This window comes from Micromys minutus (genome assembly GCF_963924665.1).
Source record: "Micromys minutus genome assembly, chromosome: 2".
NCBI classification, from domain to species: domain Eukaryota; kingdom Metazoa; phylum Chordata; class Mammalia; order Rodentia; family Muridae; genus Micromys; species Micromys minutus.
Genome location: NC_137971.1, coordinates 4,007,432 through 4,149,709, shown reverse-complemented (window position 1 = coordinate 4,149,709; position 142,278 = coordinate 4,007,432). Strand labels below are relative to the sequence as shown.

The 142,278-nt window shown below is 45.8% G+C and overlaps 3 protein-coding genes across 3 annotated transcripts; 2 read left to right on the top strand and 1 right to left on the bottom strand.

Annotated features, from left to right (window-relative positions):
• Window positions 1-23,218: 23,218 nt before the first annotated feature.
• On the bottom strand, window positions 23,219-54,731 carry CCDC186 (coiled-coil domain containing 186). The gene is made up of 16 exons (XM_080913141.1): window positions 54,619-54,731; window positions 46,785-47,479; window positions 43,971-44,097; window positions 42,921-43,049; window positions 41,757-41,969; window positions 40,788-40,907; window positions 36,728-36,832; window positions 35,782-35,880; window positions 35,538-35,624; window positions 34,688-34,830; window positions 33,218-33,473; window positions 32,007-32,196; window positions 30,407-30,487; window positions 28,573-28,783; window positions 27,275-27,494; window positions 23,219-26,608 (listed from the first exon to the last, which is right to left on the bottom strand). Exons 2-16 carry the CDS (start codon window positions 47,444-47,446, stop codon window positions 26,525-26,527), a joined length of 2,727 nt encoding a protein of 908 aa, XP_080769267.1. The 5' UTR covers window positions 47,447-47,479; window positions 54,619-54,731; the 3' UTR covers window positions 23,219-26,524.
• Window positions 54,732-63,029: 8,298 nt separating this feature from the next.
• Window positions 63,030-97,787, top strand: TDRD1 (tudor domain containing 1; the record flags this gene model as incomplete). The annotated part of the gene is made up of 24 exons (XM_080911834.1): window positions 63,030-63,359; window positions 66,241-66,296; window positions 69,754-69,898; window positions 71,096-71,201; window positions 73,367-73,430; window positions 74,233-74,337; window positions 74,550-74,732; window positions 75,148-75,291; window positions 75,718-75,889; window positions 76,768-76,854; window positions 79,612-79,782; window positions 79,895-80,002; window positions 80,963-81,133; window positions 82,320-82,562; window positions 82,898-83,035; window positions 86,184-86,294; window positions 86,812-86,982; window positions 89,322-89,594; window positions 91,466-91,585; window positions 92,851-92,967; window positions 95,423-95,590; window positions 96,815-97,042; window positions 97,571-97,617; window positions 97,695-97,787. The coding sequence occupies exons 1-24, from the start codon at window positions 63,056-63,058 to the stop codon at window positions 97,785-97,787; spliced, it is 3,525 nt and encodes a 1,174-aa protein (XP_080767960.1). The 5' UTR covers window positions 63,030-63,055.
• A 14,066-nt stretch (window positions 97,788-111,853) lies between these two features.
• Window positions 111,854-141,599, top strand: VWA2 (von Willebrand factor A domain containing 2; the record flags this gene model as incomplete). The annotated part of the gene is made up of 13 exons (XM_080911568.1): window positions 111,854-111,905; window positions 115,236-115,310; window positions 117,156-117,289; window positions 123,849-123,958; window positions 130,318-130,509; window positions 133,243-133,376; window positions 133,920-134,052; window positions 135,072-135,127; window positions 136,638-136,745; window positions 137,584-138,156; window positions 139,800-140,351; window positions 140,645-140,770; window positions 141,493-141,599. 13 exons carry the CDS (start codon window positions 111,854-111,856, stop codon window positions 141,597-141,599), a joined length of 2,352 nt encoding a protein of 783 aa, XP_080767694.1.
• Window positions 141,600-142,278: the final 679 nt, after the last annotated feature.

Here is a 142,278-nt window from a genome sequence, read left to right as displayed (position 1 = left end):
AATCTACAGGCTACAAGGGAGGTTTAAAGTGCTTAAGAACCATCATGGAAAATGGGATTTGAAAATATTAAAGTTACAGGTCTCTACCCACTAAAAACCTGTAGCATTCCCTCCAGCTGTGGCAAGTAGAAATGTCTTCAGATGGTGCCAAATGGCCCCCAAGGGATAAACTTTCCTCAATGAAGACCCCATGCACTAAGAAAGTGGAACCCACAATGTGCCCAGGAGGAGTGAGTTCTTGGTGAAAAGTGGAGGAAACTTTGTGCTTCTGGTCAGGCTGACGGGGTCAAGCAGACAGCTTGAGGTCCGTGGAGACAAGAGACAAAGGGGACTATGCAGACAGAAACCCTGGACGTCATGGATTTGGTAAGCAAGACATTATAGTCCTCAAGCTATGGTTCTGAAGCCTGGGGGTGTGTCCCTCATCAGCTCCCAGCATCCCTCAGTGAGCATCCCTCGGTGGGGGTGAGCATCCCTCAGTGGGGGTGAGCATCCCTGGGTGGGGTGAGCATCCCTGGGTGGGGGTGAGCATCCCTGGGTGGGGGTGAGCATCCCTGGGTGAAGGTGAGCATCCCTGGGTAGGGGTGAGCATCCCTGGGTGGGGGTGAGCATCCCTGGGTAGGAGTGAGCATCCCTGGGTAGGGGTGAGCATCCCTGGGTGGGGGTGAGCATCCCTGGGTGGGGATGAGCATCCCTGGGTGGGGGTGAGCATCCCTGGGTGGGGGTGAGCATCCCTGGGTGGGGGTGAGCATCCCTGGGTGGGGGTGAGCATCCCTGGGTGGGGGTGAGCATCCCTTGGTAAGCATCCCTCAGGGAGCACCCCTTTCCCTTTAATGGAGCCAGGTCTATGCCACGTCCATTTACTCAACACAACACTCAACAGCCTTAGCATCTGGTGGTAGACATTGCATTCAGTTTCTAATGGGCATCTGGGAGAGAGCTCAAAGTTACCCAGAAGTCTCCCAGAGTCTGTCTCCTCTATGGACCAGAAGCAACTGGCCACTGGTGTGGAGACAGCGGGGAACTCTTCAAGGAGCACTGCTTTCAGAGGTTTCCCTGAGAGAGCTAGGATGAGCTTTCTGAGATCAGCTTTGCTCTGGTGTGTTGAGTTTGGGTCTAGGCTAGTCAGTACTGGACCCAGGGACCACGCCTGACCTGTCTCTCCTCTCTTCCCCCACAGGAGCATTGTGCTTGGGCCTGCACAAGCACTCTGCGTGGTGCCTCTGTCCTTCCCTTTCCCTCAACCTGCCCTGACTTCCTGAGACTCTTCCCACATCACTTCCTTGCTAAGTCTGCCCCGGTTTGAGGAGATGGTAGTCAAATCAGCACCTCCTTCTGGAGAGGTTGGGATGGACAGAATGACTGAAGACAGGGAGACGTTTCCTCAGCGAGTGTTACAGGACGTGGCAAAGCAGCTGGAGCAACGTCCCATTACAGAGATAAAGAAATGGTGGCTCAGAGAGGGTAAGAAACACACACAAAGCTTGTCTGGGCCAATCCATTTGTAACGCATTTTACCCTTTCAGATGTGGTTATCGTTTTGGCCTTTGACAGATGACCATCTCCCCATCCCTTTCTGAAAAATATCATGTCTCCTTCCTCGCTGTTTAGTACCGAGATGCTCTTGGTTGTCTGGCTTAACAACTGAGCTCTTCCCTTTGCCCGCAGCATTTTAAGTGATTCTTCCGTCTCCTTCATCATTCAAAGCCCTTCCTTATCCCCACCCCACCCTTCTTCAACCCTTTCTCACTTGCACAGACTTCTGCATTTTTCCAAGTGATGTTTGGCATTACCGTGCCACATCCCTTTAAGAAAGAAAAATAATCCCGTTGTCATTTTGAAGGAAATTACCTGCATCCTCTCCGAGTCCCACAAGGGATCTCTGTGCCTGTGCCTTCTTTGCCTGTAACCCTCTCCCTCACCCAGCTTTGTCACCTTATGACTCCAGCTCCTGGCTTTAGCTGCATAGCTGTTTACTGCCTGTGCCGTGCTCCCATGCCTCGGGCTCAGGGCCTTTGACATGGGGTCTCTGGTATCCTGGCAAGAAATGTATGGATTTGCAATCGCTGCTCAGGAGAAGCAGAGACAGGAGGACCCCGGTGCTCACTGGTCAGCCTAAGTGGTGAACTCCAGGTCTCTGGAGAGACCCCATCTTTATAAACAAGCCAGGGCTGTTTATAAAGTGATGGTTCAGCAGAGAAAGGTGCTTGCTGCCAAGTCTGATGGCTTGAGTTTGATCTCTGAGACTCAAATGATAGAAGAATCAATGTCCAGAAGCCGTGCTCCACATGTGTGTGCTGGAACCACACCCTATGCTTTCTCTCTCACACAAATATACACACACAATAAATACATTTTTAAAATGAGGTAGATGGCTCCTAAGGAATAACATGCAAAGTTGGCCTGTGTGACATACACACACACACACACACACAAACACACACACACACACACACACACACACACACAAAGGAAAACTACTGCTGTGTGCCAGGTGGGCAGAGCTGAGTTTCATTTTGACCATTAGACAGCCTTGGTCTTAGAAGTTCAGCGGGACTTTCTGACTTCAGAGCCCCTGCCCAGAGACCCATCAAAATTCTCATAACATCTATCAAATTTTCACCGAATCGCAACCTTCTGAGGACCACCCCTTCCACCCCCATTCCAGCACACTTTCAAGACTGTTGTGAGATGGTCAGGAAACTGGACTTCAGCTTTGACAGCAGCGCTTGAATAAGCATCACCATGCTTTGTGTCTTCAGATCTGTTGCGTCACCACAAGTTAGCAGCCTAATAAACAGCTTTGGCCACGTTCCACCCGACTGTCATTCACACCCTGAATGATACATGGAGTCTTGGGAATTCAACTGGAGAAGTACCTGCTTTGTGGTGTATTTAGCCCAGAAATCCATCAGCAACAACAGGGGAGGAACAGTGGCTGGACGCCTCAGGGTGACCAAGGCCAGAGTAACTTTTCATGTAGGTGTCATGACCTCCAAGTGTGATGGTGTTTTCATCTCCCTGATGTAACCAAGGCTGCGGGGAGGGTCTCGCTTTTGAAATGGAGTGACCTTCTCGTTCCACTTGGAATAGAAAAGGAATCCTGTTTCTCTCTGGTGTATCCCCAACCATGGTGCTCATTGTATCCTGGGTCAGCGATCACCAGCCCCTCCTAAATCTGCACTCACACGCTGAATTAGAAAAATAAATGGTAGAACGGTTCCTCCGTTGTGTGTGTGGGAGTGCTAACTTCTCAAATCTGTACCAAGATTTTATAAACAGTATACTCCGTGGTCTCACCCTATATATAGGAGGAGCAGGGCTCCGTGTGAGTACAGGGATGGAGAGGCTGCTTACGTTTGTCACACCAGCTCACACGCCCACACCCAACTGTCACCCATCCTGAAATTCCTACCATCAGAATTACCACTTTTGCTCTCCTCGCAGGGCTGCAGGAGAACCTTCGCCCAGGGGCCGGGTCACAGATTTGCTTCCTCACGCTCAGTTTCAGGTCGAATCACCTTTCTGTATTTGGTCTACTGCAGATTTCAAAGAATCAGGGTGCTCTGAAGACTAGAAAATGGAAATGACAAATAATTCTTTACCCCAGAGAAACCTTTAGCCAAGGAGGGGGGTTGACACATAATGATGCCAATGTGGGTTGTCTGAGCAGTCTGGTGAGAAAGCTCTTCATCCCGAGTTATTCTCCCCAAATCCTATAGTGACCCTTTCTAATTGTGAGGAAAATCTTGACAAACCCAAGGTAGGGGAGGTGTTCTACAAGATTACTGTAGATCAGGCAAATATAGTCATTAAAAAAAAAAAGGGAGGATGGCTAAGTTAATGTCATTGTTCAGAGTAGACATGGCAACAGGGACAAGATGGTATCTGGAGTGGACCCTGGATGAGAGAGAGACACAAGAGAGAGACAGAGACACATGGAGAGAGATAGTGGCAGAGGGAGAGAGAGACAGAGAGACAGAGACACACGGAGAGAGATAGTGGCAGAGGGAGAGAGAGACAGAGAGACAGAGACACAAAAAGATAGAGGCAGAGGGAGAGAGAGAGACAGAGACAGAGAGAGTGTGTTACTGGAGAATCAGGTGACATCCAGAGTCGTTCTGCAATAATATGATGTCCAAAGGAAGGAAGTTGGGATAAATGGAGTCTGAGACTGAAGTTACTAACCACAGAGGTTGGGTGAAGGGTCAATAGAAACTAACTCCACTGCCCTAGCAACATCACTCCCACATGTATTTATTAGGCAGGGTTCTCTAAAGAACAGAAGCAAGAGATAAGGGTTGAGTGTCCAGAAATGGCTGTCTGCACACTGGAGAGGCTGAGAACCCAGTAGATACTCAGCCCATGAAGCTGGCTGTCTCAGAAGTCCTTATCTAGTGGCTGGAGGGCATTTCCTGGAGAGCTGCTGGGCTTCGGACCATGCCGGAAGCCTGGGAAACTGGAGCGTAAGGCCAGTGGAGGACAGCAACGGTGGCAACAGATGTTCTTGCTTGTGAGGAAGGAGAGGCAGGCAGGGGACAAGGCCTCCTGTCGGTCCTAGTCGGTCTCCCGTCTGAGTTCTCTCTAGAAAGGTCCTCTCAAACACCTAACAACATATCTCTGAGTGAGTCTGAATCCCTTTAGGTTGACCATTAAGAACAACCGTTATATCAAGAATTTGAGGGCTAGTGGGGTGGGGTGGGGGTGTGGCGGGGGTGGGGCCCAGAGGGTAAATCAGCTTTTCTCTCTTAAGTGACACCTCCACTCAAGCTGTGGAGGAAACCTGGAGGGAGCAATGTCTTAAACAGTTCTTTCAGTTTGGTAGAGATGCTTACCTGGGTCACCTCCCATCACCGTGTACTTGGGCATGCACGCCTCTCCTTCCTCCTCCTCCTCTTCCTCCACTCTCCCAATCCTGTGGGTGCTGTTTCCCTCAGAAGTGACCTCTGCTTGCTCCCTGAGCCCAGGCTGCTTCTAGTGCTGCTGAGGAGAGACTGGGAGCTTGATCCGCCTTGCATGCTGGACTGGGGTCTCAGTAGCACTTGTCCTCTCAAACACATAACAACATATCTCTGAGTGAGTCTGAATTCCTTTAGGAAAAAAAAAATAACAATCCTTATGTAAGTGGTCAGGTGTGCCTACAGGCCCAAGCAAGAGAAAAATGTGGATCTTTCCTGTCCTAGGCTCTCCCAGGGAGACGGTTGGGCATAAAATTAGGATCGGTGGCGGCTGCTGGAAGTGTGTGTGTGCATACACGTCTGTATGTGCATGTATATAACTTCTGTAATGCCTGTGTGAGCATTTTCTTTCTTAGTGTAAGTTTAAGCTACACTGTCCTCTGAGGGTTAGTATTTGTTCCTCCCTTAGAGACATGCACGGGACTGATCTGCCAGGCAAAGACTCGTGAGCTGCCTTTGAAGCCCACGGCAGAACTGGGAATAAATAGATGTAGCCCAGGGGTTTCTGTCTCTGTGTGGGCTGGAACGCTTAAACACGAGTGCTGTGAACACAACCTTAGCCTCAGCAAAAGCAACAGGCATTAGGCTGGGAGCTCAGACCTCAAGGTGAAGAGAGACTGGTTATAATTTGGGGACATGCTGATGGGCAGGTGGCCACCACAAAAAGGTTATAGAGAATCTATCACGTTGCCCAATGGGAAGAAGGGCCCTAGGGTGAGCTGCAGCAGCTCATCCAGATAATGGAGGCAGAGGGTATCCAAGAACGCCTGACTGACTAGGATTTGTTACTGATGTTTTGCCCTGAGCTTTCAACCTTCATCAGATTCTGGGAGTCGCTGGATATTCTCTAATACACTCTCACTTTTTCCTCAGTGGCTCTTTGCTATTTGCTGTTAAGAACCCCATGTAACATAAACATATAAAGTTGTCCCTAATTTATGTAAATGAGTCACATGCAAATGATTCCCTTGAGCCTGGAAACTCTATGCAGAATAATTGAAATGGAAGGAGGCTGAGCAAAGTGTGGTTTTGTTACCTCCTGTATCGCTACTAAGTAACATCCGACATCATGTCTGAGACCTAAAAACCACGAGTGAGCCACGAGGGCCTGTGAGTTAATTATAACGTTTCGCTAAGTTTGGCTTGCGGTTTTCCTCTTATAATCAAATGTCAGGCCTGGGGGAGGGAAGCTTAGTAGCGTGTTGCCGCGGATGTTTTTAACCAAGAGTCTGAGGCTTTTTGATATTTTTGGCTTCATAATTCCTATTTCCAGTTCTGATTGGGGAATAAAGCAAGACTGAACTCCAAGTGAAAAAGACTTCCTCCGGCACAAAACGGCCTGGAGCTTCAAGGTAAGGAGTTGAGTTAGGTGGCTGAGGTCCCCGGTTGTGCCGCCGCTTTCCCTCCTGGTTTCCTTTTGCATCTGCTCATTTTTGTTCATGTGGCAAGCTGGACCTTCTTGGTTTTCTCCCTCCATAGAAATTTTAAATATTTACTCAATATTTATCATTGCTCCCTTTTAAAATTATTTACTGTGTGTGTGAGAGAGACTGTGTGTGTGTGTGTGTGTGTGTGTGTGTGTGTGTGTGTGTGCGCCTTCTCACAGCCCAGTTTTGGTTTTGGTTTTCTGGCTTTTTTTTTTTTTTTTTTTTTTTTTGTATTGTTTTTTCACGTTTGTAGACTTCCTGTATCTTGTCCTTTCTCTTACTCAATAAGACTTTATACTCACAGCCTGGCACCAGAAGGCAGTCGAGGTGTCTTCTCTGCTTTGGATGTCCCAGGAGGGCAGAGTGGCACTTGAGACCATTCCCTCACTGTGTCACATGAACTCGGGGTTAACAGGGAAGGGTCCCCACAGCGGTGGCAAGAGGAAGATAGACATTTTGTTTCTCATTCAACTTCAAGACTTTCAAAATGCGTGAGAAACACATGACCCTGCATTCAGCCTGTAGATATAACTAAGATATAATTGAATCTGTAGATATAACTAAGATATAATTGAATCTGTAGATATAACTAAGATATAATTGAATCTGTAGATATAACTAAGATATAATTGAATCTGTAGATATAACTAAGATATAATTGAATCTGTAGATATAACTAAGATATAATTGAATCTGTAGCTATAACTAAGATATAATTGAATCTGTAGCTATAACTAAGTTGGGCTTTAAAAAAATACAGATTTTTAATTTGCCTCCATTAAACATGCAGATCTCTTCTGTTCAGTATTCCTTACTAATGTGTTCCAGCAACAATTTGCATAATGTGTATACAGAATTAATTTTTACATGTAACCTGAAGATAATCACAAGTGCACGGGGTTGGTTTATGCAAACATTAGGCTACTTTACATAATGGACGAAGATGCCATGCGTCCTGGTATCTGAAAGGACTCCAGGATCAACCCCCAGCCACCTAGGGAGAGTATATCTGGCCTTCTGTGAGCTAACTCTTCAGTACTTCATAGAAACATATGAGCAGGAGGGATAGCTCAGTGGTAGAGCACCAGCCTAGCATGCACAAGGCCCTGGGCTAGAGCTCTAGCACTTGACCAAAGGGGAAAACTCTGTAATAAAAACTACTAATGCTTTTCTATCAAAAACCAAGTCTAAAAAGCCTTAAAGCCTTTTAGATATTTTAAAGTCTTCTAAGCATTTCGTTGTCCCTTGTGTCTGTCCATCCTTACCAGTAACACACACACTCTGTGTTAGAAACAGAGGATGGACAGACACAAGGGCTGGTGTTATTTCTCAAGGCTCAAAGTCCCAAGAAGACATTTACCTGTATCTTGAAAAGTGTACCTTTCCAGAGGGAACTTGGTCTCCAAGTGTTAGGTGTGCAGAGAGATGGACACTTTCACAGACCCCAACCCACCCACAAGACACCCTGTGGTGAGCTCTTGGTCCTACCTAGAGAGTGACAGCTTGCTTTTATTTATAGCAGTTGGAATCTTCCAAGGTTCCTTTTCTTACTTGATTTCATTTGCATCTCAAGAAAAGAGTTTCAGTCCAATTTTACCAGTGAGGAAACTGAATCATGTCCTTCCCAAATCCCCAGGATCTGAACCTTAGACTGTGGCTATGCTTGACGTGGTGCCTTAAAGGAAGTAATTACACAAAAAACGGGGTCACTGGGGTGAGCTCTAATCCAATCTGACTGGGGTCTTTATAAAGATTAGAACACAAATACAAACAACCCAGGCACCATCACGTGATCACATGGCAAGAATCCAGCAAAGACAAGAGGGGGGCTGCGGAAGAGGACGTCAACCTCTCCCTGGACTTTTGTCCAAAAGTGTTGGCTTTCAACATGGGGGTAAAACTATTTTAAGCCACCCGATCCTCGGTATTTTATCATGGCTGCCATTGCAGACTAATACAGGTTCCCAGGTTCGGAGACTTCCCTGAGGTCTCTCGCCTAGCGGGAGCAGGAGTAAAGCTTCAGTTCTCACGCCCTACGCTTGGTGAATCCTTTATGGAAAAGGGCACTTTGCATATGGGAACCAGTTCTGCCGGCGATGTACAGCGGCTTCTCACTGACCGACAGACACGGTGTTCAAATCGTATTTATAGTAAAATGTCTCCAGGCGAGGGGGAAGGTGATCTGGAGCTCCTGCCCTGTCCCTGTTCATCCACAGGAAGCTAAGGTTAGCTTCCTAATCTGTCCTGCTTTGTCCAGTATCCAGTGTCTCAGCACCAGAAAGAGAATGACAAGGATTCTGAGGAGACAAGCAAACAGCCTGCAGCCCTCCGGCCAGCACACTCACACCCCAGAACCCTCCCTACCCAGCCAGGTTCTGATGTTGATCTGCCCACTGCCTCCTGGTGACTCCGGTCTGTGTTCTTTTGGTTTGCATTGGGACATGGAACTGAAACTCCGTGAGCAGGGTTTTACATGAGGAACCCATTTCTCTCTTTCCTCCTTGCCCTGGGTTGGAGGCTCACAGGCTCCAAACCGGGCTTAACCCCAGGAGGAATGTTCTCAAACCAAGGAACAAGACTTCCTCTGTCGAAGAAGTGACCCCAGAATGGGTGGCTAAGGAGTCCCCTCTATACGGGTCCCATCACTTCCCGTCTGCCTACAGGGTTGTAGCTACATTTGTTCCTCCTGGAAGTGGGGTGGGGGCAGGGAGTGAAGGGCAACTTTCCCAGCAGGCGGACATCTCACTATCTGGCCAAGACTGACTGTTGAACGTGACGGTGAAACACAGCATACCCAGACACCGCAGCGCGCTCACTGTCGGGTTCTGGAGCAAGGCTCTGCCTGAGGCCTGGCAGACATAGTGACATTGCATCCTGCCTGGCTCCAGGTCCAAAACTAAGGGTTCTGAGCACTCACATTCTTGCTCATTGATTTAAATAACGGGTTGGAGTCATGAGGAGGCCGGGTTGCCATCCTCTCATTAACATCTTTGTAGCTTTCAGGAAGGTCATTAGATTCATATCAACACATACATACATTTGGCAATCACCCCAATAAACCAATAAAAGCCAACCCCCAATCTGTGATCTCCATGCCAAGTGCTGGAGTTGGATCCTTGCCTGGTGACTCTGGAGTTTCGGGAATCTTAGAGGATGGGGGTTCGAGAAGCTTCTCCCCCTCTCCGCCTCTCTGTGATGTGTACAATGTCGCTCTGTAAGACCCTCATCAAGCATCACGGTGAGGTACAGGAATCGCAGACTACTGCCCATCTTCACAATTCCCACAGGACAACTGCTCTGGCCCCCAGCGCCACACAGCAAGGAGCACTTGCTGCAAGTCTCTAGCAGCTTCTTACGGAGGTGATGGTGATGTTGGCATTGGAACCAAGGGCCTTGACGGGTGTATTTGGAAGGCATGCTACCACCAAACTCATCATCAAAGCTCCAGCAATGTTTCCAGCTACACACGGATGGGAATAGCTTCCTGAGGAAGACACCCACCCCCCCACCCCCCGATTTCAAGCCAGAAATGCATCTGGACGAGGGAGCCACCCAGGGCTTCTTTCCTTCTGGCTCAGTGGATCTCAGGAACCTCACAGGGGCAGAAGGGAGGCGCTGGGAGGCCAGCAGTCGCCCAAAGAGATCTGCTCCTAGGCAAGTCCTCAAAGCCAGGTGAAGTGTAGCATCCTGAAAAAAAGGAGGGCGGGGCAGGGGCCACTCCGCAGGAATCAAAGACAGGGGTGGGGGTGGGGGAGGGTGTGGTGGGCCGCTGACAGAAAGAAGTGGCTGGCTGCAGGTTCCAAAGGGGACCCCTTCCCAGCTTGCCACTTGGATGGCACCTTTCAAAGCCCCGCGAAGACACTAGGACAAAGGGATGAGAGCTCGCAGTGAGGGTGCGGCTCCTCCCCGCCTTTGAGCTCAGAGCAGCCCGGAGCCGCCCTTGGCCGCTCTGTGCTCCCTTGCTGGGGTTCTTTGATCCACCAACTGCTTCAACAGCCCTTTGGAGGAAGCCAGAGAAGGAGCGCCCAGCTCCCCACTAGAGGGGAGGTAAGATTTCTTTGAAATGGAACAATCCTGTTGGCTTAATAGGAAGCTAGCCACCCCAAAGTTAGGTTTGTTTCTCACCTTCCCCCACCAAACCAAGAAGTAGGTCGTTTGCAAGAAAGCTCCCTCCATTCACAAAGAGGCTGGGTAGATGGACAACATCTGTTGTCATGTTAGCGGGTGCGAATGTAGCGCCTGCCCAGACCGGACAGTTGCTTCCTCAGGCATAGCCTGAGAAGCCAGTACCCGCCGCCTTGATGTGTTCCTTCACACTGTCTCAAAGTTTATGAACCCTTTGCAGACCACACCTTGCTCTCCTGGCTGCTTTTGCTGGTTGTAACATGTTATTAAAACAGCTGTTTACAGACTGCTTGACCATCCCCATCCTGAACCCTCTTCCTGGACAGGAGACAGCTGCTCTAGAGTTTAGATGTTAAAAAAAAAAAAAAAAAAAAGGAGCCCTTTAATAACATCATCCAGATTCAGCTCAAACTAGCGTCTCAAATTCTGAAGCCCCAGCAACTCTGTTTAATATCCCAAAAGAATGATTTCTGAGATTAAGAGATGACAGATTGAGAGGGCAGTAGAGTCGCTTTGCTGGTCTTGGAGTTCCGGAAGGTTGAGACGTGGCTCTGGCTAGTGTGAGGCTGGAAGATGACGTCAGGGTGGTTCAGGCAAAGCGCCCACAAGCATGCCATCCTCACTCCTTCGAGAGCAGGAAACAAACTTCTCAAAGGTCTGGAAGCTCTTTGAGTCTTCTGGGCTAGAGTTTGGTCAATAGAAAAGCCACACTCAGAATGTACTGTTTGGGCTGCTGCCTGCAGCTGGGTCCGGGACTGGTCTAAAGGCTGTCTGTCTGTCTGTCTGTCACCTGACTCTGGAAGGCAAGAAGCACAGCTCACATTTCAGCTACCCGAGGTCCTGAAGACAGCCAGGTTGGTAAGCCTGAAGAGACACTCCCGGGGCTGGGAGGTGACATTCCTCTGCCATCTAGTGGCACTAGCTTACACTTCCCACTCAGAGAAACTTTGAGGAGCCCCCACACTCCAAAACAGTACCTAGATTTTTCTTTCTTTCATTCAAATTGTTTTTTTTTTTTTTTTAAATTGGCCATCTTAAGGGTCAGTTCAGGAAGTGAGGGTGCTTCTCACCAAGCCTGGCAGCCTGTTCAAACCCAGGAGCCACATGGCAGAAGGGGCGTATCTACCTACTCCCACGAGTGGACTTTTGGCCTCCGCATACACTCAATGGCAACTGTGTGCACTTGCAAATTAATAATCTATCTCAAGAGTCCATCAGAGAAAGGCCCACTCACCAGAACTTTGAGTCTGTGCCATGATGCTGGCTGACCACTTCCCGGTGGACATGTAGCCTGGTGATCTGACAAGCTGTAACTTGTTTCTTCCTGTGAGAACACTTTGCAGCACAGAAGCCGTACACAGACGTAAAAACGTCCTTGCAATTTCTATCCCTGGAATCAAGGCTCCATGCTGGGCCTCCTCTGCGTCTTGCTCTCCCAATTGTTTGGGGGAGTCGGCCAAGGATCCACCAAGCTCTTCTGACTACAGCCTTCCGTCTTGCCTAAGGCCTTGTGCTGTCCTCGGGCCTCTGAGAGCCCTGTTCCGCTCCAGGGCTTTGAACTCTGCGTTGATAAGATAGCCATCGTTCACTCAGCGCTACAAGCTTGGGTCTGAGGTTCTTCATGCTCTTGTCTCATCCTCAGATAATCCCTTGGAGCGTATCTCCTACCGACAGCCTCTGCACACAAGGGGAACGATGCAAGGTCAAACCGATGTCGGAAGCAGGACGTAGGCTCAGGCAGATGCTGGAATACACATTCTTAGCCATTTGGCTACCGCTTCCTTCCTGTTGCATGTTCATATTCCACCAGTGGAATTGTAGTTAACTTATCTAATTTTTTAGGTAATCCAATTGCTTCAAAGTACAGCTTAGTGTCAGAGTGCAAGTATGTCTAAGGCCCTGGGTTTGATCCTCACCACTGCAAAAGAATAAAAATTAAAAATAGGGCTGGGATGCAGGTGAAGGCAGGCAGAAATGTTTGCCGTGCAAGTATGAGGACCGGAGTTTGGATCACCAGAAGCCGCATAAACTGGTTGCATAGTGAAAGGGTCTGTAATCCCAAGCGCGGCTCATGGCTGGGGTTACATATCATGGGGCCCGCTATATTGCTTTATTAAATGAATAGACTGTCAAACTGCCTCCTACATCTTTATGGTTATACTCGTAGATGGGTGCTGCTCTCAGCTTTGCTTAGAGAAGCTCCTTTTTGCAGTGGGCATCAGTCAATGCAGACTTAAACTGGTCAGAACACTGAGAATAAATGTTGAGTGCTGAGCCCAAAATGGGACAGTGTATCACCTCCACAAGGGGACAGTGTATCACCTCCACAAGGGGACAGTGTATCACCTCCACAAGGGGACAGTGTATCACCTCCACAAGGGGACAGTGTATCACCTCCACAAGGGGACAGTGTATCACCTCCACAAGGGGACAGTGTATCACCTCCACAAGAATAAGGAACACCAAGGAAAGGGGAAAAGGGATGATCCAGAGGACAGGGAAGAGTACTGGGAAATGCTGTGTTCTGGAAATGGTGTGACTGCTGTATTCGTGCATTTACAGAAGTCACGGTCACCTACAGAAGACCAAGCCAGTAATTCCAGCATGGGTGGGGGAGGGGTTCATGAGTCTCCATGCCCAGTTGAGAAGCTAAGAACAGCTGCTGGGGGAGGAGAGATTTTTCTTTTGGAATAAGTGTGGATACACTCAAGCAGCACTAGCTATATCCAGTGGGTTACTAAAAAAGGAGAGGGAAAAGGAGAGAGAGAGAGAAAAAAAGAAAAAGGAGAGAGAAAAGAAGAAAAAGGAAGAGGACATAAATGTACTAAGATGTGGGTTGGGGTCATCCACAAGCAGCAGAAGGGAGGAATTGGGGTTGATATGATTAAGATACATTGTGTATACGCATGGAATTTAAAAAAAAATTTACTATTTTATGTGAGTACACTGTAGCTGTCTTCAGACACACCATCAGATCCCATTACAGATGGTTGTGAGTCACTGTGTGGTTGCTGGGAACTGAACTCAGGACCTCTGGAAGAACAGTCAATATCTTAACCATCAAGCCATCTCTCCAGCCGCACATATTAAATTATTATATATCCTGTAAAGGGGACTGAAAGATGGCCTGGCAGTTAAGAGCACTTGCTGCCTTCCAGAGGATGAAAATCTAGTTCCCAGCATTCTAATATCTTCAGTTCCAAGAAGTCTCATGCCTAATTCTGGCTTCCATGGGTGCCTGTACATGTGGCATACACTCATATGGGGACACACACACACACACACACACACACACCACGTACAATGTGTTTTTAATCTTAAAACACCCTGAGATACCCAGGCTTATTGCAGATTTTATAATGCCAAGATATCTCAGCACCGGAGGAAGAGCCGGGAGTGAGTTACACATGGGACTTAAGCGCATATTCTGACCAACAAAACATTTTGGTTAAGACTTCCCAGAAAGGCTCTGAGTGGTCTGTTAGTGGTGACTGGTAGAGCAGAAGTGACTAGCCCTGGTCTGGAGTCAGACATGGAGCCTTGAATACGACCAAGCCTGTTAGTAAACAGTGGGAAAATCTTCTTTTGACAAACTCCCTCAACACAGAACTAAACACGACAGCATAAAACACACTATTGCAGACTTTCACTGTGTGTAGAGCCGTCTGTTGTTCGGGATGAATGAAACCCTCTAGTTCCATGGCTTCTGTTTCTTAAAGCCACTTGAGGTTTCAAAGACAGCCTCCGCTACCTGCTCTTGCCCCAGCCTGCCTCTTGGGTCACTTTGCATTCTTTTCACTTAAGAAAAGTGTGTCTTTCCAGAAACCCGGGGTGGGGGATGGTGGGTTATAGTTGGGGGCGTCGTGAGAATGGCTGAATTTAACAACACTGAGAGGGATGGGCGGCAGGGAATTATATGCTCACATCTCTTAAGGTTGCTTAAAGGCCTTCAGCAACGTCCCCTTTTCATTGGACAACTAGGCAGTAATTGGTTACACCCATAAATTATTTTTCTACCTAAATGTTTTTGTACCTTTTATGTAACTTTCACAGACATTTGACTTATACCACCACTTGGATTAGAAGGAATGTCAGAAACTCACCAACTATACTTGACTTTGAAATCCTGGGCTTACATGGACAACATCATCTTTTGTTAATTAACATGTATTAACTGTATCTAGTAAGGGGCTTTTTTACGACATATTCAAACATGCACACGATGCATTTCAACTGTGCTCATGCAGATCTTTGCCCTCTACTCCCCTTCTATGTTTGGGGCTTTGTGAATCATGTAGTGAGTTTCACTGGGGTCCCTTACAATTGCAGGGAACCTTACTGGAGGCTCCATCTCCAAAACAAAGTCTCCTCCTTTGTCAATCTCTAAATCCTCAGGGCGGGTGTGGCGCCATAAGCCCTCTTCCTTCCATGACAGAGTGTTTGTGGGCCCAACCTCATGCTGGTCTTGCCTATAAAGGTAGTGTCTTTATTTTAGGATAGGTAATGGAATTTAACGATGAAAAACTCTTTCCCACTCAATGACAAGGAAGCTCAGTCTTTACATTGGCCTGAACTATAGAAATATTTTATACATCTTTGGAAGTCTAGCTAAATTTCTAATGGAACTTTTCATTAGAGGAAACAGAATTTCCAAAATTACAAAAATATATCCGTAAAATTGAAAACTATATATAAAAGACCCTTCAAGACAGTGGCTTTTAGTTTTCAATACACACATCTAAGCTCTTTTTCCAGCTCAAATGTGGCCTATATCAAAGGACAGCCCACTACCAGGACAAGGGTTTTGTCATTTCAGAAGTCAGTGTCCACTTCCATAACTTGCTTGCTGAAAAACTGGCAAGAAACGTGTGACATTTTGTATTTTACAATAATGGGAGCACGGCATAAGTTGTATCTTGTCCTACAAATTAATCTCAGCTACCCAGGAAAACATGACCACACAGCGATCCACTGTGATAACTGTTCCTACGCTCATTTTAATTTTTCTTTGGCACTGTGTTAATTTGGCCTTGTGACTGCTTCAACAAATGGTGCTTAAGAAAACACTGGTTTTATCACAACCACTGTAAGTGGAGGACGCATTTCTCTTTATGCCTGAGGCCGTGTCGAGGCTGAGCAGCCTGACATCTAGCCATGCTGTCATTGTGAACAGGACTTAAAAGTCAGCCAGCCTGGGTTCAAACTCTGACTCTGAGGCCAGTCACCTAGTTAATAGTGACCCCAAGAACTCTGCAGAACTTTATGCTTGTTTGTAAGGATCAAATGAGTTAATAACAAATCATGTATAGCACCTGTTTGGTACAGGCACAGAGCATTTTCTTTTTTCTTACTTTATTTAAAAAAGAGAGATACATGTACAGACTTTTAGAAGCATTTTGGCATAAAACTATATAAATATATTTTTGTCAGTACTTGATTCTTTTAAAGGTTTGATAGTATGCATTGAAACCTTACTAGTTACCATAAGCATAAAGTACATGTATAACAGAATGTAACATGGAAACAGTCAAAGTTTTCTTGGTGTGCATAGATTAAACATGATTTTTGAATACCAAAAGTTGCCACAAGGCTATATTTTTAGCTCTTGAATTATTAGTGATTTAAGGTCTAGGTGTACTACACTTTGAGAGGGTACTATACGCTTATTTTTTTCCTCCCTAAGGACTGAGGCTTTCACTTTTTGGCCTTTGTGGGTTCTTTTGTTTTTTTGGTTTTTTTTGTCTTGTTTTTGTTTTTGTTTTGTTTTGTTTGTTTTTGAGCTTCATATGACCTGTGAGTTGTTTCTTGGGTATTCAGAGCTTTCTGGGGCTAGTATCCAATTATCAGTGATTGCATAGTATGTCTGTTCTTTTGTGACTGGGTTACCTTACTCAGGATGATATTCTCTAGACACATCCATTTTCCTAGGAATTTCATGAAGTCGTTTCTAATAGCTGAGTAGTATTCCATTGTGTAAATAGACCACAATTTTTGTATCCATTCATCTACTGAAGGTCATCTGGGTTCTTTTCAGCTTCTGGCTATTATAAATAGGGCTGCTATGAACATGGTGGTGCATGTGTCCTTATTGTATGTTGGAGTATCTCTGGGGTATATGCCCAGAAGTGGAATAACTGGGTTTTCAGGTAGGACTATGTCCAATTTTCTGAGGAACCGCCAGACAGATTTCCAGAGTGTAAGATTTCCAGTGTAAGATTACCAGTTTATAACCCCACCAACAGTGGAGGAGTGTTCCTTTCTCCGCATCCTCGCCAGCATCTACTGTCATCTGAGCTTTTGATCTTAGCCATTCTGACTGGTGTGAGGTGGAATCTCAGGGTTGTTTGATTTGCATTTCCCTGATGACTAGGGATGTCTAGCACTTCCTTAGATGCTTCTCAGCCATTTGATATTCCTCAATTGAGAATTTTTTGTTTAGCTCTGTACCCCATTGTTTAATAGGATTGTTTGATTCTCTGGAGTCTAACTTCTTTGTATACATTGGATATTAGACCTCTATCAGATGTGGGATTGATAAAGATCTTTTCCCAGTCTGTTGGCTGCTGTTTTGCTTTCCTGACAGTGTCCTTAGCCTTACAGAAACTTTGCAATCTCATTAAGTCCCATTTCTCCATCTTTGGTCTTAGAGCACAAGCCATTGGTGTTCTGTTCAGGAAATTTTCCCTGGCACAGAGCATTTTCATGGTTATGTCAGTAGATTGATGAAGCTGGGAGAAAGCCCACCTCTGCCCTTATGTATGTCCTGACAAGGTAGTGAAAGTGCTCCTAGATCATCAGCAGCTAGTGCTGTCACACGTGTGTGCCTTTGGGTAGAATGTCGAGAACACCTGATCATTCCAGGTAGGGGACTTAGAATGGGCTTACTGCAGTTCCTTAAGAAATGTGGGTGAGTTCCCAGTGCTTTACCACAAAGCCAACTCCAGTATTGGAGAGGGCTCGGGGAGCCCTCGACACACCTTGCACGCAGCTGAGGTAACCCATGGGGAGCATCTTCTCTCCCAGCAAACATTATTGTGTGCAAGCTTAGGAAGGGACCTTGCAATCTTTTACATTTCAAGAGCTTCCTGTGACTTGTCAGGGTTTGTTGCCTCCCCCGCCCCCTGAAGTCTGTTGAGATTCCCTCCAAATGGGAGGACAGCTTCACACTTGCTGAAGGTGGCAAAACCCAGTGAAATTCCGATCTCCCCCCAGGCTCTCCCTGTGTGGTAACATCGTCACTGACGAGTTCCCCAGATGTCCAGAAGTGCCCTTGCTGTTTCTCTGCCTTTCCTCGGACTCTAATTCTTCTCAACAGATCTCCATGGACCTCACTTGACCTCTGGGATAAGCTTTCATTTTCCCTCACGGTCTCTGAGAAAACCCTTAGATTCAAGGATTCTGGTGACACTCAGGACAAGTTTGGATATGCTACTGTGTCCTGTCTAGCCTCCCACGCCCAGGCTGTCCTCACAGGCCCAGGCCCTTTTGCTGTCTCCTCGTGTTAAATGATTTATAGTCTTTCCTCATCTCCACTGTCAGCTACATGTCACTCAAACTGTGGAAGGCACCAGGCATTTTCAGCTTCAATTTCTTGGTACTGCTGTTAGCAACTGAAAGCAACTCAAAGACGCATTCCATTGGACAGAGAATGATAATTAGCGTGTCTACTAAATTTAGAACAGAGTCTTCTATTTGGAGGAAACTATTTCGAAATAACCTCTTAAGCTATTTTAAAGGTGCCCTTCGCCTGCAGTTAAATATTAATAACCGATAGATTGTCTATACTTTAGAACTCTGAGACTTTCATATAAGACATCTCACTAAGGCAGTTTTCCTGGTAGTTGGTGTGTGATATGCAAGGCTGGTACAGCTCTCTAATTAGCTAACTCCTGAAGGTCCCTTCCATTCATATGCATCTCATTATTTCTTGTTGAACATGTTGAAGATTGGAAATAGGGGGAAAAAAAGATGTCATTGCCTTGGGCCAAGAACATAATGTGAAGTTATGTCTAGTCAAACATTCCTAACACTCCATGTTACCTACACATCCCTACACACTCTATGTTACCACCTCTCCAAGACTGCACTGCCCTGTGCAAGTTCATGCCAGATCAAATCCCACACCTAGCCAGGGAACTCTTGGGGACTGATAGGTGCTGGGAGAGGGACACTCCCATTTTGTTTTAACAACGTTGCCCCCTAGTTAGCCAATCATGCCCCAGAAGGTCACACATCCAAGAATATTTAGGCAGCATAAATTGGTCTTGATGGGCAGTGTGTGATTGGACAGAAGGTTGGGTGAGTAGGGAAGAGGGTAGATCTGGGAGGAATCAGGTGGGGGTGTGTATGATTAAAACACAGTGTACAAAATTCTCAGCGCTAATAGAAAGAAAAGGAACTCCAGCCATCTGGACACTTCCCTTGAGGTCACATGCCTGGAACATGGGATAGGAGTTGGGAAGGGAGAAGTACACCAGGCACTTACGTTCTTCCAGTGCATTTACAGATCTGCCTGGCTGTGGCCCCCACCAACCCATACGCTGTCAGTGTTGAGGGTCTGAGTGGGGAGCTGGACAGCAGACCCAAGAGGAGGCTGTTCCTTTCTGGACACTGCCTTCTCACACTTCCTTCGAATCTTGTGTCTTCCAGGGGAGTCAGAATGTTGAGAGAGTACGTATGCACACTGTTCCTGTTCCTCTTCGTCTTCCCGTGTGCCTGGCGTGCTATGCATGTTACCTGAGCCTCAGAAGGAAAACCTAAGCCAGAGGGAGGGTAAGCACCCTCTGATATAGTTTTGTAAGCAGATTATCAAGTAGAACCCAAGCCCACCACTCCTCTGGGGAAACCTGTCCACCTGGTGTGCCTCACCCACAACTTTATCACTGCAGACCTCCAAGGAGGAGCTGGCATAGTATTTGGTTTGTTTTTAATGATAGTTTATGTCATCAAAGCAACAAAAAGCACATGAGAATCACCTTGAAGTGCTTTTCATACTTAGCAAATTACTTTGGTTTTCAGATTTAGCTCAGTCAGACAACCACATCACAGTTTTGAGCTCTTTCCTACAGTCTCCTGCTTAGACCATGGAACTGCTCTCCCTGCTAGGCAAGCTTCATCATCCTCTATCTGCAAAGAAAAAACTGAAACCCAGAGAGATTAGAGACTTGTCTAGTGGCAAGGTAGGCTCTTCCAAGTCGGGGGTATTTCTCTGTGTTCTCTGGTGGCCCTGGCTAGAGATGGGGGCAGGAAAGCAGTACGTGTTGCAGTCAGGATAGAGCAGGGCACCGGCGTATCCCACAGCAGAGCTGAAGGGGCACCTGTTCATCATCCAGACAGGAGTGGGCACCTGCTCCACCTCTCCAATCCCTCCCTCCTCCAAACCTCTATGGCAACCAAATCAATGATTTCCTCTTCCCTTTTCCCTGGCTGCTGTCTGAGGAAGGGGGAGGGGAGACGATCTAAATATGCCCTTAACTTACTGGGGTGTGGAACTTGCACCTTGGAGAGACAGCAGATTCATGGATCCCTGGGAGAGGCTTAGGGTACTTTTCATCTCCTAGGGTGGGCTGAGCCTCATTCAGAGCTTTTGATTAGGGTGTTCGTGTCCCTCTTGGTATGTATGTCTTTTAAATTTAACTGTGTTCCTTATCGCCACAAGGGGAAAACAAAACATCTTTACAAACAAAAGCTGAACGGCCTGCTGTATTTAATCTTTCACCAGAATAGCCCTAAGTGCTATTTTGTTTTCTATGTGAACACAGTATTGGCTAAACTATAAAACACAATAGCAACTCTGAGGAAGATCTGTGTCCACCTATGTAGCTGCTTTTCTTATACTGAGAAGAAATACCCAGAATTACTTAGGGTGACAGTAGAGGAGGAACTCAGTGTCAGGGCCGCAGACCTCATTTGCATTTGAACTTTGTCTTTACCCATGTACCTCTGAACCCGGATTGTTCCCACTTTGCATATTCAGAAACCATATTAATATTCTAGCCTTATTTTTTTTAATTTTTGTTAGCGAATCTCTGTAAAACGGGGCTAGCCTGAGGAAAATAAGATGCAGTGGACCTCACTTTCTTAATGTGGCTTTAAAGAAGTTTTCCAAAGGGCAACCTTAGGTCAGGGCCTGGTGAAGCAGGGCCGGGGCACCAAGTTCAAGGCTCCTGGGACTGGGACATGATTCAAAGTCAGCTTAGGCAACTCGGTGAGACTCATGTAAGAATAAAGAGAGGGCCAGGAATACTTAATTTTGTGACACGGCAGCTTGCCTGTGTGATACAGTTCAAACACCAGAACTGCTAACATCACCTTTAAATTACATAACAAATTATCTAGAGAAGCAGAGCGACCATTCAAATATTCTCTTTCCTACCCCACGCACCCAAGCATGGGCACACCCACTGCCATGCCCTTGGAACAGGTCTACAATCGTGCTTTAAATCAGATACAGGGGACAGCTCAGCCACCAGGATATTTATCACTGGTTCAAGGCCTCTAGCTTCACGTCTAGCACAGCCCCAGCATCTGAATGAAAGCTCTCCCACAGAAGCTTAAGCTCCACGTTGGTTAATGTTTTATTGTGCAAAAATACATGCAATATTAGCCGCTTCCAAGGTTTCAGCCCATAATGAGCTGTCTCCACTGCGACAGGGTCTGGGGTGGCAGGGCAGTGTACCGGTAAGACATGACGGGGCAGCCGAGCCCAGATGTGGGGAGAAATGATGGGAGATGTGCTTGAGAAAGGGCGTGGTTGCTCCAGTGAGTGACCTGCTTCCAGCCAGCTCTTGGTTCCTCATCATTCCTCACCAAACTGCTATCAAATTACAACCCCACTAATGGGTCAATCCTCTGCTTGGGTCAAATCTTTCAGGATCCTGTGGCTCTCAGTGGCTGGATCCAAGCCTTCAACCCCAGAGCCTTGGAGGACATGGTTATAAGGAGTGTGACAGACTCAACTTTAAAGTCCCTTTCCTTTTTACTTTTCTCTTTTGACTGAGCTGGTAAGCTGTTTAAACTGGAGGAAGAAAATGGAGAACGAAGAGGCTGGCTACCTGTAGAAGACTGTTGCAGTTTCTGCCTTGGGTGGGCCTCTGCTGAGGGGTGGGAGAGTGTCACAAGTACTTTTTATGGCCGCATCTGAGTGTTGAGGTTGAAGTTGTATCCTAACTGTGACAGGCTGTTTAGAACCACACGTGTACCCTGCAGTCAGAGTCTCTTAAGGCTAACACACACTGGACAACAGCCTTTCGCATTGCAGTTTTGAAATCAGATCATCCAGGTCTGAGATTCCAGGAACTTCTGCCATTTTTGTGTGTGTTTGAAGTTGGTGCCATGGCACCCAAGAGGCATTTAGCCATGTATTTTTTGAAAGGTAATGTTTTCGGGCAAGGATATACCTTTAAAAAACCTAATAGCTGCAATTAGTTCTTAAGTGCTCAGTCGGTCAAATATGACCTGGGTGGCTTCTGAATCTCAGTCAGAGATGCTGACATTTAGCAACTCTGAGGAGACCTCTCTCAGACTAACCTTTACTCTGGCCACATTCACACCAAACTCCAAACTGAGGAATAAGCTAATTCCAATTCCAAGAAAATGCTTGCTTTGGCATGGGCATCTGGGTGACAGAAGGAACTTTCAGGGCAACATGGGACCAAGCGACTGGGTTTATCCTATGCAGGTGACCAGCCAACAAAGCTACAGCTCTATACAAGAGCAGTAGAGCTATGTGTGCTGGGGAGGGGAGGGCGGGTGCTCACAGCACGGGTCGGACAGAAACCATTTGTCAGCAAGTTTAACAGTACTTGAGGCAAAGACATAGGGGAGGGTGCTGAACACAAACCCCACTTCCTGTGTTAAAACCTTAGGGTGTTCGTTAATTACTAAACACAGACTACAAGGAAACAATCTACAGTCGCTCCAGAAGTGAGGGTAGCTCCTGGTTTACTGTCTCTAGAAACCAGCGTAGGCAGTCTGGTTAGGAAGAAAGCATGGCCTCTGGCTGATGGAAGATGGCTGAACTCGGGTGGTGTTAGTGTAACAGTCAGCTGATGGCTAGCCAGCAGGAGCAGCATGTCTGAGTGTGTACTCAGTGGTCCTGGCAGGCAGCTATGAGGACACCATCACCTGCACTTTACGGGTGTGGATTTCAGGGGCTCTTTCCCAAGAATGACTGGTTTATGCGATGGGCACAGTGGAAGCCATGGGGAATTGAGAGATGAGAGGTGCCCAGTGACAGGAATTACTGCTGCACCCTGACTGGGGAAGTCAGCGCCATGCTAGCACACAAGTCTTTACTGTTAGCGAAGCAGAAACTGTGCACTAAGGTCCACAGCCTTGTGAAACATCAGAATGCATCACAAGGTCCCCAGCCCAGTAAGACACTTTCTAGCCGGTGGGACAAATGTCCAGCTTTGCTATCTGTAGTTTAAGTTTAAAATCAACTCGGCAGTCATGTTTGATGGTTTAGATAAAGATCCATGTGGCGAGCAGGAATCGTCAGTCTAGTTTAAACTCCATGCAGACAGTGCAGGAGTGGCGTGCCGGGCCGTGTGAAATGCGCGAGTCACGAGGTACAGCTCGAGCTGCTGATTTAGTGAGTACAGAATGCACAGAGGCCCCTGAAGAGCAGCCTTCCACAGAGTGTACAGATGCGCAGTGTGAGCCAGGGCACAGCAGACACCGTACACCAGGAAGGGAAGGGAACAGTCCTGAAGGACAGCCATCTGCATCTCTAGAGCCCATTAGAGAGGTGACACACATTTCAATAGGCAGCTCGGTTCTCATTTAGTTTTCTTTTCAATTCTTTCTCCTGTTCACCTTTGACAATGTTCAATCACTAGAACAATTAACAATATTAGCATGAAAACGAACTGAAAAAAGTTCTTGAAGAAAAAATTAGTAGAGTCAATAGTCCCAAAGCATGAATGTCATTATTTATAAAAAATATCCTTACCAGGGCAACATGCATCACATTTACAATATTAATAGTTTCTGGGTTTCATTTCTTCCAAATAACAGACTAAATTTTCTTGTAAAAATATTTAGAAAATAACCAACATCCTGTACAGGAGAGTTCAGAGGTTGCCCGACAGGACTGGACTCATTTCAGGAACATGAACAGGCACCAGCCAGGCGGTTACTAAGTGCTAAAAGTCTAATGTCTTCTACAGTCTTCGGAGTTTCCCTCCAAGTTAGGAGATGGGCAGAGCACATCAGAACAGCGCCCCCGTCAGGCTGAGGCGATTGGCTTCTCTACCAGTGCAAGTGGATCAACGTTCTTCTCAGTCCAGCAATAATGGCTAGCCAGGAGTGAAGCCTGAAGACCGGCCCTGCTGTTATCATGAGACCCAAGTCCCAAGGGACTGGAGAGTGACAACCACAACTCCTGTAGGGTGCCTGGCGAAGTGTTTATTAGGCAAACGTATTTCTTAAATGAATTAACTGCCCTGATCAAGTTGCTTTAAATGGTTATACAGAACAAAACCAAACCACTAACAACTGTTCATTGTGTCTAAACACACCATGTTCAATTCTTTGAAACTGTCTTAAGAGACTCAAAATCTCAAGTGGTAATGGGAAAATAAGGAGTCACAAGCACTCACTTTCAGATGAGAACCAAGGAAGTGCATGCACGCACACCAATTTCTTGCTCAAGAATACCAAAATATTATTAAATAACCAAAACAGTCATTTACATTTGTAACTAACAGTGATCAAATAAATTCACACTGTGGTCTCCTCCACTGTTCTATACGCAGAAGAAGCTCAGAAATAAGTCTGCCCAGCAGCTTGTGCTTTGTCAGTGGAGGTTCTCTCAGACACACGTTTCTTACACATGACTTTGCTCAGTCTTGACCATATATGAAAGGACACAGGAGATGCCTAATGAAAAAATAAAACTTTTCCAGCTTTTTAAGCTTCATAGACATGGAAGGTATGATCAAAGCATGGCTTTTAGTAATTATATTTTTAATTATTTTATTATTAAGTTCCCCAAGTACATGATGGCACAAATACTTAGACTAGCTTGTCCCATTCTATACCAAATGTATATATATTTTAAAAGTACATAGGTATAAAATATGGTGGACATATCAATGATCACTATTTGGTCTCCACTGTGCATTTTCATGTTCTGGAATTAAAAAGCTCAATTGCTGTAGGTCACGAGTCAACATCACGAGGAACCAGAAAGTGTAGCTACGCTGCCAATGCTATGTAGACCTTTTGAGTGTTACAAGTATGTTTAGGAATACATGGGAAATAATTCAGAATTTATTGCACTTACCCTCTTATTTTTTATTCTAATAAATTATTAATAATAAAGAGCAAGACATATTATGACTAATACTTTTTACAACTACAATAAAACAGCTTTGAATGCATTTTCACACTGAAGCTAAGAGATACTTTTTGGATAATAACAGATAATAGTCACAAAAAGACATTATATTGACATCTAGTATTTAGTAAATTACATTAATAATCAATGTTGATTTGAGGAAATGTTAAAACACATTAAAAGGGCACTGACGTCATGATTGTAATCTTTAGAGCCCACACAATTCTACTATAGTACAGGCTTCCAAGGCGTCTCCAACTCACTGTGCACTGGAGGCAGGTCTTTAATCTTCCTTCACTTCCCTAGTGCTGGGATTATGGGCACATGCTACAACGCCCAGCTAGAGCCCACACAATTCTTTAAAGTTCCCAAAGTTCCTAAAGCTCAAGTTTCTTAAGAGGAAAAAACAAAAACAAAAAACAAAACATGAACACAAATAGAAACTTACTGAATATGCTCCAAGGATAGAGCCAGACTAACTGACTATATCTCCCAGGATAGAGCCAGCCTTACTGAATATATCTCCCAGAATAGAGACAGCCTCAACAGAATGTGGTGTTTTAGGTTCTGGAACGTGAGAAGCTACCAATAGAGAAAAACTTCAATGCATCCATACTATAATTGACAACATTTAAGTATACATCTTAAATGCTGTAAACATCCAACAAGGTACACATCCAACAAGGTACACCTTCTCTTTGGTTGAAGACATAACTGTTGTGTTAAATAACAAGGACACAGCACTTGAGGAACCGAGGCCTATCCTGATGTGAGGGCACGCATGACCTCGCTGAGCCCTTTAAGTTTCCCTCTACCCAACATCAGTACAACTAAGGCATGCCATCAAGCATCTCGGCTTCAAAGTCTTCATTCATCTGTTCTAATGACTGGATCCATTTCACATTTTAAAATATAACAAAGCCACAGGAAAATTCTAAAAATCATAGTTTACATCACTAATGATTTTTAAATTTCAACTAGTAACTCAAAAGTGAAAAATATACCTATGTCAGGGGAGGAGACCCGACAGTCCAGCCAGCTTTCTTGTCTAGCCATCAATGAACCCAGAACTGATGTAAGAAGTCACACATCCTTACACCATAACCCAAGGCTATTCTGTGACTGGGGTTAATTGGGATGGGGTTTAAAGATGTTTCCAGGCTGGTTTTGAACTCATGAGCTCAAGAGATCCTCTTTAGCCTTCATAGTAGCTAGGACTACAGGGGAGATCACTGTGTCAAGATCAAAACTGAAAACCTTTATAATTCCTCTAGGTTTCTTTTTGTGTTGCAGAAATAATGAGCCGTTTGATGGTGAGCACCTCTCTTTTCAGAATACTTTTCAAAGGCTGATGTCACTAAGGAAAGGACTGTGGTAAAGTTTTCCTTTAACCCTTGAACTACTGTTTAGCACTTTAGGGCAATAAGCAAATTAAATGCCAAGTCAGTGACAAGGCGGCTGACTACACCCCAGAGGAAGAATGACCTTTGCTGAGCTTACAGTGAGCCCCCGGCACACACACCATACAGCCATTCATAAAAGGGCACCTCTACACAGGGAAGCAAAACCAATTTTTGATTAGTTGACACAAAGCAGGGACTGTTTCAGGACACTGGACAGTGGCACCTGCTGCTCTGTGGCTCGTCTGTCTACTAGGCAAGAGCTTTGTGTTAGGCTTTCTTCGTCCTCTGCTCCAGTTCATGCTGGTGTTTAATAAGGCGTTCTATTTCTGTTCCAAGTGTTTGCAGGTTTTCCTTTAATAAGTGAGGGGAAGAGAAAACAGAAGTACTAAGTAAATACCTTTTGAACTACTTTTGCCTACTAAACTGTGAAACTGAGTGATTATTTTTGGTCCTGAGATAATCTAGACACAGATGTTTTAGTGAAATCGGCCTGTCCATTTCTAAGTTATAATTCTTTCTTGAAACAGGATCTCTCTGTGGTCCTAGAACTCACTGTGTACACAGACCAGGCTGGGCTTCGGACTCAGAGCAGAAGCTCTGCCTCAGTGGGACTGAGCGTGCGGCACCACAGATGGCCCCAGGTTACACCCATTTACTGCAGCTGCAGCAAGTCTCAGTGCAGGATGAAACCTTACGAAAGCCTGTCTGGAAAATCTACTACGTATCAAGTCCATGCCCAGCAGAGACAGAAAAGACGGGCCAGACAACAGCTGAAAAATAAGTCGCAAATATACTTAAATGTTGTAATATTACAAAGTTATAATTAAGTATGATCATTCCAAAAAAGCCATTCACTGTGAAGCAGACAGTTCACCTCAGTGTCTGTCTGTCCGACTTTCTCTCTGGGTACTGTGGCACCCCATGTTGGAGGAAACAGTCTGATGCTAGGTGAGACTATAAAAGAGGCACCATCCTGCCCTGGTTACTGAGTGGTAAATGAATAAGAAACACAAATACCTTCAAAGTAATATTTTTTAGCAATGTATCTTCCAAAACAGCCTGTAATTTTCGGTTGATTTCCAAAGAGAGCTCCAGGGTTAGCCCGCTGTCAGCGGGATGGGATGTGTACAAGGACGCCATGATGCCACCGCGTCTACTCAAATGCACTTTGTTAAAATCAGATGCTTCTGAAGAAAGTGTGCCTGATTCTTCTCGTAAAACGTAACTCTGAATTATTCTGCAAAACAAAATGATACTCTTGTGTGCTTGCAGAATAAAAACGCTGGGGTCTGTAGGAAGCAATAAATCTCAAGCATAAAGTTGATCAATGTAAAATACATTCCGGTTAGGTCAGTAACCTAAGTTAGCTTAGACTTTTCCCTCTTAGACTGTCTCTTAATCTGTCCCTTTTTTATTGAATAATGGTATTTTACTAAGTATATACAGCTTTTCTGTTTCTATTTATACATATATGTAAATATTTGAGTCATTACTTGATTGGTTTAATTTGTTAGTATTTTCTATTAAACTACTGCTAAACTCTATTTTGCCCTTTCTTTTGAAATCTATAAGAATTTTCTATAGGTGTAAAAGTATTTAAAAATAACAGTTTAAGAGGGTTACCAGAAGACTCAAAATATGAACACAACTCTTAAGTAAGGTACAGCAGAATTGTGGGTCAGTCAAGCTGCTTTTGGAGCTGAGCTGGGCCTGCCCCTCACAGGGAAGAGCTGCTCCTGTAGATTTAGTAACTAATTTGAAAATCCAGAGAACACGCTCTGCTGCCTTGTAGCTTAAGGAACTGATGAACTAATCCCAAGAGTGTCATCTACCACAATGAACTTGATTATTACCCCTTTGATCAGCAGGGAAAAAATACTCTCAAAATTCCATATATATTTTAGAGTCACTTTTAAAAGGTAAGTACAATGTTTTTAAAATTCAAAATTATCTTAGTATGTTAAAAAAACCACACTGCCCTCCACTCTCTCATTCACTCACACTCTCCCCCGATAGTCTGTCTACCTTTTAGGAGCCTTAGTTTTCTTCCATCTCTCTATATCCCCAAAGCTAGAATGCAACAGGTGATCCAAAAAGATGGAGACCTGGATGCTGTGAAGATTATTAAGCAGGCACAGCACTGCTGGCCCAGCTACACAAGAAGCTGAAGCAGAAGGACCACTGGAGCCCAGGGATGCAAAGCCAGCCTGGACAACATGATGTACCCCATGGAAAAGAGCAGCTCTTCATCAACTTCTGAAGCCATGCAGATGGCAGTCCTCTGACACAGGTCATGCTACCACAGTAATACATACTTGGTTTTTTTTCTTATTTCTTCAACCAGCTGTTTGATGTGGTCCTCCATGAATTCTATCTTCTCGTTCTTCCGGGCATGTGCTTTCTGCAGCCTTACTATCCTCTCAATCAGCATGGCCTTGTCCACTTCTGGGAAGTTGTCCACAGCCACTGAGGACCTGGTATTCTCGGGAGATCGGTCTTCAGCACTGCTTCGAGCATTAAGTGACCCTGACGACAGATGACCAAGCTCAGCATATGTGACCTAGTCTCCCTCACCCCATCTCATGCATTCTAGTAATACTGCCCAATATGGGTGAGAGCACATAAAAGCTTACGTGTGACCACCATTCTTGTCTGAAAGATAGAAGCGGTCACAGTGTCTGTTACATTACACGGGGATGAGTTAACGAACCGACAACACAGAAACAAATCTTAAAAAGCAAAAAAGGAAACGTAGATGGCTCAGTGGTTAAGAGCACTGACTCATCTTTCAGAAGTCCTAAGTTCAAATCCCAACAATTACATGGTGGCTCACAACCATCCAATGGTGTGTCTGGACACAGTTACCAGTGTACTCATTTAAAAAAAAAAAAAAAAGGAAATAGCAAGCCTACAGTAACTTTAAATGATAAATGATAAGGAGGGAAGAAGGGGAAGACACTCAAAACGGAGTAGGAGGGGTGGAAAGGGGAGGGAGAAGGAAGAGTGAGGGAGGGAGAGGGGAGAATAAAGGGAGAAGAGGGACGGGGAAAGAGAGAGGGGAGGGGAAGGGAGGGGAGGGGAGCCGTCTGCCTGCTCAGATCCTGCTCCACTTGGTAGTCCCCACTCAGCAGTGTGACTGTGGACACAGTATTTTACCCTCAGCACCTAAGGTTGTTTCTGCTAGAACAATGGTTTCCTCACAGGACTGTCGTCCTCATTTAGCTGTGATTACAACAAAGCACATGCTTATCCTCCAACCCCACACCTCCACAACTAGACTTTTAAATGTTTTCTACCAGTCCCTGTGAGATCAACGTCTGAATCTCTTTACCCTACAGATTAGGTCTTCTCAACCAGATGACAGACTTGAAAAATATATCCTAGCCCAAACTGAACAATCCAAAAAACTGGTTCTAGCTGGGACCTAAGATACAGGGTTAATTTCTGTATTTTCTGTTAACATGTTTTGTTACTACAGTAACTGCCATGGTTGCTTTGCCTTTTCTAGGAGATTAGCATAGTGCAGTGACTCTCACGGAGAGAGGAGACATAAGACAGGCAGCGAGAAAGAATGAGCAGGTACATGGTCATCCCTCCATACGTGTGAGATCCCTGTACATACATTCAACCGACTCTAGACAGCAAATGCTTCTTAAAAAGTGTCTATGCTAAAATGGACAGACTCTTACGTCCTGAGCAAACAGTACGGCATGTTAAACAGTCTGTGTTAGCGCTGTAAGTAATCTAGAGAAGATTAAAATCTGCTGGAGGACTGCAGATTACAGACACTACAACATATATAAAAAGCTTGTACACCTGAGGATTTAGTATGCGCTGAGCGCTCTGGAACCAATCAGATAGCAGGAGAATGCACATATGCACTTGATGCTACAGAAGGTGACCATGCCATCATCACGGTGTTAACATGTGGAAGTGAGTCCACACACAGAAACTATGGATAAGATACAAATCTAAACTCCAGAGATGAAAAGAGGTGGAGCTGCGCAGAATAAAAGTGGTGGTTAAAAGAACCGGTGGGAAGTCTCACCCAACCCAAGCGACCCTTCTGTTTTTAAGCCTCAAAACAAAACAAAGCGTATAAATACTTCTGAACTAGAAACGGCCACTACCAACTGAGCCCATGCTCACCTGAAGAACTGGAGCGGCTTCCCATGCTGCTCACTTCTTTGTCGTAGTTCCCATTCTCTGTCTGCTCCAACCTTCTCCGAGCTAGTAGAAAAAAAAGAAATCAATTATTCATGACAGTTTTAATGAATTTTGCCTATGCCATCTGATATTAATTGCTAAATCACTTGGGCAAAAATGGCATGGACCACAAGACAAAGTCCTTGCTATATATTTTAACACTAAAGACGCCATTCGTTTGCACACTGTTCACTGACTTTAGCTTTTTAGCGCTTCAGACACGGAGCTCCTTCTCAGTTTCAGACATCTCTCCCAAACTTCCTTCAGTTACAAGTGTAGATACAGGAGATGGAGCGGAAGTTCAGGGCACTGACTGCTCTGCCAGAAGACCCAGGTTCAGTTCCCAGCGCCCACATGGTGGCTCACAATTCTAGAGGCTCTGACACCTCCCATGGAGTCTGTGAGCAACAGACATTCACGCAGTGCACACACATGTACTCGCAAGACACCCGCATTCATAAAAATACATCTTTAAAAAAAATTGTTGTGAGCTCTTTTGGCAAATACCTAACTACAGTCATACTAAGTCACCCCAGGTCTTATCTTACTACACTCTTTCCTATTTTAAACAGAGTAGGGCAAACAAATAGAAAGAGATGTGTGTCTTTTTCACCATAACACATTGCAGATACTCAAAAGCCGTTATGAATTTGTGGTTTTGGTTGTTTTCTTTTTTTCTTCTTTTTCAAGACAGGGTCTCAGTATATAGTCCAACTTTCCTGGAACTCACTATATAGACCACACTGAGCTTGAACCCACAGAGATACTTCCATTTCTACCTCCCAGGTAAAAAGATGCACACCACACCTGACCCTTTACGAAAGGGTCATCTGTGACCAGATGGCCTGACCCCACTATGAAGCTGAGGATGATTTGATGCTCCTGCTGGGATTACAGGAATTCATTAGTATATAGGGTTATATACATTTTTAACCAGGAGAAATCCGATTCTAATTCCAGTTATTAATGGCCGTGTCGGCTAGCTGTCTGGTAGCTCACAGCACTGCTGAGACGTTTCCAAGATGCAGTGACCAGTAAGAGAGAGTTCAGAAATCAATCACTTCATACATATGGACAGACACCAAAATTAGAAGTGCTTTCTAGATCGCAATTTAAAGGCAGATCTTTCTCATGTTTTCTAAAATAAACAAAATAATTGATATTTTAAATGTAAAATTACATGAACTCTAGAAAAAAACCACGTACAACCTTTTCAGGTAGCAGAGTAGAAAGTAAAAGGGCTTAAGTGTCTCCGACCCGTCGTTCACATTCTGTGGCTTTGTAGTAAGCAGGCTTTAGCACGGTAATCAGACTCACAGAACGGTAAGCTTAGCAACGTCGGTAACTTAGTTTGTGGATAATTGTTACTGCTAACACTGAGGAGATGAGGCAGAAAACTGGGTGTGTGAAATGAGCAAGCTCAAGCCTAAGAGGAAAGCCAACCAGACTTTCAGCCCGAGGTGTGTGGGAGCGCAGAGACAGTGTTCTGACATCAGTGTCCTGACACAGACATGTTGGGAACCAACAAGCAGGCCGTAAGTACCTTGCTGAAGCTGTTTGCTGAGGTCCTTGACGTTGGAGGCGTGCTTGCGTCGCTGCGTTACTAACTCATCTTTCAGCTCTTCCACCTGGGTGCTCAGGGCTTTAACCTCGGTCTGCGCAGTGGAGAGCTCAGCCTGCAGAGCCTGCACTTCCTCTTTCCGAAGTCCCTCCTCTTTGAGCAGCCTGCTCTCCTGATGTGTGATCAAGTTAGAAAGAAAACAGTGAGTGCCCTCAGGCTCTGCTGGTGAGCTCCTCCCAATACCTTCACCCAGCAGCGAGCAGGGCAGGGTCAATGGTGTGACACCCTGTGTGGAATACAGCTGCAATTCGGGTCTCTGAAGTTTTGGAATTTGAAAGACCAAAAAAAAAAAAAAAAAAAAACAAAACAAAAAAACAAACAAACAAAAAAACCCCAAAAAAACGGGGGGTGGGGTGGGGGGGGGGGGAACAAGGTCTCATATACTTGTCTGGCCTGAGAACTATGTAAACTAGGCTGTCCTTGAACGCAGAGTCCCACCTGCCCCACTTCTCAAATTATTTTATGAGCACTAAGAGGGTCCTTTTCCTATTCAGGAATATCAAATCATTTTAAACTACTGAAAGGAAAGGAAAGGAAAGGAGAGGGGAGGGGAGGGGAGGGGAGGGAAGGGAAGGGAAGGAAAAAGAAAAACCAACCTTAAAAAAAGGCTCCAGTCAGGAGTGACAGAATCATAGCTCCTTATTTGCCAAAGCAATCGTCTTTATCATTTTAGAAAAACTCTACTATGTAAGTTACATCCATTAACAGAAAACACACATATTTTTACAAAACTTAAAATGACCAGATATCACAAAAGAATTTAAAGTTAATTATCACTGATACTTAGATAATACTAGGGAAATCCAATCTCGCTTTGTTGGTCTAGGAACTAAATGTGAGGACTGGAGTTAAAAATGCTGGCTGCTCGTCTAGGGGACAAGGCTACAATGCCCTCTGCTGGCCTCTGCACTGGTCCTGTGTGGTGCACAGACATACATGCAAGCATAATGCCCATTTAAAACAATGGAGGGGGAAGGAGGAAGGAAAGAAGAGGGAAGGAGGAAGAGGGGGGAGGGGGAAAGAGGGAGGAAGGAGAATGGAGAAGAAAGAAGTAAGAGGAAAGGAGGAAAAGGGAAGGTGAACGGGAGGAGGGAGAAAGTCAGGAGGCAGGAGGACGTGTGTCCTATACTCACCAGCTCACCATTGGTCTGTCTCATCTGTTCGCACTGGCTCTGCAGCTGACTTTCACTACAGGAGAGGTTATCCACTTGTGACTGCAGAGAGCTGGACTCAGACTGCAGCTGTGCGTTCTTACTAGTGAGCTTCTCTGTGAAAAGCAGGAGCTCAGACTCCCTTTTCCTGCTGCCCTCAATGTCTTTCTGTAGGTCAGTAATCAAAGAATTAAGGCTTTCCATTTCTTCCTTCAAGTGTTCAATTTCTTGTTTACCACTAAAAAACAAAGTTTATATTTAAGAAAATTAAGTAAGCCATTAAAAAGCATTACATTAATAGTGTGGAACTTTTATTTAATGGAATGCTTTACAGAGGAACTTGTAATTATTCATCCTTTCAAACATCATGTAACAGGAGGAGCTGCGAAGGTTGAGGAAGAAGGGCTGACACAGCAGCCCCGCTGTCAGAGAGCCTCTCCAGCGGTCAGTGTGATGGCAGTGAGCAGGCAGGAGGCCTGGGCTCATCCCACACAAGGTCAGGCAGCAACAGTCAGGCCTCTGAGCCAGGCTTGCATCTCATTATTGGTGTTCTTTGCCTAAGTGTACTTCATCCCTGCACTGTGAAAACAGCCGGACAGAACGCAATGGATCAGTGTGTCTATGCTCTAAAAGGCCGTCCACTTACAAGGGCTGGAGACAAGGCTCAGAGGTTAAGAGCGCTGGCTGTTCATTTAGAGGACCCAGGTTTGGTTTCTAGCACCGGGACGGTGGCTCACAACTGCTCTAACTCTAGTTCCAGAGATCGCTCTCTCTCTCTTCTGGCCTCCAAAGGTCCCAGCCATGCATGTTGAGCACACACATAGAAGCAGGCAAACATGCAAACACACAATTTAAAAAAACTTTATGAAGGACAAGAGATAAAGTATCAAGAAAGCTGAAGAAGGAACAAGGCATCGGACCCACAGAAGTGGAGAAAATAATCTAATTCAGAGTAGAAGCATTTCCTGCACAGTAACAGTAAAGAATAGTTGTGGAAGCCAGAACTTGATTGATCATGTTAGGAGAGACACTAAGGAGAGGAGACTCGCTGGTCACTGGTGTCCCTGCTGAGGATGCTGACTGTGAGGGTGAGGACCTCTCCTTAGCAGCACTAGGCCGGCTGTCTGGAGATGGACAGCGAGGATGATAGAGTTAACCCTGAATCCAGGCTCTGCTAGATGAGAGCACAGATCAAGTTTAAATGATCCTGGGGCATCAAGAATGACAGCCGCTTCTGACCTCAAGGCACACACACAAAGTCATGCTTCCCTTTCGGAAGAGTGACTGTGAAGCCAAAGAACAGAAAAACTAAGTTCATCCCATCCACGTCAAGTGTTCCTGTCAAGTGTTTATGAAATATAAACTTTGATTTGACTTTTCGAAGCCACGCAGTTCAAAGACAATACACAAAGTTCAAAAACACACACTTAAAAGCCACCATTTATTTCATACCTTTGAAGCTGTTCTTGTAACTGATCTGCAATTTTCACCTTGTCCAATAAATTCTGAATTTCGGCTTTCTGTCGATTGATAATTTCCCTGTACTTTGATAACTCATCTTCGGTTCTGAAGCGTTCATCTTCTAGACATTTCGCCTATGAAATGATCACAATCAGGCTAAAGCACAGACCATCTTGCTCCATATGAACTACCTCAGGTAGGGCAGACACATCAGTAACCTGAGACCAAGGCTGCAACAGAGTCGCTGTGAAGAGACAGGAAGCTGCTTGATTTCATCAACTTCCTATTTCCTTCTCTGAACATGAACAACTTCCCACCCTACAATGAACACCTGATGGGGAACAGGACAGACACAGCAGACACTGGGTGCTGTGGTCTCATCTCAACGTGCCTGCACAAAACCCTACTTCTAGATAAATGACTGGCACATGAAGCTAGCATGTGAATCCTAAGAGGGAGATTACTCTGACCACAAATCATAAACAAGGAACTCACTAACACTGTTAGAAATTACTTATTAAATACAGCCAGAAGTAGTGTTTTCTGTCTTAAAGGGTGTTTTATGCTGACATAAGGGTGCTGTGAGGTCCACCCACCCTCCCAACTACTCCGCTGTCCTTTGCTCCAGAGCCCAGATATTCAGTACAGACACTGACAAGGACTTGCAGAGACTAACATCACTTCAGCTCAAGAGTCAGTGGCATTGCTAAGAAAATGATATTCTTTACTTAAGTTCTTTTATTTTAAAAGATTTCTAAGTATTGCTTTCGGAATACCTTAGGCAGCAGGGTAAACTAAGAACTAGTCCATCCCACCTGAGTTAGGACTGAGAACTGCTTACCTTTGTTCTCAGTGTCCGTAGCTCATCCATGCCCTCCTTAAACGTCCTCTTCAGATCTTCCAGTTCCTTTATTTTGGCATGATGCATCTGGAAAAGAGACACAAATCCTAAGAGACACAGGAGCACTAACAGTGCTGTCTAAGGCCTTAGACGTGGACAGTCACAAATGTCCCTCCCCTCTTCCTGCACCACACTCCGGCCGATCATCATTTACTAGAGCTTATGGAAGAACTGGACGCCTCACCTCCAGCTGGTCAGATTTCTCTTGCATTTGTTTTTCAAGTTCTCCTTTTGTGACTCTGAGCTTTGCATCAAGCTCATTTGACTTAATTTCTTCTGATTCCTAATGGAAAAACAATGAAAAATACTTTGACTTTGAAAATAAACCAAGCTTTGCTATCAAGTTTACTAACTGCAACAGATTATACGTCAAACACTGGAGAAAGCACTGAAGGACTTTAAATGTTAACTGATCAGAAACAGAGCAGTGCACTTTGGATTACAACGTAGTCCAGTGTTTTCTGCAACTTTTTGATGGGAAATCTCTGATAGGATCAGTCATGTGCACACATGATGCTGAACGTCAGGTTTGTATTCCCAAGACTAAGACTGGTACGGGTCCCGAACCAGGGCTATATATTATCTTGATGTATAAAGGTAAATACTCTCTCTGTCTTAGCATCTGATGTTTGAAAACGTACAAAATATACAGTTCCATGTCTCTAAAGAAAAAAGAAAAGATCAATCATGTGGTGTGCGTGTGTGTGTACCTGTGTCATGGAGGCCAGAGGTAACACCAAGCCTCTTCGCCAATTGCTGTCCACTTTATATCTGAGACATAGTATGGACTTCTGAGAACTGATGGACTTGGCTAGACTGGCTGCCCAGTGCACTACATGGATGCATGGAGCCACCTGCCACATCTCTCTTCACCCCAACAAAGCCAAGGTTAGGGGTTCACACTGCCACACTCAGCTTTGTCTATGGGTGCTCAGGTCCTCAAGCTTGCACAGCAGGTACTGCCCAAGGAGACGTCTCCACACTTTAAAGTGCAGATACTTGAATGCAGGAACTAACCTGCATTTTAACTAACTGCTTAAGAAATGTATGCACACGCCCAATTTGGCAGGTCTGGAACGTGTATGAAAACAGAGTTCTGATAACTGATCTATTTCACAAAGGATACGTACCTGATATGTTTTTATCATATCCTGACAGTTTTGCCGGATTTGCTCAGCTTCCTCCTTTGCCTGGGTTAGTTTTGTAGTTGTTTCTTTGAGTTTATCTTTGGTCTCCTGCAGTGAAAACATGAGAGACAACATCAGCCACAGTAAGATGGAGGACAATGAGAAGAAAGGCTGCCCTCTTGTCGGGGGCTCAGTAACACTAACAGGGAGGTGTGGCCTTGTGGTTTCAAAGCTCACACTTTTTGATACCCAAGGACCCAGCTGTACTCTGAGTCCTTCTCCAGCACCATGTCTGCCTGCACTCCGCCATGCTTCCCACCATGCCGACAATGGACTAAACCTCTGATGCAGTCCCCAGTTGAATGTTTCCCTTTTCAAGAGTTGCTGTGGTCATGGTGTCTCCTCACAGTAATGGAAACCCTAACTAAGGCCCTGCTGTAGACCTAGACTGGGGACTAAGCAAGAGTCTAACAGTTTGCTTGTTTCTGACAGGGAAAATGGTTAACAGTAAGACTGACAGACATTAAGTAAATGACTACAGTGGTAAGAAAAGCAGAGTGTTCCAACAGTTCTTTGCACACCCCAGAGATCCTCTGGTTGTGGCTTGACATCCATTTGAAGCTCCCTTTTGATTGAATGATGCTACTAAACATGGCCTCTGTTTGGAGACTGTTGAGATGGCAATTCTTCATATGGCATTTTTAGGGATTGTCTTCATTAAAACCTGTTGCTTTTTCCTCACTCATTTTTTTACTCACCTGTTCTAGTCCTGACTGCCCAACTCTTCAAAGTCCCTTGCCCCCAATTCCCACTGAAAACACACTTTCTTTTGTATATTCTATCTTCCTTATTCCTTGCTTGATTCCTGCCCTCTGGTGATCTCTCCCCCAGCTTCCTGACTGCAGATGGAATATGATCAAGACACTCAGACTGCTGGCCATGCCTTTCCTGCTATAATGCAAAACCACAAGCCAGAAAGACCTTCTTTCTGGCACAGCGATGAGAAAAGTAATGACTGGCCCCTGCTCCTGTGGAGGTCCAGGCACCAGCCTCTGCTCAGCATCCCACTCCCTCTACATCTCTCTTGTTTACACTCGGACAGCTTAGCCTTTCTCTCTTCTACATCTGCCCTGCACCTGGGCTCCATACACTACTTCATATGCCATTTTAACAACACACATCGTATAATTAAGCACTTATCTACCCTGAGGTACTGGTCTTTGATAGTCAGTGTCCGGTATCACTTAACATATAGTAACTAAATAACCTGAACACGTGTTCAAAGAGTCTTAGACTAGGTATAAAGGACTGTGGTTCTGCATCCTCACTGCTATAACTAAGACACACTGACATATAGTCCAGTCTGTTTCAACACCCTAAATCCAGCAAGTGAGACAGACTCCTGTGTGCCAGAAAACTTTAAACATTTGAATACATGAAAACAAAGTGTCACTTTGTTAGGTTAAGGATGCTTACTGTATATCTTCTACCCGTGAGCTGAGCACTTGCTGACACTGCCCCTTTCTGTGGAATCTTGTATTCGAGTGTGCACATGTGCAGCGCTCACAGATAACCTCAGCTGTCAGTCCAGACCTTCCACCTTGTTGCAAATGCAAGCACCAGACTAGCCTACAAGCTTCTGCCACCCCCCCCAACAAACATAAGCAAGCACACGCGTGCACACATGTGTACCGATATAAGCACACATGAACATACATAAGACACACACAAGTGCCCCTGTTTTGACATGAGTTTTTGGAAATTTGCCCTCAGGTTCTCATTTGCACAAGCACCCTGACCCACTGAACCATCTCTGCAGCCTTTATAGGCACTGTTTGATTCTCAAGGGAAAGAGCTGTGTAAGCAAATAAAAATCTCTACCCTCAAGAAGCTGACAGTCTACTGCTAGAGGTAAACAAACTGTTAGGGACAGGTGCTAAGGAGAAATGAAGTGACAGCAAAGCATGGGGAGTGGGCAGTTCAGAGCTGGAACAGAAAGGCTAAGCCGCTTCAATGTGCACAGGCTTGAAAAGAGTAAGATGAGAGGCTGGATGTGCTGACTGAGAGATCAAGGTTGAACCCAAGGCTTTTGTCCTGAAAGTAGAAGAATGGGCTGTCATTTATTGGGATAGGGAGGTGGTGGAGGAAGGAACACTATTAGTTCATCTTAATCTGCTGGAAAATTACTGAAGGTGTCAGGTATAAAGGATACAGCTGAACATCACTAAGTTATGTATTTGGGAATCACTCACATGAAGTTTGTTACTGCTAATTTGTTGTTGTTTTGAGAGAGTGTCATGCAGCCTAGGCTGGCCTCACACTTGCTATGTAGCTCAGGTAACCTTGAACACTACCTAAGTGCTGGGGTCATATGGAAATCGAATCCAGGGCTCCATGAACTCTTAACTCTTACCGACTGAGCCAGAGTCCCAGCTTGTGTATGCCTGTCTAATCTTATCTTGTCGTCTGCAGCATTTCATCTTCTTAGTTCTGCACAATACCCTTTTCATTATGAACGCTGTATCTATATTAAATTAAATACCATCCATGTCTCCTCTTATCTGAGTCAAACTGTCCTTATGACCTCAGAGATTCTACACCGAGTCACTCACTCCTTTGTTCTGTAGACTGCATTTTCCTACTTCTTTGCACGCTGGTAATTTTTCATTAGATGCTAAACACAATGAAATATATGCCTAAGCAAAGCTTTTTATAATCATTTAAATATTTATATAATTCATTTAGCATAGAATTTACTTGAAATAAGCTTGCTTTTAAAGCTAAGATGGCCTCCAAACCTAAAGAGGTATTTTGCTGAGGGCCACCTGATGTCACGCTCTTTGAGAGATCCTGCAATCTGGCTAGTGTTAACAGTGACATTTATTCTCCAGTCAGTCCTGTGTGAACTCCAGTTTGGGCCCTATTCCTTTTGCACTTCTGGACCAATGCCCTCCTCTTTTCCATACCTTCAATTCAGGAAGACTGCTGGGCTTGGTGTCAGTTCCTCTCCCAGTGCCACATACAGAGCCCAGCATTAACCTCGTTTGTGAGGCTTCACTTAGAGAGCACTCTATGTCTTTCTCTCAAGTCTGAAAACCTTCACATATTTTTATTCTTTTCCTCCCTTTGTGTGTTTTCTTTTATTTTCATTTCTTTATTTTTTGGTGGGCGTTAGTCTAAGGTGGAAGGAAATGTCTGAATCTGGCTACCAACAGAGTATAGTCCTGGATCAGTAAAGTAAGATGGCAGCTTACTAAGTAAGCTAAAACGGCAACAGTGCCATCCCGTCAGCTCTAAATCCCAGCTAAGGAACCTGACGAGCCATGTGAGACTGCGGGCGGCAGACGGAGGCAGACGGAGGCAGACGGAGGCAGACGGAGGCAGACGGAGGCAGGACTAGCAGGAGCCACAGTGACTGCAGAAAGCACATCACAGGTCCTGGCTTCAGGCAGCTGAGCAGAACAACACATGCAACATGCACCACGCAGCACAGAGGCTCCAGTGTGTGAGGGTTAGACAGATGGAGCACCGGGAGAGTGCCACAGACAGTAGCAACGACCGAGCGCTTTAATCCGAATTTAAAGCAACTTAGGCAGTTAGAAATGATTCTTTATGGATTCCAATTTTTAATTCCTCAATCAGAATTAGAGAATTCTGAGTAGCTGAGTAGGGATGCCCCACAGCTTTGGCAGCTCTTCATAGCTTCCTCACGCAGCCATGGATTTTGAGTGAAGGACCATGGGCTAGTGTCTAACACGTGTATCATGTACATACAAGTAAGCTATTGGTATTAATTATATTTAAGTATGAACAAGTATTTTTTAATTATAGGAATCAACATAACTGATACTTTAATTTTTTCACCTTAATTCCAATAGCATATTAAATATTTTTCCTTCCCTCAAATTGTATTAAAACAACAAACTAAGAATTACGAAATTTAACATTCTAAGCCACACCAGAAGTCTTTCTCGTGATGATGTGAACTATGCTGTAGGAGCCCCACCCTACTGGCTGCCAGCCCTCAGTACTCAACAATACCCCACAGCACAGCCACACTCACCTTGTGTGAGTCCATTTCAGCTTTTAACTTGTTTTGCGCCCACTTTACTTTAATGATATGAGAATTCATCTCCTCCTTTAGTTTCTCTGTTTCTCTCATGAGTCTAGTTGTTTCACCTTCCTAAAAAGACATTGTCATTTTTCACGTAAATAATCAACTATGCATCTGGTCTATCCCCTTGTGCAGTTACACAGTAATTCCAGGGCAGGTATACTATGGCCCAGAAGCCATAAAGCTGGTTTAAGGCTCAAATAGTAGTAAGAGAGTAATAAAGTCCTAAATCAAATCAATAGGCACAAAGATAATTTTTCCCTAGATTACTCAGTTCTTCCTAACTGACAGCAGTAAGGTGACTGAACCGGTTCTGCTACAATCTGAGGACCAGAACAGCATTTCTAAATGGAGAAAATAGCAAGTGCTCTGAATAGCTACACTTCTGAGAGTCAACCTTCCAGGACAGCTCTAGAATAATGTTTTCTATAAGAAAACACCAGTTGTGCTTTCTGGTGAACTGTGCTGCACTAAGACTCTGGACAGGCCTGCAGCCCTGCTCAGTAGGAGAGACGCTACCCAGTCTATAAGAAGCCCTACATCCAATTTCTCACATCGCAGGGGGAATATGTATTAAATAAAAAACCAAAGTAGACCCTGGCCAAGTTATACTTCTGATGTAAAGCCATTCACAGCAAACACTGATGTGGACATATCTTAGCAAAACATAAATTTTACAGACACAAACTAATTTTTCCAATAGACTCTAAAAGAAAGTTTTTTAAAGGATTAAGAAAATGTAACTGATAACATTTGCCAATACTTTGCCTTTCCCCCAGCAAACCTTTCTAGCAGCAGGGATGACACACCCAAAAACACAGAGTAAGCTAGTGAGAGTGTGCCCTGAGTGCTAGCTCTACACCACTGTGGGGCTAAGGAAAAGCAGAGGCATGACCTTCAAATTAGGCACAGTTATACCTTCGATTCATAGAGTTGCTGCAGCCGCCCTTTCTCTTGAGACAGCTGCTTAATTTTGTTAGTGTTTTTCTCCAATTCCTTACTTGCATCTCTAAGTTTCCTCTCAAGGGTTTCTTTTTCCTTTCGAAGGTCTAGAGACTCCTTCTCGCCTCTCACATACTTCATTACCATCGCTTCCTTTTCCTGGCGGGCCTCTTCACATTTCTTATTAGCCTTGGAAAGAAAAATGTTACCTGGCATTAATAAAAAAATATTTTCAAATAAAAACATATGCAAACAAATACTGTTCCCTGCAGTGTTAGTATATTTTGTGCTGTGATTTCCAGCCCTTCCTTATCACTCTTTACTTTGGTTGCTGTGGTTTTTATTTATATAGACCTTCCCGTCTTCTCCACATCTACTTTCTTACCAGTTTCTGCGCCATTGTGGGCCTCAGGAAGAGATCATGGTCCACATTAAGGAACTCCTTTAACCTCACACTTGCCAGGGTCAGCTGTCAGAATCAGTAGGCAGAAGCTTGGAAGAGTGGAGCCAGGCTTCTGGGTCACCAGAGGTCAGCTAACACAAGCACTCTCACATAAATATGCTTCTCATTTGTAACAGAGTATCTAGACTCAAGTATTTTGTTGTAGGAACACAAAGGGGCTAATAAAAACTCATCTATATTTCATGTGTCACCAGTACATGTATATGCTATGGAACAAAATGTTAGCTATGAAACAAGGAAAGATATAAGAAACTAGACACAGGTGAAGAGATGACTCATTTTCCCCGTATATTCCTTAATTAACTTTTTTTTTTAACAATTAGGATGTACTTAAACTTATGTATTGCCACCTTAGCACAGTTTAGGATTTCTTTTTTTATTTATGTGTAGGTCCATGTCTGTTGGAGCACATGCATGTGAAGACTCTTAAAGCCACAAGAGGGCATCAGAGCCCTGGCACTGGTGTGACAGGTGGTTGGGAGTCTTGTGACTGGATGCTAGAAAGCAAACTCTCAACTTCTGGGAGACCAGTGAGCATCTTCACAGTTGAGTCATTCTTCCAGCCCTCAAATTCCTTTAAAAGCGTTTCTATAAATGCCAGCAATGCCATCGCCCGACTGCTGCAGTCTAATAAACGAGCACCACCAAATTATAAAATTAATAGTGACAGGAAATACCTGGTCCATCCGCTGGGCCATCTCTTTATGAAGTTGCTGAATTGCATTTTTAGCTGTGACATCCTGTGCTACTAGCTGATCTTTGGAAGCTTTAACTTCTTTATTCAGTTCCTCTATTCTTAATTCTAACTGTAAAAAGAATGATTTCCAGGTTATATTTTATAGTTGCACCAAACAAACAAATGATACCTTAATTAATACACAACACACAATGCAAGAATGTAAGATCTAGACTATTCTCCTCAGGTCCCTCACAAGCTTTTTACCCTTGTAAGTTTGGCTTACAACTCAGTCTTTCTCTAAACATATAAAAGTGCAACAAATACATATCAAAACACAGGAAAATGAAGGTGTGGTTGAACTTACTATATTCTACAGCTGTCTGCTGCTGTTTTCATTAGAGCCTTCTAGATGGACAGGAGGTCCACTCCAAGGCTACATCCCCTACTGTCTCACAGCACCTTTAGCTGGAAGTGCATCTTATGATGCTGACATAAAGGAGGAAAGGCCCAAGATACATTTCTCAGAACATATCAGTGCTGAGTTCTTCCATTAATGACAGGACACTTATACGCTGTCCACAAAAGGAAAGTAGGTCAGAAAAATCTAAAGGTTTTTGCTTTGTTACCAACCTAAGCACTTACCTGTGCATCCATGCAGAAAAGACACCATAAAAAAGGGGCAGCAGATACCCTGACATGACCTTCACAGTAGAATTCAGCAAACCCTGGGGATGAAGCCGTGCTAACACCTAAGTGAGAAAGTGCCCAAAGCCAGACAGAGACACTAGGGTGTTACTACTATTAACACTTCTTCCCTTCACTGGTAAAAACTTAAATAGAGCCTTTTCATTATTTGGGCAGAAAATGTGCTATATTTGGAACAGTTAAACATATCATAATTTATACAACACAATTCAGAATAATTCTAACAATTTAAATATGAAGCAGTTTCCTCCATTTGAAATGGTTTAATGTACTTGACTACATAGTTTGTTTTTTTTCCAGGAGTTTATAAATTTAAGTATAGTCTTGGAAGACTTTTGTTTACCTGTTTAATTGTGTTCATATGCTGTTTCTCTGTTTCTGTTCTTTTTTTCAGTTCTTCCCTTAAATGGTCTTTTTCTGAACAAATATTTAAGATAAGTTCCTGATGATTCTTATTTTCTTTAATTAACCTAAATTAAAAGGGAAATAAGATATGAAATATTATCTAACTATAGATTAGATATAGACACCTACAATCAATACTCTCAAGTAATCTTTTTATAATAAAATACCAGATCCGATAAGAACCCCCTATGCCTAATGATGCCTTCTCTGAGCATGTCCTCACCATTGAGTGACTGAGTCTGAGGGTAAACTGCCTCGCAGCCTGTCTGTCACTAGAAGTAGATGAGAGAGAAGGTAAGAGCAGCCAGCTTTGTTACAAGCTTAGGTACTCACACTCTGTTGATTAACACACCAGATTATAAAAAATTCTCTGGCCAATTAGCTCCATTAGGCAGGTACCTTACCACTGGGTCACACGCACAGCCTTAACTCGTTTCTTTGATAGTTTTTGTTATTCTTAGAAGTTATGTACACATGCCACACAGACAACTGTTCTTAGGAGTTTAAGTCGGGTCACTGAACAATACTACTGATCTATGAGATAACAATAAAAAGGGCGGAGTATTACTTTCCAGGATCTAGAAAGTAGATAGAGGAGATTGATCGTGAGGGTACAACGTTCCAAGTTCAAACAAGTGCTGGGGAATTTAATGCACAACCCAGTGGTAACAGGACTGGGTGTGTAGCAGAGCACATGCCCAGCATGTTTAAGTCCTCTAGTACAAGACAAGGAGAAGAGGATGAAAAAAAAAGGAAGAGTGGGCAAAGAAAAGAATGAAGGAAAGGGAAGTAAAGAAAGGGAAAGAGTGGGGTATACAGCAAGACACAGACCCAGGAGGGAGAGAGGAAACCAGGAGTTTGTGAAGAGTGTATCTTAAGGGTTAGGACACAAACTAACTATATGAGAGGATAAATAAACATAGTAACCGATTTGAGTGTAGAATCATTTCACAATGACAATATATACAATTGTGCAAGGGGAAAACAAAAGAAAACTTAGCAAGTGGGGATGAACACATAATCAGACATCTGGGAAAAGATACATTTATGAAATTTTCAATAAAAGAAACTGAAACGTTAAGTGTTCTTTATAAAAAATTAAATGGAGGTAAAAGTTAAGAAAAACATCTAGTTATTTTACCTGAACCAACATGTATTTTATTTAAAATTAAAAGTATTATATGTAAAACAAAAGATCAATGCAGGTTACAATACACACACAAGAGTAGAGCCAGGCGAGAGCACTGTCTGACTCAGCTGCTGTCCCCTCTGCTAGGCAGACAAAGAGCTTGTTTGTTTTTACCCCTAATACTTTTTAGTTAAATCCAACAACTTGCAGCCAGATGGTTTCCAGAAACAACTGATAAAACTTCTGAAGCCAAAGTCAGAAGCTTGGATCTGTAGATATTTGCATTTGACTCAGAACAACTTTCTTAATGTGCCTCAGGTACCTCACATACCTCAGAATGAGTCAGAGTCGTAGATGCTGCATATCTGTGAGGATCCCATGAGTTAACATGTGTGCCAGTCACATAATTAATAGCCTATGAGATTATTAATGTATTCATCTTAAAATGTTTAAGTGCTGCATAAACTGTGAAGATGAGGAAGTAGGAAAGGGCACCAGAGATAATCATGTGTGTGTGTGTGTGTGTGTGTGTGTGTGTGTGTGTGTGTGTGTGTGTGTGTGGTGGGGGGTGATCAGAGCGGGTCCAGATTGTAGGGAGTGAAGAAATTACCCCAAGCCTAGACGGGCTGGAAACACAAATGTCTGAAGCTGAAAGCAAAATGTAGGAACAAGTCAGCAGTATTCCGAGTTAGGACCTAAGTGAGCAGGGGTGCTCTTGAAAAGGCACTGGAGTCTCACAGGCATGTGATCCCCAGACCCACACAAAGGTAGACAGGGGACAATGTCTCCAAAAACCTTCCTCTGACTTGCACATGTCACACCCCTCACATACGTCTTTTTTTTTTTTTATTAGAAAAAATTTTTAAAGTTTAAATTTAAAGTAAAAAATACAAAGTGAGTACCAGCAGATTGAAGTTCACTGGGTTAAAAACAATGAAGCGTGAGCTGCTTTAGGGCAATCTGGTGACTTTACCAGAATAGTATGGAAAAACAAAGCAGCAAGAAAAGGCAGTTCCCTATCACACAGCACTTGGAGCGGGGTCTGTCTCCCTGTAACCCTCTCCTGGCACAGGCCTCCTTTTTCTACTCTCACACTTCATTAATTAAAAAGAAAAAGAACAGCCTAGTTTAAAAGTGTGTAGTTTAGTGAAAGATACTACGTATTATTTTAACAGATTGTAACAGTATGCCCAAACTTACGTATCACTTTACTATAAAATGTTCAATAAAAATACAGAATAAATCCTATTAGAAACAGGATGAAGGAAATCAAACTCATCAAAACACTGTACAAATAGATGTTTAAAAGCAGAATGTGCTCAACTAATTCTTCTGTTCTCTAAACTGTTAGCTTCTGAACTTAAATTTCATGACTTTGAATTTCCCTTTGAATTTATTTTGACATACCTTGTTTCAAAAATGAATTGCTCCCTAATGAACTTACACATTTTTTGCTGTTTTATGATAGTAAACAAGCAGCAAATATAAGCTGCTCAGTTATTTGGGGAAGCACACCAACTCTGCATGGCTGCATTCTGAAACAAAAGCAGAGAGCAGGGCCCTTTCCTTAGAGGAGCTGGTCCTGCTGGAAGTGGGAAGGGAGCGCTTACAGCAGTTACTTACTGTTTAATAGTGAGCTCCTGCTGTAAGTACCTGCTATGTACACACTTCTCAAACAGGGCTAAAGCATGCTCTCCTTTATTCACTCCATTTGGTACTTGGTGTTCCTCTGCAAACTCAGCAGATAAGAGCTCAGATTCTATTTCTCCCAACAAATCGTCTGATGCTGAAACAGTCTTTATCTCTGAAATGAGTTTCCTGGTGCAGTCTGTATCATAGAGGCTTGCTGAGGAGGTCATTGGATTACCAGCTTCTGTGGGTGCAGACGACTTTAACTCCGCCAGTATCTCTGTTACTGTGTGTTCTGGTTCACTGGTTTCTGACACTTGTTTTGCAAAGTCTCCACCAGGAAAGTCATCTATTTGTTCAGAATTTTCTGGGCATGTGTCTGTTTTAGCACAAGAATTCTCACCACTGCCACAGTCTGGAATATGGCCTTCCTGTACTTCAGTCTGTCTACAGTGTTCATTAGTCTGACATAAAATTCTGTCAGAGTTCAATGACAATGGTCCAGATCCCGTTTCTAATCTGCTGCTTTCATCACCAGAAATTGAGGTGCGTGAGTCGTCCTTCAACTGGGATGTTTTCCCAGGGGTTGCATCAGAAGAAATGGAGGCTATGTGCTGAGTCTCTGCCATGCTGACTGGCACCAATTCACTCTGCATTTCTTCAAATCTGCTCCTGATCTTCACTTACATCTAAGGAATCAAAATGTAAAAGTTAGACTAAGACCCTTTACACCTTTGCACACTCCAGGCACGCCCGCGAAGTGTCCCCAGAGAAAAAAAAAAAACAGCCTACCCAGAGTGGACACAACCAGTGCGGCCACCGTAGTCCCCCGCCCCGCCCTGTCCTGGGCCAGCCGGCCTCACTAGTTAAGGGGCAGAACATGTGATGGGAAGATCAGGAAGGAGAATGGCCTCCAGTTCCGTGAGCACACGCTACTGAAGCCCTTTAAGGAGATGGGCAAAAAGCCTGCAGCAAAAGCATTAGGCAGCAGTCTGAGAGCAGGCGGGCACACCTGAGCGATGGCAGACCGCAACTAGGCAGACGAGCAGCTACAGTGAAAGAATTCGGATGAAACATATACACGGGGGAAAAAGACTACATTTTATAACAGAAAAACATATGCTCACTCCAAGCTTTGAGAAAAGTGAAACAAGAAAACTGGCTGTGTGGAACCCTCAGCACTAAGCAGGAGGGATTTTGTTAAGGGTGAATTATAATAAGTCCCAAGATTTGTACAACATTTGATTTTACTGCATGAATCCTAGCACCCAGTGAGCTCTCAAACACTTGCTGACCTGTAACCTGCATAAAATAAATTAGGCTACTGCTTGAAGAACATTATTCTAGGACTGTAGAAAGGAGGCAACTGTAAGGAGGAAAAGGCCATCCTGTGTGCCAAACATGCTGCTTCTTTGGACCACCTGTGAAGACAGCAATTACTACAGACAGAACTCAAGCTCCACATCACTCCATTATTTATTACCTACCTCCAAATGACACAAATTAACACCACCGTGCTGTATATGCTTCATCAGCAAGCTGGTATTGATACTAAAGACACCAGACCAGACAAATAAATGCAGTGAACACTTGAAAATCTTAGTAATTTATTCCAAAATCTTGGAATAAAAAATAAATCTCAGGCAGGTACACTAGCTTCAAAGCAACTTACAAACTAGCTCACTCAAAGTAACTCTTTAAAAATAGAACACGTGATATGATATACAATAGCTCGCTCAAAGTGACATTTTAAAGATACCACGCATGATATGACATACTAAGTATAAGATATACTATGCTGCTGCTAATGTTAAAACCTTACGAATGTGAACCTGCAGGGGCTTTAAACATCACAGCTAGCTGATGCTCACAACAGAGGAACACTCACTGGTTGGCAGATAAGGAATGCCTTCAGAAGAGAACAGACCTCAGGGGCATTGTGACTCTCCAGCATTCCGTTAAGTAAAAAGAAATTTTATCAACAACTTTAAGAGTCTTATTTATGTGTCATGACTTGTCTACAGAAAAGCACATCCTTTCATTCAGCTTCCTCTGTCCCCAGGGTTCACTCTTTCTTCCTCCACAGCAGGTGCGCAGTTAGCTGAGCTGAAGCAGTAACTCAGAGCTGATGCCTGGATGAGAGTTTTCAGTCCTGCACCCTGAGTTAGACACACACTTACCCTTCTTCATGCTATGCCTGTGCTATATTACAGTCTACCTGAAAACAGGTGTTCCTACTGGAGCTTTTTCCAAAGTCTTAAACTCAAGCCCGCTAACCCTCAATTCTGCCTCTAATGCTTGTAACTGAGCACCCTGTCCACAGCATCATGTGCTTAGTGAACAAACATCTCTTTTCTCCCTCTGCTTTCATAATCTCTTCAACAATTGTTCTCCTGCTTTTCTGACAATATCCCCTCCCTTCCACCCAACCTAAGCCTCATCTCACACCTGGAACACTTGGTTTCTTAATCTCATTCAATTCTCTTTTGGTAATTTCAAATCAAAGGGCAAAGTAGTTAAAAGAAGGCTAGATTATTTGTGACAGTCATGGGGTGGGGACAGGGTTACTAAGGGAAGTGACAAATCACCAGATTCAGAAGTGATGAAGTATGTAGTATCCTGGCTATCAAAAGGGACCAGGAGCTACCTGTGAAGTGAGCCTTCTACCGTAAGAGGGCAAGTGTGCAGGCTAGGTAGCTGCAAGACTGCTGCTATGCCTTTCCACACTTAGCTCCTCTTCTTTTCAGTCATCAGACAGACAGCTGAAGTCATACACCCAAGACTGGCCTTTCCCTTCTTGAAAGTTTCAAGTAATGAAATCCTGTCTACACTCTGCAGTGGTTAGCCAGAGTAAAGACACAAGCCTGTCTCTCCTGGGAGGACTAGACAGACACTGCTACATCAAGCATTTATGGGCTAAGAACTGCAAGTTTTCTTCAGGGAGAATAGGATCTCCCCCCTCCACACACACACACACACACACACACACACACACACACACAAAGTTTTTTGCTGTTTTTTTTTTAATGAAATTACTGAGATTCCTGAGTGAAGTAGTTACATAAGTTTCCAAACTTGATCTCTGCTCACATCCAGAAAATGTTGCTCTTCTCCTGTAATGTCTTACTCCACCAAGTACACTCACTGTGCATACTGAGGACAACACAGACCTGCCCTGTTTTTCCTTTCAGTCTACCTAGTGACCAATTGTGCTTGAGGATTTAATTTTAATACTGTATCTTTCTTCAAGCCACCCCTATGACAAGCACAAGAACAATCTGTACATTGGAACACACTGCCTATACTCACTGAGCAGACATGGCCCTTCTTGACTCTGAAGAGGCAGCCACCTTTTAAATGAAATGTGTTCTTGCAACGAGAAATTTACTCAGAACTGAAACTCTAACATCAAACAATAACAGCAATAAACAGATAACCAAAGCGCTCTGTACAACACTTAAAACCAATTTTTGCAAATACTCTTCAGTGCTACACTGTGGCAGAGGAACCCACTGGCTCTGTGAAATGACCTGGGGTAGACAATGTTTAGTGGGCAGGCTGTAAGGAGACATCTAGAGTACAGAGTGCAGAACCACCAATGTATCTTACATTCTACAAGGAGCTTCATCTACATAACAACAAAACCAGCTATCTATCCAAGCTTAGAATTTGTTTTATGTATCTTATCAATTAAACACTAAATTTAAAAGACAAGTAAGTTACATAGAGTCTCTCAATATGTCAGGACCTCTGAAAAGGTCATTATACAAATCTGAGAACCATTAAGACTGCACATTTGTTTGCTGATGCCCGAGTGAACACTGACCGGGGACTGGCGGAAAAGGAGATGTCACAGAGGAACCGTGCTTGTACATGCAGCAAGGGCAACAGCAAGGGGCATGAAAGAACTGTGCAGACAGGAACCAAACAACATTATGAGAAAGAAGCTCATCTATTCACCATTAAGTAGGGGAAGGAGAGTCAGCTGCTCCCCTACAGGCATCCCCAGGTAGTGATGCTGATGGACTGCAATTTGGATACAGTCCAAGTATTTGTTTTATTTGTTTTTGTTTTTTTTTTTTTTTTTTTTTTTTTTTGGGAAGGAATGCTGTCATGAAAATTATGAAAGATTAAACAACTTAAAAATAATCTATAAAAGGGGGAAAAGTAAGCCTAGGGAAGGGCTGCAAGCCTGTTTTAAATGCTGCTCAGACCAACTTCAGTCACAGATGCATGTATGCTTATTGATTACTGCGTGCGCTGCGACTTTGACTTTGTAGTAACTGTTACTTAGGAGAAGTACTTGTAATCACAAAGTTCCTCTGGATCCCTTGCAGTCCCTGTAGCTCCTGTCTGACTGCAGCAGAGCAGCTGTAGGTGACCCAGCAAAAAGGTGTCACACCAAGCACTATCCCAACGCCTTCCATTCCTTAATGAGCTCACTCGTGTTTCTAGAAAGTCGTCCCCACAAAACTACATAAACACTGACAGCTCTCAGTACTATTTCCAGTTTCCTGTAATTAGCACTGTGAGAACAAAACCATAGGCTGCCTCACAAAACTATAAATAGAAATAAATTCAATCTATAGCTAATTGGTAACAGGTCATCAAATAAGCATCATGCAAAGGAACCAACTCAAAAATAAAGTCTAAAGTGTTCACCTGCCAAATATATATATGGGACAGCTTTTCCATGCGGACACTGTTGTCGGTACTGGGAACATGGTGCAAACTAAAACAGGCACCCTTGGGTGCAGACCTCAGGTGCAGTCTGACTAAGCTTGAGCCTGTCAAATCTTTGCTGCTGTAAAATGCTGAGACTACGGATCAGAATCCTTCCCAGTGCAGCTCTATAAAGCACACCATCATTTCGAGATAAAAGCTTGCTTTAAATCCACTGAATAATCTTGCTCAGATATTTTTATAATTTTTAAATTATACACCACTCCACCCCCAAATAATTCTAGTTGTATACTTACTTCTCAAGTTAATATGCATTAACATATACAACCTAGACCTGTGAGGTCACTTCTCCAATAGGATGGTTCCCTGTCCTTTGTAAGAAAATACAGTCTTTAAGACAGTTTTGCATATTTCCGAAAAACAATTTGAAAGCAGCATAGCTAAAATAACTTACCTTTCCTATTAGTTCTTGCAAAGCTCTAGTTTGGCATCTTAGAAGTAAAAAATTTAAAAGCATCTAATCATTATCTCCCGATAAACCCTAAATAGTACATTTTGACACACTTTTCTAGATTAAGCTTTTAAATTAAAAAACAAAGTAGTGAAGCAGAAGAGAACCTGTGTAAGAACCTGAGTCTCCCCAATGCAAAGTGCTGACCCTGAGGTTTCACAGAAGGCACATTTCTGCACATCAATCCTTCCTTCTAAGAGAAGGAAGCTAAGACAGTTGTTTCAAAGACTTCTAGAATTTGTTCTAGGAGGAAAACTTGAGATTCACAGTTGGACACTGTCTCCTCAGCCCTCGATCCATCACATACTGTGCTTCCCACGACATCTTCAGTGAGACAGGGACAGCTGGCGGATGCTGCACAATAACCCCCTCACCTTTGTAACAGGCAGTCACAGTCTGAGTACTTCCCACTCTAAATGGCTTTTAAAATATTAAGACATAAAATTAATACAGAAATCTAACTTGAAGCTACTTGTACAGAACTCATCAACTGCAATGAAGTCTAAGAAAGTGTCAGTATTTCTATTTAACTGTTTAAAAAAAAAATCTGAAAACTGGGGTGGAGATATGGTTCAGCAGTTAAGAGCACTGGCTATTCTTGCTGAGGTCCTGAGTTCAATTCCCAGCAACCACATGGTGGCTCACAACCATCTGTAATTGGATCTGATGCCCTCTTCTGGTGTGTCTGAAGACAGTCTACTGACATATATAAAATCTTAAAAGAAAAAAATGTCTGAAAACCAAATATAAGAAAAATGGCATTAAATAAGAATTTCTACATTTACTTAAAGATTTGGACTTATGCCTCAATTTGGTTAATTTGCTAAGATTTCGTTTAATAAAAAGAACTATTTAGCACTTACTATGTAACCCTACAGTGAATGATCAGCTCATAACGGTTAGCATTATCCTAGGGTTTGTTTCCACTCTTGGTGTCTATTGCCCCTTTACCCAATAGCTTATGTCTTAGGGGAAACAAACTCTCTGTAAAGCAAGTTCAAATGAGTTTGAGATGGTGTAAGGTTACAGTAGCATTTGTAAGTCTAAATTATCCTATTGATGCTTCTAAAACAAATGCTAAATAAAACTAAATATTGTAAGTGAAGTGATGTTTATGAGGAAAATCAAAATTTGACCTTAGTCACATAAAGACAAAAAAAAAAAAAAAAAAAAGAAAAACCTTAGTCTTATTAGTGAAAAAACAAACCAGAATTTGAAGTTAAATATACTTTCTTTACATGAGCTGAGTAACTTTTGTAAACCAGGGTACAATGCTAGCACCTGTTGAGTGGAAAGACAGTTTTCTAAGTAAGGTTGCCGTGCTTCCAGCCGTCACTGCCTTCTTTAATGAGCTGGCTTGACTGTTCTGTTTATTATACATGGCCAGGTAACTATAAACTGACTTTCAGAACTGAACATGCTAAGCAAGCAGCAGCAGCCCCATTGCCACACTGCATGGCATCAAAGGATAATTCTTTGGTTCCTGTGTGAAGAAATTAAAGGTTTATAAGTGGTCCCTCTTCCTCACACAGCCTTTCTTTCATCCAAAACACCAGACTCAGAAATGTCAACCCTACTCCATGGAACCTGTTCTTAAAACAAACACACACCTTGAGCTTCTATTATTTCGAATTAGACAGGCCTTTAAAAAATTAAACACAGTCCATGCATCTTCTGGGTGTCTTCCAAAATTATACTTACCTATTATACTGTACAAAGAAGCATTGGTTTAACAGTACAAGATTATGGCCTTCCCAAAAATCTTCCCTGAACATGGAAAAGACCAAAAAGGAAGAATAAAAGAAGTAGGCCAGTCATTACTGCTGTTTCATTTGTGTGGCCATTAATTAACAAAGAGCTGAAAAGTAGCTGCACACAGTGTACTTCATACTCAGGAGATCAGTTTCGATATCACTTGTCTCTGGGTCCTTAATCTACTCCACAATAGCTACACTAGTTGCAAAGGCCACATCCACACCGATAAACCTAACACTTAACATACTGACTTCCCTTTGGGTGGCTGCACGTGCGCCTCTCAAACACTGTCATGCTAGTTTGTTTCATATTTTCCTCAGACAAGCATCCTGTGTATCACTTCAGAAGAAAAGTCTGACCATCAAAGGAATGTGACTCAGAGTCTGATAACTCTTTCTGGTTCGATGTCACGTTTTCACTATATTCTTTTCTGACTCTAACAAACGGAAGTGGCAGGACTGAAACTCAGGTGTTCTGGGTACAAACCCGGGTCTCCTTAAACAAAAATCGAGATGCGAATATTTAACAAGTTACGAACTGTTAGCTGAGCCACCATTCTACCCGTGCTGTTTCCCTGCGATTGCTACTTTGAGAATACGTAGAAGGGGGGAAATAAATTTGAAATGACTTCCCTGCCAAGATTCATGAAATCCATTGGCATCTCTGGGAAAGTCAAACGCTGCTGCCCGCATCTCCGGAGATCCCGAGCGGGGGAGCGGCCGCGCTCCAGGCACAGCCCTCAAGGGCCCCGCCAGCCCCGTCACGCCCACGCGCGGAGTCGCGTACCGCCCGGGACTAGCACCTCGTCACGGCCACGCGCGCGGACCCGCGCCCGCCGAGCCCCCCGGCACCCGCCATGGACGCCCCTCGGCCACTCACCGTCCGTCGCCCAGCCCCGGGCCGCACCCTAGCGAGGCCGATGGAGCTCCGGCTCCGGAGAAGGCGGATCCATGTCGGCTTCTAGCCGACGCGGAGTGGGTGAGGAAGTCACCCGCGGAGACCACAGCAGATCCCTGGCTCTCGGCCGAGGTTTTCCCCCAAAAACCCCTGCGGAGCTGACACATCAACAAAAATGGCGGCGATGCCGAAGCCGGCGCGGCTACAGCTGAGGGGGCGGGGCTCCTTGAAGGAGCCAATCAGCGCGGCTCGGAACGCGTGACGTTAGCACCTGGGTGGGCGTGGTTTTTGAGGCACCTCCTCCGGCCCCCGCGGTTTCTAGAGGAACCCGCCCAGCATCTCGGCGCCACCTCCACTCTCAAGGAGGCTGAAGCAAGCTGACTTGGCTATAGCAGGCTGACACACTGGCCCTTGTCCAGTTGGGCCACTCTTTCCCTTTCCAGCTCCAAGCAGGTGCTCTCTGTCGGTAGGAAGTTGCTCACTTTCTCCCACACCCTTTGATCGGTCATCTAATGAGTCAGTGGCATAAAGTAATAAAAGAGAACTCGAGATTGTGGCTTCCCGGTTCTAATGGTACAAACTTTGCACTGGCCATGGGTGAGCCAAGTCCTTAGGAGCAGCTGATGTGGGCATTCAAGCATTCATCCCTGGGAGAGCTCTGCAGGGTTTCCATAATACCCTTGACCTAGAATCTGCTCGCGGCACCCGGTTTACTAGTAAGCTGTTGCTGTGCTCCATGCAAAGAACCGTGGGCTGGGTATCCCATCTGGTTGTATGAAGGGTGTATATTATAGTGACTAAGCCCACTTACAGGAGGTAGGGAAGGTGAGAAGCTTTAGTCTGGAGGTTTTGCAAACCATCTCTGTTCAGAGAAAAGATGTTTTGAAGTCTTGAACCGTGTAGATATAAGTCATAAGTGAAAATAGTTTAAAGAGTCACCTCTAATGGCAGGTTTGTAAATCAAAACATGTTACTGTTAAACTACTTCCAAAATATTGCTAAGGAGGAAAAACTTCAACATGGCATATTACTAACCCTCTGTCTGTTTTTAATCAGGAAATGACGCCTCCCTCCTCAAATTAGGGTAATGTATTACAGCGCATTTGACAGTCAAGGTGCTGTGGTGATTTTATCTGCTCCTACTGTTAGAAGTAACATTAGCGTTATATCTGAAATGTCTTTCAGAATTTATAACTAGTAATAAAGTGTATTAAGTATGTCTTGGAAACTAAATTTTTAATCAGAAGAGAGAAGAAATCCTTGTGTAAAAAACCAAAGAGATAAGATAGAAATGCTGCAATTCGAAGCAGAAACTCTAACGGTTCTTTGGAAAGTCAGTTATGTTGGAAGGTGTTTTGCTGGGGCAAACATGTGAAGGAACATTTTGTTAAAGTGGACACAGGTGTGAAAGGCTAAGGCAGATTTGTGAAGCAAACACCGGAGTGAGGATGGTCTGCTAAAGCAAAGGCTGAGGCTTGGCTGTCTCTACTGGGTAGTGTCACTGTGGCCGACTCCTGTCTGCCGTGCCGATTCTGCCCACCTGGACCACCACTGTGCCCATGAAATGTTTGCACATGAACGGAGCTGCTCACCTGTGAACTCAACCACGGATTTCCATACAACACAGTTGGGATTAGCTCCAAAGAGCCTTTTTATGCAGGTCCAGTTCCTCGTATCCTTTCTTTTCCACTGCCTCTGGTGGGTGGTGGACTAGTAGGGAGGTTAAAGCATTTAAGAACCATCATTAAAAATAGGTTTAAAAATTAAAGTTATAGCAATCCTACATTTGGATTTATAAATACCAAAATAAATTGGAGATTTATTTTTCACGAAGAAGTCAGTGCTACAACATTTGCCTTAGCGTGGGCAAGGCCTGGGATTCAGTCCCTGGGGTGATGGCTGTCAACTGAAAAGCATCACACACAGCCTAATGCATACCCTTTGTCTCCACATCTCCATTTCCCACCAAATGATCGTGTACTGAAAAGTTACAGGGTGTAGCTCCAAATTTGGAGCAAGAAGTGTGTAAAATAGCGTAGGACATATTCTCTGCAGAGGTGGGTTTGGCATCAGGACTTTCTCCCACAGCACATTGTATAGAAAGGGGAAAACTTTACAGGGCAGACATGTAATCCATGTCAGTCATATGATGAAATCTGTTTTTCATTATCATAAATCATATTCACGAAATGTATCAGACAACATCATGCAATAAAAGTGTGACTCTGCCTCTGTGGTCTTTGGAACAACTCATACTCCACCCCTATCAGAAGTGCATCCGACAAACTTCACAATCATGGGGTATGCTTCCAATAGCCCTGATCAGTGCTCCTGGAAGCTGCCAGTCAGGAGAGGCTGCCTCAGCCACGGATGGATAACTGAATGCAATGTTGGATTGCGGCTCAGGAGACATAGAGAAGCAGGGCAGGAGTTTGAATAAACCATGGGCTTCAGTTAATAACAGCAGTTTCAAACGTGTTCATTGAAGGAGAAACTGATTGTAACTTCATCATGAGAACTCTTTTTATTCTAAAAAGGTAAAAAGCATTCAAAAATTTATTAAAAATGAAAAAGACAATGTCAGGCATGGTGGCTGGATGAAAAAAGAGAAAAATAAACTTCAAAGGGAAGGACATGAAGGCTCCTAGGTATGGTGTATGAGAAGGTTTGTTTATCATAGAGATGAGGGAGAGCAGAGACAGACATCTAGGAGAGTCCGGAGTGAACTGGATCCTGAGCTGGGCCATGTGAGGGGACAGGGATCAGGAGAGCCAGGAGACAAAAGGGTAGACAAAAGACTGGAGAACCCAACATGGCTGGATTAGAAAGGGAAAGGCAGCTGGGGGGAAGCACAGCCCAGGCCCCTGGGCTGGAGAAGTTTAGTGACTGGGAACCCTGTAACAGGTAGGGACTGAGGGTTGCTGAGCGAGTCTATCTGCCAGGTCCAGTTTGATATATTCAACAGGCACCTCAGCCATTTGTCCCGGGTTTGAGACATAACAGTAGTCTATGCATACTACTGTTATGTTAACCCTAGCATTCCAGAGACAAAGATAGGTGGTTGACTATCTCTGAGTTCACAGACAGGCTGGTCAACATAGCAAGTGACAGAGGCAGGTGGGTGTCCGTGTGTTCAGGGATGGCCGGGTCAACATCCAAGTAACAGGCCAGCTAGGGATTACATAACGAGATGCAATCTCAAAACAAGGAAACTGAGTCCCAAAAGCTGTCCCTAACTTCCACATATGTGCCATGGCACAAAACAAGCGAAAAATGTAAAAAGAATAAAGACATAAATCTTGGCATTGCTTCTAAACATTCAAGAAGCGACTGACAAGGGGACTGGGTCTGGTGTGCTTAGTTTCCACAGGAGCCAAGCACAGCGTACACTGAAAAACCAAAAGTCCTCACATAACTAAAATAGCAACCCCAGTGATTCTCAGGGTGGCCTTTCCTCCTGGAATCTGTCCCCAGAGCTCCCGGGACACCTTTCTAGAGAAAGCCAGAAAGTCCTGTAAAGTGTTGATGCGCCTGCACAGCCACCAAGCACCTGAGAGCCATCAGTGCAGAGCTGCAGCACCTGCCACACTGGCGCGTGGGCGGGGCTGCGCGCGCGTGGGAGCAGACTGCGCAGGCGCGGGACGGGCAGCACGCGGCGGCCTTGGGCGTCCGAGGCGAGGTGAGCACGGGTGAAGCTCCGGGACCTCGGGGCTGTGGGGCATGGCAAACGCCGGCTTGAGTGGGCTATTTCAGAGACCAGTCGGGGCCAGCGCCCTTCGTCTTTTTCCGGTCAGGCGGCCTGGGCTCCCAGGCAGGGGAGCTCCGTGTGGAGACCACCTCGGACGTGGGTCGTTGGGAGCCGGAAGTCCAGAGCTGGACGTTGAGGTTGGGCGTTAAGTCGGGCGTTGGGCGAGCACAGGAGCCGCACGTGGGGACAGGCTGGAAGGACAGAGGCCCCAGGGCCGTCCCAGAGCCGTGGGTGTGGGTGGATTCTGTCTGGGTTATAGGGAGGGGAGCAGAGGAACTGGGGCGTGGGCAAGCAGGGGCCCTGAGCATGATTTGGAAACAGCGCGTATAAAGTGTCAAAGTGTCCACGCAAAGACTTGTGGCTTCAGTGATTTGGTTGAAGTCACTGCTGGAGTGCCAACTGTTAGATCCTTTCCCCAAACTCCCTCGCCTCCTGTACAATCGATGGGTTCATCAGGTCTGTAAAGTGAGATGTCTTACATCTGCAGGGTCTCTCTTGGCACTTGGCTTTTCTAGACCCCAGGTGTAAGTAAGTTTCTCTATTTAGGCCTCTGGAGTTAAGCAGACTGGGTATAGTCTAACTAGGTATCTCAAGTGGGAGCTGGGCCTGAGTCGGGTATTGTGGATGGAAGGTGGCGAGTTTTCCCATTTACTAGTCACTTAACATTTAAAAGTAAAGAAGTGTACTTGAACCAGGAGACTACATCTATCTTAAATGTGCAGCCCCTCCCGGGGTTGGTGCTTTACCTCCCAAAATCTTACTCAGCACTGAGGTCGAGGCACAAGGATTCTTGGCCAGCAAACAAAATCTTGCCAGCTTGTTCCTCATCACACAAAGGAAGGTTGGGGAGTATGTATTGTGATAGAGTGTCTGTGTGTGTATGTGTCTCTGTCTGTCTGTCCCCCCATCTGTCCATCTGTCCATCCATCCTCCCCCCCCATTGAATCCTTGAATCATAGAAAGATGAAGCAGTTTTAAGGAAAGAATAGATAAATGAGGAAGGTGGGGCTTTGGCTCATGGCCCACCGAGCCATTGACTTTTACAGCCCCAAAATTCCCTTTTCTTTCAGGTAGAATGTCTCTCCTGGAACACAGGAAGTCACCAGGAAGTCAGGAACAAACTTGAAGGGAGGAAAGGCATTGTGCCTTCAAATTTGAGTACACACTAATTTTTACTAGCAGGGCCTCTCTCTAAGGCATAGGCTCTGAACTCCTGGAGGGAAAGGACTATTCACTGTTTGTAGGGATGCCTCCAGCCACATAAAAAGGCACAAAGACAGACTCTATGGGAATAAAAAGAATAAAAAGTCAGGGTCTTCTTTGGAGAGCTTTACTTCTCACTGCACTCAAAACACAAGAGGAATACACACAAAGTGAAGGTCTCTCTCTCTTTTTCTGAGTCAACAGAACTATTTCATTAAATTCACTTTTTTCTTTTGATTGACAGTTCTATACATTTCAACACAAGCCACTGTACATTGATTTTCAGTTTTCTTTAAGAAATTTGAGAGCCCTTCAGGTCTCCTCTGTTACCTAAACCAGCAGATAATCACTATGAATTCTGGGATTGTTATATTGTAATTCATCACCAGTGTCTTATAAAAATAGTGTGTTGTGGGCTGGAGAAATGGCCCAAAGATGAGGAGCACTGCCCTGGCGGCTCTTCAGAGACCCAGGCTTATTTCCCGGCACACGCCTACCTGGAACTCCAATCCCAGGGCTTCTGACGCCCTTACACAGACATGCATGTAAAACACCAGTGTACATAAAATAAAAATAAATTGTATGTGTTTTAAAATAGCGTGTCACGTAGAGAGGTTGTTGGTGTGGTTAGACCAGGAGGTACCATTTGGAATCACTAGTGAACTCTGTATACATGTACATCAGGAGTCTGTAAGTGGGAAGTCACAGCACTACACACATACCCACTCAAGAGTCAGTGATGGACATGAGATGAATCTGAGCGACTGTAAATTGTCTTGCAGCTGCTGTTTGGTTTTATCGTGTGTACATGCCAGTCCTGTGACACACGGAGGCCAGAGACAGCTTGTATGACTTAGTTCTCTCCTACCACAAGAGTCCCAGGGATCAAACTCCGCCATCAGGTTTGGCAGCAATGCTTCTAAACTGCTGAGCCGTCCTCAGCTCCTATGGCGTCTTTTTGTTCCCTGGGGTTCTTTAATATTACATTCAGCTTTAAAAGGCTATGGTGTCCTGCTTGTGGTGGTTATTATAAGGGCATGTGTGTTAATATGTATAGAATAATAGAATGCACATAATGAGGAACTGCATGTTATAGAAAGTCACAGAGGTGAGTGCTTCACTCATAACTCACAGCCACCCTGGCTCTACACGCTTAAGCATGAGTGGTTGCTGAGCGTCCTAGTCAGGGAGTCCTGTTCCTGCTTACTGTCAGGATGTGTCTGACTCATACTCGGTTGTAGGTCACAGTGTATGGATCTCTGATAATAAAATGCAGTCATGAGGAATCTAGGCATTTCATCTGCAGGTGCAGAGTGCACCAAGTGTTTGCAGGTCTACACATGAGTAAGAGATACAAAGAAGACAGTTTTATTTATTTTTAAATAAATCCCCAGACAAAAGTGTCAAATTGTGTAAGTCAAATTTGTATTGCAGTGGGAATTTCTGATCCGGCTGGAGTAGTGGAGTAGCAAACGAAGTGGTCCACCTTGGCTGGGCCTTCCTCCAAGCTTGGGTCTTCTCTGTGTGTGGCTTAGTTCTGTAGTGATGAAATACTACGGGGAGTTTTCCTGCTAATAAGATGGATGTGGTTGTGTAATTTACATAAAGAACTAAGCCATACCTAAATACCTACACTGCTCCGTAGACTGTTGGAACTTTTCTGAGTGGACAGATGCTTTGGCTTTATGGTAGCCAGTGCTAAAGTACTGCTTCAAGTCAGAGTTTAAAAAATAAACAAAACAACAACAACAACAACAACAAAAAAAAAAAACAGGACAAAAGCATATTTAGAACCATTTCAGAAACTGTTGGAAAATCTCTAAAACTCTAGCCAAAATTTAAGATATTTTATGAAACTCATTTATAGCTTAAAAAGCAATTTTCAAAATTAAGTATTCTAACACAGTTTAGCTCAAAGACTTACCAATTTCATATATTTAGAGGAAAAAAGATAGGAAAAATACTAGAAATCTGTTTTTAATTGAACAACTTTATTTTAAAAAACAAAGATAATTGTACAGATTTTAAAAGCATTTTTGGATAAAAGTATATGAATACATTTTTGTCAGTAATTGGGTTTTTTAAAGGTTTGATAATGTGCATTAAAATCTTACTAGTTACAATGAGCATAAAGTACATGTAAAACAAGATGCAACCTGGAAATAGTCAAAGTTTTCTTGGTGTGTAAAGATTAAGCATAATGATTTTTTGTCTTTTTTTGGCCTTTGTTTTTCTTTAGAAATCTGTTTTAACTAAGTTATTTCTGTATCTGTAAAGGCAGAAAGGATGAGAAATTCTGAAAGGTGACAGCAGTCGTGGGTCTGGGCAGAGATGCTCTGGGCAGGGTTTGACAGCAGCATGGTCACAGTGTCTGTTCAGGACGTGGCCCACTCCATCCTGATGGAGCTGTGCAGCTGCAAAGTCAGTTGTCTGTATGTCTGAATCTGAATTGCTGTCTATGATGCTGCATGCTCAGGAAACTTTTAGTTGACAGGGGTTTTTTCATGGACCCCAAATTCATTATGTATTGGCAGGGTTGTACTATAGTATTATCTAATTTAAAACAAGTAATAAAATACACATTTTAGAGCACAAAAGGGGAGCATTTTTTTCTACTGTTTGTTTGTTCAAAACCATCTTAAGTGACATTTAGTTTCTGGCTTCTCCCTTTGAAGGTTCTCAGGGCATAGGCAGTCTCAGCTGCATGTTACGTGTCACTCTGCTAAAAAGAGGAGTTGCTGGTGCACTCCAGGGACTTTGGGCAGTGAGAACACTCCTCAGAGTGACAGGTAAACATCAAGCCAGCAGTGTCTGACAAGTATGCCTTCCAGGCAGCAGCCACTGTAACACGGGAAGCTTGCTGCAAGTCAGACTAATTTCAGAGAAAGCTATGTATATAGGTCCTTGAAAGAAATATATTTTTTTCCAGCTTATGAAGCTTAGCTAGAGATTGTCAAGCCAGACAGAATAGGCACCAGCTCAGAGGAGTTGAGCAGGGTGGTTTGGATGATCAGGCAGAGGGAGGAGCCAGGGCCTCTGGGTAAGTGGTGGTTCTGATGGTAGAAGAGTCGTCATGGTATAAGCTAGAAGGCAGGATGGCGTTGTGATGTAAGCAATAGACTATATGATACTCCACCAGGAAGAGGCCGGCTTTATCTAGGAAACAGTGCTCAGTTGTGAGAGAGCTTTTCTGTTCCTGGAACCTCAAGAACTTCTCATGTTCTTGAGTTACTATAAATGAATCTGCCAAGCCTGGAATTTATACTTATGAATAAAGAAATATTTGTATATTGTAGGCCAGGTTTTGAATGCAAGGTTAAGTCTCTTGGAACTGTCGATGGGAGTGATCTGAAGTGTGATGTTTGAATGAGTCACCTGTGCTTCCAGTTCGCCTGATTTCACAATGAAATTCACCTCTTAAATATATTTCTTTTCTCAGACGTCAGTGAATGTTAAATTATACCTTATATGATGCCACGAAATAATTTGGAAGCCTCTACTTGTAAAATGGCAGAGCCATTTACTTTTGAGAAAAAGGAAAGCAAGCTTCCACCCCACGACTCTCTAAGAAGTTCTGCAGCACAGCATAACCATCCTAACTTCAGACTAAAAAGCCCAGAGAATGGAAATAAAAAGAACAATTTTTTGCTTTGTGAACAAAACAAACAGTATTTAGCTAGTCAGGAAGACAGTTCAGTGGTCTCTTCAAACCCTGCTGGTGTCAATGGAGAAGTAGGTGGGTCCAAAGGAGACAGGAAGACATTACCAGCAGGTGAGTGGAAACTGCACTCTTCCTTGATTCTGACGGGCTCTCTGACTTGGTTTGACCCAGAATGCAGTGGGACAGGAGGACAGCCGAGAATGCAGAAGCGCTCTCCCGTCCAGTTATCATTCAGACGGAAGGCCAAGTAAGAGCCTTGGCTTTGCCGCCCACAGAAAAGATTGCACAGGGGAGTGACCACAGCTGAGCTTCCCCAGGAGTGTGGAAAGGATGGCACCTGGTGCTTTTAAGGGCATTTCCGAAGCTGCCTTAGAATTTTCTGCCACATAGCCAACCAACAGTTATGTTAGTAATTGCATGTGATTTGCTTTTAAGTAATTTTTTTTACTCATTCTGAAAGCTTGCTCTTTAAGGAGAGGGCTTGGTAGGATTTACCTTCTGGGTGTATGAGATGTGATATTTTAACGCTGTGTTAACCCAGTCTTCAACGTGACCCTTGGACTCTAGGAGGCCCTTAAGAAGTCAAAAACTAAGGATATGTGAACTGCATTTCAGGTCCTGCACCAGGTTAGGCTAGTGGTTGTTGAATTTTTCCATTGCCGTAAACTAGTAAACAAAAACCCAGATATGCCAGTTTTGTTAAACAGTTATGTTCGATGGAACAGTAAAAATTACCATGTTAAACCTTAATGCTGTGTAGAAGTAGCTTTTTGTAATTTTTGCAAGGAAGAAAGGATTAGCTCCAATTCACTTGAGATACTGGAAAGCATAGGGTTGCAACCTAAAAGCAATGCCAGGCCTCCTCAGACTTAGCTGTTTGCCGGGTGCTTCCTCGCGGCTTAGCAAAGTGAGTCTGTCACTACAGGGAGAAATTAGAATCTGAGGAACAAGAACCTGGCACTACAAGCTTAAGTGTTTTGTGCATGGTGTAGCTGACACACTGAACTGCTGTTCTCCAGATGGGCAGTGGCCACTCAGGTGTGGACCGAAACTATGGTTCTAATGTAACCGTGGAAGTTATTGCTGTGGTCTGGGGCTCTACACTATATTAGTGTTGACACTTTTTTGAATTTTTTACACTTTATTGAAAATAAATTATTTTCATCTAATATATTCTGAACATAGGTTCTCCCTCTCCAACTCCTTCCAAATCCTCCCCACCCGCCCATTCATCCTTTCTTTCTCTTACCTCTTCAGAAAACAGGGAAACAACCCAGAATTTAAAAAAGATAAAACACCAGGAAAAAACAGAAAACTCAAAAGCACAAAATCAAAAACTATAATATATAAGCAAAAGATCAATAAGGCCAAAAAATAAATAAATAAAACAATCCAAAGCCACACTGCAGAATTTGCTTTGTGTTGACGTGTTCTCCCTGGTATGGGGCTGCTATTCCATGTCAGCCAGACTCCTCTGGAGAAAACTAATTTTTCATTGGTACGTGGGTGTCCGTTGCAGAGATGGAATCTTGGTCAGGAATGGGAGATCCTGTTCACTTCCCCTCAGTGCCGGGACGGCATCTGGCTTGGACTCTGGCAGGCTCTGTGCTGCTGCCACAGTCTGAGTGCATGTGCCAGTCCTGCTGTGTCTGACTCTGCTTCCTTGGTGTCTTCCATCTATTTTGGTCCTTAGAATCTTTCCACTTCTCTTCCTTACAGCTGTCGGGGGCGGGGGGGGGTAATGGAGACATCTCACTTAGGACCAAATGTTTCAAAGTCTCACTCTTGCAGGTTGTCTGTTGTGCGGCTCTTTATTTGTCCCCACCTCCTACAGGAGGCGTCTCTGATGGTGGCATTCAGCACTGGTCTATGAGCACAGCAGAATGTCACTAAGTCATTTTATTGCTATGCTCCTAACAGAACAGTAGCATTGATTTTCCCCAAAGTCATGGCCTTTCTACCTTCTTGGCCACCTCAGCAGTGTCAAGCGTGGAGCAGGCCTTGATCCTCTGAGAGTTGGAGCTATTCCCATAATGCATCTGTGCTACTTGGCTCAGTGCATCTTGTCAGCAGGTCAGCTAGTGTAGATGTCAGGGTTTTAGCTGGGTTGTTGGTTCCCTTTCCCCTCAGGTAATGTGCAGAGTGTACCATGGGCACGAGTTAGTAGGGCAAATGCTGTAGTGTGGCGCCACCTCTAGTTCTCTGTGCTCAATAATATGTAAGTGTCGTCTGAAGCAATGGGGCCTTACCGTCAATTTGTGGAGATTAACCATTAGCCTTGGCAGTACCCTGAGACGTTTGGAGGTTCCCATGGGGTCTTTGGCCAGTGACTCAACTAGATGTAACCTGTTTCTTCAATTGGAGGCTTCACTTGGGAGTGACATTGGGACATTGCTTCCCTGATATTTTTGGTGACTCCATTTAGATTTCTGTCACTATTGTATATATTTTAAGAAGCCTTTACAGTAGCAGGTTTCCATACAACCCCTCAAATGGACCTGAATGTTAGCTGTCTCCTTACCCTGTCCCCTTCTCCCCTCCCCTCTCCTCCCATTTAATTCTTCTGTGTATCAACACTAATCTTAGTGTACTGCTTAATCTAGGAAGACCGTGTGATGCTCCTTTCCCTGTCCGTGAGCCCAGATTCTCTTAAGATACTTTAAAGTCACCTCAAGGGTGACTGGTGGAGAGGAGCAGCAGGAATCTAACTTGTCAGGCCATTCATTTAAAAACTGCACAGTAGAGTTCAAAGGGAATGACTTTGTGTACTTTCTGACTGGAGAGAAGTTTACAGTGAAATTTCTAGTTAAGAAAAGATACGCATACCTATGATCCTAGCAAAAGAGGAGCATGTCACTTGCTTATAGTGTAGCCAGGACGTTGTTGGGGTAGCTTACTGTTTGGCTGTCAGTGAGTTACGCTATTTTACATTATTAGAAGTGAAAAGCAGTAATTGGCATTTAATAGGTATTGTATTTTCTCTCTCTCTCAGGAAACCCAGTGTCATTAAGTCTTGGAAACAATTCACCACCTAACCAAGTAAAAGCTGTAAGTCTCTTTTCTTCGTTCTGACATTCTCTACATTACTAAGGAAGCATCGGTTTGTTAGAGTCAGTCAAGGCCATTTGTGATTTCTCTAACCTTAGGAAAATGTCCTTTTTTTTACTTTTATTTTTTTAAGATGACTATAGATTCCCATTCAAGCATCTGTCATGTTGAGAGTGTGGCCCCTGTAAGCTTTACCCAGCATCCTCCAGGATCATAGCCAGCACTGACGGAGAACATTGCTGTCCTCACAGGGCCCCCTAGATTCCTCTGTGACCACCTCTGCAGCTCTGCCCCTCCTTGAGTACTGGCAGTGGCTGATACATCCTGAGTTATACAGCTGGTCACTTTGAGAACATTTTCTAAGTGGAATTCTATTGCATGCTTCTCTCTCCGAGCGGTTCCTTGGTGACTGTGCTGGCTTGATTGCTAAATACTCATGTCTTGTCATGAGATGAAGTACTCATTGGAGAAAGACTTGTCTTTTGTCCATTTTCTAGGTGGGCCATCTAATTGTCTTATGTTTTGGTTTGTGCTTCTGAGACATGAGGCTTCTCTGTGGCCCTGGGAGGCCTGGAATTCACTCTGTAGACCAGGCCGCCTCTGCCTCCTGAGTCCTGGGATTAAAGGCATGCACCACTGCTTGCTGGTTTCATTTAGGATTTTTTGCTTTTTAAGCAGTATATTTAATTTTATTTTATGTGTAGGGTTTTGCATGCATTCATGGCTGTGTGAAGGTGTCAGATCACCTAGGGCTTGAATTATAGCTGTGAGCTGCCATGTGGGTGCTGAGAATTGAACCTGAATCCTCTTAACCACAGAGCTATCTCCAGCCTCACTCGGGGTTTAACTGTTTTGAAAGTTCTTTTTACGCTTTGGAGTCTGTTGTGTTTGTTGTTGGTTGGTTGGTGAAGCATGGTTTGATTGGCCTTGCTCCTGCCGGAACCTCAGTACTGGAAGAGGCTTGGGTAGAACAAAAGGCTTCATTTAGGAGCTGACTGGCTGACCAGTCTTCACGTGCTTGCACATTGGACTTGGGAGTAAGATTGCAAACTCTTTGCTACTCCAGATCACTCAGACATGTTCTTTCTCAGAAAAATGTCAGAACTTTTATAATTTGATCTGTTTGAGTTTATTTTGTTGAAGGAGCTTGAGTCGAGAGGTCTCTTGGCCTTTTGTTCTGCTGTGTTGTGTCAGGTGTTGTGCTATGTGTCAAGTGTTGTGCTGTGTGTCAGGTGTTGTGCTGTGTGTCAGGTGTTGTGCAGTGTGTCAGGTGTTGTGCTGTGTGTCGGGTGTTGTTCAGTGTGTCGGGTGTGTGTCTCAGGTGTTCTGCTGTCCTGGCTGCTGTTTGTGGGAGGTTCACTTACCTGGGTTGTCTGGGAATTAGTCAAGTCAGTCGAGGATACATAAAAAGTTGTGGATGCTGAAGGTCTGTTCTGTTCTTCATGGCTTTCCACTCGTTGGTCTGTCCCTTACTTAGCACCAGTCAGTCAATGCTCAGCAATGCCTGAAATTCATTGGTTCATTCAATTTTGATTTTCAAGGTTATTTATTCTAGCCATCGTAGTTTGCTTGCCTTAAGATAGACTGATTAGACTAATCTTGTCTGTGTCTACTTGGAGACCTTGCTCTGATTTCAGTATGGATTGCATTGAATCTGTCACCTGTTGTAGAGTTACTTTTCTGTACTGAGTCTTCTGAGCACAGACACTATGTCTCCATGTGCGTTGTCTCTGATCCCTTTCACTTTGCAGCGTTCGGCTTCTGTGTTAAGTAGTTTGTTAGATTTATGCTTAAAAATTATTTTTGGGTGATTCCTTACATTTGTGTGTCCTTGAATTCATTGCTAAGAAGCAAAATTGATAGAGCTTTCTAAACTTAGCTTGAATGCTGTGACTTTGTTGAAGTCATTTATTCTAGAAATCAAATGCATTTATTATACTGATTCATACAGTGACAAATATTATAGTCTGTTTTGTGGGTGTATTTAATATGTTAATTAGCTAACCATCCTTGCATCTCTGAAGTAAACACAATGTGTCATGGAATAAGTGTTCTTTTCTGTTCCTTCAACAGGAGACTCCATTGTTGTTGAAACATTTGGTAAAATTCTCTGGTGAAAACATCCTGGCCTTTGACATTTCTTTGGGGGGCTCTTAAACTGTGATTTGTTTCTACATTTTAAGAGCTGGTGTGTGTTGCTTGTGTAGTCAGTTTCTAATGTGTGCAGAGTCGAGTCTGTTCTTGACTGGTTATGCAAAGTGTGTCGGGTGTTGTAGTCCAGTTGTACTGCATATTATCTCACTTGGAGACAGAAGAGAGAGAGAGAGAAGTCCCTTGTCTCCTGTGCTCACAGGCTGCTCTCACTTTCTCTCTCACCAGAACTTTTAAGTGTCCCATAAGCTTTGATAATGTGTAGAGGTTTGTTTGTTTGTTTGTTTGTGTTCAGTGTGCTTTAACTCATCTTCTGAGACCCATGTGTTATTTAGAAGAGTGTTTGGTGTGGTAGACGTACTGCCTTCTGTGGTCAGAGAACAATCTGGGTGTGATTGGTTTTGCTCTCCTCTCTGAGCTCCTGCCCCTGTGGATGCTAAGCACAGAGAGCACATGCCTCGGAGTTGTGCCCCAGCCCTCAACTCTTTAAAGCTTACAGGCTTGCTGTTCCGTGTTCTGTTAGCTCTTGAACAGAGTGTGTGTTCTGCCCTTGTTGGTACAATGGCTGTTGTGTGTCTCTACTGAGCCTGCTGACGACACGACGCTGCTGAGTTCTGATGCTAGCTGCTCTCTGTCTAGTCACACCAGTTGTGAGAACATGACTCTGTCTGTGCTCACACATCACTCTATCATGGTTGCCTTTCTCTTCTTTACATTGTGGACCTCTGCTGCTGACTGCAAACACACCTATGGCCTGTTAGACTGACAGGCCATATAATGCCCTCAGTGGAAATTATCTTTTCTCTGGAACCCTTTATCTGATTGTAATATGCTGTCCCCTGGTCTTTGTTAACATTTGTGAGCTAATGTTCTATCTTCCCACTGCTTGGATTTTTCATACAAGATGTATCTCGGTGACATCTCCTTGACCTGTTTAACTGTATTGAAAGCTTATCTCTGCCATCTCTGGTCCCCCACCCCACCCCACATTCTTGTGAGTTAAATGAATTCATAACTTTAATTTGATTGCTCCATGTCTCTGAATAGCTTTCCTCATGGTTACTGTAAATTTTATGATACATACACACAAATGCGGAGAATCACCATTTTACCAACTTGAGTATAGCTGGTGTCTTCTCTGCTTCCTTTCAGAGTTAGCCTTATGCTTGCTTTGTATGCTAAGTTTGGGGCTTCAACTGTATGTAAGAGAGAAACAAGGAAAGTCTTTCCTGTCTGTCTTCCCAGTGAGGCAGCCCCACACGGATGTTGGAAGAGACTTCTAATACTACTGTTCTTTGTTTTATAGAAGCCCAGCAATACTGTGACTCCTGAAAAATCAAAAAAATCTCACAAGTTGTTTGAGAATGCCTTGTCTGTAAATAATCCAGCACTCTTCAACTCTTTAGGACCGCCCCTTCGGTCAACAACCTGCCACCGCTGTGGCCTGTTTGGTAAGCAAGTTTGCTTTTGGTGTCCACAGGGTGCTCTGTATATCTGAGGAGTATTTTCTTATGGTGAACATGAACTGTGTACTGTTTCCTGAAAGTGCTGATGGTTTAGGTGGTGTCAGGTGCCCATTGCTCATCCCCAGAGGTGGCAGCTGCTCTTTGCAGCCTCCTATCGCTCCCGCTTTCTCACTTACTCACCACATTGATGGTTTAAACAAAGATGACAGGTCCTGAAATGCAGAGACATACATCTTATCAAACAGAGAATGTTTCTGTCACCTCAGAAGCTGCTTTCCCACCCCCTCCATCCTTCTACCCCTGAGGCAGTCATGTCACCAGAGGGATTACAACACCATAGGCCTGCTTGTATGCTTTATTTCATTAGGAATGGTTATCAGATAATCTGTCGGATACACCAACTGTTTGTGTTTGTTGAGAAATAGTAGCCACTGTATAACTGTATCATAGTATTTCACAGTTTATTTTCAAAAAAGAACAGATGGCTGTATACCTTTGCCACATAGAATGTGGTGTTTTGGTAGTTTGTCTGTCCCTGGTAAGAGATGTTGTGCTTATGTGTAGCTTTTGGTTCTGGCAATCAGAGCTCTGAGCACCTTTGCCCAGTCTGTGCACAGTGTCTGCACCAAAGGTCTTAGGAACCTACAGTCCTTTAGAACTGCAGTCAGTGCTCATAACCACTATCCCTCTAACCCCTCTCTGGAGCTGGGTTTTGCTATTTTGTGGGTTCTTCTTCTTTCCACCCTTCTCCACTCTTTTTTCACCCTTTCCACCCCCAGCACTAAATAGGAAAGAAGAAAGGACAGAGGGAAAGGGGACAACATAGAGTACTCCCTGCCGATTAGGGACATCAAGTTCCTTGGAGCGAGTTGATCTTCACTGTCAGGACGTTTGAGGTCCTAGCATTTACATAACCTTCTAAAAGGTCCCCAGAATCCAGACATCACATAATTGCAACTATCTGCTGCTGGCGAACTCATGCCATTGCTAGAGCATGAGGGAAAATCATGGCTGCTGCTGCTGCTGCTGCTGAGGACCGTCTGAGGCAGCCCCATACCCACACCTGGGATCAAAATGAGAAGACACAATATTTCTGTGATTTTTTTTTTAAGAGACGAAATGATAGAATTGTTACTACACCCTTCTGTAATGCCTTAGACTGAGACAGACTGTGCTCCACAGGGTCACTGAGGTGTTCCCAGTGCAAGCAGACATACTACTGCTCCACAGCATGCCAGAGGAGAGACTGGTCTTCCCACAGCACCATCTGTAGACCTGTACGGCAAAGGTTAGCTCTGATGATTTCACTCTTTGGGGACAGTGACCATGAGTAGTTCTGACACATGAGGATGTAATGAGTTAAGCAGGCCTGAGTTATGTACATGGTATTGCAAACCCTCTGAGCCTGCTTGCAAGTCTGAAGCACTAACTAGTACATAGGAAGACTTGGGACTACAAGTTTTTGTGTGTATGTCTGATCACATGTGTATCTGGTACCTAAGGGAATGGTGAGCCTCGTCATGGGTGCTGGGACTTAAACCCTGGTACTTTGCAAGGACAACAATACTCTTAACCATTGAACCAGCTCTCGTTCCCTCAAGTACATTTCTAATGACTTACGTCTTACAGTGCTCTGCGTGTTACCCTTTATGCAGTCCTGGATGTTAATGACGTAGCCTCGTAGTGCCTTGGGAAGTATGGCTTTGAAATGAACATGTCATAATATGATGGCATTTTCCAGTTTATACACAGTTGTCTATGGGATGTAAGGGTGTACTTTACAGATGAGGATCTTGCTGGAAGCCTGCCCAGCCTGGAATAGCCTTGAGGTGGGCCACAGCATTGGACTTGGCTTTAAAGACTGATGGTCTCTGGCCTTCTAGGTCTCTAACTATACTGAGTGCTTGCTGAGAACTTCTAAAGATTCTAAAAACTTTCTTGCTTATTCTATGGTTAAAAAATGCTGACTTCTTTTCCTTTTAACTCTGTTTTATTAAACATTATAACTGTTTTATTTTACTTATGTTTAAATAAGTGCTTGGAAAATTTAACCCCTTCTTACTGTTCTGTGCTAAGAACTTAACTCTTCCTTGCTGTGTATCATTAAGTGCTAAAACCTCAGCTTTTTATTAGCTACTTCTTAATTGTGCTTTAATAAGTGCTAATATCTGGTGAATAACACACTGTTTATCAGCAGGAAATTAAATAAAGGGATATATTACCAGTGCTCCGTTCTCAGGTCAATCAGTCAGAAGCCTCTCTGGCTAAGCTGGTTAACTCTTTGTGAACCAGAGAGGAAGGAAAGGAAAAGAACCAAGATGCTTTGTACAGACAAATGTGCACAAACACATACATATTCAAACATTCATATACTTACACTGTCAGTCACCATCAACTCCACAAGTGTTTATACATGCTTACACACATACACAGATAACCTACACACAAACATATAGACAAATGGACACACACATATGGATGGATGGATGGATGGATGGATGGATGGATGGATGGAGCAGAACTCTCAAGCCAAACCATTCAACCAACTTTATTTCTTTTCTCTTGCCTTCTATACCTTCTTAGACAAAAAAAAAAATGTTTAGGAAATTACCTCAGAGATAAAATGATATATAGAATAGGAGTTACAGAAGGATGTTGATGTTAAGTCCAAAGCAGTGTTTGATTATAATATGTTCATTATAAGTTCAAAGCCACAGTTTTTACATGGCCTTGCCTTATAGTGCACACCTGTGACTGTCCTTGGACCTAAAAGTGTTTTCAGGAACACAAAATTGTCCCAAGTCTATTTCTCTTTGTAGTGTTACTATGAAAGCGCATTGTATTTCTTATTATGTAGTCTTTATTTACTATTCTGAGGAGCGGGCAAATTCTGTTCTTGATTCTAACTTTATTACATGTTTCTAACAACTAAGACTATCTCTAAAAACTTTCTTCCTAAAATTTTTTTAATCAGATCAGGAATTCTATAGAATCATTATCTGTTTGTCTGTATAGCATCACTACAAGATCTGCTAAAATGGGGGGTCAATACCTAGTCATTCTTATATATTTAATAATAGGAAAAAATGTATTACTAGCATCAATCTTTCCTCAGATTTAATTTTCTCAGCCTTGCCTAGAGAAGCAAATTTGTCATAGATTTTTAGTCCATGGCAGAAGTATCTCAAGAAGATCACTTGCTAGTTTTCAGCTTTTCCTAGATGGCTCTGGGAAGATACTGGGTCCTGGGCTGTTCTAGGCCTTCATATTGGGGCTTTTGAGGACACACAGCTTCTCCTATAGAGGAGCCTGTCATGGCAAGTCAGGGCTACTGTTCTCCACAAGTTTTTCCCTTCTAATTTTTGTTGATTAAGTGTTTAAAGAAATTGAGATTTGTGACCCCTCTTAAGTTTCTTTGTACTGTGAGTATCATAATCACTTGTTTTATTGCAGTCTGCACAAGCTTGAAGATAATAAATCACCATTTGAAACAAAGACTATTGAAGTGAAGAATGAGGTAGGATATTTTTTAGCATTAAAGTAAATTTTAAATGCCCTTTATAAAGATATGAAGAAATTGTCATGTCTGCGTTTAAAAACTAAGCAAGCCCCATTATTCCATAGTGGTGGGATGGGATGGCAGAGTGTGCCTGTCTGGGGCATTGGGGAATTGTTTCTTTCCCGTCAGTCGTTCCTCACAATGTCCTTGAGCCAGCTGTGTCTCTGTGTAAAGTACCGTGGACTACTACAGAGCCTTGCTTTGTGGCCCACGAGCACAGGCTCACCCCCGTGGGTCTCCATCCCAGACCTGTCTCTTGGGCACTGCTTTCCATTAGCTCTCCTCCATCTAGGTAACTATTTGGGCCAAAGCATTCATAATGCCATTGCATCCAATTTAAAGTCTCTTTCTGTGGCCAATAGTGCCTTCTACTGAAAAAAATCTTTCTGCAGTATCTGTTCTTACAAAACGCTAACAGGTAAACATTTAAACTTTTAAATTTTGAGAGGCTGAGGCAGGTAGGTAGCTTTGAGTTCTGGGCTAGCAGAGGCTACATAGTTTCAGGCCAGCCTGCATTACAGAGTGAGAGACTATCTCAATAAACAAGACGCAAATGCTTGAGTGTTGAATGGATTCATCTGTAACTATCTGGAGGCTGTCTTTCTGCCGCCCACATTCTGGACCCCGTGTTATGTCCCCTGCCACAGAAAGTGGTTCTCAGGAGTCTTTGAGCCTCTCAGCTCCTGTGATTTGTGACTTTGTGGCCACCACACCAATGGGAGTCAGGCAGTGTCAAAGCAGTGTGTGCTTGTTTCAGCAGGTTGATTGTCCCCTGGGAGTTACTAACGAAACAAAAGCTGGTGCTGAGAGAGTCATGTTTTCTGACTTGAGAAGTCTCCAGCTCAAGAAAACCATGGAAATAAAGGTACTGGCTTTGCTTTCCATGGAAAGAGATCTAAAGAACTGCTGGGTTTATTCTTGTTTGTGGTGCTTGCATTGAGTTTACAGTGTAAGTAGGCATGGACGAGACCTGATTAAATCAATAAAGACTATTGATTATTAATTATGCACTGCTTTTCTCTATCTTAGGTATAAAATTTAAAGAACTTACACTTTTTCTTTCTTTCTCTTTGAAAGGGTACAGTTACTGAATTTAAGCACCCGAGTAATTTTTATGTTCAGTTGTATTCTTCGGAGGTCTTAGAATACATGAGCCAACTCTCTACAAGCTTGAAAGAGACTTATGCAAATATGGTGCCTGAAGATGGCTATCTTCCCATTAAGGGGGAAGTTTGTGTTGCCAAATACACGGTTGATCAGGTAAGCATTTACAGAATTGTTTGGTAGGATGTTCCAGCTCATGACGACGGAACTGTTGAAGCTGCATAGATGGTCTTGGGTAGACTCCTACCTGCACTGGCCCACCAGGCTCTGCTGCCTCATTCCTCAGCAGCTGTGCACACTGCTTGCCGAGCGTCGAGCTGCACCTGTGCATGTAACTGAGTCGGCTCATGATTGCTATCCGGGTTAGAGTTACTTCAGAGTATTAGTTCATCTGAAGATGTCCGAATTGGACCATTTTTAGGGATTTCTCAGCCAAATGGTGGTGAGTTTTTGGGTGTCTCTGGAGGAAACAGGAACCTTTGTTTGGCTGCCATCTAGGCTGGCTGATGACATCTTAGACTAAGGTTTGTGAGGCTATGTTTTAAGTGGAGTGCTGCATATTTCCCTGCAGACCTGGAACAGAGCTGTAATACAAGGTGTTGATGTGCTGCAGAAGAAGGCACACGTCTTGTACATTGACTATGGAAATGAAGAGATAATTCCAATTGGCAGAATTCACCAGCTAAGCAGAGGCGTTGACTTGTTTCCTCCTTCCGTGAGTCCCTTCTTTGTGAACCCTGTCAGCACCCTGCTCCCCTCCTGGGTCACTGTCAGTGTGGATGAATAACCTGGAGCTGCCTCTCCTGTTGTCTCTAATTAAGTAGCATCTCCTGTGAGTAAGTGACTGTTCAGACACATCTTATTGTCTCGATAAAATCAGTCATTTCTGTCTCTATATAAATTTTTGTAATTTATATATAGAATTGATGTACAGGAAATGTAAAGTTTTATGGAATACCTTTTCTGAAGCCTGAGTTACCAACAGTTAGCAGTTCCAGCAGAAGCGTCAGAGGTAGTTGTAGCACACCTCAGACGCTGGACCTGTTAGCACTGGTGGCTCTGATGGCTGGTTTCAGCATGGAATACATTCTTTTAAAACTATTTAAATAATTCAATAACATTTTCTTTTTCTCTTGTTCAGGCCATAAAGTGCTGTGTGTCAGGAGTCGTCCCCGCAGCGGGCGAGTGGACGGAAGACTGTGTTGCAGCCATCAAGGCCCTGCTGTTGGAGCAGTACTGCTCGGTCAAGGTCATGGACATCTTAGAGGAGGAGGTGCTCACCTGTGTCGTCAACATTGTGCTCCAGAGCTCAGGTAAGGCGTGAGTCTTCTTTTTCACATTACTTGGTTCCCATCTGTTTTTCAGTGGAGCAACAGAACCATGGAGTGAGACCAGGTACTCTGTGCAGAGTCATTCTCATTGTGATGAAATGGGGCCTTGAATTAGCTGTTCGTCCATACTCTGGAACCAGATGGCTTAGACAGCCAGATGAGAGCCAATAAGAGGCAACTATGTCCTTATCCTTGTAGTGTGCTCTCGATGGCTGCTGTGAGCTCTGCAGCTTTACAGAGCAGCCCTCACAGTGTGCAGGGTTAGCATCAGTGTTCAGGTGAGGAGCACACATGGGAGCCTGCCCTTCCTTTGTATTTACTCTCTGTTGGGAAAGCGACTTCTCATCTGTATTGCTCACTGCTTCAGTTTCCAAGACACTACCTTTTCTCATCGAAGGGCTCTCAGGGGTGACTTGGTAGAACAGGAGCTTGTCTGTTGAAATTTAGTGTGAAGTCTTTGTTTCTTTGACATGTGTATTTCATGTTTCGACTTCAGCTTTGGGATTCGAGTTTGTCAGCAATGGCTGCTCTGCGTTACGTATGTAATCCCATGCCTTTAATGGATTTCTTTGGCTAAACCAGTTAATTTAAATGTTCTTTGGAGCTAACTATTATTTGGAATTTTGAAGATGAATCTTTTAGTGAACTATGAAGGTCAAGTGACTGGGAATTTTGTTTGAATTTTAAAAACTATGCTTTTGTGGGTGTTATTTTACCCATAATAATTGACCTGCTAAAGCAAAGGCTGTGCAAGGAGTTATAATGTCTGAGACACATGGTTTACTTGTTTCTTATTTTTTCTTTCTCTGATACTTTATGTAGTGTCTCAATGGAGATATATTTTCTGAATCACCTTTTAGGAAAACAGCTGGACCATGTGCTTGTGGAAATGGGATATGGTGTGAAACCAGATGAGCAGAGCTCCAAGAAGCATAGTGTGGACCAAAGTGAGTACAAGCTCACGCTAAACAGGGACTCCAGTTAGACACCAGTGTCTTCCTCGTCCCTCACAAGGGATGTCGTCAGGACCACTGCATAACAAAAAGGAAGTGTTCATTTAGGAACACTTGTCTAATCTCAAACTTCCCTTTTGTCTCCTGTGTTGCAGATGAATCCTAATATGATCTCATTAGAGGGATACTTTCTAGTGCATACTGCTTTAGTGGTTGGCTCCTGGCCTGGGTTTTACCACTAGCAAGGAGTTCTCTGAACTTCTGTTGTTGTAGGACAGTGTTAAGACTGTAGCTTTTTACTTGTTAACTGTGAGTATACATGCATGTGTGCATGTTTACATCGAGTTTAACAAGGGAATTAGATTCACTGCAAGCATTTTTTATTTATGTTGCTTTTATGGTCTGTTCCTCTCTTACTTTGTTCTTTGGTTATAGACACAATTCACTGTCTTTTGTCCATGGTACAGAAGTGAAACCAGGTTGATGAATATTCATCCCAGAGACAGACTGGACTGCCCTGAATCTGCAGTCTCCTCTTGCCTCCTGTCCTCACCTGCTTACTTGGTTGCCTTGGTTGCCAAGTCATTGTTGGCTTTCCTCCAAAATATGCTTGGTTATATTGTTTTCTTCTCTCCCTTCTTCCATCCATGTTTGCTTACCGCCGTCTCTTTAGGAATATTCATGGTACTGGGCACAACCTTCTGTGGTTCTTTTATCCCTAGCCTGGGTCCTGTGGTTCTTGCCCTCATGGTGTCCCTAAGACAGAAAACTTGATGAAAAGTGTTGAATATTTCTTTACCACCTGCAGAAGAAAAGGAAACAAATAATAGTCTAGTGGTTGTTATGCTTAGGACAGTGAATGCTAATGGTTCGGAGTAAGGAAAAATAAGGAGGCAAGCCTGGACCCTGACAGGGTGAAAGGTATGAGAAGAAAGCTAGGAAGAGCAGCAGAGAGGTAAGTGCTTCTGGGTAAGGGAGTCATTCTTCAGTAACACAGATGCATTGTGGCTCTGGGCACCAAAAAGCAGGAGGGCCCAGAGTTCTGTCCACTCTGCTAAGATTCCCTGGAGGTGTAAAGATTGTATAGAAAGGAATTTTGTGGTCCACACAGAAAGATTATATAAGGGTAGGGTAGAGAATACTCCCCTGTAAAGGTGCCTGTTGAGATGTGGGATGAAGTAGTCTTGAAAGGACTTAAGAAATTAAGGGTACATTTGCAAAAGGCATCATTTTAAGAGGACATGACTTGGTGTGAAACACTGAAACTGAGGTATGACTGGAGGGGACCATGAGGAAAAGATGCAGGAGGAGAGCTTAACATGGGATGTGAACAGGGCAGGTCTCGGGTGCCTTGGAGCTTTACTAAATGGGCTACATCTGACTCCAAAGTCAACAATGACTGGGAATGCGGAGTGCTGCCCTGTTACAGATAGAGAAGAGAGTGGAATGGAAAATCCGTAACTGTCCTGCACAGTCTGACTGTGAGCCTAAGAGACCTGAACTGGCTGTGCTTTCCCTAGACCTGGCTGAGACACCTTTATACCCTGCCTGTGGTGGCTTGAATGAGAATGGTCCCCAGAGGGTCATACATGTGATCGCTTAGACACCAGGAAGGCTCTATTGGAAAAGATTAGGAAGACAAGGAGATGTGGCCTTGTTGGAGGAAATGTTTGATGGGGGTGGGCTGGAGGCTTCAAGAGCTGGTGCCAGGACTAGGCAGTCTTTTTGTGCCTGTAGATGAGGATGTAGCTTGCTGGCTCCCCAGCATCTAGAGTCCACCATGCTCCCACCATGCCCTTGCCATGATGATAATGGGCTAAACCCCTCTGGAACTGTAAGCAAGTCCCTAATTAAATATTCTGTTAGAGTTGCTTTGGTCATGGTGTACTCGTCACAGCAGTAGAAACCCTAATGGAAATACCGTCTCTCACTGATACCAGGCCTGCTGTGGCAGGTGCCTCTGTCTTTCCTGTAGAAGGGTTCTAGTGCCCATCACCTTTCCCATCTTGTAATGTCATCTGCTGACAGGACTTGAGACTTGTTAAGAGCACAAATTGCTTAATCAGCTCCTTCCCATTGCTTTCATGTCAGATTCCATCCAGTAGGATTTTAGCATGCCAGTGTGGAGTGAGGCCACCCTGGTCTGTGGTGAGAGTAACTCTGTAACTCTGTTGTCTGCTGCTTTGTGCCTGTTAAAACAGTGAAACTGACCTTGGTCTGTATCTGAACAGTGTCTTCTTCCTGGTTCCTTTGAGGGAACTGTTTGTCTTTTGGAATCTTTTGGAGTTGACGGCATGGGCTCTTGTCTGCCGAAGCTCCTGCACTGGAGAACACAGCAAGCAGCTCATTTGCTTTCAGTCCTCAGCTATTTTGCATTCTGAGTTTTTTTGTTTTGTTTTTGTTCTTGTTTTTTGTGGTGTTCTAAGCCGCTGCTCTCTCAGACTGTCTCAGCTCTGAGCCACATGGTACTTATGTTACCTCTTCCTCATTTGTACCAACTAATGCATTTTAAGTGTAATTTTAATTAAATTCAGTATATTATTGTAACAAATGGCTTTCTGTACAGTTCCATTTCACTGTAAAGTAGGACCTGCTCCATGTGTCTTCAATGGGATCAAGTCTAATGGTGTTTTCCTGAGTTCCTCAGAGGCTGAGTATCTATAAGAGAGCGCTGTAGTCAGACCTGCTCTCCTCCTCACTCTGTACTGCTGTTTCTCCCATGATGCCAAGGTCTTTGTGTTTCCCGACAAGCTGCTGCTGCAGAGGACACTGGAAAAGTGACAGATGAGAAGAAGATTGTGACAGACAGGGGCACCCTGATTCCCAAAGTGTTGACTTTGAATGTGGGTGACGAGTTCTGTGGCGTGGTTGCCCACATCCAGACACCAGAGGACTTCTTTTGTCAGCAGCTGCAGAGTGGCCGTGAGTCAGTTTTCTCAGTTTGTTATCTCACCAAAAAGTCTTCCATGACACTCAGCATCATCCGAAGACAAGAAGCCACATTTCTGTGTCTAAGGTGTGTTTGTGTCCACAGACAAGCTCGCCGAGCTTCAGGAGTCCCTCAGCAAATACTGTGGCCATGTGACCCCACGCTCTGACTTTTATCCAGCCATTGGGGACGTGTGTTGTGCTCAGTTCTCAGGTGAGGATGGTTTGTACACACAGTTGAGTAAAGCACCAAACCTTTGACTCACACTGAATCGCCCTTGAGTGTTGTTAACATGCACCAATTATGCCCTAAACATGTCCAGTCAAACTAGACGAAAGCAGTGTGGTATGTGCTTCCTGTAAGGGCGGAGAGTCGGCATAAAGAGCCTGCCTTGTGTGGTTTGCGTCAGTCCCTCACTCTTATGTGGAGATGGACACTTGGACACTGGCACGAGTGGGCTGTAGAACCTCGCACTCCCTTCTTTGTAAGCTTTGTTTGAATTAGCAAGGGGGCCTGGAGACCCAGCCCAGTCATGACCTCTTACCAATCCACAAGTTTTACTTTGTCGAAAGCCTAGTTGTGTTCCTGTTGCCTTAAGGGCAGCCCTGCTAGTCCACTGAAGAGCCAGCAGCCCAGAACCCACCAGTGCAGTGCATTCACCCCTTGGTTAGAACCCATGTAAGTCATCCTGCTGTTCTAGAAATAGCCCTACTGGGTGCCTTAGCAAATGACCGATGTACCTTGGAGACTCATGTGGTTACAACACATTCTCACTCTGATGAGCTACCAACTAGCTATCTGTTGGGAGAAACAAGTCATATGAATTTATACTTAGATGATATGGTGTGGCATGGTGCTTAATTAATCTTCATTGTCATTGATTTGGTCTCATGCAGGGAGTGACTTCTCTGCCCCAAACTGATACCATGAGCAAAATCAGTCTTTCTTCCCTTGAGTTCTGTATCAGGTATTTGGTTGCAGGGGGGAAAAAAGCAAAGCGATTGATTAGTAGGTGAGCACAATGGTCCATCTTTGGGAATGCGAGGCTTCTGGTAGTGTCTAGTGAGCTCTCATGCTGAGCGCTCAGTACTGAGACAGAGAGTACATGTGGCCATCTCCAGGCGGGAGCGCTGGTGCTGGCCCCAGTGCCTGAGACCCTTCTCCTTGTTTCAGAGGATGATCAGTGGTACCGCGCCTCAGTTCTGGCCTACGCTTCCGAAGAGTCTGTCCTGGTTGGCTATGTCGATTACGGAAACTTTGAAATTCTTAGTTTGAAAAGACTTTGTCCTATAATTCCAAAGTTGTTGGATTTACCGATGCAAGCTCTAAATTGTGTACTGGCAGGTATGAAATACTGTGGTCCTCTCGTCCTTCAGATACTATGACATGAGAATTGAAATGTGCACGTGCGTGTGCTGTAGGCACCTGCGTGTTGGCTATGAGAGCCCTGAGGTCAAGGCTTGGAGGTCACCATGCAAAAGCCTTGTCCATAGGCTCAAGAGTTTTTCCTGTGTCCATACATAGTCTTCCGTGAGCCTCACAGGCTGCCATTGTTGCAGACTTTATCTGCGTTTCGACAGTGATGTTCTTTTAATTATTTGGGCTGCATGTGTATCCAAAACAGCACTGCAGAGTAACCACCATAGGGTATGTTCCCCAGGTCAGAAGGTGCCGTGAGTATGTGTCTTGTTGTATCTGTGGAACTGTGAGCTCACTTGTGCACTCCCTCAGGAGAGAGTAAATCCTGTCACACACTTACACTCCAGACACTGCTGTAGCAACTCAACCTGTGGACTTTTCCAAATCTCACCCATTTCCTTCACTAGTAGAAGTCGAGGCTTTTTCTGTTTTGGCACTGTGTGTGTGTGTGTGTGTGTGTGTGTGTGTGTGGTGTTGGTGTGGATGGGGCTAGAGGGAGACTTAGTTAGCTTTGGTTTCTTTACTGACTCTAGCCTATGCCTTTGAATTATTGGAAATATTGATTTGTATTTAAGAAAAATAAAACCCACAAAACTTCACATTAATATGTAAAGCCAATATTTCTTTCTGGATAGTTTATACCTATATGATTAATCACTTTATTGAGCTATAATTCAGACATTGTATGAGTTCTTGTTTTAGGCATAGAATTCAGTAGGGCTTTTTTTGTTGTTGCTGTTGTTTATTTTTTTTAGTAAACTTAGGTGGGTTGTACATGCTAACCATCTATCTGAGGACATTCCATCACACTCTGGAGATCTCGTGTATGTTTTACAGGTCAGCCTGTTCCAGGCAATGGCTAATCTTTCTTTCTCCATATATTTGACTTTCTGGACACTTTCTATCTGTGGAATTAAGGTTGTTGTTTTTTTTTTTAATTTGGTTATTTTTTTTTTGTGTGTGTGTATAAAATCTTACTGCTCATATGGGACATTTGGTTCCAGTGTTTGATACAGATTTGTTTTTGATGAAACTTTGAGGGAATGAAGTTAAATGTGTAAATGCATGTTTTAGGAATTATTTTAACATCCTTTCAACAATTGTTTGTTAGGAGTGAAGCCATCTTTAGGACTTTGGACTCCAGAAGCCATTTGTGTGATGAAAAGGATTGTGCAGAACAGAATGGTCACAGTGACAGTGGTGGGCATGCTGGGTAGCAGGGCCCTGGTGCAGCTCGTAGACAAGTCGGTGGCTCCTCATGTCAGCGCTTCTACAGCTCTCATAGACTCGGGCTTTGCCATCGAGGACAAGGACATGGTGGCAGATGGAGGCAGCAGTGTTCACACGGTTAGCGGTGAGTAGGAACCAGCACGGGCAGGATCCAAGAGAGTGCCTGGGCCAAGATTTCAGGAGAGCTGGTGTTTGGGTGTCTTGTTACCTTTTTAATTGAACAGTCACATAAATACGCAAGGTGTGTAAACAGATGTGTGTCAAAGGTTTGATGAGTCAGAAATGTGCAATACTCAGTGGTCAGGTTTATTGCAATCCTGAACTTTAGGTTTACCTTCCTGTGGACAGCAGAATGCCAGTGGAAAGTGAGCTGTCCCAGGCTCCTCCTAAGCCCTGCCAATGACAGCCCTCCCACCCCAATTATGTTTTCCTTTTGAAAACAGTGAGTTATTTTCACAGTTCCCTTGGCCATAGAAGAAACGGCGGAGGCGTTGGAGTGGACGTGGGTTGAGTTCACCGTTGACGAGACAGTGGATGTCATGGTCTGCATGATGTACAACCCTGGGGAGTTCTATTGCCACTTCCTTAAAGATGACGGTAAGCTGGAGAGTGTGTCACAGTGTGACATGGTGCTCTTTGTAAGCAGCCAGGCAGGGAAGGGTTTGATGGCACTTAGTTTGTGTTCTGTCTTATGGCCATTTTAGATTTCACAGCATGTTGCCTCACACCATTGTTAGAAATGAAGTCTGTCCGTTGATCTGATGGACTGTTAAGTTCCTAGAAGCCAAATGCTGAAACAAGACTGAAGTGTAGGGGTGACCAGTGAGTGGGATGTGAAGTGAATAATTAAAAAAAAATGCAGTGTAATGGTTGCACAGATCAGCCCTGGTAGACAGCTCAGAAGGAAAGAAACTGTTGGCCAGCATCCCAGAAGGTCCCTATGGTTCTCCTCCTGTCCTTACCTGTGCTTCTCCTTCAGAAGGAAGTGGAGCCCTGCTGCATTCCATTGGTCCTGGTTTTTGAGCCTCACATGAAAGAAGACTGTACAGTATATATCTTCAGCTTTCCTTGGTTACTATTTCTTCACATTGTTACAAGTCCTTAGAGCATGTTTTGTTGTTGCTGCTTCTGCAGCATAATATTCCACTGTATAAGTGCACAGTGGTCTCTACCTCTGTTTTGTTCATAATATTTCACTGTATAAATGCACAGTGGTCTCTACCTCTGTTTTGTTCATAATATTCCACTGTATAAGTGCACAGTGGTCTCTACCTCTGTTTTGTTCATAATATTCCACTGTATAAGTGCACAGTGGTCTCTACCTCTGTTTTGTTCATAATATTCCACTGTATAAGTGCACAGTGGTCTCTACCTCTGTTTTGTTCATAATATTCCACTGTATAAGTGCACAGTGGTCTCTACCTCTGTTTTGTTCATAATATTCCACTGTATAAGTGCACAGTGGTCTCTACCTCTGTTTTGTTCATAATATTCCACTGTATAAGTGCACAGTGGTCTCTACCTCTGTTTTGTTCATAATATTCCACTGTATAAGTGCACAGTGGTCTCTACCTCTGTTTTGTTCATAATATTCCACTGTATAAGTGCACAGTGGTCTCTACCTCTGTTTTGTTCATAATATTCCACTGTATAAGTGCACAGTGGTCTCTACCTCTGTTTTGTTCATAATATTCCACTGTATAAGTGCACAGTGGTCTCTACCTCTGTTTTGTTCATAATATTCCACTGTATAAGTGCACAGTGGTCTCTACCTCTGTTTTGTTCATAATATTCCACTGTATAAGTGCACAGTGGTCTCTACCTCTGTTTTGTTCATAATATTCCACTTTATAAGTGCACAGTGGTCTGTGCCTCTGTTTTGTTCATAATATTCTACTGTATGAGTGCACAGTGGTCTGTGCCTCTGTTTGGTCTCGGGACTCGTGCCTGCCTTTGGAACGATGGAAGGGTGAGCATTGTCTCAGCCTGTATCTCTGCGGAGTCAGCGTGTGTTTCTACAGTCACCATTGCTAGCCAACTTTTTCTCTTGAGTCATCTCCCACAATTCTGACAACGGCTACTTTGAGATTTCTATTTGTGCCATGTTCTCATACTCTGTATTTTTTGTTTGATTTGAGCTGTAAAAGTGAATGAGCATCGTTGAGTTTTACTTTTCTAGATCCATTTTTTCTTCCAGATTAATACATTAGGCTAGATATCTAAGTCCTTGTCTGACTCTCGAGTTCTGAGTCAGCCGGGAGATGGACTTCTAGGTCTTGGAGAACAAAACTCAAGGTGCTGGAGAGGTGGCTTGGTGCTTCTGCACAGGACTCAGGTTTTGTTCTTAGTGTCCACATGGTAACTCACGGCCATCTGAAACTCTGTCCCAGGGAACTGGAACCTGATACCCTCTCCTGACTTCCACTGGCACCAGACATTCACATGGTATATGTACATGCAGGCAGAGCATTCCTGCACATAACTTAAATCCAAAAATTAAAGAATCAAAGCTTTAAAATTTCCTTTTATTTATCTTCATAGGTGACTGCCAAGCATATGGTACAGAATTTAAGAGTGACAGTTTAGTGGAAATCAAGACACCCCACCCCTTCATGGTCTGCAGTTCTTTTTTGGAAGCAGAAGCAGCCTGATGTGTTCCTTCTATGTACATAACTTTCATACTGTTTAATCTTTCTAAGTATCTTGGATACCAGTTCATATACTTTTTCTTAATTCCTTTCTTCATATGCTTTTAATTTATGCACTTTGATTTGCACAGATGGTGTGGGAGACCAGCACTAGGTTGTGTTAGGTTTCCAGTTGGTACAGATTTCTGATCTAAAATACAGTGCAGGATGGCTGGCTGTCTCGGGGCTCTTTTTCTTTTGTAGCTACATTGTTGGGATCTGTGGGTTTATCTTAGTTGAACAGCAGTGTTGATAGAGGTTACAGTCATCTTCTGAATTTACTCTGATACTGTTCCTTTTAAAACTTGTGTGGGCATTTGCCTGCACGCCATGCACCACACACATGCAGTGCCCGTGTGGATCACAAGAGGGGGCCAGATCCCCGGAAAGGGAGTTACAGATGGTTACCATGGTGAGGGTGGTGGGAACTAACTCTGGGTCCTCTGTAAGGGCAGCCGGTGTTCTTAACCACTGAGCCATGTCTCCAGCCCTGTCCCAAGCACATTCTTGGGACAGATTACAGTCACCGTGATGTCAGTGGGTGAGTGTGCTTTGAAGAATCCATGCGTCCTTTGAGAAGCTAACCGAGAGACTCCCAGCGCTTTTGTGTGCTTTCCCCATCCGTTTCCTGTAGCATGTCCTTGCTTATGTCTATTTCTGTGGCAGCCTTTGCCAGAGTTCAGAGGTGTTGGATTGTTTCTGACTTATGTATAGCTGCTCGGGTCCCTTTTCTGCAGATGCCAAAGCATGTGTCTTTGTTGTTTGTCCCCAGCTGACTTGATGGGTTTGTATAAGGTTTACACTCAGACCTCATGACGGCATGCTGATGGCACTGCCGAGCTGTGTTGTGCCCAAGTCACTGGTTTCCAGCTTATTAAGAGTTTAACTGATACTGTTGTGTTCCCTCTGTAGTTTTTGTGAAATAGCATGTGCTGTAGTTTCCAGTTGTTTGGGAGCATACTTGAGATTTGCATGGTGAAAATGTTCCCTGACGTTAAAGCGAAAGTGTGGTTAAGGTTTATCTTTAACAGTGTACATTCTATGTGTTGTGTTTTCAGCCCTAAAGAAGCTTGATGAGTTGAATAAGTCCCTATCAGACTATTGTGCACAAAAGCTGCCCAACGGCTTTAAGGCAGAGATAGGGCGGCCTTGCTGTGCCTTCTTTGCAGGTAAGTTAGACTTGGAGTCAGTACCTGTGGATCCTAACATGTAGACCATGTTCCCATGCATGTCTTCATAATCAAAATCAGAGGAGCTGGTCCTGATGCTGGCTCCGTAAGGAGCCTTCAGGTGATGAAGTCTGGCCTCAGTGCTCCATCCCTCCACACCTCGGAGCATCTGATAGCTTTGGGATGTTCCTCACATGGCAAGACTTTGACCATTTGTCATTTTACCACAACAGCAAAGCCTCTGTTTCCGAGCAGTAAGATATCATGGTCATTTCCCACTTCCATGTTGTTTAAGGCATAGATTGTGAGTGAAAGTTTTGTCAGATGTCAGGGTGTGATGCTATGAGAAGTTTGGGGACATGTTCTAAAAGTGAAATTCTCAGTCTAGGAGTTTTCTGAAGAACTAAAAGTCGTAACGTATAGAAGAGGAAAGAACTTAGTCCCTTTGATATAGAAAGTGTTTCTAAGGGAAACGTTGACTGTAGGAAGAGAAAGCCAAAGAATCTGCTGCTTCCAGGTGACGGCAGCTGGTACCGCGCCCTCGTCAAGGAGATCTTACCAAGTGGGAACGTCAGAGTGCACTTTGTGGATTACGGAAATGTGGAAGAAGTCACCACAGACCAACTGCAGGCAATATCACCACAGTTCTTACTACTACCGTTTCAAGGGATGCAGTGCTGGCTAGTAGGTAGGTGTCAGCAGGAGTTTCTCATGCCTTGCAGCCAACATGGTGTGTGTACCCTTCTTCAGTTACTAATGCACCTGTTCTAACACTTCAGCTGAACTAGAAAATCCCACCTCACATGACAAAATGTAGAAACTTACTTAATATTTTGGCCAGGATCCTTAGCATAATGTGAAGGAGCTTCTTTTCTGTAGTTTTGGGAGTGAAAACTCGCAGGCCGTCTGGATGGGTTTTGCAGGATGCTGAGAACCTCAGATACTTGTGCACCCTAGCACTTCTAGTCATTTATTCTGAAGCAACCTGGAAATGATCTAAGGCCCAGCTGCAAGGACTTCCTCCCAGGGCCGTTACGACAGCCCGTCACTTGTAGAGGGGCTACAGTAGAGGCTGACATGGCCCATGCCAGGATGGGGAGTAGCCCACTTGAGTGGCTCTGAGGGTTGGCACTGGGCCAGGCCTGGGACTGAAGTTGTGCCCAGGCATTTGCTGTCACCCTAATGCTGTTAGAGGTGTTACACACACCCCTGTGATAGGAAGACCAGCGCCTGTGATGTGAGTGAGGACAGCAAGTTACAGGCTGTGCAGGGCAGCATTGCTGCAGAGCAAGGGGCCAGGGGTCAGCCCTGCTACACACGGCTGCTGCTGGGAGAGCTGGCGAGTTATTTAAACCACACACTTCTGTTTTCCTGTCTGGAGAAGAAGAGAGGTATGGCTTCACAGAACCAGAGGGCTTGGCAGCATGCCTAGACTGCGACACGACGCCTCCCTTTTGAGCAACTTGTTGCTGCCTTGTTTTGCTGAGACCCGATCTCTGTAGTCAGGACCTGGAATCTAGCCGCCCTTCTTGCTTTATCATCTCCTTTTCTGGGGTTACAAGCATGTGTCTCCATGCATGTAAACATTTAAAGAGTATGTGTATGTATGCAGGTATGTTTTCCATTTACGTTCGTAGCAGCCTGGCACAGAGCCATGCACAGTAGTGACAGCTGCTCAGCACTCCTCAGGAGACCTTCAGGAATCTTAAGGCAACTTGGTCCACACAACAGGACCCTAGCTTTAAGACCTTACTTCTGTGGAAAGTGATTCCAGATTCTATCTAGCAGTGCCCATGTTGGAGAGCATATGTGTTCCTAGGTCTTGTTTTAGTCTGTCTCAGGACAATTCTACTGTGAGAAGACACATGACATCACACCATCTCTTAATTGCAACGGGTATGCTTCAGGCCTCTGTTCTTATTAAAGACTATATTATCATGTGCTCATACATGTATGTGTACACACATGTGCATATATATGTATATATATAAATATATATACACACATATGATGCATTCATGTAGGCATACGTATGGCATGTTCATGGTAAGAAGACAACAGGACAACTTTGGGGGTTCAGTTCTCTCCTCCCACTTTGAAAACTAAAGATCAAATTCAAATACTGAGACTTTGGTGGCAAGCATGCTCACCTGCAGAGGAGCCATCTTATCCCAGATTGTTCTTAATCACTGTATGACATGCCAGTGTGCTTCTGAAGATGTGGCCCTCAGACCAGCAGCTTCAAAGTTCCAGACAAGCAGAAACTTCTCTTAAAAATTCAGATTTATAAGTCAGGTGGTGGCAGCGCACACCGTCAATCCCAGCACTTGGAAGGCAGAGGCAGCAGATCTCTATATGAATTCGAGGCCAGCCTGGTTTATGTAGAGTTTGAGGATAGCCAAAGATACACAGATAAACCCTGTCTCAAAAACAATACAGAAACAAAGTTCAGATTTATAGTCCCCACTCCAGACTTAAATAAAAACTCTGGAGTGAGCCTCTAAGTCTTTTGAACAGGTGTAGTGAGTAGTCTCTGTGCACATTCACAGTTGGAAATCCGCCGAAAGAAAGAAGAAAATGAAAAGCCGGTAGCACCATCACTGACACCCATAGGCTCAGCTGCACAGGGGCTTAACCCAGGAGTTCAAGATACTCCTGGGCAAGTGAGGCCCCGTTTCAAATAAAAGGGAGCAAGCCCAAGGTGCATTCCAGCACTGGAAACTGCAGAGGAGGTCCCCTCCTCCTTTGGCATCATTGCACAAGGATGCAGAGAGGATACTCTCTCAGAGACAGTAAAGGTGTACAGGTCTGTCCCTGGGCCAGTGCTGGCTGATCCCCTGAAAACCTACACTGTGTGTTAGCAGGCACAGTGTCTGTGACTTGGTTTTGAAAGATGTAAGATTTTCTTGACTACATCTTGTGTAACTTTTGAGAATTTCTAAGCTATGTATAAGGCCCCAGTCTACCATCAGCATAAGCTCATCTCATACATAGGCTTTTCTTTAATGTTCTTTTCTTACTCCTCAGATGTACAGCCCCAAAACAAGCATTGGACCAAAGAAGCCATAGCAAGATTTCAAGCATGTGTTGTGGGGCTCAAACTCCAAGCCAGAGTTGTGGAAATCACGGAAAATGGGGTGGGCGTTGAGCTCACCGATCTTTCCACTCCCTATCCCAAGATCATTAGTGATGTTCTCATCACAGAACATTTGGTTTCAAGATGTGGCTCACCGCAGAAGGACTCATTGATGGGCAGACCTGCTAATCTACATAACCAGACGGACAGCCAGAGGGTGCAAGGTGACACCTCCAAACCGTCTGCACTTGAAGTTCATGGCAGGGTTTGCTTTGCTCTTTAATGCTTTACTTACAGCACAAGTGGGTTCATTGAGATTCCCATACACATCATTGCTCTTACTTGCTACACCTGCCGTCCCTCACTCTCCTGATGGCCTCTCTGGTTCCCTTCCCAAGTCCATTTCTCTTCTCCTTGCCTGCCTGCCTGCCTGCCTTCTCTGTTTTCTTTCCTTTTATAAATATATAATTTATTCTATGTTTATGTATGTTTTGCCTGATTGTGTATGTCTGATGTGTCAGAAGCCCTGGAACTTGAGTTGATGCAGTTCTGAGCTCTAGGCAGGCTCTCACTGTGTGGCTGTGGCTGTTCCAGAATTTACTGTGTAGACCAGGCTACCTTTAAACTCACCGAGATCTGCCTCCCAAGCGCTGGGATTAAAAGTGTGCACCACCATACCTGACCTCTCCTCTGATATTAGATAGATGCTAGATAGATAGATACCAGATAGATAGATAGATAGATAGATAGATAGATAGATAGATAGATAGAGAAAGAGAGAGAGAGAGAGAGAGAGAGAGAGAGAGAGAGAGAGAGAGTGAGTGTGTGTGTGTGTAGGGTGTTTATAATGAGGGTGTTTATAGTTTAGATTCTGCATATGAGAGTCTGCTGGTGGTATTCTTTCCTCTGCTGGTTGGTGACCTTTCTGTGCTGATGGTATGTAATGACATTTTTCAGTCAGCACTTAGGACTGTCCCTTGTGCCATTGAGCTCTTGCCTAGAACTGCATCTGGAAAGGTGTGTCCTGCTTTCCCCTAGCTGCTTTTCAGATCTCCAGATCCATGTTTGCTCTTGAGTTGCTGTCATCAGGGTGCAGGGATCGAGCTTTGTGTCTGGTGGCTCTCCAGCCCCCTCTGCAGTGTCCACTCTTTCACACTTTGTCAGCTTGGTGGCTGTGCTGCCGTTTGGTTTGGGCTCCTCTGTCCCATTGGTCTGCGGGTCTATTTAGTACTGGTGCTGTGCTGGTCTGTAACCATGGTTGTGAGATGTGATTTGACACCTGGTATTGTAATAATTGAAACATGTCCAGCATTGCTTTCTATTTAGAATTGCTTTGGTTATTTGGAGTCTTTTGTGTATCCATATATGTTTTAGGATTTTTTTTTTAGTTCTATCAAGAATGCATTTTTGAATTATGAGGAGGATTATGTTGAAACTGTAAAACACTTGAAATAGTGAGGTCATCTCATAGCATTCATTCTGCTGACTCTCGAGCATGTGAGGTCTGTGGTGTTTACTTTTCACATCTCACAGAAAGCTCCTGGTTTAAGGACCTGTACTGTGACCATGCTGAGGAAGGCAAGCTGGCTGGAGTGGGAAGTGGCTGGCCACTTTGTCTCCATAGTCAGGAAGCAGACAGGTGAAGGCTGGTGTCCCTCAGTTTCCTGAGTAGATTTTTGTCAGGTCCATTGGATGGAGCCACCTCCACTCCCGGTGGCCTCCTCTCCTCAGGTGAACCTTTCTAGAAAAGTAGGACTGTTTTGAAGCAGCATTAATTTTAGATTTAGTTGTTAGATAAGTATGCATTATACAGATATGTATCATTTAAAGTTTCAATAATTTGAAGGATTAAATTAATTACACTTTAAACATATTCTGCAGGAGTGCATCAGCTTGGAGGTCCTGATTACTGAATGACTGCAGCATGCACTGCTCTGAGTTGAGTAAATTGATTTGAGAAACTGACACCTCAGTAGGGAAACTGACATGCTGGTAGTCACTGATGAGCAGACTCACTGAGTGCACATGTCACTGAGGAGAGCGAGCCGTGTGTACTTAATGCACACTTAATTTCCTGTGCCTTCTGTGTTTTCAGCCAGCCCTTCAGCAGAGCAGTGGAAGACGGTGGAGTTGTCAGTTAACAAGACTGTCCCAGCGAACGTACTAGAAATCATAAGCCCAACCTTGTTTTATGCCATCCCCAGTGAAATGCCAGGTGAGGAGCCACACCCACTGATGTGTGCCTCTGCTTCTGAGCTGTGCAGAGCAGGTTCTCTGGTGAGCTCCATAGGCACTGGGGGTGCAGGAAGGAGGGGGTGCTTTTCAAGAACTGTAACCCCGAAGACACAGAGGTGCCCTGTGTTCAGCCCTGCTCAGCAGCCTACGTTTAGTGTAGTCTATAATGTCCTAGAACAAAAACAATGCTCTTAATTTTTACATAACTTCCTTATTTAAAACATACGATCTATATTGAATTGTATTTATTATTAAGTTAACCTCCGGCTATATAAGTGAGCAGCAACCAGAATTATTTCCAATATATTATTCTTAGTAATCAGTTAACAATCAGTTTTTTCATCAGCTTTTGGTCTACACAGGTAATGTTTAGGTAAGGTTATGGGGTTGCCTCATGACAGTTTCTCGGTTTTCAATACCCAAGAGCATTTTGTACTGTCTGCTCTTAATATGTTGTGGTAAGAAGGTGAGCAAAGGCTGACTCTCACCTTAGCTACAGTGGAGATGGTCAGCTTTCTATTCACACAGATTAAAGACTTTTTTTCTGATTTCAGGAAGAAACTCTAAGAGTGGTAATTTAGTGTAATTCCTGAGCTGATAATTTGAAGCAGACATTATTCTTTCATTGTTAAAATACCCCAAAGTAGATGTGAACGGGCACTACCAGCATAAGCAGCTGAGTCTCCAGCGCTCTAAGGATGGCTCACAGACACTTAAGGATGCTTGATTGTCAACTGCCACTAAACAACAGAGACAACCAAACCAGTCTTAAATGCTACTTTTCTTCGTGACTGGGCTCCAGTGTGAAACAGTTCTCTTTCTAAACAATGCGACTACTTAAGGCAGACGAGAGGCCCACCTCTTAGTAGCAGGCCTCTTCACCTGAGTCCCTCCCCAGAGCCCACATGGCGGGAGGAGGAGAGAACACTCCCAGCGTTGTCCGTCACCTCCACAGGTTGTCATGCATCCCCCGTTATAAATAAGTATAAAATAAAAATAAATATAGTAATTTTTTATAGAGGGAGCACACTAGCAGAATCACCCTTATTAGGAATTAGGTTTCCCAGATGCCCCTCATACCCCTTAGTTCAAATCTTTCTGGATAAGGAAACCAGTAGTACATCTGTTTTTAGAACACAATGTTTATTTTAACGCAGAGAACTCTTGGAATGATTGGAGTTGGGATTCTTTGTATACCTGTCACTACTGGGAATTTTCTCACACCAAAAATTGCTTGTATTTCAGAAAATCAAGAAAAGCTGTGTGTGTTAACAGCTGAGTTGTTAGAACATTGTAACACTCAGCAAGGCCATCCATCCTACAGACCACAGACGGGAGAAGCGTGCTGTGCTAAATATACAAGTAATGCGCCTTGTGAAACACCGCAGGGTGATAGTAGTTGTTGTCTTTTATGGAGATGATGTAGATTTTGGCATCCTCAGTTTGATTAGACAATCTGAGAAAGGCAAAATTGTGATTTACTGTATGTACTGGGGTCATCTGCTTTTGCATTCAGTGTAGGCTATTGTTAGGTAAGGGAATAGAAGCACTCAGATAACCAGCTCTGTCCGGTGGGCCACTGGTGCACAGTCGTCCATATTTAAGGAGCTGCGTGTGAATGGATCACAGGAAAATTAGATCATCTCAGGACACGCTTGTTTTAACATTTTATGCCAACAAATCACATCACTAATATACGTAGCACTTGCTGAGAAAGTCCTGGTTCGTTTCTGGGATTGAAGGAAGATCACAGAAGTGCTGTAGGGTGTTGTGGGGTATTGTGGGGTGTGGGTGGGCGTGGTTCCTACTGTCCTGGGCAGAATAGCAGCCAAGCAGGTTGAGAACAGAGTACCCAGGTTGCCTCTTGTCACAGCCAAGACTAAGGTGGGGAGTCTTTCATGGGCTCTCCAACTCCGAAATCACCTGCCTACATCTCAGAGGTCTCATAAAGGCAGTTTGTCCACAGATGCCTGCCAGGCTGTTAATGGGGGCAGGAGAATGATGTCATATTCAGGGACTTGTCTTTCACCTTAGTGACACCACTTCCATCTTGTCTCACTGTTGTATGACAACTGGATATGCCTGCCTCCATCTTTGTTACAGTGGAAGTTGGGGCATGACTTGGGGTATAAGACACCCCTCATCACTGTGAGACCTCATAGACACTGCAGACACTCCCCTGTGGTGGGCTGCAGCTCCTGGTTTTGTTGCTATTGAGCTTATTTGTTGAGAGTGTTGTTCTGTGTGTTCTCACTGTCCCCAGTCCTCTGCATTGGAATTCCTTCCCCTCTGTGAGCTCTGCAAGGGCACCATCATGTTTCCCCATAATCTTAGTCTAGACAGCTTGTCTTCCAAACCTGGGCTACCCTAGCTTGTGTCCTTCACCCTCATGCTGAGTACTGTTTAAATGGTCTCCATGTCCTTGCCTGGGTGTTAGCTGACTTCCTTCCACTTGTATTTAGGTAGCTGATCCCCCCTTCCCTCCTTTCTTTTTGCTGACCTTGTTGCTCTTTGGATCTACTCCAGCATCTGGATATATGTGAACCCTAGAAACCAAGGAGAGGCACTCATGTGAGTGAGGGTAAGAACTGTGTGTTCACAGCTTCCCAGGATATAGAGCAGGGTTGAAAGTCATTCTGAAAGCATTTTCGTATCTGTTAGCTGTTGATATTTTGGAGCAAAAGACAGACAGGTTCTGAAAATTTTAACGTAACCCTTTGTTGTTTGGGACCTTGAGTGTCCTCTTCGTTCCTGTTTGCTGATGGAATGTGACTTGGCACAGTGGCTGGCTCTCCACATCCTGCTGGACACCCATAAATAGGCTCTAGTCTGGGAGTACTTTAGATTGTGGGGTAAGGGAGGGTTCCCCTGAACTCAAGCATTTTATTCATTCTCTCTGTTCTGTGTTGTGTGGAGGAGCTGCTGAGTCTCCCAGGGCTTTGACTAGGCTCTGCGGGATGTGTTTGCTGTCATCTGTGTCCCCAGTTTCCTCAGATTCTGCTGTCTATTTTACCTTCACTAGCTCTTTTGTCTAATGTGTGTGTTTGTGTTTGAATGTTATCTCCATGTTTTTGAGGACAGAGTGTGCAGTCACCACGTCTGCACCATCATCCTTTGGATATGATTGTCTTCTTCCTCCAGGTTCTGTTTTATTTGTTTTGCCTTCTCTGTCATGTGAGAGGCTCTCTTGAACCATTTTTCCATATTTCTACCATGGGGTACCCAAGAGTTATTTGGACGTTTATGTACCACAGAGCTTACCCACTTGTGGCCTTCAGTGCAGGCTTGATTTGGTTTTGTTGGTGGCTGGACAACACCTGGAAAGTGCTGTCCTGTGTGGTATCTGTCTCCTGCCTGGAATATACATTTTTGCTTAACTGTGTTCTCTCCTCAGCCTCACAGTCCCCAGTTCACAGCCTTTAGAGAAGAAACTTCTAAGAGCGTGCTATGTAAAAGTTGCCTCCTCTGCACTGCCCTATTCCCTCCCCGTCAGGGGCCGTGGAGGCTCATGGTGCACTCTGGCTTCCTCAGCACCAGCTTTGCATGAGCTCCCATGGCTGTCAGCTGCTGCATTTGTCCATTTGTCTTCCAGCCTTGCAGAATTGCATGATCTTCTCTCAACCCCCTTGTTTTTATAGTTAAAAAACAAAACCAGGATTCTCAGTGTCTCTACAGAGGGATTTGTCAGGAATAGAGAAAATTCCAGACTCTTAACTAGAAACCTCAGTGTGGATTTTTAAGTGTAGTAGATAGAACCATCTCAGGGAATGGAAGGGCTCTGACTGTAACTCGTGCACTAAGGTTCCTTTGTTTTTAGATGATGACTTCTGGTACCGGGCCATCGTTCTGGAAACGTCAGACTCTGATGTGAAAGTTCTCTATGCGGATTATGGAAACATCGAAACACTGCCTCTTTCCAGAGTGCAGCCCATCACTGCCAGCCACCTGGAGCTGCCCTTCCAGATCATTAGATGCTCACTCGAGGGTACGCAGTTCGTTCCATTGCTTTCTAGATTTGTGTCTGTGGGATTTTTTTATCTTTCTATTTTATAGCTCTAAATCTAAATCAAATGGTTTATATCAGATTGTTACCAGTATTCTGGGTCACTAGAAAGTCACGACACATAGATCTGCAGAAGTCTCAAAGGAGCCTTATTTAGAGCAAGCGACAGTGTATGTTATAGAGGAGGCACTGTCAAGATAACAGTGGGCACATGGCTGAGACCCTCTGGGACTCTGGTTATTGTGGGGGGGGCTTCCTTTACTGCTTCAAGAGAAGGAAGGGTTGGTTACTGAGTGTGTGCATAGTACGTGCAGATAAAGGGAGGAGGCTGCCAAGTGTAATACTTGAAGTGGGGATTATATATAGTCATGTGGGGTCCTGGGGGTTATTTGTAGTCAAGTGGGGCCCCAGCTAAATTATACTTAAGCTTGCCTTCTCTAAGTATCTTCTCAGCAGGAGTTTTCAGAGAAATTTTGTCTCCTTTATACTTTAATTCTTGTGAAAACTGCATTCCATTTGTCTTTGTGTTGGGGGCTTATCTTCAGAGCATCAGGGTTTGGAGAGTGTTCTGTCCCCTCTTGTGCAGCTCTAGTGGCACGAGGCAGGATGTGAACCAGGTGGTCCTGGGCTTCCCAGTGATTTTACTACTTGGTCACAGCTCCTTGCAGGAACCAGGGCATGCTCCCTGACGTCATTCCAGCTTCCTCGCCGTGCTCACCTGCCCAGTTGGAGTATTCGGGAGAGCAGATAGATTAGAATGTTGATGTGGCCCTGTCCTGCTGTTCTCAGAGGTGATGGCAGTGACTCTTGTAGCTTGTTGACCTTTCCCAGTAGAGCACAGAGGCAAGATTGTGTCTCTTCCGATTAGTGCTTTGTGCCTGCAACATGCCTGTGCCAGCCAGGCCAACACAAGCATGCGGCTTGTCTGTCTCCTTAGATAGCTTAACTACATATGCTCTTCTACGAGAGACATGGGGCTTAAGAGACAGCTCATGGTTAAGAGCACTGGTTGTTCTTGCAGGACCTGGGTTAATTCCTGCAACAACTGTATGTAACTCCAGTTCCAGGGAAGCCAACACCTTCTTCTGACTTCCATGGACATGTGGTGCACATACATATGTGCAGGCAACACACTCACACACACAGTAAGTAAGTAAATCTTACAAAAAGAAAGACTGAACAGAATCCAATGTGTAACTTTTCCAGGGCTGATGGAACTGAACGGAAGCTGTTCACAGTTAGTGATGGAGCTGCTGAGGAATGCCATGCTGAACCAGAGTGTGTTTCTCTCTGTGAAAGCAATTTCGAAGAACATCCACACAGTGTCAGTTGAAAAATGTTCTGAGAATGGAGTGATCAATATAGCTGAGAATCTGGTGATGTGTGGTCTGGCAGAAAACCTCACATCTAAAAGGACAAGTGCCTCAACTAAAGGTACCTTCTTACACACACACATCAGAGGTTGCTGCTTGAGTTGTTCTGATTGTCTCTTCCTTACAGCTTCAGTACCCCCCACCCACTCTTCCTCCTCTCCACCCCAGTAGCAATTCAATCTGACCCAAAGTCAGGGTCAGCAGTGCCGGTGCTATGGGAGTCAAGACCAAGAGCTTTGGGACAGTTGCAAATTGTGCCTGTGCCTTTCTTCTGGTTCTCTTTGATCATGAGCAACATGAAAAGACCTTGTGTTTTTGAGGTTGAGTCTTCCTGGTACCGCAAGAGATGTGTATTTGGCAGACACATCCTCAGCCAAAAAGGGCCCCATACATCCTAGAAGATGTAATCTTTAGATGGGAGTGCTGATCTGTGAGACTCCAGGGCACAGCACATGTCTGGCTGGGTGTTGACAATGACACACCGGTGCACGTTTGCTCGGGTCTGAGGCCGATGGTTTCCTCACTGCCATGACCTAATGCCTGTCTTGTTTTTTTGTTTGTTTTGTTTGTTTTTGTTTTTTGCTTTTAGAAACACCACACAGCACAGATTGCTGCTGCACAGATTTAAAGAAACAGGTGGGTGCAGCTCCCTACGTGAAGCCACATTCCTCACAGTGAGAGAGTTAATCATATTGTCTCCTGTTCATCTACAGATTGAGAAACATGAACAGATTCTCCTCTTCCTCTTAAATAATCCAACCAACCAAAATAAATTTATAGAGATGAAAAAGCTGCTAAAAAGCTAAGTAAGTTTCCTGTTTTCCCCTTCCGTGATTGCTTGCAGAATGCCTGCAGCCATGCTGCCAGAACAGGGCTGGGAGCCTGTGGAGGCTATGCTTTGAGGATGTCCTGCCCTAGTTTGCTGCAATATTCTTGCTCTAATGACTTTTCTTAACATTCCTGATTCTCCTGACTCGGGGCTGCACATATGAAGCCTTATCTTACTGTTTGATTTGAAATTGCTCACAGTATTGGTGAGTAGATGGTCACGAGGTACGGCTTAGCCTCAGACTGTGTCCAGACTTGAAGTCTTCTCAGGCTGCACTGAGTCTGCTGCAGTAGGGTTAGCCCTGAATCTGGGAAAGGACCGAAGAACATGGAAGGCAGTAGGCACACTGCCGCCTGTGCACTGTTCGGAGTGCGTGCTGGGCCCCATCCCAGTAGTTCCTACCATTCCTTACTCTCAGGATCCCGTAAGAACAGGGCCTACAGTAGTAAGTAGAAAGTAGTCTACAGCCAGCAACCAGCTGGAACTTGTGGTCAAATGAGATTGCCCTGCTCACTCCCTGGGGCTGACGTGTTAGCCCAAAGCAGAGCCGGCCCTTTGATGCCTGGCAGCTGCTCCCTGGGGTCCCCTGGGCTGTGGTTCCTCTGGAGCAGCAGTGCTGACCTGCGGGCCCACTCTGCTGTGACCCAGGCCTCTGGAATTAGCCCAGCTCATTAATCATTCAGCTGGGCTTCTTTGTCTATTGATCTGTGCAGTGAGCTTTCCTCAGAGATACTTACTGAGAGTGCTCATACAATTTAAAGTAAAACTGGTATTTTCAGTCGTTTCTAGAAAATTAAAGAGCCGAGAACCTTAAAAGTTTGATCTGAAACATAACATACGCTAGTCCCCCCCATCTGAGTACACAGTGCAGCACTTTATACTGGACTGGGCCTCGCTCACATCACACAGTCCTCCCAGCATCCTCGAAGCACAAGTGCAGAGAAAGGTGCATGCTGTTAAAATCCCAGCACTGGGGGAGCAGAGACTGCAGCTCAGTGACTGCAGCCCTAACCCACCCTGTCAGTTCCAGGCCACCGAGACACTCGTGTTTCAGAGTAAAACAGCAGGTGGAAAGAGACCGAGGAACGACATGGGAGGCTGTCCACTGACTCGTATACCTGTGGGCAGAACACATGCAACTTGTCCCCTCCCCATATGCTACACACACTTGTGTACCCCCACCCACACGCAGTAGAACAGTCTTAAGTGCCCCTACACACCACACCCCTGTAGGAAACTGGAGCTTACAGCTCACAGGTAAGAAGCTGTCCCAGCTACTGTGTATGTGTGCCCAGGCCGTAGCTTCTTCCTGAGTTAGCCAGGAGCTGCAGGGCATGGAATGAGGGGGTAACATTGGTGTGCTCAGGCGTTCTCTTCTCATTTAGGAGGAAGATAAAAGTGGATATTTATTCTCACTTAAATTAATCTTCCTACAGATATATGTGTTCAAAATTTTAAGGCTTTTATAACTTCTGGGCTGTTTAGTTTTAGTTAGTAGTTAATCAGTCAGGTGTGCCTTACAGTGCTAGTCCTGGGGGTTTGAGGCAGGTGAGATTTGGTGTTAGGATAGTTTGGTCTAATAAGATCCTGTCTAAAAATGTATATAAGTACATAACAGGGCTGGAGAGATGGCTTGGCAGTTAAGCCCACTGACTGCTCTTCCAGAGGTCCTGAGTTCAGTTCCTAGCAACCACATGGTGGCTCACAACCCTCTGTAATGGGATCCCATTCCCTCTTCTGGTGTGTCTAAAGACAGATACAGTGTATAAATAAATAAATCTTTAAAAATATAAATAAGTACGTAACAAAGGTGTTACTGCACTATAGATTTTCTAAATAGAGGTGCTAATATGGTTCTTAGAGGGATAACTTAGTAAGTTAATATAAAATGGGTTTTATATTTGGAAGAGCTCCAATAGTTGCATTTTATATTTGTGGAGAATATAACTCACTCTGATTAACGTCAATATCAATGACAATTAAACAGTTGTGGTGCTGTTTAATTTTTATCTGACAGGTATAATCTAAATTTAAGTAACTTTAGTTAATCTGTCATGTTTGCTTGTACTTAAAACTGAAATTAAGAACCATGGTGATTTTTTTATATGATGGTTGACTTTTCTCTTTCAGAAGCATCATCTCTGGGAAAGAAACACTCAGGAAGGAGGAGACCACAAAAGCCAGACTTGAGAAAGAATTGTATCTTGTGTTTTGTTCACTGGAACTGTTGCTTCCTTTCCTTTCTTTCCTTAGTGACCTTTGACCTCTCCACCTGCACTTGCTTTGTTCTGTTGGGTTTGTTGTCCTCTCCCCAATTCTTTCCATGAAATACATGAATCTTTTGTAAGAGATTCATGTAGTAGCTAGGCGTGGTGGTGCACACCTGTAATCCCAGCCATGAGCAGAATGAGGCAAGAAGACCTCAAGTTCAAGGCCAGCATGGGCTACTACGTAGTTAGATGCTTTCTCACTACAAAAAAACCAAAACAGTATCAAGATTGAAAATGCATGAGACAACTAGGAAGGAATTTGGGGTGCCTTCTATTAAGAGTCTGTGTGTGTGTGTGTATGTGTGTGTGTATGTGCACGCACAAATATGTGTATTTGCACTACTGAGTATAGAAGCTAGAGCCTCTCATGTGCTCGGCAAGCTCCCCTCTGAGCTACAGTACCTCCTCTAGCATATTTGTCCTTGAAAGTGCTAAAGAAAACGAGGCTAGGTGGCTGCACTGGATAGGTCTAGTTAAGGGATAGATGGGCATTAGCATTGTCCCAGCATTTCAGGCCTTTGCTAACGAGATGCTCCCTGCCATCTACTGCCTCTTCCCCTGATAGGTTCTGTTTGGTTCTTTGCTTCTGGGTGGCATGTTTCCCTTTGTGACTTGTGGCTTACTCCAGGGATATGAGCTGCTGAGACAGCTTGGCTTTCATCTTGGATCACAGTGTGTCCACAAGCTTCAGCGTTGTCACTAGGGGGACACTGTGTGCTTCAGCCCTCCAGAGGCCCTCCTGGGATTTTCTCACTGGTCTGTAGCCATTCAGACTTTATTTTCTCAAACTCGAAGTCAGTTATCGACTTTAAAATGGAGAGCACATTTCTCATAGCTCATGATGACAGATTGTCCTAACCTTAGCCATGTGCTGCAGCAGTTTGTGCCTTCCTGTCCCAGCATTGATGGGTGGCAGTGATGTGGGCGGGCTTGCTCCACTTTTCTTTCTTTTACTGGCAGTGTGTCAGCTGTTCTGTTAAATGGAACGTCTCATGTGGACACTTGCTTGAATGTTGATGTGCCTCTAACAGCTAAGCTTGTCCTGACTTCTCCAGTAAAGCCACTTGTCCTCGCCTTGCCCTTGTGTGCTTACTGCTGGCCGTTTGGGGGACCCCCTGAATCTCCGAATCATATTTCATTGCTTCAGATTCCACATGGCCCTGGAAAGTTAAATAGAAACTTACTGGAATTTTATACTTGGAGGATCAGCTCCTTTATAAGACGCAGAATTGCTGGAGGCAGCGGTACAGAGCAGAGGCCTTCTGCTGGGCTCAATGCGCCACAGCATTTTTATCTCTCACCCATTTGAGTATGTCAGCTCTATGTTTTATTCCACAAATATTTCTTGAACTCCAACTGGGTGTCCTACATTGTGACCAATATAAACTGGATTATTTTTACCAGGTCAGAGGAACCAATTCTATCTGGGGCTTTAGGTTTCCTTGAGCATCCTGTTTGGCTGTAGCTGAGTGCACTAAAACCAAGGAGACCTGTCTGTCAACAGGTGACTTCCTGGACAGAGGTTTTTAAGTATCAAGATTTCAGGAAGCATCCTCGAGGACCAAAGGAGACTAGTCTGCTGTGTGCCTCGGGTCCTTATGTCAACCCAGTGACGGGCTAAGGAACAGAAAGAAGGAAGTTGCAGTGGGAACTCTGGGGCAGAAAAGGAGAGAGAACTGTGCTGTACACACACAGGCATCTTTGGGAGAGTGACTTTTAGCTCAGTCGAGTAAACAGTTTTATGAAGGCAAAGGTTTGAGTCTGCCATACTCCCTCAGCACTTCTAATGGCCAGCAGTTCACCACACTGGCTGTTCTTACAGGATGTTGCCGACTCCTTTATCTGGACCATCTCGAATCTGTTTCAAGGAGAGACAGCTGTACACCTTAGAGAGGACGGGGTCCCTGGAAGGTTCTCACCAGAGGGGTGAGGACTGTTAGTACCATAAAGTTTGAAAACTTTTGGCATCCCCTTGAAGGTGAGGCACACTGCAGACTTTGGAACCTGGGGATGGTGCCTGAGCCTTTGTTCACTGTCCACTGCTCAGTGCCACACGGAAGCTCTGCTTTGTTGTCTGCAGTGTGCCAGATGTTGCTTCTCTCCAGTACGGGTGGTCAGTAATCATGACACCATCCTCTGTGGGTCAGAAACTCAAAGGTGAGGCATCTTTTCTGCATTACAGAGCCAACAGGCTACAGAAATGGCTGAGGAGCACCACAGCGCCAGCTCCAGAGCCATGGTCATCCCACCATGTTCATGTCTCAAGAGGGTTGAAGCTCTCATCTCAACTAAGAACTGTGAACTATGTACACACACACACACACACACACACACACACTGGGAACACTACAGGGCAGTTTACTCAGCTAGGCAGTGGTGGCACACACCTTTAATTCCAGCACTCAGAAGGTAGAGGCAAAGGGATTTGAGTTCAAGGACAGCCTGGTCTACAGAGTTCAAGGACACCCAGGGCTACACAGAGAAACCTTGTTGCATGAAACCAAAAAACAAAAACCAGTTACTCTCTATTAGTAACCAAGCATTGGGGCCAAAACGACAAGGCAGATTCCTGAGCACAGCTGGAGCTTTGTGTAATTCCCTGTAGAATAAAGCATGAGTCTTTGGAGAGGAAGCACTCTCCAGTAGCTGCTGAGCCTCTGCCTGGGTTCGTGACCTCTCCACTGCATTCCGAGTACCGCTAATTGTCCCCAGAGCTTCCGGGCAAGACCACTTTGGTGAAAAGTTTGCACAACTGTTGTTTCTGAGCCTGATGGCAGCACCTTCCCTGGAGTGTTTGGAGCGGTGGGATAGAACCCACGAGCAAGTGCTACATTCCTAGTCTATGCTGAGGCTTCAGTCATGAGGTAAAGTGTGAAGTCATTCCAATTAGGTAAAGAATGTTAGGTGTGGTCAGACTTGATTGCTTCACAAAGCACAAAAATATTACAGAGCTGTTTTCATTTTAATCCCAGATAAAATGGACCTTTGGCTAGTTTGTGGGTTCTTCCACAGTTCTCCCCTTTACTACCCCTGACTTTATTTGGGGATTTTTTTTTTCTTTCTCCTCTATACTACCTAGTGTTAGGGTTGAAAAAGGAGGGGTCGGGGTGGAAGAAAGAAGAATCCACAAAGTAGCCAAAAGTCTGGTTAAAGTTAGGAATGCTCAGGGTTAAAATTACTTTTCCATGGTAAGCCTAAGGCAGAAATGCAGGGAGACCACTGTGTACACACTGTTGTATTCTGAAGGCTTAGTTCAGCATGCATTGATGACGTGGTCATTTTAAGATGACTTCACCTGCTTTTGTCCTTTGTATACTGCTAAAACATTTGAAATGCTGCACTTGCCTTCCATGGCAAGTTTCCCACTGTGACTATACCTACTGAGCTCACATGCTACTTGGAGGTGCTCCAGTTAATGCTAACAGGAGGGAGAGCTGGGTGAAGAAAAATATATAATACCTTTTTTCCTCTCCAGTGAAGTTTGCAACATCAAAGCTGCCAGGAGCCAATTTCCATAAAAGCTGTCTGACAGGAGTTGGAAACCGACTGGGAACTACAGAACGAAATGCAACAGAGACTTTTAAAAGAATGTGTAAAAGTACAGAATTGGGTATTTACCCGGCAGGCTGACATTTATAGGAATACTGGGGGAATGCAAAGAAATAGGGAACAGATCAGCTTCCTGGGAGACAGTTTGTATGTTAGAAAACAACTCAAACCAAAACAAAAAGCAGGCCTTGGTCAGGAAGGGAGCCTAGCTGGCAAAGACGCTTGCCTTCAAGCTTGCAGGTGTGATTTCAGGCTTCAAAAACCAAGTGGTGGAAGAAAATGACAACCCCCCCCCATCCTGTCTTTCCACGTGGTGCACCTGCATACACAAACAACTGTGAAAAGTGTAATTCTTGAATTGTATAAAACTCATAGTCTAGGAAATGTATCGTTTCCAGATATAACTGGGCAGCCCCACAAAGATACCTGATTGCAGTGTTGAACTCGAGGCCTTAGCACAGAGCAGTAGTGAAGGGTTATGTACAGTTAAAGCAGTGTTACAGTGACCCAAACCACAGATGTTCAACACAGGAATGGACAATCAAGTATCCACAGAATGAAGCAAGGTTTTGTAGGAGGGAATGAAAGCTTTCCCTAGTGGACTACAACTGACTATAGGTGGCTTTTCTATTGCTTTCTCTTGTTTTCTATTTTTTAAACTTTTTCCAACGAGCACATAATACATAGTTTTGATTAAATATGAAAATGATTTCAGGGTTTATATGCACAGAGCACCTGCCAGAAGGCATGCCATTTTGTTCTGTGACACTTAAATACCTGGACCCTCTAAAGTTAAAAGGAGAATGCTGCCCAATAATCACCCAACTGCAAGAACAGGCAGGTTGGCAAAAAGCAGAAACCGTGCCCAAGTCAACATTTCCTTGGGTGGAATGGATTAAATCTGCGGAGTAGCCAACACGCTCTGTGACCACAGCTGCACCGCTTGCAGCTAGCAGCCCGCTCGCTGGGAAGTGTTTACAGTGCGGTGGTGGTGCGGTGGCCTCGGGTCGCCGGGTCTCGGGAGGCCAGGCCGGCGCTGTTCCTGGGAGCAGCGGTTGCGCCGCCCTCGCGCAGAACGTCGGGATCCTCTTGGGCTGCATCCGAGAGGACCGTCCCGCCTCTGCTAGGAGAGACCTGCAGGTGCCCCACGTGGCTGCGAGCCGCAGCGGCCCCCGAACGGAACCCAGCCTGCGCCGCGAGTGGGAGCCCCACGCCTTCCAACAGGCCGGGCAGAGCAGGGCGGGGCGGCGGACGGGACGCACCCCTACCAGGGAACGAACGTGCGGAGCCCCAACCCTGCGCCCGCGCCCCTACCTGCCGAGCCGAGCAGAGCGCCGGCTTTGTTCGCTTTGTCCCCGCGCACCTAAGCGGCCCGCCGGGAGGGACGCCATCCGGGAGAGCGCACGCTGCGCCACTCCAGGTAAGGGGGACCCGGGCGCGGGGGGCGGGGGGGTGCTGTGGGTGGAAAAACCCGAGCTGCCTGGCGCCTTCGCGGGTACCCCTTCTCTGGCCGCTGCAGAAGGGGCTGTAGTTTTGGTTAAAAGCTTTACGAAGGTGCGCCTCGCTCCGCATTATGAGCACTCAGGTGCTACAGCATTTCCACGCGGGTTTCCTAGCCCGACAGCCTCGTCCTTTCAAAGATGTCGCTTCCCGAAGAACTCGAGGGAAGTTCACTGCCCTGAGAGCAAGGCAAGGGTTCTGCTTTTCGCAGAAAGCATGAGTGGGAGAGACATGCTTGCCTTCCAGCTCCCCGCAGCAAACATCACCTGGCTCAGCCCTGTTCTCTGCCCTTTTCCAACCTGCCTGGGACCAGACCCTCGGTGGCGGGCAGAGACAGAGTGGGAGGGGCTCAGCACCTTGAAAAACCGTGATTTAAAAGTCAGAAAGAGCGGAGATGGAGCAGGGATGGTGCTCCGCTGTGTTTGCTTACAGCTTTGCCAGTGTCAGGCTGGTCTTGTCAGAGGGCCGCACTACCGAGAGCGAATGGTCATTACTGGTGTGGTGTCCCGCTATAGCCTCCCCTGATTAAATAAGCAGACACTCCTCTAAATGCGTATAGGTTCAGTCCTAAAACCTCAAAGTCCGAGTTGCTCCGAAATGACCTATTGAGAAAGAAACGGAAAAAAGTCAAAGGCGAGTCAGAGAAGTAGATAGCTCAAAGCTACCTTCACGGATGTGGAATTTCCTAGACTTGAAGGCGATCCCTTCCTCCATCATCTCCAGTGTATCTGAAAATCCGTCATGGAAGTATGTCTCATCAGATTTGGTTTGGGTCTCCCCACCCTGAGCTTAAAGTCAAACCAGTCCTGAAGGCAGCCGGTGGAACCAGCCAGCCAGACGCCGCTGTTCCTGTAGTTGAATGGATGGAAAGACTTGAGGGCTAGCTTTACAGTTTTAAGTTTACGGCCAAACTGAGCAGGGGTACAGACTTTGCATAGACCTCGTGCCCCCACCAACCTGCTCTGTTACTATCATCCCCCAGTACGTGAGGTTTGTCACAAATGCAGAGCCTTCAGGCTCCACAGCTGAGGCCTCACACGTGGCATAGCGCATTCTATATACCTGGACAAATGTTTACTACTGCCCCCAGACAACCATCTGCATGTGGCCTATTTATGTCACCCTTCCCTAGCCCCATGGCAATGCTTGGTCTCTCTAGCTGTCTTCATGGTTTGTTTCCCAGGTGCCATGACGAAACCACACAGTAAATGATCTTTCAGATGGGCTTCTTCTGTTGTAAGCACACATCCAAGTTTCCACTCCTGGCTTTTTAAGGAACTTCATGAAAAAGACATCCTAAGATGGCAGTGATGACTCTCAGGCTAAGCCTGATAATAATGCCTTTGTTGGCCATACTCTTACATGTGTGTCCCCTACAATTATGAAGCATTTAACACCTTGACGTCCTGGGCACAGGGCAAATGCTTAACAAAGGATAAAGGACATTTCCTATCTTTATGTCCGGGAGTGAGAACAGCATCACGAAGAGCTTCAGAGCAGAGGGCTACAGACTTGTGTACATGTACCACAGCAAGTTCAGAAGAAAGACGATTGTAATTTGGAGGTGATGTATGAGCTTTTCCTCGGATATGAACAAAATTCACCTCATCCCAGATAGAAAAGTACCAATGTCTGATCCTCCAGAGTCTAAACCAGCGAGTTATTGGACTTGCTTACAGAACGAAGTCTTGCCCCAGTAACTTCCCCATAGCCGTGTAGGTAGACATCTTCCTGTAGACTTTCCAGACTCCAGCGCCCTAACCATGGGCAGGTGGAGTAGAATTGTGTGCAGCTGGCAGGGAGCTGCAGGAGGGACAGGCTGAGATCCCAGGATGGCTACTTGGTCCTCCTATGATGGGCAACAGCAGGCTCCAACTTGAGGGTGATCGTGGTGGGATTTATAAGAGGACAGGCCTGCCATTGGACAAGAAGGAAGGGTAGGCTGGAACAGAGTTTTAGGAAGAGGAAGAGGGAGAAGCAGGAGGAGGAGTGGCAACATGGAAGCAGACATAGCTGTTCCTCTCTGTGCATCTCTGCATAGATACAGGGTGTTATAAACATTTATAAAGGATGGAAACATATAAAGGACAATCTGACTTGTCTATGTGGGCAAATCACATCACATCAATTGGATTAGTTTATTGTGTGATGTTTTCCTTCATGTGGCGACTCGGTTGAGTTCAAGAGAAAGTGTAGTGGTGGGAGGCACCAGGCCTGTCATGGAATTGGGATGTGTGGGCCTAGTGTGGTAACAACTCGAGGGAATTGTGAGAGAGTAGCCACCGCTGGGACCAGGGGTGGGAGCAGAGAATATGAGAGAGAGCCAGGGAACAGTGTGGAGGGGTGATGTGCAGGTACCAGTCACACCATCTTTTAAAATATCTACCACCACAGAGTGTTTGTAGGTAATCAGAGCTGTTCTTGGGGGGGGGTATACTCTGATGAAGGGTGTGTTTGAAGGCCAGTGTTATGCAAGAGGAGGACTCAATAGAACCACTAATTAAAGCCTCACACCCCCCAGGAAGACAGCTTTAGAATGCCCATTGTGTTATTTATGCTAGACCACTGGAGGGACCTGGAGCCGGAGTCAGCATGACTGGTGTTTGTTTGTTTGTTTGCTTGTTTGTTTTCTGTCTGGGCGTCTGGGACCCTGCTTCGAGAACAGCTCTGTCTCAGTTTGCCCTTTCATCTTCCTATGGCCTAGCCACAGCCTTCCATCTCCAGCAGTGCATCCTCCAGGTGTTAATAGCCACTGCTCTTTAACCAGGTTCCTCTGAACTGTGATTGGGAAGGGTTGCCTTTGTCCAAGCGGGCCTTTGCACTGGAGTTCTGTGGCATCCTGCCAACTTTATTTCAGACCAAGAGATGGACGGTGTCACCTCCAGTACAGAGAGAAGAAAGCAGAGAGGCTGAAGTGGCAGAATTCCCCAGCGAGGGAGGGTCATGCTCAGGTCTCTTGTTGGCTTGTTCATGCTTCTAATCCTCCTAGAGAGCCACCTGTGTTGACACGGCTGAGAGGACCTGGGCTAGATTCCAGGTATGCAGTTCGCCAGCTCCGTGTGGCCTAGGGTCCCACTTCAGGTCTCCACGTCTGTCTCTGTGAAAATGGATAGGCCATCATGAGCCCTACAGGACTGAATGTTGTCAGGTGAAATTGGCGACTTCAGTGTAAGAATCTCTTACCGTCACGTAGAAAATGAACATCTTCCTCTCAGCAAGGCTTTCCTCATGTTGTCCCATGGGTAGAACAGCAAGATCCTAACCGTTCTTATGAAAGACCTGAGGTTGGTGCTTGCAGAGCCTCCCCTCTGCCTGAAGCAGAGCTGGGCTGGAATCCGTCTCCTGACTCAGTGCCCCATGTGTTGTCCCTCCCCTCCAACTCCGCAGGGTTTGCAGCTCTTTGCTACAGAGCATCTGGGTCCCGAGCACTGGAGAACAGACAGAGACGTCAGCCAAGGGAGCCCAAAGCTGGTCTACAAATGTCTTAGCAGATGAATGGGAGCAGATGAATAGCAGACCAGTCTTCCAGGGTCTCCACATTCATTATCATCCCTTCATGCTGGTTTTTGGCTGTGAGACTTGTGGGTTCCGAAGGTTTGCTGGTTTTTGGCTGTGAGACTTGTGGGTTCGGAAGGTTTGCTGGCTCTTTAAGGAGGACACGGCCTCTCCTAGGAAGCCTTGGACTTCTCCCTGGTAGTCCCAGCTGAAGCATGAGGATCATTTGCAGTAACATAGAAATGCCCCGTTTCAAACAGACAGGCAGACAGAGGGAGAGAAGGGGGAAGAGGGGGAGATGGGGGAGAGGGAGGGCAGAGGGCATTCTCTGGCATATCAAACTAGGAAAAAATGTTCCCTTGTCTTGAGTCTCTGGGCCTGAGCAAGATAGAGTACATGAAAGACAAGGAAGACGATTGTTATAGTAAAGACTTCCTGGCTGGGCTGGAGACTACCTCTGATTTCTGTCTTCCTGTCCACACATTGGCTGTTATGAAGGACTCGGGTTTCCATCCTGCAGATTGGGGAAAACTTACAAGGGGCACTCCAGTATCTGTGGAAGTTTTATTTTCTAATGAGAAGGAAGTCTCCCTTTTCCTGCACTCTGATGGCTGAGGAGAGACGGGCACAGCCCTGCAAAGCCACCCCCTAGTGACATTCTCATGTTGGCTTTTGTTCCTTGCTGTGCCTGAGAAATGCAATTCTTAGTTTCTGTCCAGCGAAATTATTTAGCAACAGACCTCGCCCACCTGGTGCAGATGCTGCAGAGGTGTGGCAGTCAGAAGGGAAGATCTGAGCACAGCTCCCACATCCAGCTGCCAGCCGCCTGGAAGCTTGGAATAAAGTATGAGGCGCATAGGTAATGGAACAGAGGAAAGGAGACAATGGGCAAGGGGTTCTGTCATGGAAAGGGTTTGGCAAGGTGGACCTGCAAACAGGCTGGCTTCCTGCCTCTGCACAGGAGTGGAAATCTCACCATATCCAGTACGAGAATGCAAGGAAGGCACTAGCTGGTTAAAGCTGCCGGAGGACCGGATTCAGGGTGTCAGATACAATCAGGACTCTCCTCCTTCCCATAGTTCATAGCCTTTTCCTGGATCCCAAACTTCTGTCCCCCACTGGGTCTCCTGTCCCAGTCTCTTTGCTCGAGTCTTGAGTAGCATCTGCAGTGGGGGTGATTCACTCTCACTGGTTAAGGGGGTTAAGAGAGAGGACCCAATGTCTGGAACCCAGTAGCAGCCTGTGATGAATGTTTACTCAATAAAAGTGGTTGTTGGTTTTTACTGCAGAATTCATGCTTATTTTAAAAACTTCTTGAGGCTAAACAGGTGATGTGCACCGATCGTATTCATAGATACTCAGGAGGCTGAAGCATCCTTGAGCCCAGGAGTTTAAAGGCAGCTCGGGCAATACAATCCCATTACATTCTTGACATAGAGCAGTATTGAATTAACATTGTAAGAACATCTTAATATGTAACGAGATGAGAATAAACTGAATATTTGTGGTGATTGGCTTAGAAGAGTCTGGGATGCTAATGATACTTCACAGAACGTCTGATAACAGTTCACTGGTTTGGCGGCAGCTGTCCATCCTATGCTCTTGGTATGAAAAAAAAATCATTGAGTATGTGAACACAAAGATGCCCCTGGAAGGTTCCTCCCATTCTCTGCAGGTGACACTCTGTGTGACCTACTGAGCATGTGAGTTTCTTCCTGTGTACCAGGAAGTACAGGCTCCAGGCTTCATCCCTAGTGCACCATCCCAGGTGCATTGGGCTTCTGGCGAAGGAGAGGGGATCGGTTTGGTGTGTGGGCTGTGTGGAAATAGGGGACGGGAGGGAGAGATGCCGTCAGGATTGTCAAGCAGCACCCGTGACCAACATTGTGGGGAACTACTTCCCAGGCAGCTTCTATTTGCAGAATGCCAAGACAAATTCTGTCTTAACGAGCAGGAAGGTGGGAAGATGAAAACGCCCAGCTGGGCAAGCAGAGGCAGGCAGTAGGAAAGGTGATGGTGCTTAGGTTAGCTCTGTGGTATGAGTGGAGGGGCCGCAGTTCTCGGTCTCTTGGAAGCAGGCTCCTCCTCACAGACAGCTGGGAGCGTGATTTTCGGAATCATCCTTTGATGTGCACAGGCTTGAGCCTCTGACTTCTGCACATGCGTGTTCCAGGGTCAGAGGCTGGAAACCCAGAAACCACTTTAGAACCAAGGAGCAGGAAGTCTTCCTTGAATCCCTCACTCCCTCTCAGCCACTGCTTCCTCCACCCCAGTGGCAGGCAGGGCAAGTACCAGATCCATCTAGGATGTAAAGGAAACTACATGCTGAGAGGAAGGAAAGTTCTGAGTCTGCTTTGCTGGCAACCCAGGATCTGGAATCATATGACCCCTCTAAGCCGGCCAATAGCCTCCCCAGCACTTGGGGGTCTCCTGGCGCTTTCGGTCTGGCAACACTGAGTGTGTAGGGCTGTGTGTGTCTTTGCCAACCTGACAAAGCTAGAGTCATCTGCGAAGGAGCCTCAGCTGAGAAAATGTCTCCATCACATTGGCGTGTGGACAACTTCCTGATTAGAGATTGGTGTGGGCGGCCCCAGCCCACTGTGGGTGGCGCCATCCCCAGGCAGGTGGTCCTTCCAGGGTTGTATATAAAAGGAACTGCGCAAGTCAGTAAGCATCTTGGCCTCTGCTTCTGTTCCTGCCTCCAGATTCCTGCAGGCTTCCCTCAGTGACAGAAGCTGAGTAAACCCTTTCTTCCCCAAGAAACACATGCTCCTGGTCATGTGTTTCATCCCAGCATCTGTAAGCAAACCAGGATGTGCAGCTCCTCTTTGGAGACGATCTCAGTGACATAGAAACGTCCCCAACTCGCTAGAGGATTCAGAAAATGATGGCGTTCAACTCCAGCCTTCGTCTTGCTCGTTTCCCGAAGAGAGCGGCTTTGAAAGGGATCATATGGCCTGTTGGGACCTCAAAGGGCTGAGACTGGGGACCTTTGGGGCAGGAAATCTCCAAAAGACTGAGGAGGGTTTCCTGACTGGATTTGAGATAGGAGTGCTATCTGGAACTATGTCAGACAGCTGATTAAAGTTAGATTTTGGGAACGGCCTTCATGGTGTAGGCTGGCTTGATTCTCCAGACTGCCATAGTCATGCCAAGGCCGCTGGGGCCGGTCACAGTGCTCTCTGCTGACGCCTGCTTTCTCTTCTCCCCTGCCCCCAGGTCTAACAACATGCCTCCGTTTCTGTTTCTACCAGCCATGTACGCTCTCCTGTTCTCCAGAGGTAAGGTGTCTTTCGGTGGGCTCTAAATTCTGAGGGCTCAGTTTGTTTCTAATCTCGCTGGCTCGTGTGTGTGTGTGTGTGTGTGTGTGTGTGTGTGTAGGAGGTATGTGCTCGCCTGAAGTTGATGTGAGATGTCTTTCTCCTCGCTCACTCTCCAGCATTTGAGGCCAGACTTTTGCTGAACTCCCCGCTCACGCCTTCAGGGAAGTGGGCTGGCAGTGAGTCCCCGGGCTTGTCCCGTCTCCACCTCTAGTGCTGGGGCTGCAGACACACACCACTGCTCCCAGCTTCCTACGGGTGCTGGGGATCTGAGCTCAGGACACAGCAAGCCCAACACAGCAGCCCCGGGACACACAGAGCCACCTTCCCAACCCCGATTTTAAATTTGCAGTCTCTTGAATATACAGTTCCACACCCCGGCAGCCTCCCTCCCTGAGGCCCCATTGTTCTCTGCTTCCCCTTCTACAGTGGTCTCTTGATGGTCCTGGGAAGATCCTGACCAGCCTCGGCTGTTCTCCACTTAGTGCCTTTTCCCTGTACCAATCTGATCTTGTCCAGCTGCTGCTTTGCCCCTACCTGAAGCTTCTCAGTGACTTCCTCCTTCTCTAAGAGGCCCTGCCTCATCCCATGAGTCCTCTGTGGTGTTTCCTCCTACACAGCACCCCTACTTTCTCCTCTGAAGAGGCTCTGAATCCCGAAGCCAGTCTGCCATATCACCCGCACTCCCCTCCTGCCACTGTCACCCAGTAAACTCCTGCCCATCCCTCAGTGCGCTCCATGGCCTCTCTGCATCCAGATTGTCCTTCCCCCACTCCTCCCTCCAGAGACTGTGCCCTGTGGTCTGAGGATATGAGTGCCCTGCTGTGAGTTTTAGAGAGCTGGTGGTTTCCCCTGAGAAGGACCCTGTGGATGGATTACCCACCGCAGTGTAGACTGAAACACGGGGTCACCGCTCCCTCCTGTTGACCTCCTGATCTGCACCCTACCCCCATCCCTAAGTACTAGCCTCTTCAAAGGATGAACCAAGATGGCAGAGGACCAGTGTGCCTGCCAGTGGACATTCCAGAAACAAGAACATGTACACTGGTGGGTGAGTTGTGCAAGTCCAGCCTGGGGTGCTCTCCTGCAAAACTGAGATGTCATTTGGAAGCCTCTAGGAGTGTGATCTTCCCTAGTCTGCGTTTCAGAAAGCAGATGTTGCTGTCTGCTGCGCCAGCTTTGGTCCTCTCCTGATGTCCCCCAAGAACATGAGGCTGGGAGTAGAGGCCATTTTATCCCATCTCCAAGCCAGGGAGAGGTATCCAGCCTCGCTGGTGTGAATACTGAGCCGCCTGGAGGAGCCAGGCCTAAATAAGTTTCTGATGAGCATCCCCAGCCTGAGTTCTGTCATGTGACAGTGCTTCCTCTCCCGGGCCTGTTCCGAATGCTCACAGGCTTGATCTGTCCAACAGTCTGGACAGCTGAGGGCCTGGGATCCAAAGAGGCTGGGTCACTAACTTATGGTCAGAGTGACAGCCAGGCCTCCTGACTCCTGCTCGGGCCCCGCCATGATGGGTCCTCTCGGGAGACATGACTACAGGAGCTCTCTGTGTAAGCCCGGTCCCTCTTCTGAGAGTGAGTGTTTGGTTACAACCACAGTTTAGTGTTGTCTGTGCATGAGCATTGCCCACCCAGACACCAGGACGGTGAGGTTCTGGAAACTTGGCAGGAGGTCTTTGAAAGAGGCAGCCAACTTGATTAGAAGCAGCTAAAGCACGCAGCTCTGTTCCTATATGGATCTCCCCAGCGTCCCTGTCTCAGCGGTTTGGGGTTCCTGTTAAGTCTTTAAAAGTGAACAGTGCTTTGACATTTGTTATGGGGTTGTGAAGAGTCTTTTGGCTTCTGGGACCTTTGTCAACAACTCGTAGACTTTATTCAGGAAACTTTGGTGTCTGTGGAATGCAGGTGGAGAGTGAAGGTCCGTGAACGTGGAAGACAGGGTGTGTTCCTATGCTTGGGGGTTTCCAGGGAACTGAGGTCCCTGTGGGACTCTGGGATGAATAGCTGTGGTCTCTGAGTTGGCAGGTGAAACAGAGAGCCTGTCCCAGACCCAGCCCCCCATAGCCTGTGGGAAGCAGGGACGGTCTGCTGGCGCAGTGGTGGGAAACAGAGAGCAGCGGGGTGCCCACTGCAGCCTGGTATGATTGGAGGAGCCAGGAAGGCAGGGGACCCCCCGGGCTGGTGCTGAGTGAGCAGGCCAACCAGGAACATCCGTGTTCACGGTTACTCCCTGCCCACCATGCTCTTTGAGTGTGTGTCTTATCGGTTTCCTGGCGGTTGTAAGGAGTCTTTATAAATTATCCCTGACTGCTCATAGACCATTATACCTAAGTAGGAAGCACAGAAAACTTATCAATGAACGTGCCACCCTCAAACATTTTAGCCCCTGGTCATATCAACTGTATTGGTAAATATATCAGCATTGTTTCCCACATATTTTTGTGTGTCTGTTAGTGTGCTTGCATTCCTCTAGCTCAGAGACTGTTGAAGGGGAGTGTCTTGACCTACATTTCCCTCCCACGACATCTGTCCCACGACAGCTGTTTTTCCCTCGATTTATTTTCAGCCATAATACTACAGGGTCAAAGGACATCGTCATTTCGATGATTCTTAACTCACGTGGCCAAACTGTTTTCTAGAAAGCTCTTGTCAATTTATAGCATCACCATCATGGGGAAGACCCCCAATTTCATCCTTTCTCAATTCTATTTAAATTTTAAATTTAGTCAGGGAAGTTTGCACGTTTCAGCATTCTGGCTCTCCTTCAAACATCTGCCCTGGTGCTTTTCTGTGGGCTGGTCTCTTCCGTTATGACAGTGACGTTTGATCCTGCAGCAGCTTGAGACCTGGCAACAATGTACCGGGACATACAGCCAAGGGCTGTGTCCAGAGGATCCAGTACAGAACTCAGGACCACAGCCATCTGGTGTTAAAAAGTGGAAAACAACAACAGCAAACCTTTCCTTCACAGATGCTCAAATATAAATAACAAAGGAACTTCAGGGAAGGGGAGCCATCTTTAAATCCTGCCCACACAGATACTAGGAGCTGAGAGGTGGGAGCCAAGCATTCAGCCCAGGGCATCACACACGTGTTCTACGATGAGCCACAGCCCAGCCTTGCACACCACAGCCACAGCTCTGGGGGGGTGGGGTTTGAGAAAGGAATATTCGACTTCTGTATATTTCTACCTTCTGCTTTCTTCCGTGTTCATTTAGGACACATAATGTTGAGATAAAGACACCTCCCATCTTTCCACGTCATGATCACTTCTGATGTTTTCTCCCCCAGTGTCCCCAACCACCTCTCTTCAGGAAGTGCACGTGAGCCGGGAGACCATGGGGAAGATCGCAGTGGCCAGCAAATGTAAGTTCAGCTCATCTACTCCTACACACACACACGCACGCACACACACACACACACACACACACACACACACACACACACACGAGGCTGCTCAGACCTCTGTGCAGCGGACCCAGGGAGTGTCTGCTGCTGCCTCTCATGGCATGGGCTTCCTGGTCATTTCCCACGTTCAGTCCTTCCCAAAAGTCCTGCTGAGCAGCCCTCCTTGGTTAAACAGTGATAATTACAAGCGGCAGCAACAGAAACAACCTCGTTGCTACTGAACTTTAAGTTCAATTTTTGTTGGGTTCATTTATTTATTTGTGTGTGTCTGTGTGTGCACACTTAATGTGTGTGAGTGCATGTGGAGGTCAAAGGGCACAGGAGGAGCGTGCTCTCTTTCTACCATGCGGGTCCCAGGATAGACCTTGGGTCAGCACAGCAGGCCCGTTGTTGCTGAATTTCTTAGCCAACATCAGGGTTCTCTGTCCCCCGACTGCCTCCACGCCACACATATTTCCTGCCATATTCCTCCTTCTGCCTGCTCAAGCCAAACTTTCCCTTTCCAGAAGCTGGTTCCTCTTCTTCCCACCCTCCCAGATGGGGAACCAGGATTCATCACCAGCCCGCCACTCCCTGGCACTCTGTTACCTGCTCCCCTATCTCAGGCTGAGGGTGTGGCTCAGAGGGTGTGACAGGGTACAGCGATCCCAGCACTGGGCAGTGCTCACAGAATCCTGTTGGTCAACCCATGAGCTCCAAAAGCAATGAGAGTCACTGTGTGAAAAACTGAAGGAGAATGCAATAGAAGAGCATACCTGTCGCCAGCCTCTGTGCTACACACACACACACACACACACACACTCACACACACACTCACACACACACACACTCACACACACACACACACTCACACACATACACACACACATACACACACACACACATACACACACACATACACACACACACACACACTCACACACACACACACACACACACACACACACACGTACAGAACTCCTTAGGATCAGAGTTGAGAGCTAGATGACAGACTTCCGCCTTTAGGTGGTAGAAAATGTTCTATCATCAAGGGTGGTGGTGGTGGATTCTGTCGGTGTGTGCACTAGAAATGCTGACTATGTACCTTAAATGGTGAATTGTATGGTATAGGAGGTCCCAAGAAGACACTCAAAGAAATAAAATCCTTGGGGTACTAAAAGGATTAGGTGGATGGCTGTGTCAGATACACCTTGTGCTGGTTTTGTGCCAGCTTTGACATAAACATAGTAATTTGGTGGAGGGGGAGCCGCAACTGAGAAAATGCCTCCATAAGATCTGGCTGTAGGCGAGCCTGTAGGCTGTTTCCTAGTTAGTGATTTTAGAGGACTCAGCCCATTGTGGGAGGTACCATCTCTGGGCTGGTGGTCCTGTGTTGTATAAGAAAGCAGGCTGAACAAGCCAGGGGAAGCAAGCCAGTAAGAAGCACCCCTCCATGGCCTCTGCGTCAGCGTCTGCCTCCAGGTTCCTGCTCTGAGGACTTTCATGAAGAACTGCCGTATGGGAGGGAGTGTTAGCCAAATAAACCCTTTCCTCCTCACCTTGCTTTTGGTAAAAACTGACTCAGATGCACCTCAGGCAGTGCTGAAGTAAAAGACAGGTATGGCCCCTGCTGCTAATTGAACTCTTGCTCAGCCTCACACATCAGAACACCCAACTGAGACAGTGACCCTCAAAGGCTGGGACCATGACCAGCCCAGAAGACCCTCTTGGCAGGACTCATGTAATATGGCTGAAGAGCTCACGAGCAGACCCTGTCTCACAGTCTTTAATAGTTTGATTACCTCCATTTGCTCCTCCGTGCAGTGATGTGGTGCTCGGCTGCAGTTGACATCCTGTTTCTGTTAGATGGTTCACACAGCATCGGCAAAGGGAGCTTCGAGAGGTCCAAGCGCTTCGCCAGTGCTGTCTGTGATGCCCTGGACATCAGCCCTGGCAGGGTGAGTGCAAGTGCATCTCATCTGGTGCCCTTTGTTTCGAGTTACAGGATCCTCGCTTTGAGCAGAGGAAGGAATGGATTGTCTGTGGGATGCAGAGGACTAAGGGGCAAATTACAATGTGGTGGGACTGATGCTGGGGTGTCAGGGATCGGCCAAGGCAGCAAAGTGTGCCCCTATACTGGCTGGTTTTGTGTCAACTTGACACAAGCTGGAGTTGTCACAGAGAAAGGAGCCTCGGTTGAGGAAATGCCACCATGAGATCCAGCTGTAAGGCATTTTCTCAACTAGAGATCAAGGGGGAAGGGCCCAGCCCATTGTGGGTGGTGCCATCCCTGACCCAGCCCATTGTGGGTGGAGCCATCCCTGGGCTGGTAGAGCTGAGTTCTATACAAAGCAGGCTGAGCAAGCCAGGGGAAGCAAGCCAGTAAGTGACATCCCTCCATGGCCTCTGCATCAGCTCCTGCTTCCTGACCTGCTTGGCTTCCAGTCCTGACTTCCTCTGGTGATGAACAGCAATGTGGAAGTGTGAGCTGAATAAACCCTTTCCTCCCCAGCTTGCTTCTTGGTCATGATGCTTGTGCAGGAATAGACACCCTGACTGAGACAGCCCTTCATCCTCCTCAGGGTGCCCCTTGTCCTCCTTGGTGTGGCTTCCCACACAGCCAAGTAGTTCTGCATTGTCTTTCCAGCTAGTTCCCCACAGGTGGGGGCAGAAGTTAGGAGAGTGTACACTTCTCTCCTGTGGAGCTGGCAGAACTCCTAGGATGGCACCAAATGGGCATCCATGAGCCACGTGAATAACCTCCTTCCCTTACATCTGGGGGAAGACCGCCTCATCCAGGCTCACGGCTGTGGAGGGATGGGCACGGATCTGGTTTCCAACTATAAGGAGAGATTGTGTTTAAAGCAGCTTAATTAAGTCTCCGTGGATGCTCTGTACGTGACCTGTTGTTGAGGAGGATTTAAGCGATGGAGGTCTTCCCTCGCAATTAAAATTTCATCCCTGGCTCCTTGGAAAACAGAATGCACACCGAACAGACCAAAACATTAGTGGGAAACATCTCTGTCCCTCTGTCCTCTCTGGCTCCTTGAAAAGATCTCTTGTCTGAGGGAATCCATAGAGCACCTTCAGGTCTTGTCTTCCTGGTGTTGAATGTCTCGGACAGCAGAGCAGGGCTCTTGTTGACTTACCCACAGCACAGTGAGTGCAGACATCCCCTGAGAGGCCCACACAGGCCCTCGGCATCCCTCACCCAGCAGCAGACCTCCAGCCTGATGGCTGTTTCATCCCCAGCTGAACAGGAACACCAGGGGCTTGGTGCCTCCCTTCATGGGCCTTTAAGAAATGAATGCTCCCTTGCACATAAACATAGGCATGTCCAATGCTTCCACTTCTCGAGGCCCTCCTATTCACCTGACGCGTAGCAGCTGGGATCCTAGTCTGACAGTCCGTTCCTAAATGCTCCCATCCACACTAAATGCTAACACCATTTCCTGTCACCATAAACGATTTCCGGCAATCTGAATGCTCATTGGCAGGGACAGGTAATAATCAGCTAGGGCTTCCATTCATCCTTAATTATGAATGATCAGGTAGGGTTCAAATCCAGAAAGTGTATGTGTGTATACACACTCACACATACATACACATTCACACACTCACACACACACTCATAGTTATACTTTGTGGATTTTTCAACCATGTAAACCCACCCAAAAATGAAAGAAAATGAAGAAGCCATAATTATTTAAATTAAAGACCAGTCACAGGCTGAGAAAGGAAGGGATTTTCCAGGCCAACATTCTGGGCTTAATCCTGTAAAAGCTGGAGGATTTAGGAACAAGCAAGGCTTGTAATGGGAGCCAGATTGTCTGGAGAAAGGGTGTCATTTGCAAGTGTGCGCACACTGCCCTGGAGTGCAGCCAGCCAGGCCTGGTCTCTGGCATGCTAGAGATGCCACTCATGGTGTCAGTGGGGCGTCAGCCTAAAGGAGCCAGGGCAGAAGCCTGCCGGGTCTCCACCTTCCTCAAGACAGGGCTACTTTAAAAATAACCCCCCTCCCATCACTAGTGGTGCAGATGTATATATGTATGCATATGCATTGTGGTGTATGTAACCATATATACCACTCTTCCCGGAGGAAGTGGTGTAAGTGTAAGGGTTAAACAGCATTGGCGTTTGGCTTGTATATTCTGAGTGAGTGTCCTGGAACCCCTGAGGCCAGCAAGTTGGGAGAGAAGAGTATGATATATACATTCTTTAACTGTTTACATCTACTGTACATGTGTGTGTACTCATGTGCAGTCAGAGGACAGCTACCAGGAGACCGTTTTCTCCTTACATTTGTGGTTCCCCAGGGCATCAGCCTCTGCAGCAAGCACCTCACCCTGAGCCAGGTCGCTGGTCCTGAATGTACATTCTGATCCCGTGTTCTGCAGAAGAGAATAAAGTGATGGCTAAGGTCACGGAGCAACCTCAGACAGCGCTAAGCTGAAGAACTGGGCTCTTGACTCTTAGCCCAGGACTTGCCCTGCTAGCCCATCTGGCTCTCCCATTGGCTGGGATGATATACTGTCACAAAGACCTTACTCAGCTGCCACGCAGCCAGTTGACAACCAGCAGAGTTGTAATATTAATAAATGCTTAGCCAATAACTTGGGCTGTGCTCCACAACTAACTCATAGCTTAATGACCCATTTTCCTCTAGTCTAAGTTTTTCTACTGGTTACCTCTCCTCAGGTTTATGCAGAGGTCTTCCTCTCTGTCCTATGGAATCTTATGCACCTGACTATTTCCCAGAATCCCTCCCTCTTGCCCCTCCCCTTTTCAACTGCAGGAACTCCCACCTCCTGTTTTCTGCCCCAGTTCATTGGCCAAAGGCCTTTTTATTGACAGGTGAATGGTTTTACACAATGCTCAAGAGAGCCTCCCCACACAGTGTCTGTAGTAGTGAAGAGGGTCAGGGACATGGAATGGGGTGGAACACAGTCAGAAAAACAGGAAAACAACCTCTTGGCTGACACTGTCGGGAGCAGATCACTACAGCTCAGGGGACTTAAGTGTCTGTGCGTCTTGATTCTTTTTGGTGCCATTGTGGCCAAAAAGGAAGAACAATTTGTGTGTCTCATGGTTCCAGGAAGATTTTAGCCCATCATGGTGGGGAAACCCTGGCTAAGATGTGGCTGCATCTCTGGTGGTGAGAATCTGAAACACTGTAGCTCTTTATACAGTACAGTGTTGAGAACCTGAAACATTGTAGCTCTTTACACGGTACAGGGGTGTGGGGGGAAGAGAGCAAGCAGGCTGAAGCTAGGGCTCGGTGGATGGTTCAGAGGCCAGCCTCTGAGACCTGCTTCCACCAGCCTGACTGCCTAGTCAAGGCTCCAGCAGCACCACAGGCTGGGGACTGAGCTCCGGAATGTGAGCCCGAAACATATTTCAGGTTCAGACCGTGATGTAAAAATGTATGGGGTTCTCGGGCAGGGCCTGTTAACGGAGAGCCAGAGCTTTCTCTGGAAAGCTTCTCTATAGGAGGGAGCCATGCGTGTGAAAGAGTGCAGACAGGCTCCATCTTGAGAAAGTGAGCCATGGGTGCTTGGGGAGATCAGTTTGGGTTCAACCTAAGAAAGACTTCCTCTCAGCAAGGGGGAGGAGTTCAGTCGCTAGAAGAGATAAATGTGCTTGTTCCTCACGCAGGAGGACTTGAGTTCTGTTCCCAAACCCGCATAAAAAGCTGTACACAGTGCTACACGTTTGCAATCCCAATATTGATGAGACAGAAATAGACAGACCTCTGGGGACCTATGGCCAGCCACTCTAGCCTGACCAGTGAGCCCCAGGTCCCCGATAAGAGACCCTATTTCAAAATACAGAAAAACACCACCAACGGAGAAACAACACCCAAGGTTGGCCTCTGGCCTCTTCGTGCTTTTGCAGACACAAGTATGCACACGCACACCACACACACACACATACACACACACACACACACACACACACACACACACACACACACACATGCACAGACCTGGAGGAACAGAAAATGATGTCTGCTTGGGTGAGCCAGTGTCCTGACTGACCACCGACTGACCACTGGTACCTCTGCAGAGAGGCTCCGCTGGGTGGCCTCGGCTTTTCTGCCTCTTCTGTTTGCTGTATCCGATCAGACGCTCATTTTGATCCCTTTTGTTCCCAGGAAGACATTTCCAAGTAGCTCTAAGTTGAGAGTGTGGACGGCCTGTTGTTGAGGTGGGCTGGAGTGTTTGAAGTCTTCCTTTTAACTTTACAAACACTCATTTACTGCTTTAATAGCCCCTGTGACTGAAACCTGGGCGGGTTTGCTTCTGTGGTCAGTAAACTGCAGATAAAAGGCAGCGATTTTACTCCCAAACCACCAATTAAATAAAAGGCCTTAGCCAGTGACTGAGGCTGTTTGCTGTGCACTTGTATTTGAAGCTGTGTCCTTCCTGGTTAGCCCAAGCCAGGGGCCCAGCTGCTGGTCTCCAGAGAAGTCCTCCCACCTGTTTGACCAACTTCTTCCTTACATGGTTCAATACAAAGGACAGAGAGGAAAATCTGCACCCACACATTCCCCATTCGCCAGATCCCCCTCCTCCACCTGCTCTGATTGGTCACCAGATCTCCCTTCCCCCTCCCCTGCCACCCACTCTGAATGATCACTGGGTCCCCCCCAACACCTGTTCCAAGCACCCTTGCAGATCCACTTCGTATAGTTCAGGCAGCATAAAGATGTGCTTCCATTTTCTCCGTTCCTATGAAAGTTAGCATAGGTTTACACATTGCTCTCTGTCCCCCGTCTTTCTATATCATATTATCTTGGAAAGTCTCATCATCTCTATATATATACACAGATAGATAGATATCGCAAACATGCTGTGGTCTTATAAATACCCCATGCACTGTGTAGAAGGCATCTGAAGGGTAACCCCACTGTGCACTTTTAGCTGTTAATACATATGCTGCCCTCCATAGATGTGACACCAGTTTACATTCCTGCCCACAGTGGCAGAGAACAGTTTGCTTTGCAGACATTGCATCTTTCTTTTTCACAAGCTGATAGTCTCATTCTCCTAAGGCCAAATGTCCCGCCATTAAAGAACCATCTGCTTCCCTTCCCTGGATCTTCGATCGTTGTTGTCCTTTTATACATGGAGGAACTAACCTTTGCCTCCTTGAGCTGTAAATTCTCTTTCTGTTTTGTCTTAACCTGTGACTGTGTGGAAGTTTATCAGACTTCACAACCTATAAAAGATTGAAGACTGGATTTGAGTTCCTGGCAAACAAGGGAATTCTCCCAAGAGTTCTTTCAGAATGTTCCTGGTTGAGATACTCAGCCCTGAAGCTTGAATCCATTCACAGCATCTCCTTGAGTTTGCGATGGTCTTTCTGGTTGTTTCAGTACCATGCTGAGCTCTCAATCTTCTCCACTGGCTTGAGCTCTTGTTTCATGTTATTTTCCAGGGAAACCATGGCAGACTTCCTTCCACTCGACTTCTCAAGTTACTCCATGACTCTGACCCACAGCACTCATTTTTCTCACGTGGCCACCCAAGACTTAATGTCTTTCTGCTCTTAGTTACCAACAACTTTCCATCTGTGGAGCCATCTGGTTGACCAAGGGCATCAAGTCATTGTCTGCCAAGCGCTAGGCCAGCTAAGGGATTGTTGCCCTGGGGACTCTAGTAGTGTCTTTGCCCATTTGAAGTCTTTGCCAGAGCTGGCCTGCTGAGCCTGTGGTACCTCTGGGGTTTGAGAGCTGAGGGATAGGAGCTGGTGGTCACTCCAGATGCTCAGCGTCCTGGCTCCAGTTTTGTGAGGCATGTGTCAGGTTTTCTCCTCTGGCCTCCTCGGTTAGGAACCTCAACCTGTCAGCTCTCTATTTCCTTACCTGAACCTCCAGATCCACTATTGCTTGTCTCTGTTTTGTGAGCTGTCTGTCCCTCAGTCTGACTTTTTTCTGGCTTGGCAGGAGTGGGTCACCAGTGAGGTACAGGGCTCGGTGGCTGCGGTTAGGTTAGGCAGGAGCCTCCGTGGAATCTTCTGCTGGGTTTGAAAGCGTTTTGCTACCAGTCTGCATCCACCCTGAGGATGCAGGCGGACAGTGCTTCAGAGAAATCCAGATGCCGCAAGCCCAGTGACCCAGGCTTCTTTTCCTTGGAGTTCTGGGTGGACAGGCCTTGCACGGTGTCTTCAGTCATGTGGGCATCGACTGGGACCCCGTGGATGGGTGATGTGACACATGGGTTTGTACACAGAGCCAAGAGGCCTGGCTGAAAGCTGCTGGCAGCCCAGTGGGGATAGCTTCCAGTGGGCAGGTACTTCAGGATGATTGACTGTCACAGCAGAGCACCGGCCATTCTGACCATATCCTCCCAGATCCTCCAGCTGCTTTGCACAACCACGTTTCAAGGGAGGCTGGCAGGAGCCACCACACAGGATTTGTTGAGTGGCCGGGAGAGAGACGTCCATCTTTCTTCTGGGGAATGTTCATGATTTGACTGAAATCTCTGGGGCCTCTGGCCCTGTCTCCTCCTACAGGTCAGCGTGGGAGCCTTGCAGTTTGGTTCCACCCCTCATCTGGAGTTCCCCTTGGACTCCTTTTCAACCCGACAGGAAGTGAAGGAGAACATCAAGAAGATGGTTTTCAAGTAAGTGTAACAGGAGCGTGCGCCATGCAGACGCTGAAGCCAGCTGCCCGCTTACTTTGTCCATCGTCTATCCGTCCGTCCATCCTTCCTTCTCTTCTTTCTTTCTTCTCCTCCTCCTCCTTCTTTGGAATAGGCTCTCACTGTGTAGTCCAGGCCAGCCCAGGACTCCCCCTGAACTCACAGAGATCAACCTGCCTCTGCCTCCCTGAGTGCTAGGATTAAATGTGTGCCTCACCACACTTGGTGAAGCTAACTGCAGTTAAACCTGCTTCCTTAAAGGTTTGTGCTTCCCCACCTCAGGCTCCAGCTGTGCACAGCTGGCAAGTCTCAAGGCTGCCCCCTACTGTTACAGGGTGGCACCCAGGTGGGACTGTAAAACACCAGTTATATGCAGTTGTCAGTTACATGGAAAAGAGAGTTTCTGCTGGGATGACGCATGTGAGACTATGGGAAGAATGTTAGGTCCAGCCTCAACTCTCCATTGCGATAGCTCTCAGTTGGGGGGTTCACCACACTTCTCCAAGCTGCACTTTATTTACATTCTGAAAGAGAAATTTCCCTTCTGTCACTAAGAATGCTGTAAGATTGTGGAGCTGATAATGTGCTCAGCTGCATACACAATGCATAAGTGTGTGCGTGTGGTAGGGACTAGTGACGGTGTGTCCATGTGGTGGGCAAGCTGAGACAGGCAGCCACAGGGGTCAGCACTTAGAGCTGCTGACAGGGTGAATCCAACACCTACGGAGGCCGATGGCAGCCAGAAGTTAAAGAAGCTGCTCAGCTGACGCTGACTCTTTTTTTTTTTTTCCTGAGGGAACAAAGCTTAATTTACTGGGACTGGCCCTCCCTGTGGCCTGTAGAAAAACTATGAATTCCTTGGGGCTGTCCATAAAGAGAAGAAAAGAAAATTTACACACACACACACACACACACACACAGAGAGAGAGAGAGTGGATGAAACAAAAGGCAGTGTCCAATAACTTCATACACAAAAATATATAATACATGTATACATACATATCATACATACATGTATGCACACAAACATGTATATACATACAGAACTACAGACACACACACATTTACACATACAGTGGTTAGAGCAAAGCTCCAGCAAGCAGGCTGAAAGCATTTCACACATATATACATAAATACACACAATTGGTGGATGGAGCATGCTGGAACACACACAGAGACAAACCTTACACGTACACGTACACACAGTTGGTGTGTGGAAGGAGCCATGTTCCAGCCTCCACTCTTTGTTCTTTCTTCCACAACGTATATATCCTGGCAAAATCTTTCAAGCAGTATACAATTATAATGTAGTTAAATTTTGTTTTCTTCTAGTAAATGATTATGAAGAAAGTGTGTTCCCCAACAACTTTGCAAGAAATAACATTAAGTGGTACAGGTAAAGAAGACAAATTATTACCCAAAAGATACATTAACAAAGTGTAACCAAGCAAGATAGTTTCCTCAGAGGTAGATTATGTGTCATCATTATTGCTGGTGGTTAGACTTCACTGGGATCACAACCATAGCATAAAGAGTTACGCCTTAGTTTTCAATTTGAACTGGGCCACAATGACATTTCTTAGAGTCCACTATGAAGCATGATTAGTGCTGTCTTCAGACCGTACTGAACATGTTTCTGGTATATAAGAATCAAAATAATTCCCTCAGATTAATAATAATGCCTGATTAGCTTACAATGGTAGTTAAAAAAACAAAACAAAACATCCACCATCACCACCACCACCAAAAAAAAAAATTTCAAAAAGTAAAAAAAAAAAAGAGAGTTTCTCTTACTTGCAAGCAACAAATTGTAGTTACAAAGAGAGGAGTAATTTTTTTATTATTTATCTTTAAAAGTAAGCTTGCAAGAATCTTAGGGGGCTGGAAAGATGATGTACTGGTTGGTTTTGTGTCAACTTGACACAAGCTTGAGTTATCACAGAGAAAGGAGCCTCAGATGGGGAAATGCCTCCATGAGATCCAGCTGTAAGGCATTTTCTCAACTAGTGATCAAGGGGGGAGGGCCCAGCCCATTGTGGGTGGAGCCATCCCTGGCCCCGCCCATTGTGGGTGGTGCCATCCCTGAGCTGGTAGACCTGGGTTCTATAAGAAAGCAGGCTGAGCAAGCCCTGGGAAGCAAGCCAGTAAGTGACATCCCTCCATGGTCTCTGCATCAGCTCCTGCTTCCTGACCTGCTTGAGTTCCAGTCCTGACTTCCTTTGGTGATGAACAGCAATGTGCAAGTGTAAGCTGAATAAACCCTTTCCTCCCCAACTTGCTTCTTGGTCATGATGTTTGTGCAGGAATAGAAACCCTGACTGAGAGATGGCTTAGTGGTTAAGAGCACTGGCCAGAGATCCTGTGTTCAATTTCCAGCAACCACATGGTGGCTCACAACAGTGTAGTCACATACATAAAACAAATAAATCTTTAAAAAAAGAATCTTAAAAGAATCACAAATCTAAACTTTTATATAAAAACAGTCATATCTACCTTAACTCTTCAGAATGTATATCTACTAACGCATATCATGAGCAATTCTTATTAATTCATATCAGGAAGCTGAGGGGAAAAGTGGGCATAAGAAACCAGTCCTCACCAGTCCGGGCTCAGTGAGAGTCACGTCAGCCAGTGCTGCCATTGTTCTTGTTCCTGACCATGAAGGTCCCCAGCTTAACTAATGAGTGTCTCTCTGAACTTCAAACTGTTTCCTAAGGTTTTCTACATCAGAGCCAGTAGCAAAAGCATCTCAGTCTAGCCTCACTAACAACTTTATCTTCCCAAATGCTTTCTGAAGGTGGTGGTCATTGCTAACAACCCACATCTCTAAATTCTTTGCTAGGGTGGTGACCGAATCATTAATCTGCTCCAGCAGCAATGCCTGAAAGAGACCGATATTAGTTCTGTGAGGCCAGAAACACTGTCCAGTGAGAGGCTGGAAACCCCCTTAAAGTTTGCATATAACTCTCTGATTGGGAGGGATGTGAGGGCAGCAAGCCGAGCAGATCTCCATAACATTGTGATGTCCCTGGGACATGTGGTCCTCGGGGCAGCACTGAGGTACACTCACATGGCTGTGGGAACCAGTGGGCTGCATCCCATGAGTTCTAAAGCTATTTGTCTTTCCCCCTGCATGCCCTGAACAGTAATGTCATGACAATTACAAATCAGCTTTTATGAAAAGGTGCTCATACATGCATGTATACGGATACATTTTGTGTGTGTTAAAGTTTGCATGTGTCTCATCGTCTGTGTGAGACTGTGCTCTATATACATATGTATAAATTTAGGCACACATATCATACACCCTGGCTCTGCTCTGCTTTCTACTGTGCCTGTCCTAGGCAGAGAGTCCAGTGATGTTCTGTCCGGGCGTCTTGCCCCAGCCAGTCCTTGCCACATTTCTCTTGTGAGGGTCCTAAGCCCTGAGGTCCTTTTCCAGTCAGAGGTCTCTCTCTGTCAGTTCACCTGCATTGCCAGCACCGGAGGCCCCATACAGGGCACAGAAGAATCCTCAGGGTCTCCTAGGAACCATCTTGACTTTTCTTAGATGGTTTATTGCAGCCCCTTTTTCTGCCCTGGGTCACCCAAGCAGGAAGAGGAGTAAGCCAAGCTAAATGCAAAGTATAAATGAAAAGAGCACCCGGTGTGTTTTCAAGAGCTGTGCTGGAAAGAACCAGTATTGGCACCAGACAGGACCAAATGCTCTCAGCACAGAGGACGCGGACTTACCCCAGGGAGACAGAGGGCAGGGATAAGAGACAAAGACAGGACATGGAGGACTAACTAGAGAGTGGGGAAGGGCTATTTGTCCTGGGTTGGGGTGGGGGTGGGGACAAAGAACTGCCTCTGGATAGAGAGGAGACGTGACCTTAGGAAAATGGCGGTGTATAATGGTAAAGGGGGAAACCCCACATTAGGATGAGGTGTTTAATTTTCATCGGGCATGCTTAGTTGAAAACACACTGCACAAAAACTTGCATGCTAGACTTCACAACATTACTATCCATAACAGCTTCAAAATGGAAGCAACCAGGATGTGAAACTGGTCACTGGATAAACAAAATGTGGTATATCCACACAACTGAACGGTATCCTGCTCTGAAAAGGAACGAAACGCTGGTTAGTGCTACATCGTGAATGAAGCAAGGAATCACATTCCATGAAAGAACCTAGGTACCAAGGTCATCGCAAAGTCACGCAAAAGCTTCCTTTCATGTATCATTTTTTATTGTGCCAGTGAGCAAACCCAGGCCCTGACGATGAAGACAGACGCTTTCCTGCTGAGCTACGTTTCCAGTCTTTTACCCGATTTTCCATCGATTCTCCTTATTTGCATGATTCGGCTTAGCACATGCTCCACGGCATGTATGTGGAGGTCAGAGGACAACATTGGGACTCAGTTGTCTCCTTCCTCATGCACGTGGGTTCCAGGGCTTGGACTCAGGTCACCAGGCTTGCCCGGAAGTACCGTTGCCTGCTAAGTCATCTCGCTGGCCCTTCTGTTCTGTGACGTCTCTAGAGCAGGCAGATACCTGACATCTGTAGTAACTCACAATGCCATGGGCTTGGGGACCAGGAAGGTTGCCTACGGATTCGGGGCTTTGAAACAATGAAAGGGTTGAGCTTAGTGTTATGGTTACACCGCCGAGTGTGATAAAGTCACATATCTGTTACTTTAAAGGGGGAACTCATGGCCTATGAATTATATCAGTTGGAAGCTTATAAAACCCTTTAGACTCACGCATGTACACTACAGTGTATTTGGAAAAAAAAAAAACAAAAAGGACTTGTCTGACTGGCTTAAATTAAGACAATTTGAGTAGCTTTGATTCAAAAGGTTAATCTTCAAAACTCACCCAATTACAAAGAATCACTATACAAAGGCACACTAGACATTTATCTAGTGTCTGGTCCAGTGTATGTCACATTTCATGTATGTAATATATGCCATGTGTGCCCTATATGTCATGTGTGACGTTTATGTCATGTATGTCACATGGGCTGTGTATGTCATGTGTCAGGAATGTCGTGTATGTTATGTGGGTCATATATGTCATATAGGTCATGTATATGGTAGACCGGACCCCACCCAGCCAACCATCCCCTCCTCTTCCCACCTCCCTAAAATGATTAGTTGAACATTTCAGTTTCATTGAGAACATCATGATTCATGACATGAAATGAGAAACACTGAGAACGCTGGGGGCTGGAGGCCAGTGTGATGGCCCAGCACATAAAGGCCCCGCTGCCTGCCATGCCTGATGCCCTGATTCCCGTTCCTGGGGCTTGTGTGTAGAAAGAGAAAGCCGACACATGCAAGGTGTCCTCTGTCTCCCACACGCAAATCATGGCATGCACGTGCCACTACTCCCGATACAGAAATTAATACACAGATGTAAGAAAATCTCAAAATTCCAAAAGGTGGAATTTAAATTAAAATTTAAAAAATATTCCAGAAGAGGGTGCAGCGATGGCGTCCCCATGCCCTTCCTTCTCTGAAGAGAAGCTTTGCACACTGGACTGAGGAAAGCACTCGCTGTCCCAGAAACCACCCCAACAACTGCTTTCTTGCTGTCATAATGGACTTTAGCTGTACCCGTGAGGACTAAAGTCAGAGACTATGCGGTGGCTGCTTCTTGCACGGCACAGCACAATAACCCAGCCCCAGGTCTCCTTTGACTCTCGGTGTGTCTGTCATAACCAAGCACGTAAGCACAGGTGGCCTCAGAAGTCAGAGGTAGGCAGCAAATCCCGTGGAGCTGAAGTTACAGGTGGTTGCCAAGGTGCTGGGAACTGAACTTGGTCCTCTGGAAGAATAGTGCAGGCTCTTAACCCCTGAACCGCTTCCCCTGCCTGCCTAAGCCTTCAGCTGCTTCCAAATCACATCAGCATTCACACGTGGCTTTAAAGACATTTGGGACTGCAAAGTCTTTTGTTATTTTTACTTCATGTGACTTGACAGGCAAGTCCTCGTGAAACTTTTTTATCTTGATTTCCTGATAAGCTGAATATTGCAAGTACAATGCTGTATTTAATTGTTTCTTATCAATGCTGTATTTAATTATTTCTTATTCTCTCAGAGGAAAACACATGGGCTGATCCTGGGATTTTTGCCTAACCTTTACAAAAGCTCAGACCAATTCCCCTTACTTACCGTGAGGTTCCTTATTCCATCTCTTTCAAAGTCATCCTACGGTAGCTCACTTCCACCACAATTGCTGTTCGTGTACAATTGCACAACTGGTTTAGAACTTAGATTGTTTAGCCCAGTAACACACGGCTGGGCTCCTTCCCAACTTCACCCTGAATGACTTCTTTGTTTCTCCTCCTGTCCTCAGAGGTGGGCGCACAGAGACGGGCCTGGCCCTGAAACGCCTGTCCAGAGGGTTCCCCGGAGGCAGAAATGGCTCTGTGCCCCAGATCCTTATCATCATCACGGATGGCAAATCTCAGGGGCCTCTGGCTCTACCCGCTAAGCAGCTGAGAGAAAGGGGCATTGTCGTGTTTGCTGTAGGGGTCCGTTTTCCCAGGTAAGTAATGCCTCAGTCATTCCGTGTCAGCTTCAGGCACCGGCTTCATGGTACCCTCTGCTTTTACCTGAACCTCTGGTTGTAAGCATCAGAAATGAACTCAGACTCACTAGACAAAAAGTGGAAACCGACGGGACCAACTCATTTTGCCACACGTGTGTGACTGGAGGCAGGAGCCGTGGGATTCAGGACCGCTCAGCTCCGCGCTGTCCGCCACATCCCTCCAGCTCCCTGGACTGTCCTCTCAGCTTGGCTTTCTGGGAAAGAAGGAGGTGGGGTCATGGACGACATTTCCACCCACATCACATCTCCATGCTGGGAAGTGGGTGTGTCTCCTGCTTCTCCCATCCCAGTGCTGACAAGCCTGAGTCACACCCACACCCCAGCTGACCATGGAATCTATGTGAGGTCCACCCCCCTTCAGCCACCCTCAACCAGGGGTTGAACAAATCTGCCTTCACAGAAGAGAGGGTCATATGCCCAAATGCTCTCAGCCTTAAAACCGGATATGGCTCCTATCCTTTGGTCTCTAGTCGTAACTAGAGGTGAAATGACTGGACGGCAAGCTTCCATTAAGTAGCTTGCTGTGGAGAGAAGCAGAGGCCAAGCAGGTAAGCTGCGGAATCATAGGAAATATGGTGGATGGAGTGGCCAGGGGGAGACCAACTCTGTTGTGGGTGCTAAGGAAATGGCTCCGTGGGTGAGAGTACTCCCTGTGCAAGTCTGAGGACCTGAGCTTCGATCCTCAGCAGTGGCCCTATATACCATTACCCCAGAGCTATAGGGCGAGCAACAGGAAAATCTGTAGTAGTTTTAGTGACGGCTGCTGTCTGAGAGAGCAAGGTGGAGGCGCAGGGCCAGACAACTAACAACTTCTGGCCTTAGAACACACACACACACACACACACATATGTACACATACCTACACCGCATGTATATAAACACATAAACACCACACACACACATATACCACACACTTATACTGCACATGCACACACAGAGGTAGGCACATACACATATGTACACATACTTACACTGTACGTGTGTATGCACACATATACTATAGACATACACACACAAAACACATACCCACATGTGCACATATATGCACACATATACACCACTCACCCACACAAACACAACACACACATGTAAGCACACACACACACACATACACACACACATATTTACACCACCACACACACAGATTCTATTTTAAGACTCTGGTGTGGATATTGCTGAAGGCTTTGGTGTTTATGGTGAGCACAATGCAACGCTCTTGGCGTTTTGACAGAAGTGGCATTTTCAGGGGCTCACGTTGGCCGAGGCACTAGGGAGGGGGCTTTAGAACAACTCAGACCAGAGACAGTTGCATTCAAAGCACTAAACCAGTGCGTGCTGGACGTGCTGGTAGGGTGGGGTGCACTGGGGCATACTGGGGTACGCTGGAGAGTACTGGGGCATGCTGGACCTGAACTGTGTGCTTGAACTCTAGAGGGAATGGTGGTGCCCTTTCCCAGCGTGGCAGAGAATAAAGAGAGCAAGCCCAGCACGACATCTGAAAGGGTGCTCTTTCTCTTTGGCCCCTTTCCTGCTGACTCAGCCTCTTTGTGATGCTTCTCCACCCTAGTTAGTGCCTGAATTCCTTGGGCAGCTTTTGAGAAAGCCTGCTGCTGGGCCAGAACAGTGGAGGGGGGACCAGCAGGCCACATCTGAGAAGGCCCCTCTGTGTGCCAAGGGATAACTGGGTACCAGGTGAAAGTTCAGCCTACACGGAGTCGACTAAGTTGGGGAGTTAAGCACCAGTCAAGTTTGGAGCTTGAGGACTTTCTCTTTCTATCTGAGTTTCAACCACGGCATCTTCTCTTCGCATCACAGGCTGCCTCATCTTCATTCATTTTTAAACTGTCTCTGTATCAGGGTTCGGGCACACTGCGGTACACTGTGGGGGTCAGAGGACAGCTTGCGGAAGTCTGTTCTTCCTTTCCACCGTGTGGGTCCCAGGGCTCAAACTCAGGTCATTAGGTGTGGTAGCACCTGACCTGCCGAGCCGCTCACTGGCTCTTAAAGCAAACTAAAAATAAAATTAACTTTTCTTTGCCTTGTCTTATTACACAGTGATTTTTCGGTGTCATCTCTTCATGACTTAGGGTCATCCGCACACCAATTTGTCCTGGACACCAGTAGTGATGCCCTCTGGACACTGAAGGATTCTGGCTGTTTCTCCTCTGCGGCCTCACAGTGCTGGTCTTGGCCGCCTTGGGGCTCTTTCCTCTAAGAGTTCTGCTGTCACTGGCCGCCCTTGCTTGCTTTCTCTTCCTCATTTCAAATAACTTTCTCTCCTTTGCTTTCTGTTTGTTTTTAACAATTAATATTTAACTTAAAAAAAAACCAAACAGAAACGACTAGGAGACAGAAGAAAATGTGTTAGAAAGTTAGGAGCGTGTAAGTTTGTGTGGGCAACTATGTAACGAATTCCTGAAGTTAGACTTGTTCTTATCAGCTGTGACCTTTGGTTTTCTCTTGTCCATAAGCCTGCGGGCTTGAAGATGAGGGCTTTACCACAGGGTGAGGTTCTTTGAGAACTTCCTGTGTTTACTCCTCATCTTGCCTGGACAGATGAGGTTACCATGAAGGGACAGCTGGGCCAGTGGAGTGGCGCTGTGGCCCAGGAGCTAGGTTGGCAGGAAGAGGAGAGAAGGCATGGTACCAGCTTGTGGAATTTCTCCCCAGGTGGGAGGAGCTGCTCACGCTGGCCAGTGAGCCAAAGGAGCAGCATGTTCTGCTGGCCGAGCAAGTGGAGGATGCCACCAATGGCCTCCTCAGCACCCTCAGCAGCTCCTCGCTCTGCACCACTGCTGATCCAGGTAGGACTGGCCAGCCCACAGGGGAATCCTAGGGCATGGACTGAGCAGGGCTCTTGAGGCAAGAGCCTCCCAGGAAGGGTGGGTAAGAGAGAGGGGCAGCCCCTGTCCTGGGTACTCTATTCTCTTTCCTATGGCTGGCTTTGTAGGTTTCCCAGCTGGACTTCTGAACTTTTGTGTAGGATAAGGAGCCTGGGGTTTAAGGTTAGACTTGGTAGGGTTCTTTTCCCTGCTCAGGAGATGAACCAAGTCCACATTTTTCCTTGGCTGAATGGAGGAACTCTGGAAGGCTTTGGGCTTAGGACTCCTGTCTGGGTCCGCCCCAGACCTACAGTGACACTCAGATAGAAAGTGCCTGTGTGTACTGTGAGTGGAGCCCAGGACAAAGGAACTCCAGACACTGCCTTACATCACTGCTCTGCCCTGGGAGAGGCCACAGGGGCCACAGCCAGGGGTAGAGTAGGACCACATGGCAGCCACTCTGGGGAATGGGGCCCGAGAGAAACAGCATCCCGTGTCTTACTGTGTGTGTGTCTTCTGACACAGACTGCAGGGTGGAAGCTCACCCGTGCGAGCGGAGGACGCTGGAGACCGTGAGGGAGCTCGCCGGCAATGCCTTGTGCTGGAGAGGGTCAAGGCAGGCGGACACTGTGCTGGCTGTGCCCTGTCCCTTCTACAGGTTGGTCCACAAGGTCTGCGGGCAGAGTCCCCATGATTCTGAGTGCTCTGAAGCTGCAGGGAGATTAGCACTTTGGATCCTGGTGCTGGGCATGGCTGGGCAATTTATAACAGAAATGGGAGATGGGAGAAGAGGCTGGGGGTGGATCTTTCTATCCAGCAGTGAGGAACTCTTTCTGCCATAACAGCTCTCGGGATTGGGAAGGGGCAGTGGTGGTGTGGTTTTGGAGTCATCTGAACCCCAAGCCTCAGCTGCTTTGACTGCGTTGTGGAAGCCAGGCACACGGCTGTTCCAAGAGTGGTGACTTGTTTCACCACAGAGTGCTGGTGTCCGAGAAGACTCAAGGAAACATCAAATATGGTGTTTTCAAACCCTCTCCGAGCTTCAGGGTTTCCTGAGGATACTGGTCTAGAACAGACAGAAGCAGCTGCAGGGTGCAGGGCCGGGGCTAGGATGCTGGAGGTGGCCTAGCGCCAAGCTTATTCAGGCTGTTTCCCTCGCCATTCATGCTCCACAAATCACAGCTGGGAGCGACAGAGTTCTGATGTAGAGAGGACACTGAAGGCCAGGGATGGAGGTAATGCGCCTGGTCGCACACCAGAGTCCAGACCCAGAGCCTGTTCCCAGAACCCTCCTCCCTGCACTGTACGGATAGCAGCAATGATCAATCTTTTACCCAATGGGAATTTTGCACATGTTCATATCTAATATTTTTGTCACTTGTTTTTTCAAGACATGGTTTCTCTGGGTAGCCCTGGCTGTCCTGGAAATTGCTTGGTAGACCAGCCTGGCCTTGAACTCAGAGATCTGCCTGCTGCTACATTAATTTTAATGTGAGACCTGATTAATAATACTTTTTTTTTTTTTGGACGGGAGAGGGAAAGGCTCTGGTTCCCTTAAAACTTCTCCTACATCATCTACAAATAAGAGTCTGGATAGCCTTGAGCAGGAAAGGGCCTTTAGTGCTGTGATCTCAGAAACCTTCGCTTATCCTACCATTGTGTTTCCTCGAGTTGTAGCTGGAAGAAAGTGTTCCAGACACACCCTGCCAACTGCTACAGAACCATCTGTCCAGGTATGGTTTGCCTCTTGGACCCACCAACTCTCTTTGAGGCTGGTTTATAAAGGGACACTGACGATCCTGAGCAGATGCAAGGTTGGGATGAGTCCCAGGACAAGCGGGGCGGGCGTTTGGCCAAGGAGGGGTTCCTGCTATGCTTGCCCTTCATCTGCCCAATGGCATAGCGTTGCTGTGGATGGACCGGTAGCTTTGGACTCACGCCATTAGCCAATGTGCTTTTCATCGGTGAGAAACACACCGAGGAACAACAAAGTCACAAATGGCCTAATGTTTAATGTTAAACTTGGGGAGGCACCAAGCATGTTCCACCTCTGTAAGGTGGTAATTTGCCTGAAGTCTACAATCCCCTACTCTCCACCATAGAAGGGCTCATTATGGGATCCTGCTACGAACCCTCTAGGCATGACACACGAACGTGCTTCATCACTATAGAGTCCCAAGCAGGAAGAAGTATCCACACCATTAAGGACCACACCAGGGTCTCTAGGGCAATCTCACTGCTTTCCCAGTACTGCCCCCCACCATCCTGCAAGCAAAAAACACCCCCATGTGTGGTGTTTGTCTTTTTGTGGGTTTGCTACCTCCTAGTGAGCTAAGGAGCATTTCCAGGCAGGGAGTGAGGATTCCAAGCCTGGGTCAGGCAAGCCCCTTGATACGTCCTTTCCAAGTGCTGAAGCCCCCATGTTACAGGTCCCTGGTATGAGGGAGAAACTGACTTGGAGGCCATATCAAGCGATTCGTGGCTACGGCTTACTATCGATCAGACACTTTAGAACAGCCTGGCTTTGGTGTTTGCCGGCTTCCCTGTGTTTCCACACCAGCCTTGAGGAAGCATTGCCCTACCCACAGTATGTACATTAAAAAGCAAACATCTCAGCATCTCTGCAGAGCATTTGCTTCACCCCAGGACATCCCACGGACTTGTTTATTTTGTGTTCATTGATCGTGGGAGAAGTGTGAGGAGAATGAAACTTGGGAAGGTGAATTAAGATGCCCACAGTGCCAGAGGTGGCTACATCCATCACTGCACTGCCTGACGAAAAAGCTCATGGCTCTCTGTGCCACAAGGCAGGAGTCTTAGGCAACTGTAGGTCATTCTTACACAAAAGAAAGGGACCCTTCAGCCCACAGCCATGCAGTCACCTTGTTGCTATGGAGATCACCATCTTTCGTAAACTCAGGTAAAACACAAGTTAGTCGTTATGGCAACCCTAGGCCCCTCTGGGCCTTTTCAGATGCCTTGGATAATGATGGCAGTATCCTGATATCACAGCGAAAGGACAGCAACATAGACCTATCCTTGACCCAATTGGCACGGACGGACCTTACCAAGGTCTTCTAACTGCACCAAGTCCCTCCTCTGGGTACTAAGTTCTTCCTCAACTGTGAGAGCTTGGCTGCTCTCCTACTAGATGGTGTAAGCATTAAGTTGGGGGCAACCTTCAGTAAGTACTTTGTCCTCTGTGCCTTTCATCTTGACTTTTAATGGCTGTCTCTCTGGTAGGCCCCTGTGACTCCCAGCCATGCCAAAATGGAGGCACATGCATTCCAGAAGGTGTGGATAGGTACCACTGTCTCTGCCCGCTGGCCTTCGGAGGGGAAGTCAACTGTGGTATGTACACCTGGGATTCCCAAGACTGGCTCACTGGGAGGCCTGGGTTCATCTTCCTGTTGTCCCCTGCTACTTGCCGATTAGAAAGCAACCGATAGAATTTCAACCCACCTTCTTCCCATTGCCCGCTGCTCTGTCATGCGGTGCTACCTCAAACACTCTGTGATGAGTCCAAATGGTGGCAGCCCGGCAGAGCTGTCAAACAGCTGCCGCCTAATGTCTGTCTGTGCGGCTTGTTTCATCTCTTCTAGAAAAGAGGAGCAAGAAGCCCTCACTTCCTTTGATTTTAAAGCCGTGCAGTGAAGATTCTATAAGCCTCAGCCTATGGGAGCGTTGTAAATAAGGTTATGTAAAGTGCTTAATGCACTTAATGTTGAGTGACTTACTCAAGTGTGCTGGTGCCTTTAGTGTAGGAAAAAGTAAACCTTAGACGTCAGAACTACTCAAAATCAGTCCAGGATTATAGCTGTACATGTAAACAGCGACACAAGGGAGCTTCCAAAGAAATGTAGGACCGTGTTTCCATGATCTTATAAGCTGACAAAGACATCTCAGGACTCAAGGGCCCTAAGTACAGTGGGAGATAAAGTTGGCGAATAAACTCAGTGTCCTTTATAAAAAGCAGTTGGACCGTGTCCCTCAGTAGAGGCGACAAGAAGCACTCTTCATCTGAATCTGGCAGGCACAGGACACTCACTCCCAGGGGCATGAGTCTCTGTTCCAGCATCTTCCTGGGAGGTTTCTTGTGCCTGAAGTGGTATAAAGGCATCTTGAGTGGGGTTGGTTTGCACACTGCAGCGGCCCTAGGTGACAGTGTGCACCAATGTGATTTCAACAGCCCCGAAGCTGAGCCTGGAATGCAGGATCGATGTCCTCTTCCTGCTGGACAGTTCTTCAGGCACCACGCCGGAGGGCTTCCGGCAGGCCAAGGCCTTTGTGAAGCGCTTCTCACAGGCCGTGCTGAGTGAAGACTCTCGAGCCCGTGTTGGGGTCGCCAGTTACAGCAGGGATCTGATGGTGGCGGTGCCTGTCGGGGAGTACCAGCATGTACCAGACCTGGTCAGGGGCCTTGACAGCATTCCCTTCAGCGGTGGCCCAACTCTGACCGGGAATGCCTTGCTACAGGCAGTAGAACATGGCTTCGGGCGTGCCAGCAGGACCGGCCAGGACAGGCCACGTCGAGTAGTGGTTCTGCTCACTGAATCACACTCCCAGGATGATGTGGCTGGGCCAGCAGATCACGCAAGGGCTCGGGAGCTACTGCTGCTGGGCATAGGCGGTGAGAGCGTGCAGGCAGAGCTGGAGAAGATCACGGGTAGCCCAAAGCATGTGATCGTCCACACAGACCCTCAGGACCTGTTCAGCCAAATCCCGGAGCTGCAGAGGAGGCTCTGTAGCCAGCCACAGCCAGGTAAAACTGTGCGTCCCAACCTAGGGCTGGCCTGTCAGCAGACAGGTCCGTCTGTCTGTCTTTCTTCATACCTTTAGCCATCCTTTTCTCTAGTGCCTGCCCTGGGAAGTAGAATTAGGGCCCGAGTGTAGAATTGTGTGTGGACTCCTTGTGAGGACTAGATAAGACAGGCCTGTGCGTGCTGGGTGTGTCCGAGCCTGCTCCGGATTAGAAGCACTGCCACTAATTACACTTGATCATTGTTATTGGTCTAAAGGAGTCCTGAGTCCACCGAGCCTGCTGAGAACAGCGGCTGTAGCTTTGATGGTAGCTTATTAAAGAGAAATGGATTCTTGGACACACACTTGTATATGCGCACATGAGCTTGTTGCTGCGCATTTGAACACACTGTATAAGATGACACCTACTCTGTCTATCTGGCATGTGCCGTAACACTTTTCTGCTCTTCCTGTTTCCTTACTAATGAGGCTGATCTTGTGAGCAGCAGTCAGTATATATACGTAGTGTGCCTATTCCAGAGGGTTCCAGTATCCATCCAGCTCCTTGCATTGCATTAGAATAGGTCATTGTTGCATTTAACAGAGCAAGATTATATATATATATATATATATATATATATATATATATATATATATATATATATACATATAGATATATAGATATATAGATATAGTTACTTAGCACAGTCTACCTTTGCTCAGATTTCCTTAGCTTTTACCTAATATCTTGTCCCCAAAGCCAGAAATGGCCCTCACAGGACAATTAGTAGACCTGTCTCCTTGGGGGTTGTGGCAGGCCCTCTGTTTTCCTTGTATCCAGTGTGGTTTTTAAAAGCTAACATCATCAGACCACCAGGCCCTTTGACTCCATATTTAAACCATCCCAGTGGCTCTCTGTGCATCTGGAAGAAATCTGAGCCCTCCAGCTGCTGCTGTCTGGGCAACTCCCACACACTGGAAGACAGGAAGATGCCTCCCTGCTTAGGGGCACCCTGCCTGCCCAGCAGCTTCAGCCCCTCCTCCTCCAGAGCTAACAGAAGGTCACCTCCCCGGGATTCCCCGAGCACCTTCCCAGTCCCTTGCTGTCCCTTTAGCCCCTGCTTTCCCACCACGTTGCTGACACTATTCCACATTTGTGTTAATTTCCCACCCATATATCACAAATCACCACGGATGGCGGCCTCAGTGATAAAATGGCAGCGCCCTGTGCACAGTGGGCAGGCGGTGAGTGGGGTAAGGAGACAGGAGAAAGTACAGCCACGCCTGCTGCTGTCAGGACCTCCAGATCCCAGGTGCTAGATGCTTCTTTTAAAGACAAGTGACCTGAGCCAGCTGGTGACTTGGCTTCAGCATCTCCTGGCTTAGGTACTAAGGCCCAAGGTCACCTTCAAAGCCAGCAAGGGGGGAAAAAAGATGGCGGAGGGTGGGGGTGGGGCAGAGGTCAAGAAGCTCTCACTGGCTCGTGTTAGAATTTATAGTTTCAAACTTTAAAATTACATTCCCTTTGATGGGGAGTACACGGTCACCCCTAGTGGCTATTCTCAGCAAGAGGCTGGGGCTGTCTTCAGGGTGGCCATTTTCACAGTACAGCCATGCTGTACCAGCCAGAGCTAAATAAGGGACCTATTCTGCTTGCTCCTCCAGGCTGCCAGGCACAGTCCCTGGACTTGGTCTTCCTGTTGGATGCCTCCTCCTCAGTAGGCCGTGAGAACTTTGCTCAACTGCAGAGCTTCATCAGGAAGTGCACCCTCCGTTTTGATGTGGACCCTGATGTGGCACAGGTTGGCCTGGTGGCGTACGGCAGCCAGGTGCAGACCGCCTTCGGGCTAGACACCCATTCCACCCGTGCTGCCGTGCTGCGGGCCATGAGCCAGGCTCCCTACCTAGGGGGTGCGGGCTCTGCTGGCACAGCCTTGCTGCACATTGAGGACAAGGTGATGACCGTCCAGAGGGGTGCCCGCCCCGGTGTCCCCAAGGTCGTAGTGATGCTCACAGGCGGGAGTGGGGCAGAAGATGCAGCTGTCCCTGCGCAGAAGCTGAGAGACAATGGCATCTCAGTCTTGGTTATGAGCGTGGGAGCTGTCCTCAGGGAGGCCGTGAGGAGGCTTGCTGGTCCACGGGACTCCCTGATCCATGTGGCAGCTTACACAGACCTGCGGTACCATCGGGACATACTCATCGAGTGGATATGTAGAGGTGAGTGGGAATAAGTGCACGTCCACTAGGGCTGTCTGAGATGGGACCTTTGCCTGTGTTACTATGCGGAGACTTCCCCACAGTCCCCACTTACCAGCTGTCAGCTTACATGCTAAACTCTACAATCCCACAAACTTCCGCAGCGTTCCTGCTCATGTGCTAAGCTGTTGCTGCAGGGCCATGGGACACACTGAGGTGTTAACCCCGCCCCACACACTTTAAGATTGAGCTGAACTCCCTTAGAACAGGGGCCTTTGGATCTGACCCAGGCCTGGCCACATTGTCCTTTGCAGAAGCCAAGCGGCCAGTGAACCTCTGCAAGCCTAGCCCTTGTATGAATGAAGGCACCTGTATCCTAAAGAACAGCAGCTACCGGTGTGAGTGCAGGGGTGGCTGGGAAGGCCCCCACTGTGAGAACCGTGAGTGGATCCCTACTGTTCAAGCATGGGTTGGGGTGGTCTCTGTCCTGCCAGGTTCTACAGACTCAGCAGGAGACAGGTGGGGTCATTCAGTCACTATTTGTCCTATGAAACAGTTGGAAGGGTCTTACACACCTCAGGCGGGTTTGTTTGTTTTGATTAGAGTAAGGGATACGGGCTGTTGGATAAGAGAGAGAATCTGCCCTTCTGAAGCTTTCATTTTAGGGAGGAGACAGGGTAGGCAGTGCTACGGTATAGTGCATTAGAATGTTACTGTTGCAAGACTGTTAGACTGTTACATCAGGAGTCAGGTGCATTGGAAACACCGTGACAGCAGAGGGGTGGGCCTTGGTTAGCAACATGGAGAGATCCAGATGGTGTCACATGGGTAGATACATTGTGGCAGCTAGTGGTCATTGAATGTCTCCAGTGACATGTGCAGAGCAGCCTGCTGGAGGGCTGTGTGATACTGGTGCTTAGGGAGGACAGTAGCTTTCAGGGGACACAGGAACAACAGAACAGACTGGGGCCTCCTTAGGTCAGGCAGAAATCAAGACAACCGGAGTTAGGGCTTCTGGCCAAGAAGGAAGTGGGGCAGGTGGATGGGAGCCTGGGGCCTGACGCTTTCTCTTGGGGATGGAGTTGTCAAGTAAAAAGGACACGAAATATCTACTGGTGGAGGCAAAGACTCAGATGCCCTCAGATTTCACTTTCTTTCCTAGGCCTCTTGAGGGGCGATGCGCCCATGGCACGTAGCTTCCGCCAAGAGCCTACAGGAAGACGACAGCCAAGCCCCTTTCAGCAAGCTCCCAAGCATCTTGGAATCTGAAAGGCCCTGTCCTTGGCCAAGTAAATCTCCTGGGGCCCTGGAGCACCTGCTTCCAGCTCTAAGAGCCATTTTGCCCACAAACTTCTGCCACAGGGGACACTGCTTGGGACTGTAGCAGCTGTCACTCAGTGTGGTGATGTTGGAAACACCTAATGTGTCAGTATTTACCTCCTGCATCTGTAACTTGTTGAGGTAAGCTGCCTGTCACTTTTCCTGAGGATAAGAGACAGGCCAGAGAGTTCTGATGAACTGTTTGACAGTCAGCACAGATGCTAGACAGATGTTGGTAAGCTCATAATGCTCGCCACCTGGTGACTGGTGCAAAATGGTGGGCTTTTCCATTTTCCAAAAGACAGCTCCTATGGATTTAGTTTGAAGAGGGATTGTGTCATTTGTGACTTTTTCTGGTGACCAGATCTGTGTGGGGGAGACACCTAGGAAGATCTCAGACAGAGATTTGTGAGGGGCGTATTGTGCAAATGGTGTGTGTGATTGGTCTGGGCGCTGAGCAAACCACTTCCAGAGGGACTTCCTTTCAGAGTTTACTCAGGAGAGAGTGGCAGTGTGTTGGCTGCCCTTCTCTTAGTGGTGGCAACGGTGGGCAGACTTTTCAAACTCAGCACATGAGGTGTGAGGGGTGCCCAGGAAGTTTGCATTCAAAGCTTACATGCTGCTCTGT

Bases quoted from the DNA above. Each gene is read 5' to 3' on its own strand.
- CCDC186 (XM_080913141.1), bottom strand. From the start codon at position 47,446: ATGCAGAGTGAATTGGTGCCAGTCAGCATGGCAGAGACTCAGCACATA. The intron at 44,098-46,784 runs GTAAGTAACTGC...CTTTTAATTTAG, and splicing joins CAGGAGCTCACTATTAAACA to GTTAATTAAAGAAAATAAGA. The intron at 26,609-27,274 runs GTATTTGTGTTT...CACTTATTAAAG, and splicing joins TAAAAAATATTACTTTGAAG to GAAAACCTGCAAACACTTGG.